A 144,179-nucleotide genomic window follows, 5' to 3' on the forward strand; every position below is an offset into this window, starting at 1 on the left:
CACAAGCCAACCTTAGTGTCATGTTTGGCCTCCTGGAGATCCACAGAGTGTAAGGAAAAATCATCTGTAGACAAATCTTTGATTCTTCCTTCTTTGGTAGGCTTTGCAATCTCCATTGTCAGATGCCCTATTTCAGGATCTTGTCCGAGCATGGACAAGGTCTTCTTCTTCTTGACCTTGCTCAATGCTGATCCAAAGTGGATAGCAAGAGATAAGGTATCTTTGTTGGGGGCTCCTTTATCTTTCCTCTTTCTCTTTCTTTCTAGAGTGTCCTCCAGCCATGAATCTATGCCTATCACCTTGGATGTAGTCCCAAGAGAGTCTATCTTGAACATCTTTCTCTTGACCAAGGTTATTTCTTTTGTGGTCAAAGAGAAAGGATTTTTTGGGGCCTGTGAGACAAGTTTTGAAGAATCTTGGCCTTTCTTGCCTCTAAGGTCTTCTTCTTGCTTTGTCAGATTCAGTTGACTCGCTCTCACTACTCCCACCATCTCCCAGATCTCCTACTTGCACTTGGGGACTACTCAGAAGGAGAAGTACAGGGCTTACAGATGGGATTAGACTACTATGAGGTGAGAATGCAAGAGTGACTACACCATCTTTTGGTTCATCTGCCTTCTTCTTCTCAGCTTCTAGTTGGGTTCTAATTACTAGAGGAGCCATCCTAGCAAGTCTTAGCCAAAGGAGCACTTTTGTCAAGAGGTTGATCACCTTCACCTGATGGATGTGCTAGTTCTTGAGCAATGGCCAAGGTTGCACCTAATGTGCCACCTTGAGAGGAGGAAGCCACTGCAACTAATAGAGAAGCTTGAGTGGATGTACTTTTACTTTGACTCCTTTTGGTTGTGGTCCATTTGACTCATTTTTTGATCCTTTTGATAATCTAAGCCATCATTACATCTAGCTCTTCTCTTGTATCCTCATAAGGTTTTGAGGTTATCGAAGTACCTCTTAACTTGGTTAAGTAAGTATTATTGTACATGTTTTGACTATCATCTTCTATTCCTTCTATATCAATATTGATTTTATACATTTTCACTTGATCAACTGTCAATCTGGAAAAAGCACGATCATGGCTCTCGAACTCTTCTTTGCAATCGGCTCAATAGTCTTCAATGGTAGTGATGTGCTTGATAACACTTCCAATCTGCAAAACCTCCCTTGCATACCCATTCAAAACGAACATGGGCCTCAAGATTTCATACATCTCCAATTTATACTTCATTTCAAACACCTTCAGCATAATCTTGGCATCAGAATGGGTTTCACAACTAAAGGTTCCTACCTTCATGGGAAACTTGTACACTTTCTTCTTCAGACTCCTGCTCAACACATTCACTTGAGTATCTTGTCACATGATCTCAATCAACACAATCACATCACTGGGATATCTCAACATCTTCAAGGGGAAACCATCAAAAGCTACAAGACACAAATAAGAAAAGGATGAGAATTGGATGAAATAACTTCCAAATTGACTAATGGTTTCCATGGCTTTAGGACTGAATCTCCTTTCTGGACATCCCTGTAGCTCCCTATAAATTCTCATAGTGAATGCATCATTAACTTTCACATACTCTGCATAACTATTTTCCAATTGTAAGCATGGGTAAAACTCATAAGATTTTACATCATTAGGAAACTTTTCCACACTTGGGAGGCCTGACCATAATTGTAAAGAAGCTAACATGTAAATGAGGAAAGAGGACATATAGAATGTGTTGTAAAACTTTGCAGCACGAAGAGCATTGGATAGAATCTCTCTTACCTCATGAGCCCAATCAATATATTAGGTGTCAGAGCAAATGACTTGTACCAAAAAGAAATATTACTCAATAAAATTCAAAGCTTCTACCTCACCTTTTAGTCTATTTACAAGGACCAAGATATCAATGATCTCTAGTTTGCGATTAGTGCTAAACAAGGTCTTAGGAACCTTACTCTTGGTGCTCTGCAATTTTTGGAACCATGTCTACATGATTTCCTTTCTCTAGATCATCTTCTTTAAAAAGAACTCAGAAATGGCTCCTCCAAATGTCAAATCTGAGAACTCCTCTTATTTTGGAACTTGAAGAAAATTTACCACAGTTTGCATGTCAATGGAGATTAACATTGTGTCATATGGTAGGACAATTTTCCTTGTGTTTGGGTTGTAATGATTAATACATTCATAGATCAATTTTGGGGCCAAGACTGCAACTGAAAAACTAGTTTCCTTGACTACTCCACAACCTTAGAGCTTCTTAGTAATGGGATGGATCGGCTTTGACTTCACTCTCCTTTGGAAATCTTTCATGTAATAAAAAAGAAGAGATGTATCTATGAAGCTCTGCAATTGAGATTTGATTCCATTCAAACTATCAAAACCTACAAACTTGGTGGCCATGGCTTTGAGAATGAATTTGAATTAAGAAACTAAGGAGAATAGCTAATGTAAAAAATACTAGCTTTTTGAAAAAGGTTATGCACATTAATAGAATAATAGTTCAAAGAAAGAGTGGTAGTTTGTTCAACTATTTATGTTTCCATATATCTGGGAGCTTCGATCCATCCTTTGATCTTTAGAATTTGCGCCACATGAATGAATTGAAGGAGAGATCCGTTGAAATAGTAAATGCATGGTTTTAAGAGATATCTTGGGGTCTTTTCATTATTCTATTGGCTCAACAGTAACTTCTTATCTCCCCATACTTACTTTTCCACTTTCCTTTAAGTTTTGGGAAGTTAACAATAGAGTACTTCATGGGAAAATATTCGCTAAGTTGGATTCTACTCATTAACTCTTTCTTGCAATGGTTAGATTCTTTCTAATCTCATCTTGAGACATTTTATGTACAAATTACAGGTCCAATCTGCTTACTAATTTGATTTTCTTTAAAATCTAGGAAATTGTCTTCGTGAGTTAAAAATCTGCCAAGGAGAAGACAATTTGTATTTTTCTGCCAATGCTTCCCTTTTAATTGACCTTTAAACCATTGTCCTTTTTGGGTTTTGAAATGTCTAAGTAAGGTGCAAAAACTCTGTAGGGGTCCACTTATTGTTTCTTTTCGTTTAGAACTACCTTTTGCGAAAAACCAACTTCATGGATTGAAAACCCGCCAAGGAGAAGTTCATTATGAGTTTTTCTCCAAAAATGATTATGAAAGTTGTGACGAATCTTTGATATTTTTTGAGGTAGTAATCATAAAGGGAACATGGATTCTTCGTAGGGTACTTTTCTATTTTCTTTTTTTTGATCTGTATGCATTGTTTGGTACCCTTTGTGGGAAATTGTCTTCATGGATTGAAAACTCGCCGAGGAGAAGACGAGTTCTAGATTTTTGCAAGCTTTTTCTCTATTGATAAAATGATAGGGCAAAAGTGGATATAACTTGTAAATGATCATTTTATGAGCAACATGAATCTCCATTGGACTAGGCACTAACCTACCCATAAGATCATTTGACAAAATGGAGGACCACCCAAGTATGAAATGTGTAGAAGGGGAAAATGAAAAATCTAATAGAGACTGGTTCCATCTAAGGGGACTTAGACCTAGACTCAAACACAACTAAGAACTCACTAAAACACAATTAATCACTTTGACTAATTGGTTAGAGGATGAAAAGTGGGGCAACAATGACTTAGCTCAAGATCCTGCACAAAAATAATGTTGATCGTTCCTTTTATTGTGCCTAATCTGATGACAGTTCTATAGGAATTTGTAACCAACCCAACTAATCAACAACTAGACCAAATTAACAATAGCAGTAGATACTTGGGATGCTCGCAAGGAGAATGTGCCAATACAATTCAAAACCTACAGAATTTAAATCAAGTTATTTATCTGCAATCCTTTTAAACCTTTAACAAGATAGGCATAAAATACCAAGTCTGCTAGATCCAGACATTCCAGTTAAATTTACTAGCAAACATACAACAAATAATAACATCATCCACTAAGTTTCCCAACATGTTCCTACATTGTTAGTACCATGTCTTAGCTAATTTTCCAGAATCTAATTGAAGTCAAATTGGAATTTCAAAAACTCGTACTTCTTGAGCACATAGAAAAATAAAATTATAATTAAGAGGTGCATAAAAATAAACATATTTTAAACCCCATTGCAAAAGAAAGAAATCATTAAATACAGATCCTCTTTAGAAAGCTGAACAAATTTACCCTTAACAAAATTAGATATATTCTAGGATTCTATACGATATTTCAGCTAGATTTTCTTGTTAGAAATCAAGACATTTGGAAAAAAACATAGATTTGAAATAAAATTTTGTATTAGCCAAAAACAAAACAAAAATTAACTCAATTAGATATATTCTAGGATTTCTATTAAATAATGAAACAGGTGTTATCACAAGACATAGCTCTTATCACCTACCTGATTAGTTTGGAATTTTGTTCTCCCCAAAAATCATAAAATGTAAGAACAACTACGCCAAAAAGAACATAAAAAGATGATTATTGTGCACAATCATTTTTTTAGCTTTTTTGGCACAATCGTTCTTACAATTTTTTGGCTCAATCTCCAACTGGTTAGTATGTGTTTTGAAAAATTATTCTTGGACTAAGTCAGGCAAAAGAGAAATATCAAACTTGAAAAAGATGTACATAAATGCAATTAATTTTTGAACTTCAATTTTATAAACTTACAAAGAGAACCATAGAATTATAACAACCTATTGTGGTTTGTACTATTTGAAAATTATAGTTACAAGTGATAAAGTTATATACCTTTGATTCAAAGAGCACAAATAATGGAAATGAAGTATTGCTGAAGGTACAAACTCAACTGCAACCCCCCCCCCCCACACACATGTGGATGGCACCATTAAGTAGAGAATAGTTACATGCATAAATACATGGTTAAGTGCTACCTAACTATGTCCAAGGCTACCTAACTATATCCAAGGCATTTGCACACTGGAGGCATACTCCGCCTACCAGGCTACCTACATACCTATATCCATGGGATCAAGACCCTTGAACTACTCACTCTAACAAATATGTAGTTCTAGTTTATAATTGTTTTGATGTATTTGTATTCCTATAACCACTGGTGAGCTTTACTCACCTAATACAGCTCTTTCCAATCATACACCCACTCGAACGAATTTGGCGGTTTTCTATAATTAAAATACTATAATACTATGGTGCAACCTTTGTGTTGTAGTTTACAATTAATGTAAGGTTAACCTACATATGTCCTAACTCACTCCTTATATAGTTATATTTAAAAGCTTGTGACAATACTCGTGGCCATGCTACCTATTGAGTGAGTTTTATTGTTTTTATGTTGTGTCAAGATCTCTTTGTTTATATACATAAATACATGCTTACATATATACATATATGTATATACATACATATACAGAGATCACAAGGGCATGGCAACAAGATGTAGAGATCACAAGGGCACAACAAAAAAATCCTAGATCTCCATAATCCACAAGATCTCTCTCTCTCTCTCTCTCTCTATCTATCTATCTATCTATCTATATACATACATACATACATCTGCATATGCAATTTTATCACCTTGGAAAACTGTATTTGATCCTGCTAGTTGGGAATAGCTGATTGTTCGTTTTATTGTACCTACTCCAATGACAATTCTACAAGAATTTGTAATCAACCCAACTAATAAGAAACTAGACCAATTTAACTAGGTTATGGCTTGTTTTCTTCTAAAAATATCTACTATGATATGTTTTTCTAAAATTTCTTGCCCATTTTTCATGGTCTACATTATTTTTGTGCAAGATCTTGAGCTAAGTCAGTTAGCATGGATTGAGTGAGTTTTATTGTTTTATTATTTGGATCCTAGAATATGGGCTTTGTTTTATGATTGGCTTTGTTCAAGTCTTGATTTTAATGAAGTAACAAAGTGGTTTTTAGGGTGGAAAGGACTATATAATGAAGAGGAAACTTGAAAACTTGAATGTTGAAATGTTGAAATGAAATCTATCGAGGATCAAACACCTATGACAGAGTTACAAGACAATGTGAAGTTGACTTTAGATATAAACAAACAAAAAAAAATGACATAAATCATTCCCCATTTCTTTTGATTGTGGAGAGTTTCATGTGAAAGAGGGTGGAGAGCTCCGAACATTGGTGGAGATTTCATTGTCATGCCCTTGTGATTGCTACATTTTGTTGTCGTGCCCTTTTGATCTCTACATTCTGTTGTCATGCCCTTGGTGGAGATCAGTGGAGATCTAGGATTTCATTAACATGCCTTTGTGATCTCTACATTTCGTTGTCATGCCCTTGTGATCTTTGTGCCCTTTCTCTACAATTTCATTTTCGTGTCATGTCCTTATGATCTTTGTGCCCTTTCCAGCACTACAACAATTGGGGTCAAATTGGGACAGCAGTGTAATTTGTGGTGTTCAGGCCCAAATGTAGTAGTGTTTTCTCTGTGATTTTCTTCAAGGGGAGAAGAGGTAACCTATGTAAATGTTCTTTACTTTTCCTTCTTAACATGTATCTCTTTATATTTCCCCTAGTAGGTGATTAGAGAAGCTTCTCTTTATGTATATGTATGTGTATACATATAGGCACAGAGATCACAAAGGCACGGTAATGAGATGCAGAGATACATACATACATACATACATACATGCATGCATGCATACATACATACATCTGCATATGCATATGCAATTTTATCACCTTGGAAAACTATATTTGATCTTTACTCAATCAGCAAGAGATAATGTAATTTGTAGGTATAGATTTATGCATACTTAGTTTGGTATGAATAGTTTCGATTGAATTCGTCCAAGGAGAGTGAGTCTACTCATGATGATAATGGTTTCATGTATTGGATCTTTAGAGGAGATAGACTTACAGAAGATTAGATGTTGTTTACGGGTATGGGATGATTTGTTTGTGTGAATGGCTAATCAGGAAAGTTGCAAAAAATTAAGGTGTTAGTTGCAAGTAGTTTCATAAATTAGATAATGGAATTAGCTTTGAAAGCAGGATGACCAAAATTGGCATGTCCACCCTTATGATAGATGTCTTTATCTCATAATAGAAAATTACCTCAAATGACAAGTGAAAAATTATTAAATATATGGAAAATCAGAAGAACATTCATCTATAATATTTTTGAAGGAAAAAAAATATAATTTGGTGGAAAAAGTCATGAGTTATGTGGCTCCACATTGTGGCTATTCCATTGTCCAATAGTGGAAACTCTTTACAATAAATATGAAGATCTTGAAATTAAAAAAGATAGCTATCAAAGATCTATATTTGTGTTTTAGTGATAAAAAATATACAATCTAATTTTAAGAAAAATAATATTCTTAAATGCATATGATTAAATAAAATAAATAAGAGTACTAGTTGTAGCTATATAATTCTAGTATTACTAATTATGTTAAACAAAATGTTCAATAAAACAAGTCTGAAGTAACATAAATGGATCATCTGCTCAATCCTAGTATGACTTAATGTGAATGCGTCTGATCATTACCTAGACAGTATTATGCATGAGATCTTTACTCAATCACCAAGAGATAATATATTCTATAAGTAAAAATTTCTGCATACTTAGTTTGGTATGAATAAATTGATTGAATGCAAGGATAATTGCTTGTGTGAATCGAAGACATGAATGTTAAATTTAATTTAGCACAAGTACTATGCAATTGTGTATGTATGCATGTAAAGCAATTCATGTAGTGAATTGATTTACATACATACATGCACATATCCATACAATCATCATAATCGGTTATCCTTGAATTTGACCAAAGCTATTATATATGAACAAGAGGTACATGTTTAGAAAGAAAAGAAAAGAACATTTACATAGGTACATCTTCTCCCCTTGAAGAAAATCACAGAGCAAGGGCACGAAGATCACAAGGGAACGGCAACAAAATCCTAGATCTCCACTGATCTCCACCAATGTTTAGAGCTCTCCACCCTCGTTCAGAGATCTCCACAATCAATCAAAACAAATGGAGAATGATTAATTTTATGTTTTCTTTTCATTTTTGTTTATAATCCATAATCCACAAGATCTCTCTCTCTCTCTCTCTCTCTCTCTCTCTCTCTCTCTCTATATATATATATATATATATATATACACACACACACACACACACATACATATATACATACATACATTTACATAAATATATATATATACATACATTTATGTGCATACATACATATATACATACATACATGAAAACAACAATGCACTTTCTAAGAGCTTACAATTGTTCCAAAAAAATAATGTTTTAGGAGAAAATGCATCTGAAGAACGATTAGCTCAAAAGCAAGAACATGGTGTTGAAATAGTACAAAAATTGCTTGCCATGAAAGGTCCGCAAGTGAGGGTGTTGACCAATCTTGAAAACTTGAATGCTGAAATGAAAGCTATCGATGATCAAACACCTATGTCAGAGTTACAACACACTGCGAAGTTGATTTTAGATAAGGTAGAGGCAGATATTTAGAAGTTTGATAATCAAAATTTAAGGCACAAGAGCAAAGGAGAAGGAGCAACTTTACAAAGAGAATGAGAAGAAGCGGCTTTACAAAGAGACTGCATAGCAGAAATAACAGCTAGACAACATAGAGGATATTATGGGAGCCACTGGATAGAATCTAAGAAACTGTTGTGGTAGGTAATATGACATTAGAATCACTTGCAAGTGTCTTTGAGAATTTACAGTCCAAATATCGAATACTTATAAGAGTGTTTCAAGTATTGGCACAATCTCCCTGTGATGATCCTAAGTATCAAATGCTTATAAGAGTGTTTCAAGGTTGGGAACCACTTCAACATCCTTTGCAACGTTTAGAGGTAATGTCATTGTGGTAGAGGCTTTTATAAGGGAATGAGCCTCGTGATTATGACTAGTTTAGTTCTAAAAAATATCTAGTATGATATGTTTTTGTAAAATTTCTTACGAACTTTGCCTGTTTTTCCTAGTCTGCATTATTTTTGTGGAGGATATTGAGGTAAATCACTTAGCACGGATTCAGTAAGTTTTTTTTTTTTTTTTTTTTGGATTCTGGAAAATGTATGTAGTTGGATCAATTTTTATGTTGTGTAGCTAATATGTAATAAGCACCTTGAAAAAAATCTCTAGATATACATGTTCAAAAGGAGATATAAAGAGATACCTATTTAGAAGGAAAAGAAACCAACATTTACATACCCTTGAAGAAAATCGCAGAGCTAAGGGTAGAGCAAGGGCATATTATGGCAATGAAATCACAGAGCAAGGGCACAACATGGCAACAAAATCGCAGAGCAAGGGCATGGTAACAAAACACAGAGATCACAATGGCATGGCAACCAAATCGTAGAGCAAGGGCACAACAATGAAATGCAAAGATATGTCACAGGAAAGAAATGCACTAAACACATGCATAATGACGAGGCTCATTCCCTTGCAGATGTCATAACCTAGTTAAATATATGTATATATCAACTCAACTAATCAACAACTAAACCCATTTGACCGGTTATGGCTTGTTTCTTTCTAAAAATATCTGCTATGATATGTTTTTGTAAAATTTCTTGTAGACTCGACCCATTTTTAGTGGTCTACATTATTTTTGTGCAGGATCTTAAGGTAAGTCACTTAGCATGGGTTGAGTGAGTTTTATTGTTTTATTATTTAGATTCTAGAATCTGTATGCAGTTAGATCATATATGTAATAAGCACCTTGAAAAAGATCTCTTTGAATATATAATGAGGTACATGTTTAGAAGGAAATATAAAGACATACATATTTACAAGGAAAAGAAAAAATATATTTACATACGTACCCCTTCTCGCCCTTGAAGAAAATTGCAAAGCTAGGGCACGTAGATCACAAGGGCATGGCACAGCAATGAAATCGCAGAGCAAGGGCATGGCACGACAATGAAATCGCAAAGCAAGGGCATGGCACAACAATGAAATTGCAGAGCAAGGGCACGGTAGCGAAATGCAGAGATCACAAGGGCACAGCAACCAAATTGATGTAATGTTCCCAATTTTAATTAATGTGGGCCCAAGTTATTAATGTTTGTATTTAGGGGTTCTGATTGATTTAGTATATCTCAAACCCATTTTTATTTAATTATTCCGTAGGTGTTGGCCGTCGGCTATTTTTGTAAACCCTCGAGATGTTTATCTAAAGGGTATTTAAGCATGGCTTGTAGGAAATTTGTAGGTATGCTTTGGATTATATTTTCTTTGTACTACAGATTCCTGTTGGAGTTCAGATTGTTCGCCATTTCGAAAGTGAAAGATCTTCCCTATTTGTCTCGTGTGGTTTCGGTGGGTTCAACCCTCACCCTATTCCGTTGTTGCATTGTACTTCTTCGCTCAAACCTGGCAAGTCGGAGCTCCATCTTTGGCAAATATCTATTGTGTGGGTTTGATCTATTCTAGTTCTGTGCACTAACGTGTCTATCAATTTGTGGATCTATTAACATTTTGTGTTTGCATATATGCGTCATTTTGTTTTCGATACCCTTCTATGTGTTGATCATACGGCTCATTCCTCATTGTTCTTCACCTCTGTACAGCTTGTTGCTTGTCACTATATAGCATATTGTTGTACGACCTTCAACCCACCTGTACAGTCAGCAAACACTACCATACGAATGCCTAATTCCCTGTACGGCCGGCATAGTCCACCCTTCTACCATCACCATACGACATTCACAATTTCACCACCATACACCCATACTACCATTCGTACGGACTCTCCAATCCACCGTACAGCTTGCACTAATCCATACATATGACCTTCTTAGCATAACGTACTGTAAATCCTAAATTGCATAGCGTACAGATTCTAACCATATGGCTTCCTGCGGTTATTTTCCAAGTCCGTACACCCCCTGCAAACACATTCCTTTCTCCGTACGGCCTTCCAAGCACCATATCCATACGACCAAATCTAGCACCTGCAGTTTTAGGGTTACCTTGGAACATTACAGTGGTATGGCGGCGAGGATTTGTAATGTTCCCAATTTTAACTAATGTGGGCCCCAAGTTATTAATGTTTGTATTTAGGGGTTCCGATTAATTTAGTATATCTCAAACCCATTTTTATTTAATTGTTCCGTAGGTGTTGGCTATCAGCTATTTTTGTAAACCCTTGGGATTTTACCCGAAGGGTATTTAAGCATGGCTTGTAGGAAGTTTGTAGGTATGCTTTGGATTATATTTTCTCTATACTGCGAATTCCTATTGGAGTTTGGATTTTTCGTCATTTCAGAAGTGATTTATCTTCCCTATTTGGCTCGTGTGATTTTGGTGGGATTCAACCCTCACCCTATTTTGTTGTTGCATTGTACTTCTTCGCTCGGACCTAGCAAGTCGGAGCTCCATCTTTGGTAAATATCTATTGTGTGGGTTCGATCTATTCTGGTTATGTGCACTGACATGTCTCTATCAATTTGTGGATCCATTAACATTCTATGTTTGCATATATACATCATTGTGTCTTTGATACCCTTCTATGTGTTGATCGTACGACTCATTCCTCATTGTTCTTCACCTCCATACGGCTTACTACTTGTCACTGTATGGCATATTTTTGTATGACCTTCAGCCCACGCGTACAATCAGCAAGCACTACCATACGTACACCTAATTCCCTGTATGACTGACGTAGTCCATTCTTCTACCATCACCGTACGGCATTCACAGTTCCACCACCGTATGCCCATATTATGATCCATACGGACTCTCCAATCCACCATACGGCTTGCACTAATCCAGTCCTACGACCTTCTTAGCATAACGTACTATAAATCCTAAATTGCATAGCGTACAGATTTTGACCATACGGCTTCTTGCAATTATCTTCCAAGTCCGTACACCCCCTACAAACACATTCCTTCCTCTATACGGCCTTCCAGGCACCATATCCATACGGCCAAATCTGGCACCTACAGTTTTGGGGTTACCTTGGAACATTAGAATTGACCAATCACAAGGGCGCCATGACAACATTCATACCTCTCCACCTCTTTTGCGTGTAACTCTCTCCAAAATCAAAACAAATGGAAAATGATTGTCCTGATTCTCTTTTTTTGTTTTATGCTCGCAAGGGTGTCGAAATTATGACACCAATGTCAGTATTGCAACGTCATCGAGGATAATTGCAAAGAAAATATGAAAATGAACACAAATTACACCATTTCGAAATTTGACCCCAAATGTTGTAGTGAGGAAGTGACCGCCAAATACACTCGCATCGGAACACACCAAATCTGTTTGATCACGTCATAGATTCATCAAGCAGCAACTTTCTACTTCTAGCACTACTCAAATTCGAGCTTGGGCTCTTGGTCTCCCTAGGTCTTATCCCTCAATGATGGATTTTTTTTTGTACCGAGAAAGGATATCTAGTCCTTCTCTTGTTTGTTCGTTCTCGTTTCCTCTCTTTGTTTTGTTGCTTGTTCTTTTTTGGACATTGTTTGGTGCTCCTAGTGGGTTGCTTTTCTAGCCTATTGTATCTTCCAGTCCCTTGAACCCTTCGTTGGTCTTTTGCCGGACATTAATATCATTATCTTATCTTATCTTATCTTATTATCTTATCAAATATAATTGATTTTTATTTATTTATTTTGATAGAAAGAGTGATTTTTATTTATTTCCAATTGATTTATTATTAATTATTTATTTATCATAGGTAAATTGTATTGATATAATTTATTATCCTTTACACCTTTAAACTTACTACATTTGTTGTACCAAATAGAAAAAGTTATGAAGAAATCTTTGTGGTAGTGAGATATGGGGAAATATGTGGAGTTCAATATACCATGACTTAAAAATAACTTTAAGAAATGAATATTTGTTCTAAATTAAGAAATTGTACAGGCAATATATCTACATTAAATTATTAATTGGTAATATGTAATTATCTTTCCATTGCCATGAAAGTTTTTTAATGCAATTATGACAACTCATAGGATATTTTTTAGTTGTCAAAATTTAAAAAGCATGAAAAGGGAAAGTCAAATGAAAGCTTGGATAAGATAAGAAAGACTTTTTAAAGCCAAAAAATTTGGAAGGCATGTTTTTGTGATTTATTCCCAAATCGTTTTAGAAACAGTTCATGGTTTGTGGTTTTAGATGTGTATATATTTAGTGCTTGAGATGAATGATAAATAAGTTAATTCTTAGGTTGTCAAAAAATGAAATGTTGTAGTGATTTAGAGAAAGAAGTTGTATCAATGCAAATCACTTGTAGGATTAATACAAGTCTTGGATCTCTTTAGGTGTAAATGGTTTTCCCTAAAAAGTGTTTCCCCACGTAAATCTTATGTTGTGAGATGTTCTAATGTTGCCAATTTGTACTTCTTTATTATTGACATCTTATGGTGAAACAATAATCATTTATGTTTATCTAGGATTTGGCGATAACAACGAAAATGAATATCAACTTAATATATCGTATCACAGATTTTCATTGAGTCTAAACATTGAAACTCATCAATAGCTTCATTAGATTACAGATTAGATAGACTTTCAACAATTTCTTAGTGGTTTCAAATTAATTAATCATGCAAATAAGGTATTTGTTGTTTGTTTCCAATGTAAAAACATAACTTTGCAACTTCCATTTTCGTTTCAAATTATAATTTGCTACAAATGGAAGATATTTTTTTATCAAATTTATGTCATTGATGGTAGTTGTCTATTACACAAAGTTTTCACACAAAATTCGTATGCACAAATTGGTTGTAGTCAGCATTAATGTAAACTCATTTATAGTCACCAAGCCAAATACCAAGCATTTCAAGCTATTTATTTCCTCATTGTCATGTTCTTGTGTTTCTACAAGAAACAAAGTTTTTGGTTGTAGAATGTCAAGTAGTCATTTGCTTGCACAAGTAATTAGTGATAAAATTTTGCCTACTTCATCTTGTTATGTTTAGATTAAAAGTTAAATTGAATATATCATTGATAACTTTGTGACAACTTCAATTTCTACAAATTTATGTTTGAATTTGTAATTAGTGCCACAATCAGTAGTATTAAGCTTCTTGTGTTTTAGAATTGATGCAATCACACAAAACATTGCATTCATGACCTAACTCATGGGATTGTTGATCAAACAATGATTTGGGAGAATTCGTTGTAAGATTTGATATTTACGGAAAAAAAACCTTCACATACATAAGGTTTGTAGTTAGGTAACAAGCAGCCAAAGTGAATATCACACTTGTAACTTCCAACTCCTTCAATATATAGTGATAGCATTAATTATCAATATATGTCATTCCATTTCTAATTAGATGCAAGAAAATACAACATAATTCTTAGGACAAATGGGAAAGCATTGCTATAGGTTATGCTATATTTATTTTGATAGGGATTTTAGCTTGCTATACACTCTATCTCCTTGTTATGTGTTTGATAAATTGATACAAAAAGTAAAAGTTACACTTCATGGTTCTTTTATTCTTTATATTGTAATAAATACAAATGTTTACCAATACAATATATAATTTAAATTTATCATTATAATTTAAATACTTGTTAATTGTGAGAGATGTTTTATGATGATAATAAGAGATGGAGTAACATTAGTGTGCTCGACAAAAGTATATTTTACTTTTTTAAATAAGCAACACATAAAAATAAACATTTATCATAACAACATCCACTTCTCTTAATCATATTTTGAACTTTCTACCTATAATTTTATATATGTTATGAGAGAAACATCAATATGAACAAAGCAATTTTATTTTTTCATAAACTTATTATATCCTTTAGTTTCATCCTTTTCAAATGGTAGCTAGAAAGTATACAACTAAGGTTCAAGAGGGCACGTGCGCTAAGATAGGGGACCAAAAAGACTTGTGGGTATCAACAAACTAAACCATGGAATACAAAAGGAAGGTTTGAAAAAATTAAATTTAAAATTTTTTAAAACAATATCCATGCAGAAAGACATGTTTAGTTTGTTGGTCAATAAGTTCAAAGATTCCACATATTTTCTTTAAAATGTCAAACTAAACTTTGATCAAAAATTTGAAGCTCTATAGATCTAATTTCTAAGCATTTTTTTCATTTTTTTTTTTAATAGTCGAGTTTAAAAGCTTAAAAAAGGGAGACTGTATATATAGTGTGCGCTTTCCCCCTAAAATAGTTTTTATTAACTTTTAAATTGATTAGTCTAAAATTAACTAACACCATGTAGCTTATCTTGATTTCCAGAAGAAAAAAATTGTGCATTTCCCCTTTACAAATTTTGGAAATTAATCAAAAACTAAAATTTATTTTTCTTAGACATGTAGAATAGGTTCTAGTTTGTAAAAATGTAATTTGATTAAAAAATCAATGAACAAGCAAAAATCTATGCCCAAATACTACAGACAGAGTTTGACCAAAAGAACACAGTAACAAAACAATTTAGAGATAAGATGAGACTAATGCCCAACAAGAGATCACAACATGAGACCACAACATGGGCCTATGTGACTGGGAGCTTACAACCAAGATAAGATAAGATAAGATAAGATAAGATAAATTTATTAATGTCCAACAAAAGACCACAACGTGGGTCTATGGGACTGGAAGCTTACAACAAGGAAAAAGAAGACAAACAAAGCACCAAACGGTGTCCAAAAAAAGAAACAAGCACAACAAAAGAAGAAGAAAGCAAGAAACATCACGGAAAAGATTAGGTATCCGTCTTCACAGGGAAAAAGTCCAACAGTGACGAATCTGTGCGGCTACCAGAAGCCCTGTGATGAAGCTGAGTGCTACGAGAGGAGTGTCGCTGGCAAAAAGGTCCCCTGCGGGGTCTCACCGATCTGGAACAGCCCGTGTTAGGGAAACTATACGATCGCTTCACACCCCGAGCTAGAGTTAAGGGTGAGAAGAAGGTCGTAATAAGTTGTGCCTGGGTCTGACTCCTGGGAAATGAAAGCTGTAAAGTATGGTCACGAAGCTGTAAGGACTCGCGGAGATAGAGTGCAATGCAACGCTAATTGATGTACCTGAAAAAAATTTGAGAGGGATCTGCAATCTCTAAACAAACAGTAAAATCTCCCTCTAATCTCGTAGTATATGGGGCATCTGAAAAGAAAATGAATCTCAAATTCTGCCTCTGCTAAGGTACAAAGTGTACACACCCGATCCTCGAGCAATATGGTGATCGACCTAAATCCGGAGTCTGTGCGAGCCCACCCTAAAGGAGCCAAGGGAGATACACAGGGTGTGAGTCTAGTGTCTATGTAAGTACTCAGGGCGTACAATAATCCCATCTCGGATAACTAAGAAGTGCTCAGCGTATAAAGCCATCCTTGGACGTAGTCCCCCTGAAGGATCCACCCAGGTCCGTGTGATATACTTCTTGTAAATGTCAAGTTTGACATGCTCGTTCAACTCCTGCCGAGAAGGTAGTAGATGAGCAGGGGCATCCAATGAGAACTAGTAGGGAGGAAGATGATCAATGTCGATCCCCACTGAACTTAGTAGGATAGTAGCCTGAGCATACCAACTGCGGGCTCTAGTGGCAGGATCAAAGTCAGCAATAGCAACTGAGGAGCAGTAGGCTAAATAAGGGTATTTGTGTTGGCCTTCCTCCGAGTCAGCAAAGCCACGAAGACGGTGGAGAAACCAGATCAAGTCAAAAATGGCTGCAAGTTTGAATGGGTGAGCACCGAACTCTGCCAAAATAATACTGTGGGGGGTAGAACCGTGACATGTGATAATCCGATGGAGGAGCATAATCTGGTTATGCTCGATCATGGCCCAATCCGAGTCTAAAAGAGGACACCAAACCACCGAACCATAGAGCATTGTGGGTCTTACTAAGGAATCCAGGAGGGATAGCTTAGACGATGTATCCTGAAAGTGGTGTCTGAAGCACTGTCTCTCGAGCATGGCAAGGGAACCCAACCCTTTACTGATCCGAGGCTGAATAGCTAATCTCAAGCTTAAATGAGATCCAAAAAACTTAACCCCAAGGTATGTGTAAGATGATGTAATCTCAACTTCCCGACCCTGGAAGTGAAAATGGAGATGTGAAGTCTTCAGACCGTTGAAGACCATAACCTTAGTCTTCTCAAGGTTCACAACCAACTGTCTCATATCACAAAAAGATGCAAGTCTATCTAAAAGCCTCTGAAGACCCTCAAGAGAGGAAGCAAGAAGAACCACATCATCAGCAAAGAGAAGGATGGAGATCAATACTTGGTGTAGATGACAACCATCACCTGGAAGCGAGGAGTCACTAAGAAAAGCCTCGAGTTCATCAATGTAGATCCCGAACAAGGTGGGCGAGAGAGGGCAGCCCTGCTTCACCCCAATGGTGCTCTGGATAGGATCAGAGAGGCCCTCTGTGGTACTGAGTCTACCAATCACAGTCTCATATAACCTCATAATAGTCATCATAAAATCTCAGAAATACCAATATCTCTCAATCTCTGAAAAAGGGCTCCTCTGGGGATGGAATCAAAAGCCTTACGAAAATCCACAAAACAACAGTAGACTTTCTTCGAGTGATGTCGAGCCTCCTCGATAATAGCTCGTAGTGTAAAGATATGATCTATGGTCTGGTAGTTTGTCCTGAATCGTGCTTGACCCTTAGCCCTGCAATTCCTCCTATCAAGCTCACTGGATAAAATAGTATTCAAAGTTGTAGCATAAAGTTTGGCAAATGTATGCCCAATCATGATGGCCCTATAGTTTTCGGGATCAAAGGTCAGCCCAGACTTATGGATCGAGTGAATAATGTGTCTCGACCAAGAGTCCAGAAAACCAAAACAAACCACTCTATTAAAGAGTGTAGAGAGATAAGGGCCCAAGATCGTGGTACTGAGTTTGAAGGGATCAGCCTGAAAACCCTCCTCATCAGCTGCCCTGCTGCATCTCATAAGTCTGACGGCCTCGTAAATGTTAGAGGTGGAGAATAAGTGACAATGAGGGAGCGGGCTGGGAAGGGGGGCGAGCTGACCCGGGATGTCATACAACGTGGAGATATGGGAAGCAAGGAGATGAAGGTCGAGGGTGGACTGGGGTTGGCTACGCCTGGGGAACGTGATGCGCCAAAACAACTTGGGATACTGAATAAGCGTGTCTCGGAGGGATCTACCCTGTGAAGCAATAAATAAACGCTTCTTATGGCGAAGAAAGCGTTTGTAAGAGAGTCGTAAATTGGTGAAAGCGGGGGAATGAGTATCAAAAGCCAAGCGCAAGGAGCGGTGGAAAGTTTTACAGTCATCATCAAACCACTAATTCATGGGACAAGTATTTCGTCGAGCCAATCTGTGAGTGTTGGAAATGGAGCGATGAGGGATAGAGAGGAGAGTCGACTCCCAAATCGCGGTAGCTAGTGAGTGAAACATGGTGGACACCTGACTGTGATCCGTGAAGCTAGCTAGGTAGAGGAATCTTCTCAAATGGAAAATGAAGAGGTCTTGATCACTATCCTCGAAACATAAACGAGTGTGGGGGCGAAACCGGGTAGGGTGAGTAGAGATGGGTGATAAAGGGTGGGAAGAAACACGGACCGAAAGGCTAAGAAGGGCATGATCAACCAAGGGAAGATGGGAGATAGTAAAATTTTGTATGGAGGAGAGGAAGGAAGCAACAACGAGGATGTAATCCACCACGCTCGCCCCCCCACTATGAGGCCAACACGTAAAAAGCTCAAAACCTGGGAAACAAGAGAGGCCATTCAGAATCACCAAGTTGGAGGACTCATAGAGCTAGAGAAGGTGGCGACCATAACAAGTTAGAGGTCCACTGTAATCCACGGATAAACGCTGAGACCCCATACTAGTAAGATCCCTCTCAGTAGTACAAATCAAATCGAACCCATGGTCATATTAGGAGGTCTAGACATCTTTAGTCCGTGCATTAAAATCTCCTAAGATGATGATGTCGCCCATAGCCCCAAACTTGGAGATGCTCTCGAATAGGTCTGAAAAAGGGTTCCCGTCCTCAACACTATGAATGGCGTAAGGTGAGGTAGTCGGTGGGAAGTAACAAACAGCAACAAAGATATCTTTTTTATGGTGACTGGTACCTTCAACTTGAATCCACATAAATCTGGCATAAGTGTCAGAAAGAACCAATATGGTAGTAGTAAACAGATCATCTCTAATCAAACAAGCAACTCGACCGGAACCACGCACACCACCCGAAGCTTGGACCTCCTCTCTGCAAACTTAAAGCCACTAATACCCTGTGTAACCTGGAAGGGGCCGAGCAAGACTCTCATGAGTCTCAATAACAGCTAACAAATCAGCATCCCCAACTGCATCATGAAGTAAGCCTGGCAAAGACCACAGGGAACCATTGCCATTCCAACAGTTGACAAGCAAAGAGCCAATGGAGGGCTTAGACTTGCCAAACTGTTGGTGCTCAGACTGTCATTTGGCTTGGGTATGTCTCTCATCCCAACCCTTGGGAGGTGAGTCACGAATAACTGCCTTTAGATTCCTTATTACTGCCCATTTCCCGTTACTCCTTGCTTCTACCACAAGACTCCTAGAGTGCTTTAGTTCACCTACCTATGATTTTGTGAGGTCCTCGTCAAGAAATATCTTTGTGGGAAGAAGGAAGAGCTTCTTCTTTGCCCTAAGAGCTTGTAGTCGATCAGCCAGTGAGAGAAACCTAAGAAAAAGGGTGCCATCGTATCCAAACCATGCTCTATCTAATGTAATATCTGAAATACCCAGTTGCTCGTTGAGAAATGAGTAGCCTATGGGGAGAGGATCAATGGAGGACAAAGGAAGACCTCTAACCCGAAGGTTGAGTTCCCTGAAGCGCCTAACTCGGTCTTCTGCCAACTTCTCTTGGACAATTTTTTCAACCACTGGGAGAGGCATAGTGCCGGAGTTTTTGCAAGTAGAGACCCAAGTTTTAATTTGCTACTATGTTTCAGTCAAAAGAGATGATTGTTTTTTAACAAGCTCGGTCTACTTATCCTTGAGGTTTCCAATGTCTCTGAAGTCTTCAATAATGGAGCTGATATCTTTTGTAATGCCTACTGTTTGTGTGGTAAAAGTTTCAGAAAGGTCCTGGATGCATGAAGAATTAGCTACAACCTGCTGGTTCAAGTCATTTAATGATTGAGATAGGGAGTGAATAGTATCCTGGAGAGTTTGATTCACTGATTCGAACTTCTAGAGCTGCACTAAGAGACCTTGGGAAACTGCTCAGAGAGAAAGAGTTGTGACTTTCAGAGTTGCATTATCCTTCTCTAATAATGCCAAGCGGTCAACTATCTACTGTAATGTTGTTGGATTGGGTGGGGGGTCCATGATTCAAAACAATACTAAACAATATATGAATAAACAAAACTAAGTCGTATTTGAATAAAACAAAGTAGAAACGGTACCAGACATTCTGTCAAACAAATCATGTACGATCTGTCTTGTGGGTCATAATCTGTCTTATGGTGTAGGTACGGACTGATTACGACTTCTCCATACTTCACTTGCACGTTCACTATAGGGGGATGATTTCTTCACGAATAACTTCACGGCGAGGCATCTACAGTCAAGGGCCTCAAACTTAGGGCATCAGCAGTCAAATGTTAGGGCTAGGCAAGGATCACGGCATCTGGTCACAGCAACGGGATAGAGGGCACGGGATGGAACCAATCTGATTACGACACAAGATGTTGCCACCACACGAGGTCATAGGATGTCGCCTCTGATGTCGCCTCTGAGGATGTGCATCAAACGAAACACCAAACGGTGCCAACAAAAAAGCAAGTACAAACACATTTTTTGGATAGTTGGATAGCTAATAAAGTGTTTAATAACACATGTTTTTTGTTTTAAAACAAATGTAAGCCTATTGGAGATCACAACCACAATTTTGAAAGGAAAAGAAATCATCTTTTAGTATTAACATCACAAGTAAGATCCAAGTGTAAGGTTTGGTACTTCCCAACATAGTAAATTCGGCATATGGCACATGCCAAATATTAAATCTCTCTCTCTCTCTCTAAGTCAAATAATGTGTGTCTCTCTCTCCCTCCCTCGCTCCCACTTCTCTTTCTTCCAGTCCTCTAAGAGTTATAAATCTCAACAAACATTATTTGGTGTGCACCATGTGTTGCACTAGAAACAATAAAAAAAGCCAACTAGGTTTCAAGCCCACATTCTCTAATTCTACTCTAATTTATACACATTATCCAACAACCAAATGCTTCTTCATAGTGTTGAAATTTTCTCATACATTATCTATATATTTAAAGTAGGCAAGTATATGCCAAAATGCCCCCATTTCACTTGTCAAGTCCCCTTATCAATCCAAGTCACTTTGTACCAACACTTTCCCCAAGTCTAGGACACTGTTTAGTAGTCTTGTTGCCTTTTGGCCCCTATTTGTACTGTTAGTCGCTTAGACCCGCTTGTGGTCTCCTATTGGACAATAATAAATTATCTTATCTTAAGTGACAAAAATTGGTAGACCATTTCTCAAAAACTATTGACATATAAATTATAATGCTACAAGGTTGTGTTACCACTAGATATATTCACCTCTCACGTTTTGAAGACTCCAATCCATTTATTTGTGGTAACAAGTTTTCAACTATTGCAAAAAGTTGCAAAACCACTCAATAGAAAGTTGCAATGTTGCATAACTTTCACTTTGCTCATCATGGCATGGACTATGGCCGCCAACAAGTTTAGTTAGGCAAGTATATGCTAGGAATGCAACTATTTTTCTTGCCCATTCGTCAAATCTTTCCATGCTACTTTGTAGTGAAACTCGTAAGTGACAAAAGTGCAAAATTTGACAAAGCATTTCTCATTACCTAAAGCACATTCAAATGTCTTTTATAAGGATATTAGGTCATGTTACCACCGTCTCTAATAGTGCCTCTTAATTTTTAAAGACTACCTTTTTCTTGCTAATGGTGGTAACCTTTCAATTGTTGACTCCGTATAAATGTTCATCAACCCACTACTCTCTGATCACTACAATACAGGAAGATGCAAGTCGTCAATGTACAATTAGTTATGTTCCTAAACCTATGCATAGTTGGCATATGTAACATTGAGCTCTAGGAAGCATGCAAAATTTCAATTATTTGATAAAGTTATGTTTGAGATTGCAAATTGACAACACAAGTTTTAGATTTTCTTGTTGGCGATTAACACTTCACTACAAGAAATGTCGTTCTAATCTAGATTGGTCCTAATATCAACTAGGTAGCATAGCAAATTATTCACATAAATTCATGCTCTTAATGGTTCAATATGCACTATCAACCAAGCAAACATACCCTAATTATGCACAATTTCACACCCAATCTCTCACATCAACTCAACATTGTACTAAACCTATACAATGAAGTCATTGTCGATTGCAAATGATATCATTTCACTACTTCGTACAATGAACATTTCAGTACTTCATACAATGAAGTTTGTATAGGATTATGGGTAGTGGATTGAAAAGTATATAAGATGAGTAACATAAGATGGAGAATATGGATGGGGTGTCAAGATCAAATATAGAAATTGACCTAGTTCCTAAATTTGTTATTTGAAATAGCTATTTAAAATATCAAGTTAGAAAAATAACAAAATCAACACAAAATCCAAGAATTTATTGATCGAGGAAGTACCTAGTCAAGAACTTGGTATTGCCCAACAAGATCTCCATGAGGAACATGTATCCTTTGCTACACATCAAAAATCCAAAATCAAGATTCATCAAGTACCAATCTAGTCAAAGGAAATTTGGAAAACTACTTTGGATTGTGAGGACTCCTTATGGATGTTTATGCCTTTTGACCTAGCTAATGTTCTTATGGCACTCACGAATTGAATAACGTCCTTTGTGGATTCATCAATCCATTTTTCATTGTCTACATGTATGACATCCTAATTTTCAAAAAGCACTCAAAAGAACATGTTGCACAAGTACTAAATGCACCACAATACGAGTTACAAGTTGATCTTCTTGATACATACATTTGGCTCCACACAAATCTAATATCTTGTTCACATAACTAATCACTCACGTTCACATTAACACAGAGAAAAACACTATTTCCCATGCAATCTTAGAAGAACATGTGCTATACATTGTACATATATCACATATGCTATGCCAACACAATTTGCAAGCCAACCTCAACAAATGCACTTTCAATACCTTGGAATTTAGTACCTAGTTACAATAATCAACCACTCTCCCATTCATGTTGATCTTGAAAAGATCAAAGTGTTTTGATATAAGCATACACATGTAATCCTTCACTTAAAGCAACTTTGTGTAGTTTCCTTCACTTGGATCTAACACCATGGATACCATTTCCTCTCGAGAATGATCAAATGATTTGAGCACAGCCATGTGCACAACTACAATCTCACACATCATTCAGTGTGCTAATCCACATCTATTGCAAGTCAATAAATCACAACTCCGTGCAAGCCAATTCCAAACACTACTCATCCAATCCTTGTGCATCTTTGCACAATTTTAATCACCTACATAACTTAGCAATGCACATGGACGCATATGCTTGCCAACAAAGGTTTGAGTGTTGGAACATTTTGTCCATACAAAAAAAGTACCACCAAAACCACATTACATTTGTCAACATAGTGTTGAAGACCTAGCTAACAACCCTTAGTGATAAAGAATAGTTATTATATACAAATTATAAATGGAAAAGCTCACAACCAAATAGTATTGCACACATAACATTGTAAAGTTCTTTCATGGAATCTAATTACATTGCAAATACTACCACTCTTGTTGAATACATTTTTGCATGCTAGTTTAAAGTTTTTCATGCAGACTCAAGTCTGGATTCTCTCACGAGTCTAAAGTTTCTCATGCACACTTCTGCCAGTGGTGACATGAAGAAAATATCTCCAGGAAAAGTCTCTTGTTGAATACATATTTGCATGCTAGTTTAAAGTTTTTCATGCAGACTCAAGTCTGGATTCTCTCACGAGTCTAAAGTTTCTCATGCACACTTCTGCCAGTGGTGACATGAAGAAAATATCTCCAGGAAAAGTCTCTTGTTGAATACATATTTGCATGCTAGTTTAAAGTTTTTCATGCAGACTGAATTCTCTCACAAGTCTAATGTTTCTGATGAGTACTTCTGCCAGTGGCCCAAGGAGAAAAAACAAAATATGGCCATAAGGGCAATGAACAACCTAGAGAGACTGCCTATTTGAAAGAACCTACCTCCTCTCTTAATGCTGAAGAACTTAGCAAAAGCACCTATTCACATCACCTGGAGGTAAATTGAATGCAGAGGGCCAGGCTCAGGCTAAGGATGTCTCAGAAGACCATCAAGAGACATCAAATATCAATAAACACTCCATTAGAAGAAGTTGGTAATCCTGCAAATCTGAGACATTTTAGTATTCTAATGAAGAGAAAAAATATCAGAAAACAAGAAAGGGCAAATAAATCCTAGGCCAATATTTATTTCACATCCCACACCATTTTACAGATTTTAACCTACACTTGACTTCTACAAGAAATTAGTTATAAGAGCTTGACAACGTGCTATTTATCTATCTGGCCTGGATTTGAGAAATAAATCGTCACCTTGAAACAGTAATGGCCCTTCGTATAAAAATTTTAATGTGAAAATATTTCAATCAACAAGAAGTTCAAAAATGTCTTGATTGGTCATAAGGCAAGATAAAAGTGAGAAGATTAGTTATAAGAGCTTGATGAAGTGCTCACTTGAATCGACACTTGTCTTTTAAAAAAAGAAAAAGAAAAGAAAATTGCTCCAAAAAAGGAAGGTAAATCATCTTTTGATTAAATCCACATTTTTTATGTGAATGCCCACAAACTGATGCATGCCAAAAAAGAAAGGAAAAAAATAAAGGCTATTAATGTTCATAAATGACAGAAATCTGCCAGTAGGACTGCAGAACGACTACTTATGCTACTAGAAAGAACCCCACAGGAATTTTTTTTAAGAACCCAAACAAGGAGAACAAGGAATTTACCAATAAAAACTTAAAAGTAAACTAGAAGTCCAAAATATTAAAACCAAGACAATGCATCAAGATTGATCTGAGACATTACCTACCTTGAAGATAAAATTGAGCCACACTAGTCATTAGAATTTGCGGCAGCAACACCAGCTCAAAATTAAATAAACAGCATTAGGCACTGTAGGAATACCACCAATTGAATGGACAAGGCTGGGAGGACCTGGTGCAGTTGCCCTACAATAATGCCTAAGGAGCCATTGATAAAGAGGACCAGGGATGAAATACAATCCATAGAGCCATCCCAATCTAAGACGGAAAATTCAATGAGGAAATACAATAGTTTGTTTGTTCTTATGACAAGTCTACATGGAAGCCAAAACTGTTAAAATACAACCAAGTGAATATGGCACACAAGACAGTTCAAAAAATTAAAGAGAGAATGACATTAAATAATTTCACATTGGAGACTAACCCTTAAAATAATATATTTGCACATTGAAATTGATTCTACATGGATTGTTCAATAACCACATAGCGAACGCCAGGTTAAAAGTCTAACTAAACTTGATATCCAGATTCACTTATGTAGGACATTCTTCTTTGACAATTTTCCTTTCTTGTGGTTCTGCATCTCCAAAGAACAAAAATGTTATGCCAAAAATACACCAAAGCTTCTGGATCCAACATTAGCTAAAAGGCAAAGTACAAAGGAATGAAGCTAAAACAGGCAATAATTCACCTTGTGTTTTTCCCATGCATCAAAATCTGTGCGTTCTTTCCAGTTACTCTTGCGCAACTTTATGGGCCTGTTTCCAACATACTTTCCTGCCATTAAGGAATGAGAATTTCAACAATGAACACATAAACTCAGTACAAAAATGTCATTTTACTTAAAAAACTAGCAAAACTCCTTTTATTAAAGTGAAAAAGATACCATTCATTTCTTTCAAGGCGAGGGCGAGCTCTGAAGGAGTGGAAAAGCTAACAAAACCATAGCCCTTTGTTTTCCCAGTACGCTTGTCTCTTACAACCTAAACAATCACACTCCACAATGGTAAGCCATAATATTTCATTTCAGAATTTTGTCATATACTCCTTAAGCTATATGCAAACCCACTCTTCATACTGTTGATAAAATGCTGGAGATTTCCCTCACAAAAACAAGGACTTAGAAAAAAATAAAGCATTGGCCAGATTAAACTTCTTTCCACCTCTCAATCCTTCAATGGTGCATTTGTCAAAATTGTGACTGGATTAATATTTAGCAAAAAAATACATGATATCTGAAAAAGATATATGTTGAGTTCTAGTAAATAAACCAATCTTGAACTTATGAACTCTAAAAAATACTATTGAAAAGCAGTTTATCAGGTGCATATCCAATTTCATGTGAGCTGAAGTAGCACTTATATCCAAATTTTGCTAGGATAGATTGTGCTCTTTTGTCTCCTCTATCCATAATCAGCTGACACGGATATTGGGATCTCTGACATTAGAGAGCTGACTCCGACATCCATAGTTAGCATACTACCATACCAAAAGTCTCTTTCAGCCAAGCTCCCAAGAGAGGGAGGATTCATTCAGTCAAAGTCATCCAGGTATCAAACCTGACCCTCACCACACATCCAATGATAAGAAATGTGTCATTTATACATATCACAGTAAATTTATATCAGATGCCAATAGCGGCATGTAGCGATGGTTAAGCTGTTGTGTTGTTCTCGCAATCAGGGTTCAAATCCCATTGAGGATGAGGTTCCCCATTCTAGTCTACTTAGAGGAAAATTCAATGCAATGTCAGCACAAACCTCATCACAATTCAAAACATAGCAGCATTTTTCATCTAGAACTCAACTACTATTTTGAAATTGAAGTGAAGTTCAAAGCTTTCCTAAAATAAAATAATTTAAATCAGAAAAATTGTTCATTGAGCTCTGAGTGATGTAATATGGTCAATAAGAAAGACTAAGAAAGTTTTCAATTAAATTGTAAATGAAAGGTCAAAGAAGCAGGGACATGGAAAAGATGATTCTATGCCAATCTACTGATCACAAGTAACAAAAATCATGTAAAATCAAAGGCTAACACCCAAAAAACAGCCTCACAAAATCCAACCTATTAAAACTGATCATTTAAAAATTCTTTGAATGACCAACGACATACAGAAATATTTTAAAAATGTTGCTATCATTTATGTCAATGGTGATAACAGATGACAAGAACAGGATATTTCATTTGACTAACCCTAGCCATGTTAAAATTTGTATATCTTGAAAATGCTTTGGTAAGAACTTCATCATTGACTTCGTTACCAAGATCTCCACAAAATAAGCGAAAATCATCTGCACCACAAAATCAAAGAGTAATTGTGAGTTCTAATGTTATCAAATGTATGCCCGTAGACAAGGACCCCCCCCCCACAATAGAAACTGAGAAAGAACATAGAAATTCTGCTTCATTATCATATTTCTTGTTCTATGCAGGCAACTATTCTTGACATACAAATTTATCAAACCAAACTCATCTGAGGGACTCTATCAATCTCTCTCTGTAACTGTTTGGAAAAGATAAGGTATTTGAATCCTCCTACTTGAATAACAGCAGAACCATTCGCCAGAATGGAGAAATGGTCTAACATAGTTTACACTGTATGCCATGAAGATGTCTTATGTCTTTTCTTAAATAGTCTAATACATGGATCCTTCAACAGTCAACCACATGTTCTAAATTATTTCTCTTTGCTACAACTTTATTTAATTACCTTTATTTAAATATATGCAACTTGTAAAGACTTTATTACACCTTTTAAAAATAATAATAGTTTGTCCTAAAGATTATTCAAATATGTTCAAATAGGGTTATAAGGCAGCTTAAAATGTAGTACAAATCCGTTCTGGGAATGGCCTAAGTTTCTAGGTACAGGTACAGATCATAGTACAATGGAATTTGATTACATGGCTATCTAACAGGAAAACTTAGCAAAAAATTCAATTAAAAAGAACTTTAAGTCGCAAAAATAAATAAAAATTTCATTTTTTATTTCATGTCAAATATAGTGCATAGAGATTACATGTAAGCATGATTTGTTCTCTGCCCGAACCATAAACTGGTTGTGCATTAGGTGAGGATGGTGTTGTGTGAGGAATTCCTGAAAACTAACCACAGCCCCCATGTCAATATGGACGTTTCTTCTATGTTTTGGCCTCCCTGCTCAATGCAAGTGAAACCAAGCAAATGGCAAACTCTCTTTGTCAGGGCATCATTAGAAAGCAGTTTCTTGGTGAGCTGCGTGAGATCTTGGAGAATGTGTTACCAGGCCAAAGCATACCTCTGCCTGGACTTCTACAGGTCTTGCAGGAGGAACAGGAGGTGGCAAAGCTACCACTCATCACTCCCACTGTGCCACATTGCCACATCTCTCTGCCTCGTCCCAAACTTGCAGTCAAAAGAAGCATAGGATTTCTGAAGCAGTTGCTAGCACCAGGAGATGAGGATGGTTGGTTCTGCAGATACATAGTGGATGAAGGGCTAATTGGTGGTGATGAGAAATTTGAGTTCCGAATGAGGAGATCAAATGAGAGTCAATAGACAATGAAGTCACCAGTGCTGCCGCTACAAAGCTGGAGGATTACACCGTGTGTGGACCCTCATGCCAAATGAGGGGTGAATTTGCATGAAAAATGTAGTCAAGAAAGGGTGGGCTTTTCTTTTTGGTTCTGTTATCTCAGCGAAGCTACATCTCACTGTCCAGTAATCTATTTTTATATACAAGGTTATATGGGTCTTTTGTTAGTACATACAGTCCACATTAAGGAGGGAAATTTTGATGTCTGTCCTAGGTTGTAGTCAGTTAATGCTATCCAGGTGATAAGAATGCGGAAGGGTAAACAATGCTGAGATTATCATGGCTATAAGTCATCTCACTGTATGTAATTTTCTGAAATATTTATATAAATAGGTGCAGCTCCTTAGCTGCTTTTGACTGATCAAAAAAGCATAATATATTAAAAAGACCAAATATTAAGATACAAAGGATATTTAAAATACAATAATTTTAATTATACCTAGGAGTTGGTCCTGAAATAGAAGGCAAGTATTATCATAATCAGATAGAAGCAACAGTACTAGGGGCATCCCAATGTTTTATCGCATTCCCACTTATCAAGTTTAACTTTGAAAAGCCTAATTGATAAGTTAGACTTTTGAACACTAATGAGGATTTCTCTTTTGATTTTTAATCCTAAATGTGAAATGAGGAAAAAAACAAGAAAGGTATACACAAAAAATGTCACAACCATTTTTGGAAAGCTCAGAAAATAATCTGAGCACATCAGGCAGATGGAGTAAGTCTTCTACTATGGTACAGATATGAGCATGAACATAGATACATATTCACAGATATGGCAATTTCTTACAAGCATCAGGAAACAATGGAATACAAATGAAATTGCAATGATAGGATAGCTAAACAAAAAGGTTGTGTGGTAAATAAGCCAAAAAATTTGAAAATGAGATGACATGATACTGATTCTTAAGAATCAAAATCATTAACAACACTTAAAATATTAGAAGGAAAATGTGAAAAAAGGCTAGAAAGATACAGTAGTTGCACATTTGAAAAGTCATAACCAAAGTTTCTACAGCAGGAATTGCAATATGCAGCCCGAAAAAATATTAGCAGAAATTTTTACAATTGCAAGTAAATGTCAAAGAAATATCTACAGTTGAAAAATAGATAAAAGTGAAGTGAATACTTTCTGGCCAATCTGCAAGTGTTGGATCTTCCCATGTTTGACCTGCAGCTTTCCGTGGAATTGCTTTCTTTTTAGTTTCTGCCTTGTGCTCGTTTTCACTACTTGCAAGAGCAGCCTTTACACTTTCTAGAGCCTCAGGTGTTATAGTTTGAGCATCCTTTTGGAAAAGCTGTTGAGCCTGCTGAAAAATCATGAACAGATAAAAACTTAACCAACAAATTACTTTATAGCAACATTTCAGTAGGTATCATCGAGATAGATGAGGAGCAAACATATGTGTTGAAAGCTACAAACATTTTGAATAACAAATGTATAACTATGGTCACTTGAAGACAAAAATTTCCAGTACACTTCGGATTTTATAATTCTACAGGGAATAGCCTTATATCATTCCCATTTTACAAATCAAGACAGGTAAATCATGCCTACTTTTCTGTCCCAAAGACAAAAACAGCAGTTTGTTTAGACAAACAAATTTGACCAATTATCTTTTCCCCTATTAGTTCAATATTTATTCTTTTCCCCCTATTAGTTCAATATTTATTCAGAAAAACTAAACTTATGTTTAAAAAATATTCTTCCTTTGCCACAAAGAAAAGGATCGAATAAGATTGTGTTAGTCCCCACTTTAAATCTGTCAAATTCTAAAAACTTTGCATCAAAATCATTGCATGGAATATATTCAATTCAAAGAGGTCCCTGAGAGCCCTCATATGACAGGTCTCTTTGTCATTTTAAAAATGTATTCATCTGTGATCTTAATCAAAAATCATTATGAGTGTTGGTTTTTCTAAAGTTGCAATAAACTCTTGTTGTGAGGTTCTCACACTATCACCCCAAGACTTTGGGGACCCCCATTTTTTAATCGTCTTGGCAAACTTTTGAGTTGTCCAAAAATTTTGATTTGATTAAGTGATAGGACACCTTCAGGGCCAGTGGGGAGAGGGCTAGGTTTATTTTCGCTCGGTTCCAACTTGATTTTCCAGAACCACCAATTTCATCCTTAGGTCGGACAAAATTCAAAGAGCAACACTTGGCAGGATAAAATTGTAAATCTTGTACTTAGACGATTTCTTTTGAAAATTTGGATATAATTGTGTAAATTTGGATAATTTTCAAAAATGAAGTTTTGTTAGATTTAAAGTTTTTTTTTTTTGGAGAATCTTGAATTTCTTTGGTGAGAAAAAATTTTCTTTTGTGAAGATGAAATTAAATTGCAAAATCAATTTTAGAGTCTAGAAATGATTTTATTTTCAAAAATTTAAATTATTTGGCAAAATCGATTTGAGTTGAATTGCAAAAAATTGGCTTTAAATGGATTAAAATAGCCTTGAAAATTTTTAAGCCTTTAATGAAATTGGTAATTTAATATTGAAAAAATGGCTTTTGGCTAGCCAAAATCCAATTTTAATGACATTAATTGCTAAATCATCATTAAATGAAACATTTAGCATCTCCAAGGCATTATTTACTTTATTATTTGCAATTTGACAATTTAAAAAAGTAAATTTCGTCTTGGCAAAGTTAATTTTGGGCTAAGCATTTAATTGGGGGCCAGTTTTGTGTTCTAATTAATTTATTTTTTGCTCCTAGGGTCCCAGTCGGCCAGCTAGGAAGGAGAGGCAAGTGGGGTATAAGAGGAAGCTCTTCCCCCTTATTTCTTTATTCCTCACTCCTCTTTGGTGCTTAGGCAATTTTTGGCTAAGAGCAGATTTTCTCTTCTTTGAGCGATTTTCCTAAGGTAGATTGGCATCTTCTTTGGGTGATTTTTCCAACTAGGGCAAATTGGCATTATTGTTGGCAAATTTCTTCATGGTAGAAATCTCTATGTTTGGCGATTTTCCATGATTGAGGGCAAATCTGCACCATTGGCGATTTTTCATGATTAAAGGCAAATTTTCCATAATTGGCAATTTTCTCTAATGCAAATCAGACTTCCTTTTCTTGGCAATTTGTTTTGGCAAGGGAAAATGTTTTCAGAATTGCAAAGTTGTAGGGCAGATTGATTGTTATCCAAGTCTAATTTTGTGTTTGCTAGAGAGCTGCGATTTTTTTCATGCCCTAGCTAATTTTTGAAGTCTGATTTTATATCTTCTAAGGGCTACAATTTCTGCCCTAATTTGGGCAATTTTATTTGGAGGAAACACATTATAAAGGTCTGATTTTAGGCAAATGGTGGACAATTCCGAGAGCACTAAATTCTGATTTTTTCAATTGAGGCCTCAAGATTTGCAAGGGATTTGAAATTCTCGAGTTTGATCCTGAGTTCCAAAAGAAGACCCGACCATTGGTAAAGGTAACTTCAAATCATTTAGAGTTGAAAGGGGTTCTTAAGCTGATTTCTCTCTTTCATTCTTGTCTAGATATTGTTTCCCTTGGTTCTTCTTGCATTCATCATCTACAACTTCATCAGCCCATCATAGGTTGAAATTTGGAGATTGATAAGTGTAGAATCCATAATAGGACATTTGAAGAGGCAAAAATACGCTAGACCACCCTAGGTATTGGAGAGGGAGATATAAGTGTAGTTCATCCTAAGGCAAAGGCAAGGCAAAAATAAGTAGTAGTCCCACCCCTAGGTTGAAGTTTGGAGATTGATAAGTGTAGTGATAGGACATTTGGCGAGGCAGAAATAAGTGGTAGTCCCACCCCTAGGTTGAAGATTGGAGATTGATAAATGTAGTGATAAGGCATTTGGCAAGGCAAAAAAATAAGTGTAGAATCCATCGATAGAAAAAAGGTTGGAGATCGATAAGGGTAGTCCATATCACTTAGAACGAAGGAGTAGAAATAAGTGTTTAAGATGGTAGATGTTAGTGCAAGCAAAAACCCTAAGGGAAAAACACTAAGAAAGACAAAGAGGATATGATGCCCAAAACAACTTTCTTCTCAAAAATGAAGCGAATAACCGATACCAATGTTGGAAAGGACAGACTAAAGGAAGGACAATCCCCCTTGGCAAAGAAGATATACAGAAGCGGAATTGTACATGCAACAGCTTTGCCTCCCACCTTGCCATGTCCAGAGTTGGTTATGGAGTGCGCCTCCAGGTTTGATCTGATCAGTAAATCCATCATTTTTGATAAAGGTAAAAGGGTGTTGGCCAACATTGGCAGACAAGTGATTGAAGAAACATTTAACATTCCCCAGTACAAGATGTTACATCCCAATTTTTGACCTAGCTTAAAATATAGCCGTTGAGGTTCGCATGAAGTCAGTTGACAATTTAATTTGATATAATCTGACGGAATGGTAAGATAATTGGTCGTTATGATTTCAAGTGAAGATGACATGTTAGTTGATCGTTAATCGCAAATTCATGAAATTAAGATGAAAGGTTAACTATCATGATTATTTATGATTAAATAATATATAAATTAATTGCAAAGAATTTCATTGCAGGAAGCATGTCGAAGGGGTGAAAGCATTGTAAGAAAAGAATTAGTCAGGGCATCACCATCACTGGGCAAACGGGTAAAGGACCTAGCTAGAATACATTTGCAAGATTCACATGAGTTATTTAATAATTTAATTTAATTAATTTAGTTAAATATAAAACGTATCTTAAAGGATTTTAATTTATTTTTCGTCATATTATGTTTAATAAATATTTAATTACGTGCATTTAAATATAAAATGATTTGGCACCATTATCATTTAATAATTTAATAGTTGTTCGAATTATAATAATTGTATTATTATAATTTTTGAATTTTAATCTTCTAATTCTTCTTTCCAACTTCTTATTTTTCTTTTATTCCTTTTCTCTCTTCATGGTCGATTTTATAATTGGAATTCATATAAACTTCTTGGGAATTCGAATAGATCTTGTAACTAAAGGAAGTCATAAGGTCTAGCTCAAGTCTATAATATGAAACCTTTAAACGTATATCGGCATTCATCCTTGCTCTCAGCATTCAAGCCTTTCAAACATTCAAACCCTCCCTGTTAGCAAACAATTTAACTTGCAGAAACACAAGGTCAGATTTTGAGACACAGTTCACAGCTGGTTTAGAAGAAAGAAAGAAAATGAGAGGTCCGCAATGTTGTGAGACACCTCCACCACGAGATCATCCTTCTGTTGGTGTTGGAAAGCTTGAAGCCTTCCATGATTTGACGGCTTATGTCACTGGTTCCCCTGACGCCTCTACCACAGTCATTCTGATTGCTGACCTTTTTGGTATTCTATGCCACACTTTTGGTCATTTTGTTTTGCATGTTTAATGAAGTTGCGGATGCAACCTTCTCACATGACTTCTTGTGAACTTTTGATTGAGGGTTTTTATTTTTATAAGTCTCATCTGCTCATGGTCTAATGCTGAAACAAGAAGTTGAAATCGATTGCTACCTAGAACTAAGTCTAATTCCTTATTTAGCCTAGATGTACTTGCTGTAGCAACTTATTCACTGATGCCCTAACTCTAATGGCTAGAAACTTTGTGAAAGGTTTTGGCTGCCGTAGACGGAAACGTTATATAAGCTCCCTTAGTTAAATCTAGACCTACTAATCAAGTTTTTGAAAATCATCCTTTTTTTTAGATGCTTAGATCGAGTAGTAAAAAGGAGTCTGTTAGGCTGGAGTTGTTCATTTCTGAGCAAGGTTGATTTATAGATTTGTATGACCCTCGTTGGATGTTTTAGACGTTATGATGTTTTCTTCTGAAATAAACAGAGTTTTGCAATATATTTCAAGTTTCTGTATTTTACATATTTTGTACAGCGGGAGCGACTCTACACAGTTTCCGATTCTAACATAAAAAGAGAAGGCAATTACTACTACAAGAATAAGATATATTTATTATTTAAATTAATTACTAATAAATACTTTTGGTTATTAATAATTATATATAAAGTTCTACCCCGTATCTATGTTCACTGTGACATGAAAACTTGATGATTGCCGAAGCCATCTTCATGCTTTAGAGAGCTAATGTTGAAGCTGAATCTAACTGATCTAAATGACAAGGCCTGTATAGTTAGAGATAGGAATTCACCAAGCAAAGATGCCAGTATGTGGTGAAGAAATTGTAAAATATCTTTGTGATCTTTAATCTGATTACACCTGGGAATCACCGGCTTGGAGGCCTGAATAGGGTGAGGTGAAGAGAACCGGCAAAATGAGGTTGACATTAGTATTCAAAAAAATGATACATAAAACTTTTCTATAGCTTATGCATGTTTCACTCAGGAAGAATGTAGTCAATTTTGAGATATTTAAAGAATATAATCACAGAATGTGAAATAATGATTGTAGGTAATCTTCTTGAATAATTGTTAGAGTTGTCTGCTCTGAGAATTCCAAATACCTGGGACTCACCTGGCTATGTAGCCAAGAAGAAGGGTGACAAGGTAAAAGAGAGGAATCTATAATAATATGAGTCAGTATCAATTATGACATTACAATATTTATCATTTAATATGAATTAACTAATAGCTCAATCATACTCCTGTTATTGCGATCTCCTGCTGCCAAGTCATATAGTGATTTAATTACCAAGAAGCCCAGTGAATGGCAAAATGACCCCTGTTTGTTCCGAGTAGGGAGGGCCTTTCTTGTTAGAGATCGTGTGGGGATAAGATTTGGTCCGAGGTTGGGTGAGTAAGCCCCTGACAATGTTTCACCTCTCTCAAGATGTTGGAAATGCATTAGATAGAGATAAGCTATGCATTCAATTGTTATTGGAAACAAGTAATATCATTTTTACTTATGAGAAGGTAAGATTAAATTGAGCTAATTTATTGTTACTGTTAGATGCAAGACTTAGAATCGTGGATTGTTTTTCATTTACATGGATATCAAATATAAGTATATTTCTAACCTTGAGTTACTGTCACAGTTAAGCAATCGAAAAGAAAGGAATTTGAAGCCCTAACTGATTTCATCGTCGCAGAAGCCCTAAATTAAATCTGTCGTCGCAGAAGCCCTAATTGAATCCGTCATCGCGGAAGCCCTAAATTGAATCTGTGATAGTGAAAACCCTAAGTGATAAAGCGATATCTAAAGCCCTGATTGATTCCATGGTATGTGATGCCCTAATTTTAGATTTAGTAGTATTTAATTGTAATTATCATTTGATTTAAAATAGCGGTTTTTATTAGATGTTAGTCATCATGTGAAATTGTTATAGAAGTATTTGTGGACTGACCCGAGTGGTTGCAGAAGCATCCCTAGTTGATTTCAATCTCAATTTTCCAAGGTATGTGGTTTTCAATTTCTGTAATAAATTCATTTGATGGTACTTCAAGTTTTTAAGTTTAGAAATTTTGTCTAACTAATTTTAACGGTAAATCTTATTCACATGAACATGAATGATATAACTGTCTTCCAATGAAACGAAGTAGTAACTATATTCCTTGAGTATGTTGAATGATAAATTAAACCCGGGAAAATGGGATGTTACAAAGAGCATGACAGTGGTGATGATGGATCAGGCAGCCAAATCATTTCAGGATAACTAGGAAACTTATTTCTCACATCTAAAACAGGATTGGCTACACGAGGAAAAGAAAGGTGTAACCAGGTCATCAAAGCTTACAGTGGCGGACTTCAAATCAGAATATGGAGATCTCATTGTGCTTCTCAGCCGGATCATGGGCCTAGCTCAAGGTATGCAATTCGAAAACTGGATGTACTTCTTTATTGATGAAATTGAAAAAGGAAAAAGAAGATTTGATTGGGCTAGGATCATAAGCGAGAACCTAGAGTTGCAACTTAAAACCATAACAAACCAGAAGCAATTCTACATGGGATCCTATCTGTTTTACCTAATTACTAGATTGTATAAGAGTTCGGGACTTAAGGCCTTAGGAGAAGTTGGCAGTGGGTTGGGGGCAAAATTTGGTGCATGAATGCTATCCTCAGCTTCATTTGCACAACAAAGATTACAAAATATTTTGTGATGCCTTAGCCATGAAGACAGTAAGGGTATTACAAGTGACACCTGCTAAGAGACTCTCATCGAAAGCAGAAGCAAAGATAAAAAAGTATGGGAGTTGGTTCATTCAATTTCCGCAATTTGCCTACATTAGAGTAGCAGGAAGTACAGGTTGTCCCAAGAGGCTTCCAAGATACCCACCTGAAAAGGTAGTTTTGATGGAATTGGCTAGGCAACTTGAGCACTATGATAGAATAATGAGAAATGAAGGTAAAACAGGGATTACCTTCTCATTCGGAATTGGCAATGATAGTTGCCCCAATCGGGTTGCCTTTGCAGCTGCAGAGAAGGAATTGGAATGGTATCATCTAGGATGGTACAGAGCAAGGCAAGGATTCAACCCTAATGTTCTTATCAAGGTATCTCATGGAAATGTGTTTAAGCATGTTCCCACTATAGAAGACTTTTGGAACAATACCAAGGATGACTTTCGTGTGAGAAAGCTAGCTTTCTCAAGGTTGTTGTTGAACACGATGAGAAATATCAAATGGAGAGACCTTGATATTTCCGATCAATTGGAAGATGATGGAAAGGTGTTGAGAGAAGATTATGTTACAGTAGAAGGAACAAAGTTGAATCCAGTAGATTGAGATGATCATCAGGATCTTTCCTTGGAGGCAGTTACAAGAAGAGTTGATTTGCATACCGAGTCATGGTATAATGAAAGATTAAGGAAGCTGCAAAATCAAAGGATTTCCCTTACTTATGAGAAGATGAAGCCAAAGGAAGGTCCAACAGAATCAGTCGGACAAAAGGGTAAAGGAAGTAGTCGGCAATAGGAAACAGTTAGAAGCAAGAAAAGGGCTTTGGAGGTTGAGAAGAGCAAAGAACATTCAGAACCTCTAGCCAAGAGACAGCATGTAGCACCATCAAAATAGAGCATAATTGAGGCTAGAAGCCAAGAGGTCAATTCAAGTGATAAAGGGGCCACGGTAAAGGTGAGCTCCAATTCAGAATCAAGTGGTTACAATGAAAGCACCGAGTACTCTCCTCTCTCAGAAAACCAACAAGGAGATGACATGGCAGTTACTAATGAAGAAGGAGATGAGCCGATTGATATCGAGGCAATAAGTCAGGCACCCGAGGTCACTGGTGATGGTTTGTTAGTCAAACCAAATCCAAATTTGGGGAGATGCACCGCACCACTATGGTTAAGACAAATGCTTATACCAAGAGGCAAGGTAGTAATTGCCCGAACAGTTGAAGACATCCAAGGACTAATAGAAAAAGGTGATAGTGAGAACCAGAAACAAATGGCGAAGACAGTGGCAAAGGTAATCAAGAGCGACAATGATGGTCACCGAAGGGTTCAGATTGCTATACCAACAGTCAATGAGGCAGTGGCTGAGATTGCGGCCCAAGAATGAGATAGTGGAACAAAAATTGGGAAGAAACACAGATAATATGGAATGTGAAGAGATCCAGGAGGGTATAGCTTCAATCAGAGAAAGGTTGAGGAAGGCAAATGAAAGTATCATAAAGTTGGAGGCCGAGAACAAATACTGGAAAGATTGCCAGCCTATCCAACAGTTGCACGAGGCAGCGCTTCCTCAAGATAGCGGGAGCAACCTAGAAGAAATATCAGCTCAACTACATGAAGTTAGGGATTGGATCCATGATACAATCCAAAATGGGCGAAATTTCTTGCCTTCCTTCATCTCGACATTCCAATCATTGGTGACTATTAAAAACAAGTTCAGAATATTTCAAGAGTGGAAGGATTTCCTTCCACTCAAGGATTTGGCTATTCCCAGGCTATAGGCGTTCATCAAGCTTCCAGAGGCATATTTGGAGAGGGCCAAGTTGGTTGATGAGAGAGGATTGAGTACGGTTGAATCTTGGTTTGTCACCTTGACTACCAGATTGAGAACACTTGAGGAGATATAGAAGGTAGTTGCACAACACAGCCCAAACGTCAACACTTCCATTTCAACCATGATGAGCGACATTGGGGTGGTGCTTGATTTTGAAGACATCAGAGAAGAGGACATTGATGAGACAAGACTTAGATCAAGATTGGATGAGTTAGGAAAGATTGCTATCAAGAACTAACATTTGGGCACCCTTTCCTCCCTCAATGCCTTTGTCGGATTTGCAAAAGAGTATGAGAAGGACCATGAGAAGACACTACAAGTAGCAAGTAGCGTGATGAAATCAACTGGGCTCAAGACAAAGCATACACCTTGTCCTCCCATGGAAGAAGTCAATGAAAGGCTAGCTAAGTTCATTGCCTTAGCTAAAAGAATGAAAGAAACGGGGAGAGTTATATTAGAAGATCATTTGATATAAGCCCAAGTGGCAATTTCTCTTTCTTCTAGGATAGGACAAGTGTCTAATTGTGATTGGCCACCATTTTGGTGCCTTCTCATTGATTCACACTTTTCCACTTTTTTCATTAGTCCATTGACAAGGTGGCATCTTCTCATTGGCCGATGGGGTGGCAACCCTAATTAGGGTTTCTAGGATTCAATTTGGATCGTTAGTTTTGCCTCTTTATCTCTACCGTCGGTTGTACATTTTGGCCTCTATATAAGGCCATTTGCTCTCATTTGTAATGGTCGAAGAAAATTGTTGCAATGATAATGCCAAAATTCGCTATTTCTTTCTCATTGTTGTGACTTGCATGGTGATTAAGAGCTTTTGGTATTATTGCATGGTTTCTACTTCCAAATAGTTAAGAGTAAAATTTTCTTTCAAGTTGTTAAAGTGGATTGCATTTCAAGTTGTTAAGTAAGAGTAAAGTAGATGGATAGTTGCATGGTAGCATTAGTAGATGTTTGAGAGGGATCAATACTAGACCACTAGCATCCTAGCAGCTTGTTGGGAAGCCTTGTGTGGTAAACTAGTTTATTTTCCTTTGAATCATTGCATCTATGGAGGTGGAGCCGCTGGTTAACTTTCATTAGATTCGATCTCAATCCATTTGCTAATCTTCCATCCATAGTTTAAAAATTCGATATCGGCAATATCTCGCCTGACCCAAAAATTGTGAAAATATCGGAATCGGCAAAAACTCGGCAAAGTATTCGGCAATAAATCGGCACTTTTATCGAACATTTGAAAATATAAAATTTCTTAAAATATTCTTAAAAATGCATACATACACACTACATTTGTAGAACTGTGAACATATAATGATTTGAGATATCTACCATATATGAAGCAAAGTTTTGAGTTAAACAATAATTCATAATTTCATAGTAATTAAAACTTAGCAGATTAACATGGTAATAGAATCATAAACCGAAAAACAAGTATAATTGTATAACATCAAAATATAAATAAGTTCAATACATATAGCAATCAAACTCCATGAAAGTTTGAAATAACAACTTCTGAATACATATTAAGTTCAAGTTTTAGTATCAATGAAAACTAAAAGTAGCAATCATAAATTGCGTCTACAAGTAAAACTCAAAAAAGATTGTTGCTACTGGGTGAGTGGTGTTGAAGTAGTTGCCGTAGCAACATCCTCAACAGGTGCCCTAGTAGGTGCCTCACACTCCACAGAAGCCTCTGATGGATGACCAAGCTCAGGTTCCACCTCATGTGCTGCCACATTTGCATCCCAGTCATCTGCCTCCATCTCAAACTCAGCTAACTGCTCATCTGTCAATAAAGGTTCACCCACATCCTCATCTGCACCCTCACCATCAGGAGGAGCAATCCAATCTGTTGAATATGGATCAATGTCATCCAAGTCTAGTGCTGCATATGAAGCTTGCGCTTTCACCTTCTTCTCGTGCAAGAGAAGGTTGTACTTCACATAGACCAAGTCATTTAGGTGTTTTTGAGTCAACCCATTACGTTTCTTTGTGTGAATGTTTTGAAAAGTACTCCAATTTCTCTCACAGCCAGAAGCACTACAAGGCTGCGATAAAATTCGGATGGCAACCTGTCGAAGATTAGGCGTTGTGGCACCATAATCTTCCCACCACAGATCTGCAAGGGTTAAAAAAATCATTTATGATGCGGTAAAACTTCCAATAAACTTCACGAGTGAAATAAATGGTATGAATGCAAGTTCTTTTTTACCTGGCTACAAAGTGTATCTCCTACGCTTGCAATCAGGAGAAGAAAATAATGGCCCCTCTTCCCTCTTGTAGCTCTGCAACTCATCAAGTATGATATCTCGGAGGTCCGTATCAGCAACCAATCTTCGAATACATGTGTCCAAGCCAATTTGAACCTCTGCATCTGCTTTAAAAGTGTTGGAGAAATAGTACTTGGGGTTCAAGTAGTAGGCAGCTGCATGTATGTGTTGGTGGAGTTGTCGGTTCCACCTACGATCAATGATGTTCCATATGGGTCTATACTTGGTCTCATTTGACCTATACAAGTGCTGAATGGCCTCTTTTGCGCTATCCATAGCCTCATATAGAAACCCCATGGGGTTTTTATCCCCATCCACAATTCGTAGAACCTTCACCAACAGCTCTGATACCTGGACATAATAAAACATACAAAATCAGCCAACGAAAATATTTCAAAATTAAATTCTAAATCATCAATTAAGATTTGAAAACTTACTTTGAGGGTCTCCTCCATTAGCTTTTGAAAGCTACTATCAAACACAATCCTCACAATCTTCTCTACTTCAGGCTTCTTGGCATAAGGACTCTCTAACCATTTCTTATCAAGAAACATGTGCCTAAGGTCTAACAATGTCTCTGATATGCTTTGCAAATTTAGAAAATTAGTAGCAAAGCGTGTGACCCCTGCTCGTACAAGATCCTTACCACTAGTGTGCTTTCTCATAAGACTCAAGACCCATGTATGATTGTAGATGTACTTCGCAATATTCCTTCCATCTTCAACCACCTTCTCCACCCAGCTCAATTTCCCTAGATCCTCAAGAAGCAAGTCGAGACAATGGGCAGCACAAGGGCTCCAAAACAATGTGGGATGTCTCTCCATCAGAAGTCTACCGGCTGCCACATACGCAGCTGCATTATCAATCACAATCTGGATGACATTAGCCACTCCCACTTCTATTACCACCTCATCCAACATGTTACACAAATTTTCTGCATTTTTCACTTGATCAAAGGCATCAACTGATTTTAGAAATACCAACTGCCCCCCTGAAGCAACTAGAAAGTTGATGAGTGTCCTATTCCTGCCATCAGTCTACCGATCAGAGATAATAGTGCAACCTTTCTGTTCCCAAACTCTTCGTTGCTCTTCCACAAGCTGATGAATGTTTCTTACTTCGTCATCTAACAACGGCCCACTCACCTCATAGGGAGTTGGGGACTTGAACCCCTTACCAGACAAAGAAATAGAAGTTACCACTTGATCCAAATATGGACTGCATAAAGCATTGAAGGAAAGATCATTCCGGACCCAAAATCTCATAATTGCCACCTTTGTCTTCTCATGCATCTCTTTGTTCCATGCAGTACCTAGTAAGCCAGGTTGAGCCTCATGAGTGTTACGTGGAACCCAAAAATCTATTAAAGACCCACTTACACTTCCCGATCCTCATATCCGAGGCCCAATAGTAGAAGAACTTTCTCCACCTGTTTGTGATCCTGTAGAACTAAAAGATCCCATTGGGGCTGCCATGGCCTCGAATATCCTCTTTTTTGCTGCCTTACTTTGTGCATATTTTTGAAGGCTTGTCATAGCCTCTCTTGTAGCCTCTTCTGGACATGTCTCACACAGTGTGATATCATTGCATGGAATCTTTGCAGGATGATATTTCAATCGGCTTATACTTGAAGTCATCCATTTAAAGCAATGGATACATTGGACATCTCCTTTCTTTTCTCCTGGGGCACCATGTTTCCATAAAGGGTCCTTTGATCTGCCACCACCAGTCATCCTGTTTCAGTGACACACACAAGTCCACTGAACAAGAATGAAAAATCAAATATTAGATAAGCTTGAGATAAAACATAATTTGTAACAATTTCTAAAATAGTATGAATCTAAAAAGCACAAATCAAATTTAAATAATGAAACCAGAAAACAGAAATCAGGTGCAATTCCCAAAATGCATAAGTTAATCAAATAAATTGGAACGAGGTCTATTTAATAGGGATAAATAATAGATCTATTAAAATATATTAAGGATTAATTTATATAATTGTATTATTTTATAAAACTCTTAATAACTGAAAAAAATTAAAACGGTAAAATGGCAAATGGTGTGATATATTTATTATTTATAATTTTATAGTTATTAAAAATGAAAAAGATGATATAAAATAGATATTAAATTATTACTGATAATTTGACTTATTACTAATAATTATTAATTTATTAGTATGTTACTGAATAATAAATAATAAATAATAAATATCTATATTTAAATTTAGATTTAATATTTTATCTTAAATTTGCTAATTTTTTTAAAATTTAACAGTTATTAACTTATTAATATTTAATATTTAGTATTTAATATTTATAATTTATTAATTAATAATAATAAAATAGTAATTATATTTTAACCAGTCTTATATTTATTAGTAATTATTGTCAATATTTTTTAAAAAAAAACAAAAAAACCCCTTACCTGGTCATCAATGTCGATTTTCTGGCCCCCGACTGAAACTTGTAGCAAATGCCAAATACGATCAGGTTCAAACACACATGTTTTCAGCAGATGAATGGCACCCTGTGTTTTCAATTTCAAACACACATGTTCTGCGATAATTGTTCTTTGAATAGCACCCCGTCTTTGAATGGCTACTTCACTTTGAGTTTGAATGGCACCCCGTCTTCACTGTTGGCATTCAGCAAACAAAGCACCCCAACAATGCTTGCGGAAGTGTTAGAAGAAAAACGTGTTACAGCAAACAAAGCGTTACTGAAAACAAGCCTACGGAAGTGTTAAAAAAACACGTTTTAATAAAGTTTAGAAAAACCCTAATCTACACGACTTTTCAACGTTTTTTTGGGCGCTTTTTTCATTTCCACGCGAGTTTTTAACCTTATTATCGCCGCGGGTTTTTGTAGTATTTCGGCGCCGAAATATACTGCGTTTTATTCGGCTGCATGAGGGTTTCGCGAGATACCGCGATTTTAACGTTTTTTTGGTTATTTTTTAAACTAGGCTTCCATCCATAGGAGTAGGAGTAGGAGTAGGATAGCAAGTAGTTTAGGACTTAGAATTTAGAAGAAGAGAGTTAGAAAGATACCAGTCATAAGAACCATTCAGCCTCCACCACCATCACTTTCCCACCAACATCATCTAGCATTCACACCGAATCACCATCTCCATCATCCCACCAAATTCCAAGTCATCCTCAACAATTAGCGCAAGGCCGCCTACGTGATTACCAGCAAATCACATCAATAAACTGAGTGAGTATCCACAGGTGTAAGGAACATTGGAGTTATTCTCATGTCCCATGAGCATTAACTTTTCAAGAGACGAATTGTGTGTTTGGTACTCCGTATCAGATATTCAATTGCTACTATGTTATGTGGTATAAAACTAACATCAACAACTCTCAAATTGCATGTAAGGCTTCATTATCAATAGCTCCATTCAAGTTTATAATTCTTCACTTAAAGTGGATAAGGCACTAAAGAATACTGATTAAAAGCTTAGTGACACATGCTCAATTTTCAAACTCATCACTAAAAGTAGAGACTGATCTAATTGAATGATGTGTGTTAACTTTTACGAGCACTCTCTTTCATATTGGTATCCTTGGGTAAACCGTGAAGAAGATTATGCGAAAGAAGCCAAAGTGAAGAGTTTAAAAATCTCTTTGAAAGTACCAATATAAGTTAGTGACTTTGAGTTACATAATTGAACGCCAATTAAAAAAAGGGTTTTTCACCAAGCCTATAATACTTCTAAGTGTCTCTTAATCAAAGGCAAAGTAAATATCTTTAGGACAATCGGGTATTTTACCCAAAAATGGCATATCACCGATGAGAAAGTTCGCTAAGTTGATCAAATCATCAAAGTACCAACTTGTTCCACAACTTATTCATCGGCAACTTGGAGAACTTGTTTAAGTTTATTAGAAATCTGATGGAACTTGGAGAGGCTATTAAAGAATCTTTTCTGGAAGTTGGCAAAGTTTATCAGAACTCCAACACATTCTTGCAAAGACTTTGGTAAAATAACTAATTTCAAAACTGTTTAGAAAGCTTCATTTGCTCGATTCATTGGATACATTAAGTGAAGTGATTTCAAAAACTTTCAAGAAAATTCAATTGCCAGGTTGAAAGATTCTCGCCAAAGTGGGAGCTTCAGAACAGGTTATAAACATTCATCAAAGCATGCCACAGTGGGATCTATGTCAGATTATAATAGGAATCGCTCTCGTCGACATGCATGTAAAATGTGTTAGCACAATCAAGGCACACGAACAATTTGACAGTCACCTCCAAAAGATGTTCTCCCACGGAAAACTATGATTGCAAGGTAGCTGCAAGATGTATCTGTTGAGGTCTTGAAAATTTTTGAGCAAGTGCAATTGTCAGTTTAATTATGTGGAGGCTGTGGGCAGGGTTTTCTTTGTACCTGTGGATCATATATGAGTATCTCCATCAGCATTGCTTTTTGAAGTTGAATTGAAAACCACAACATGGTACATGCTTCTTATGTGATAGAGAAATTGTCTATAGACATTGGAAATCCACGTAAGTTAGAGAAATTATCTCGGCAAATGAAGACAACAGGAATCAAGACATCTACCAATCATTAAGTAGGAGAAATAACATGAATTCAGTGACAAGGCTTTAGGAGATTTCAACCAATGCAATCAGATATGGTAAAATAGGTTCTGAACAAGCTTTGCCAGTTTTCAAGCCTGGGTGCAAAAATGGGAATTTCAGAAAAGGTTATGAGCATCCCCCCAACCATAGTGAATTATGTTTTTTTGTTAGAAATTACAGTTGAAACAGCTCTTGCATACATGCATTGAAATATGAAGTCAGAGGCAATGCAACACATTATTCAATAATCCACCTCGCTCAAATGGCATCTCATGAAATTCAATGATCGTGAGTCTTGCATAAAAGAGTTCTTTTTTGGTGACTTCAGTTTGAAAAGGACATGTACATCCATTATAGCAGAGTGCCTGTGGTGACATGCATACAGAACGTAGAATGCAAACAGGGTGCTGAAGTTTGTCAGAATGACTCAAAAAGACATGTCACCGCAAGGATGCAATGACTTCTAAAGATGCATGAAATGGGTTTATTGATAAGGCTTTAACAACTTCAAGGAAATTTCAATGACTTCTAAAGATGTGTGAAATAGGTTCATTGATAAGGCTTTAACAATTTAAGGTTTTACATCTACAGGTTTAAAGCCCCACCTTTCATAACCACGGTCAGTGTCTTTCCAGACTACGCAACAGAGAATGAACAAACATCCAAGCATTTTCAGGGGCATTTTTTGTCAGATATTATAGTTATAATGCTCTTGTAGAGGTTCAAGCAAGGCACATAAATTGTTGGGCAAAATGTCTCAATGAAATGTCATCTTGTAGATATACATGCCAAATGTAAAAGTATAGACAGAGTCTTCCTGCAGATTTCAGAAGAATGGCCCAAGTCAGAAATTCCATAGTTGTTGGGGGTCCAGCAGGAATCTAAGTTGGGGGAATGATGAGGCCAATTTATGCCCTATATGTTCCTTAAGATCAGATGATAGTTTAAGCGTTCTTGTTGTTTTGTTCCTAAAGACTCTTTTAAACAATATCCTATATAAACTTTCATACTGCCTGTACCTATCATGTTTTGATGTTTTGTTGATATAATGCTCTGTTCAAATCTTATGGTTATGAATGAAAAGACAATCAATAGTATACATATTAATTAACTGATAATCTTTTAATCTAAATTCTTATTGGGTAAATGTTCCTACAGCCAAGTGTCTCATGTGTTCAAGAATAAGTTAGTATAATAAATGCTTTTATGAAATAATGGTATGATAATATGTTGTGAAATATAGCATGTGCTACTAATCTATTGCAGAAATAAGTCAGCAGATTATTGGAGCGCCAGCAAATGAGCAGATTGACTGGTTCAAGCAATAATCGCAGGAAGAAAGGCGGCCAACAATCATCCACTATCCAGTGAGCAGGTCAATGCAATAACCGTCCGCCTGTGTGCAAATCCAGTGCCATGAGGTTTCTAAATTTCTGGTTAACTGGTAGTAGAAGGACTTGTTCTATGGGAATGAGAAAATATCTCAAATTGCTGTAACTTATTAAGTCTCTATTATATCCTCGTGGCTGGAAGGATCTAAAATCTGGGAAGTTTGTTTAAGATGTTCTGTTATATATAAGCTGCCTCATGAACTTCTTTTAGTTAGTCATAAAAATTCATATTGTAACCTGAAGCAGCATTAGTCAATAAAGCATTTTACATTTCAGTTTGTACTCGATGTCTCAAGGATGAATAAAATGAAGGTTTTAATCTCCATCAGTTCATCTTGAGCACTTTCTCTATTCACTCATCCAAGGAGCCCACTTGGTCAATGAATCTTGTTATTAGATTTACTTTCCTGCTATCTGAGGAGTAACTTGGTACTTTGTTGTTCCTGTAGCCACACAGTAAAAAAACTCATGGTTGTTCCTGCAACAAAGGCAGGCAAAGTCAAATCCTGTCTGTAGTTGAATTGCTTTCAACAGAGTAGATATTTCCATTTTCCAAATTCTAAGGTAGGATTCAAATTTCAGCATTTAACTTCAAGTATTTTGTTTCCATAGCATAATGATGACAATTGCCTCGGCTTAGAGCACCATTTCAAGTTAACATCCCTGGTCTGATACTGTAATGAGCTTAAGCAGTCATTTGGTAACTACTTTGAGGATCTCCAATGCACACGTAATAGATAATTAACTCTACTTTCCAACCCAATTAATTTAGCAAGCATTTTTGGCACCGTAGTCGGGGATGGTGTCAATCTAAGTCATTAACAAGGGTCATTTTTCAGAGTTTTCCCAGAGTGGGAAGTTTCCAGTTATTCTAGTATGACCTACATTTTCCATTTAGTTACTTCTTATTCCTGCACATCTCTGTATGAGTCGAAGAAGAAGAGCCAGAGATGCACTAGGTAGGTTTATTCGAGAAGAGGACAATCCATTTGACCAAGAAGAGCCTGTGCACGCCCCACAAGTTGAAGAAGAAAACCCCTATGTTGATGCCCCACAAGAATTGCCTGCAACCTCTTCATCATCCTCAGAAGAAGACCAGTTTGGATTCCATATATTTGAAGAGCCCTTGAACATTGATCACTACGTTGAGACTCTAGCCAATTTGCATTTGGGTCAGCTGAATAACCATAACCAGCAGCCTGATAATCAACAGCCTAATAACCAGGATCAAGCTGACCTCAATAGAGCTTTAGTGGTGTATCAAGGACCTCCTAATAATAGAGAACCTCCACGGAGAAGAATGGCAGACCCACCACCTACCTTTCCCTTTCCAATTTGGAACCAACATGATAATAACAACCTCAAAAACATACCAGCTTCAGCCCTTCCAAAATTCTATGGCCTAGTTACAGAGCACCCTGACACATTCTTGTTTGAACTTGACATACTCTGTCGAAGCTGTTTCCTGCAACCCTTAAAGACTCTACCCTTCTGTGGTTCATGGGTCTAGGAGGAAACGTTATTCGTGATTGGGATCAGATGATAACCCAATTTTTGGGAAAATTAAATATAAGGAGTATTGTAGGGAGGGTGATTTAAGGGGTGATGATATTTTCAAGATGTCAAAAAGGAAGATGAGAGTTTGGAGGATTATGTCTCTAGATTCTTGTTTATATGAGACTATCTTTACTAGATTTGGTGTTCCTAGAAAATTAGTGACTAATCAGGGCGCTCAGTTTACATCCAACTTGATAATTGCCTTAATGAATGAATATACAATTAGACATGGTAAATCTTCACCTTACCATCCCCAAGCAAATGTCACAAACAGGGAAATAGAAGCCATATTGACCAAAACAGTTGATGTTCACAACAAGGACTCGGCGTTCAGACTTTCAGAAGCCATATGGGCCCTACTGCACAACTTGGAAAACAACTAGCTTCACACCATTTGAGCTAGTTTATGGCAACGCAGTTATCATGCATGTTTAGTTTGAGCACAAAACTCTTCTACAGCTCTTGAATTTAACGTTGATTTAACACAAGCTCAAAGGGACAGGATCCTGCAACTTAATGGACTGAATGAATACAGCAAGTGAGCTCTTCACGACATTGAAGTAATACAACACCAGAGAAAGAAATGGCATGATAAGTTTATCAAGGACAAGAAATTTGCAGTAGGTGAGTGGACCCTTGTCTATGATTCTCGTTACCAACACACAATGGGAAGGTTCCAAACCACGTGGTTTTGACAATATGAGATTGTATCAATTTTTGACAATGGGGCAGTGCAACTCTCTACTATTGATCTTGTCTGATTCAAACTTCTAGTCAACGGTCACAAGCTCAAGCTTTATCATAAACCTCAAGAGTTGGAAAGAGTTCTTGCAGCAGTTCCAGTTTGAAGAGCATACTACCAAACCTGCAGCAAAGGACTCTGGGCTATGTGCCCGGATTCTCGCATCTCTTTGAATCTATTCAAGGGTTTCATAATAAATATTTCACTTTCTGTGAAAGCATACTTCTTCATAATAAATGTCACTCACCTTCTCTCTACATCACCTTCCACCTCACATCATCATTTCAGAGCAAGGAAAACGTGCAGCAAATGCCATTCAGCAATCAGTAATCAGCAACAGTTATGTAGTACTATGGCTTTGTACCATATATTTCATATCATGTTATTTCTTAATTAGGCAATTTGTTTGTACAAACTTATTTCTTAAACTTCTTGGCATTAGTGGGACCTATTGCCCAATATAAGGTGGGGGAAAGGTACATCTTGTTAATTTTTTTCATGTATATATTTGATTTCAAAACTTTTCGTAAGTCCCTATCATATCATTATGTGATAAATCTTTTTGATTGCCGCATGGTGTGACCTCAGCCTCGTAACATTTCAGTTTTACCATTAAAGGTTATTAATGAGAAGTCAAGTAATGACTTCATTGCTAATCATGACATTAAGTTGTTTTGAATTTAGCCTATGTATTTTTCCTAAGTGCTTTGTTTTCAAATCCGACTCTGCAACAATCCTTGAGAGCATTAAGATATTGTTGCTCAGTCCTTGATGGGAGGTGATTTGATTCGCCACAAACCCACTTTACATGACATTATTCTAGTTGACTAGGAGTGTAGACCTAAATTTGAAGTGAGAGGTTGGCTAGGTTACTTTCAAAGGCTCATGGCATATGATGAAGATGTTGCATTTCAGTTGTTGAACACATTACACAATGGGGAAGCAAGGGTAAAAGGTTTGAAAGTCAACTGTAGTGAGAAGATCATAGCAAAGGTTTCAGAATTGCTTCAGGAAGGAGAAACATTCCCAGAGGATATGGACCCTCATACAGCTAGAACACAGTTTTCTCTCCACACAGACCCACAATTGGAAGTGGACAGTAATCAAGGGCCAAAAGAATTTCTCTGTCGTGCATTGTACATCATGCTATACCTTACTTGTGAAGGTCAGCATACATACATATCTGCATGGGATGCATTCTAAATTGCTCAATTGTTTGTGTCATGATAACAGGCTTGTAAATCTTATGAATTTCCTGTTTCAAATGTTGGAGAAGCGTGCATCTGTTGGAGAAACATGCAGACCCAATTCAACAAGGTAAGCTGAACTCTGTTTCCCACAATTGTTTGATAAAATTGCTGGTGGAAAGAGCTTTGCGTAAACATTCAACAGTTTCTTGGGATGAATTTCTTTTATATGATCAGTTTGAACAAAGACTAGTGGGCCCAAGAGTGCAAGGGGTAGAGATGAAACCGCACTGGACAGGGTACTAAGAAAGTGGTAGAAAGATTTGAGCCCTCTTCTTCTGGTTCTCCTTCTGCAGCCCTACGTCTACCCAGATCAAAGAACCTGTTGGGTCTCGTAATGCTTCAACTTCTGGACAAAAGTAAAAAGAAAACGGATTCTACTGAAACTTTTCAAACCTGTATGTCTTCTATGAAAACTAGGGCTTCTCCTCAAAAGGAAGAAACGAAGTTAGTTGATAGGGAGAAGGTTACGCAGGAGCAAGAAGTACAAAAGAACAGGGAAGAAATTCCAAGTATAGATCTTACTGCTGACACCCCACTTCCCTCTAAACAGAAACGATCCCAGGAAGAAACTCCTGCAACAACTGTTGTAGGAGAATCCTTTCGCAAAAAGAAGAAAGCTCTTAAGCGTGTAAAAGAAACCCCTATTAGGAGAAGTAGGCAATTTAGAATAAACCCTAATCTAGATGTTTCTCTTGTAATCTCAACAATTATTGTCGAATCCTCCGAGTCTATGGAACATAGGATGACAGAATCAGAAGTAAACATTGAAGTTGAGAGCAAGGATGCACCAGGAAGCCCAGAACAAGGAGATGATACTATAATGCAGGAGCAGCCAGCATAGCAAAATGATGAGAATGTTTAAGGGGGAGATTAGGAAGGAAATATGGAATATGGAGAGACTGTTGAACTTATGATTGAAGATGATCAAAACAATACAGATACAGATAAGCAAAATTTTGTGTTGAAAAGAAGAGGAGAAGACCCACTGAAAATATAAGTTGATCAAGATTCTTCTGATTCCCATGATAATCAGGATGTGATGGTACAAGAGGATTCTATGTTTAGAGAAGAAAATATTCAGGAAGAAATTCCTTCAGCTGCAAGTAAGCATCTTTTTGATGAAAATCCTTAGATTGAAATGGATTGTGTGAACAAAGTGGTAGAGCAAATTTATAATGAAAAATTGGATACTTTGGCTCAAGTTGCACAACAGCTTGAAGTTGATAACCCACAAAGGGCAATTATACCTTAGACAGGAAAGCCAACTGGGAGGACACAAAATGATGCAGAAGCTACCAATCTTGGACCTGAATGAATTAATATTGAGAAACAGGGACCTTTGCCACCATTAGACATATCTACACCATTAATAGCTGCTCTCGGTTTATACCAACAAATCATCATAGAAAGGGCAATGTGGAGAGAGAAGAGAAAATTGCAGCAAATAATTGATGACCAATATCAGGAGATAGCTGAGAAGGAAGAAGAAATAACTGTGTTGAAGGAGCAGATTACACAAATCACATCTATGATACCACAGTAAATGCAATGTAGGCCACCACAACAGGTACATGTATTGCACCTCAAAGAGCAATTTTTGAACCTTAAGTTGACTCATCTTGTTCAGAGACTTAATCCATCCCTTGACACTCCGCATGAATTTTATTTTGCCTTTCAATCTTCTCTTGTTGCAATTAAAAATCTATTGTGCAAGCTGCATTTACACAACCATGCAATTCCAAATGACAAGGAATGGAATCCTCTTCTCTATGTTGGGGATATTCAGTTAGCATATATGTCTTGGGTACAAAATAAATTGAACAGGGAAAATCAAGCTCGCCCATACAGACATGAGGAAGTAGATATCCCTTTGCCTATAAGGCCAGAAGCTAGAGATGCTTGTCTATTATGACTGGCTGAAGATTACTAAAACTGATGTTAGGAGTGAGAAAATATATCCCCTCAGAGAGGCTGCATATAGGGATTATGAACAAATGGCTTGAAGGGAGGTACAGGAAGCTTTGGGATCTATTGCCTGAAGATGGATCAGAATGCCTGAGGACCTCAAAGTTAAGGAGCCACACTCTCCACAGAATTACATCATGGCCAGTACGAGAGCACATTGGTATATCATGTTAGGAATGACTAGAGTGAGATTTTGGATTCCCTTAAGTCCCAACCTCCACTCCTTATCTCTCTACTTCTTGGAATGAATGAAGATGTTAATAATCATGATACGGCAGCAGCAGTGAGACAATGGGAGAAGTTAAGAGAAACAAAATGCTATTATTGGAGCTATGCCAACGGAGGTGCTGGACAGCATCTTCCTGCAGATTTCAGAACAATGGCCCGAGTCAGAAATTCCATGGTTGTTGGGGATCCAGCAAGAATCTAAGCTGGGGGGAATGATGAGGCCAATTTACGGCTCGTATCTTCCTTAGTTCAGATGATAGTTTAAGGGCTTTTATTGTTTTGTTTCCTAAAGACTCTTTTATAAATCATCCTGTATAAACTTTCATACTACCTGTACCTATCATTGTTTGATGTTTTGTTGATATAATGCTCTGGTCAAAACTTATGGTTATGAATAAAAAGACAATCAGTAGTATACATATTAATGAGCTGATTGTCTTTAAAACCTAAGTTCTTATTGGGTAAATGTTCCTGCAGCCAAGTGTCCCATGTGTGCAAGAATAAGTTAGTATAGTAAATACTTTTAAGAAATAATGGTATAATTATATGTTGCAAAATATAGGATGTGCTAGTAATCTGTTGCAGGATTGAGTCAATAGGTTATGGGAGCGTCTGCAGGAAGAAAGGTGGCTAACTGTCATCCACTATCCAGTGAGCGGGTCAATGCAATAACCGTCCATCTGTGCGCAAATCCAGTGCCATGAGGTTCTATATTTCTGGTTAACTACTAATAGAAGGACTTGATCTATGGGTAAGAGAAAATATATCAGATTGATGCAACTTATTAAGTCTTTGCTATATCCTTGTGGCTGGGAGGATTTTAAATCTAGGAAGCCTGTTTAAGATGTTCTGTTATAAATAAGTTGCCTCATGAACTTCTTTTAGATAGTCATAAGAAGTCATATTGTAACCTGAAGCAGCATTAGTCAATAAAGGATTTTATATTTCAGTTTGTAATTGATGTCTCAAGAATGAATAAAATGAAGGTTCTAATCTCCATCAGTTTATCTTGAGCAATTCGCTTATCCAAGGGGACCCACTTGGTGAGTATATCATGTTATTAGATTTACGTTCCTCTTTCTTTAGAGTAACTCGGTACTATTCTATTCCTGTAGCCACACAGTGACAGAACCCATGGTTGTTCCTGCAGCAAAGGCAATCAAAGTAGAATCATGTCTGTAGTTGAATTGATTTCAATAGAATAGATATTTTCATTTTCCAAATTCTAAGTTAGGGTTGAAATTCTAGCATTTAACTTCAAGTGTTCTGTTCCCATAGCATAATGATGACAATTGTCATGGCTTAGTGCATATACTTTGCTTTACCATTTCAAGTTAAAGTCCCTGGTTTGATATTGTAACTGAGCTTTAGGAGTCATTTGGTAACTACTTTGAGGATATCCAATCTAACTCTAGTTTCCAACCTAATTAATTTAGCAAGCAGGTGGCATTCTTCAATCTCTTGGAAGAAAAAAAGAGACAGGCAAACGCATCGAGCACATGAGGTATTACTTATGATGAGTTAGAAAGTGACATATACGGTCATAAGATTATGAAATATTTCACTAAGAAAATCTAAGAGTTCGCAGAAAGAAAAAGTTCTTATAAAATGAAGTTGGACAATGTATCACTGAAGGTTAAATTATTGTGTAATAGGTAATTTGTGGCTCAAGAGAAGACACGTAGATCTCTCTAGCAAAACCAATGACTTGCTTTTCTTTTCCTACAAATTCTAAATTCTCATTTTGTAACAGTGACTTATGTCACTTATTGTAATTGAAGTTGTTTTGGGGGCTTATCATTGTAAAAGTTATGTAAATTCTAACTTGTGATGTGAATATCAGGATTTAACTGTGTGATTTTTGAGTCAAACTCGATGACCCATGTTTCATGAGTAGTGATTCAACATGAATCCATCTCTCATGAGAATAAATGGAACACTTAGCACTCATTGGATCTAGGTGATGCTCACAGGGGTGAAGCACCGGGACTTCCCGGGAGGTCACCCATCCCAGTACTACTCCAGCCTGAGCGCGCTTAACTACAGAGTTTCCTCCACAGATAAACCCAAAGCTTGCAACCCCATTTGCAAAACCTTCACCAAGTGTTGTGCCTTATGAACCATTCATTAGGAAGCCCCTTAAGCTCATCAATTGATAAGTAGGAGATGATTTCCACAGCTAGTCAAATTGTGATGTGAATATCAGGATTTAACTGTGTGATTTTTGAGTCAAACTCGATGACCCATGTTTCATGAGTAGTGATTCAACATGAATCCATCTCTCATGAGAATAAATGGAACACTTAGCACTCATTGGATCTAGGTGATGCTCACAGGGGTGAAGCACCGAGACTTCCCGGGAGGTCACCCATCCCAGTACTACTCCAGCCTGAGCGCGCTTAACTACAGAGTTTCCTCCACAGATAAACCCAAAGCTTGCAACCCCATTTGCAAAACCTTCACCAAGTGTTGTGCCTTATGAACCATTCATTAGGAAGCCCCTTAAGCTCATCAATTGATAAGTAGGAGATGATTTCCACAGCTAGTCAAATTGTGATGTGAATATCAGGATTTAACTGTGTGATTTTTGAGTCAAACTCGATGACCCATGTTTCATGAGTAGTGATTCAACATGAATCCATCTCTCATGAGAATAAATGGAACACTTAGCACTCATTGGATCTAGGTGATGCTCACAGGGGTGAAGCACCGGGACTTCCCGGAAGGTCACCCATCCCAGTACTACTCCAGCCTGAGCGCGCTTAACTACAGAGTTTCCTCCACAGATAAACCCAAAGCTTGCAACCCCATTTGCAAAACCTTCACCAAGTGTTGTGCCTTATGAACCATTCATTAGGAAGCCCCTTAAGCTCATCAATTGATAAGTAGGAGATGATTTCCACAGCTAGTCAAATTGTGATGTGAATATCAGGATTTAACTGTGTGATTTTTGAGTCAAACTCGATGACCCATGTTTCATGAGGAGTGATTCAACATGAATCCATCTCTCATGAGAATAAATGGAACACTTAGCACTCATTGGATCTAGGTGATGCTCATAGGGGTGAAGCACCGGGACTTCCCGGGAGGTCACCCATCCCAGTACTACTCCAGCCTGAGCGCGCTTAACTACAGAGTTTCCTCCACAGATAAACCCAAAGCTTGCAACCCCATTTGCAAAACCTTCACCAAGTGTTGTGCCTTATGAACCATTCATTAGGAAGCCCCTTAAGCTCATCAATTGATAAGTAGGAGATGATTTCCACAGCTAGTCAAATTGTGATGTGAATATCAGGATTTAACTGTGTGATTTTTGAGTCAAACTCGATGACCCATGTTTCATGAGTAGTGATTCAACATGAATCCATCTCTCATGAGAATAAATGGAACACTTAGCACTCATTGGATCTAGGTGATGCTCACAGGGGTGAAGCACCGAGACTTCCCGGGAGGTCACCCATCCCAGTACTACTCCAGCCTGAGCGCGCTTAACTACAGAGTTTCCTCCACAGATAAACCCAAAGCTTGCAACCCCATTTGCAAAACCTTCACCAAGTGTTGTGCCTTATGAACCATTCATTAGGAAGCCCCTTAAGCTCATCAATTGATAAGTAGGAGATGATTTCCACAGCTAGTCAAATTGTGATGTGAATATCAGGATTTAACTGTGTGATTTTTGAGTCAAACTCGATGACCCATGTTTCATGAGTAGTGATTCAACATGAATCCATCTCTCATGAGAATAAATGGAACACTTAGCACTCATTGGATCTAGGTGATGCTCATAGGGGTGAAGCACCGGGACTTTCCGGGAGGTCACCCATCCCAGTACTACTCCAGCCTGAGCGCGCTTAACTACAGAGTTTCCTCCACAGATAAACCCAAAGCTTGCAACCCCATTTGCAAAACCTTCACCAAGTGTTGTGCCTTATGAACCATTCATTAGGAAGCCCCTTAAGCTCATCAATTGATAAGTAGGAGATGATTTCCACAGCTAGTCAAATTGTGATGTGAATATCAGGATTTAACTGTGTGATTTTTGAGTCAAACTCGATGACCCATGTTTCATGAGTAGTGATTCAACATGAATCCATCTCTCATGAGAATAAATGGAACACTTAGCACTCATTGGATCTAGGTGATGCTCACAGGGGTGAAGCACCGGGACTTCCCGGGAGGTCACCCATCCCAGTACTACTCCAGCCTGAGCGCGCTTAACTACAGAGTTTCCTCCACAGATAAACCCAAAGCTTGCAACCCCATTTGCAAAACCTTCACCAAGTGTTGTGCCTTATGAACCATTCATTAGGAAGCCCCTTAAGCTCATCAATTGATAAGTAGGAGATGATTTCCACAGCTAGTCAAATTGTGATGTGAATATCAGGATTTAACTGTGTGATTTTTGAGTCAAACTCGATGACCCATGTTTCATGAGTAGTGATTCAACATGAATCCATCTCTCATGAGAATAAATGGAACACTTAGCACTCATTGGATCTAGGTGATGCTCATAGGGGTGAAGCACCGGGACTTCCCGGGAGGTCACCCATCCCAGTACTACTCCAGCCTGAGCGCACTTAACTACAGAGTTTCCTCCACAGATAAACCCAAAGCTTGCAACCCCATTTGCAAAACCTTCACCAAGTGTTGTGCCTTATGAACCATTCATTAGGAAGCCCCTTAAGCTCATCAATTGATAAGTAGGAGATGATTTCCACAGCTAGTCAAATTGTGATGTGAATATCAGGATTTAACTGTGTGATTTTTGAGTCAAACTCGATGACCCATGTTTCATGAGTAGTGATTCAACATGAATCCATCTCTCATGAGAATAAATGAAACACTTAGCACTCATTGGATCTAGGTGATGCTCACAGGGGTGAAGCACCGGGACTTCCCGGGAGGTCACCCATCCCAGTACTACTCCAGCCTGAGCGCGCTTAACTACAGAGTTTCCTCCACAGATAAACCCAAAGCTTGCAACCCCATTTGCAAAACCTTCACCAAGTGTTGTGCCTTATGAACCATTCACAATTTGACTAGCTGTGGAAATCATCTCCTACTTATCAATTGATGAGCTTAAGGGGCTTCCTAATGAATGGTTCATAAGGCACAACACTTGGTGAAGGTTTTGCAAATGGGGTTGCAAGCTTTGGGTTTATCTGTGGAGGAAACTCTGTAGTTAAGCGCGCTCAGGCTGGAGTAGTACTGGGATGGGTGACCTCCCGAGAAGTCCCGATGCTTCACCCCTGTGAGCATCACCTAGATCCAATGAGTGCTAAGTGTTCCATTTATTCTCATGAGAGATGGATTCATGTTGAATCACTACTCATGAAACATGGGTCATCGAGTTTGACTCAAAAATCACACAGTTAAATCCTGATATTCACATCACAATTTGACTAGCTGTGGAAATCATCTCCTACTTATCAAATTCTAACTTGTTCAAAAAGGTAGTTATTCTAAGAAGTCACTTAGGTAGTTATACTAAGTGGTTACTTGAGTAGTTATCCTAAGTAGCTGCACCAAGAAGTTATCATAATTGGTTATGCTAAATGGTTAAAGGTTAGTTATTCCGATAGCCTATAAATAAATGGATTTTACATTGTAAAAAGAAACTTTTTATATAGGGGATGCTATGGAGAAATTCCCAAAGAAACTTTTGGCTTGACATTTTGTACTCATAGCTTTTTAAACTTGTATATTTTCAAAAGGACTATGCATTTAATTTGTATGTCTAGATGTGTTTTGGAGTTATCATGGCTGTGTTATCGTATGTCAAGTTAGTAATATCTTTGTGTCTTTATAGAATCCATTGGTTTCTGGTTCAAATGACATATTTAATTGATAAAGCACAATCATATCTTGATATCTTGGTTTGAATGAGATAACGTGTTTCCTTGTAGAGTTTTGTTATCCTTATTTCATTATTGCATATTTTTAATTATTATGTGCTAAAACCCCCTTGTAATTTGTTATTGTTGTGAATCTCAAATGGTATCTGTATATTTATAGTTGGAGTTTCTATTATCTGTTTTTTATAGTTTTGTCTTGTCTCCTTTTGGGACTTTTAGGTGAAAAGTACACAAATTACCAAACACCCCCATCATACAAGAGAGCTAATCTGATTGTGACCTGTCCAACTGTTGGCTCAGTTGTCACTGCTGACAGGGCAACAGGATCAAATTTGAAGAGGCATTCACGGTGACAATTATGTTTAACAACAGATTGCAAATGATATGTAATTATACCTTGTCATTATTAAATCTCTAGATATAGTAGACACACCTGTTGTTGCTGAGGAAGTGAGTAAATTCCACCTACAGCAGCTGGTGCCTGATATAAAGATGGGTATTGATATTGAGGCGCTTGAATTGAGGGTGGCTGTTGCATCTGTGGAGTTAACAGATACTTCTGAACTTGAGGCTGATATTGTGCCATCATATACTGCTGCTGCTGCTGCTGAGGGTATTGCTGTTCTGATTGCTGTTGTTGCAGATGTTCTGGTTGCTGCTGAAGATGAAAGGGGAGTGGAAAAAATGGAGAACCCGATGTAGCTGTTGTGGACACAGAAGGAACATTAGAAGGTCCAGGTGGGTATGCTCCACTTGAATATGTGAATTGTGATGAAGCTGAAGGTGAAGCTGAAGCTGGAGGTACAGGTGCTGATGGCGCCAATGCTGATCCTGCTCCATTGCCCGGCCATTGGATATGAGGTGCTGTTGAAGCGGAAGAAGTAGATATATGAGGCTGCAACTGAGCACCAGAAGATATAATAGGTGAAGGCCTCCCAGGGAGATAACTGCTTGTCACAACTGATGCAGCAGTAGCCGCCGGAGATCTTGATGACTGTTGTGTTGGAGTTATGCTTTGTACTGTAGTATCATTTGATGTCGGTGCAGCAGTATGTATATTTGCCTGTAAAAGAAAATGACACATCAGTTCTTATTGTTCTAGACGATTTTCTAAAACAGGGTCCTTTGCACATTCCATACAGATTCAAAAGCCAAAACTTGACAGAACATGTAAATAAAGATATGATACACTGAATAATACAGTGCTTATGAATCCACTTACTGACCCAAAAATACGAGTAAAGTAACGTAGTTGCATCAGAAAATCAAAAGATAATAAACGGAAATTAAACTTGTCGGGAAAGAAAGGACATAATGTGCTTCACCTAAATGCGGATTATACAGGAAAATTGCCACAGTATCAAATTGGTCTAGGCAACAAGATAAGGTATAACAAGTTACTAAATCATAACCAACATGCAGACAATATTTTAAGAATTCAAACAATAGAAAAAAGCTGTAATAGAAAATGTCAATGGCAATGCAAAAGGGAACAGCCTATTATAGCCCCAGAAGAATAACTCAAAAACTCATGGAAGTTAGGAAAGATAGATCTTATATGACAACAATCTGAAATTACAATTAAATTTTGAAAAGTGATGCTGATCCTCTCATGATAAACTTGAAACAGAGATTGGTGCAAGAGCACCTAGGTAAGGCCACAGTGTAACCTAGGGTTCCTAATCAAATTTTGGCTTGTAGTGATCTTAGCCAAGCCACTAGTGCAATAAGGGGGCTAGTTAGTCCTAGTGTGTGACTTATTCATTAGGAGGTCTAATTAGGTCTTTGGAAATAGGCAATGTTACTTGTTTGTTCAAAGTTGCTAGGTATTGTGCAAAACTTGTCATTAATGTCAAATGTGACATTTGTGCATTTAGAGGGCTAGATTGGACAAAGAAAGGGTGGAATAGTGGTTCATGTCCTAACGTTCATATTTAAGCATTTGGTGGAGTTTCATGAGGTTTCAACCAAGTTTGGTCTAACTATACAAAATGTTGTCAAGTTGCATGACAACTTTGCAAAACTTGCAAAAGTTGTCATGACAACATTTGTTGTTTTGAGTGCATCTTCGAGCAAGGGATTGAATAACTACCTCAAAAGGTAGGGACATGGGTGTTGGACCTATATAAGGCCTCTCTAGACCTGTGACAAGGGTTGGTGAACATTAGAAGTAATTTTGATTAATGACCAAACTGAATTACTGAGCAATTTTATCACAGTTAAATATTTTAGCTTGCATTTGTAAATTAATGGATTGAACTCTACACTGTAGCTTGTGCATGAGTTAGTAGTTGTAATTTCCTCATTTTGTGTGTGGTTAGATATGTTGTTTAGTTTCATTTCATTGCATTTTGTAAATTCTTTTGTTTTGGCACTGTCACTAGTCTGAACCAGGCAGTTTTTGGTTATGGGGTCATAGCTCACATTACCACCATGGCATCTGTACGGTTCCTTGGGATATGTGAGATGACTCCCTATACATTAAGTGTGCAAAATCTTGGGCCCTGGAAAGCAAGCTTGTTAGTTTTACAGTGATGCCCTACGCAAGCCAGAGCAGCGTGGTTAGGGATCACAGAGGTTGCAAGAGCAATTTGGTGGATTGAGTGCATTCATTGCTTCAATTTGAGCCTATGGAGAGGTGGTTGCATGTGTGAGGAAACCCCATGCCCAAGGAGAAGTCTTGGTGACAATTTTTAATAGGTGTTTGAAAAAACCCTTGAGGATGTTATCAGCATGTTGGTGAAACCCTTGTTTTTAGCCTTAATTCTAGCAACCCACTGTACGAATAGGTTGGGGAAGTGAGACTAGGTAAATTTGAAAGGTCTTCCAAAAGGGTGTTAGAATATGGAGTTTGTTTGCAACCTTGTTAAGCCAAAAGGTGTGTTTGGAAGCCTAATTCCTTGTAGCCCTATTAGGCCTAGTTTGGAGCAAATTCTTGAAATCAATACGGATTTCTTTGCATTTTCAGTTGATGAGCATTGGAATGGATCCAATGCCCTAGAAACAAACCTTCCTCTCCATTGTTGGGTAGTTTTGATCATTGTGATGTGAATATCAGGATTTAACTGTGTAATTTTTGAGTCAAACTCGATGACCCATGTTTCATGAGTAGTGATTCAACATGAATCCATCTCTCATGAGAATAAATGGAACACTTAGCACTCATTGGATCTAGGTGATGCTCACAGGGGTGAAGCACCGGGACTTCCCGGGAGGTCACCCATCCCAGTACTACTCCAGCCTGAGCGCGCTTAACTACAGAGTTTCCTCCATAGTTAAACCCAAAGCTTGCAACCCCATTTGCAAATGGGGTTGCAAGCTTTGGGTTTAACTATGGAGGAAACTCTGTAGTTAAGCGCGCTCAGGCTGGAGTAGTACTGGGATGGGTGACCTCCCGGGAAGTCCCGGTGCTTCACCCCTGTGAGCATCACCTAGATCCAATGAGTGCTAAGTGTTCCATTTATTCTCATGAGAGATGGATTCATGTTGAATCACTACTCATGAAACATGGGTCATCGAGTTTGACTCAAAAATCACACAGTTAAATCCTGATATTCACATCACAATTTGACTAGCTGTGGAAATCATCTCCTACTTATCAAGTTTTGATCATGTTTGAGTACTTGGTGTGGATGATCCAAGAAGACATCAATGGAGCATTGGTTGGGTTGAGTGAACTTCATTGTTGGTGTGGACAAGTTGAAGAAGGGGAGGATTGGGAATAGGATCCTCCTGAGCTAGGGTTAGTAGAACCCTAATAGGCTAGAGAAGTGGCCTAGAGAAGACCCTAAGAGAAGGTAGGGTTTGAGAGCAAGATTTATCCTTGCATCAGAGTGGTATCAGAGTACCAAAAGATTGGGCTTGTGGTTAGATGTATCAGATTGAAGAATCTGTAGCTAAGCCAATAATGGTGACTAATGCAAAGTTAGCCAAAGAAATGGGTGAGCAAAAAGGAAAGGAATAGGATCCTTGAAGAAGCCCTAAAGGAAATGAAAACAAAACTAGAAGAAGTTGTTGAGGCAGCTAAGAATAAAGACAAAGAAGGTGAAAGTAGCGACAAAGGCAAGGGAAAGATTGAGGAGGAAGACATAATTCCTGAACCAGACCCTCCACTGAATGAGGAACCATTCTTGAAAGCTACAAGGCACTAGGAGGAAAAGCCCTAGAAGGAATCCCATTGTTTAGTGGAAAGATGGACACTGATACAGTGATGGAATGGATTGAGGGGATCGAAAATCATTTTGAGTGTGAAGGTGTCACAGAGGCACAAAAAACAAAGGTTGCAAAATCAAGACTACGAGGTTCAACATTGACATGGTAGAAATACATGCAAGATGAAAGGGTCAGAATGGGTAAAAGCCTATGTCTAACTGGAATGCCATGGTGACCAAAGTGAAGGAGAATTATCTGTCAAAAGATTATGAAGTGCAATTAAATAAAAAGAGGCAAGGTCTAAAGCAAAAAGACTTGGATGTGACCTCTTATACAGAGGAATTTCAGAAACTATGCCTAAGGTCCAAGATCCAAGAAGAGGAACCTGTTAAGGTAGCAAGATATTTGGGTGGACTAAAGTGAAACATCCAAAAAGAGATAAGCCTATGGACCCTTACCACAGTTCAAAAGTCATCAATTGGCTCTTAAGGTGGAAGAAAAGAATAGGAAGAAGGGAGACTCTAATTTCAGAGGCAGAAGCAGAGGCAGAGACCAAAGAGGGCATAGAGGTGGATACCAAGGCAGAGGTAATGATCAAAGAAACTAGGGTGAATCCAAACTTGTTGAGCAAGGTAGTGAAACTACTCCATCAGGAGGTTATACAAGAGGAAGACGTACTCAAGGAGGCTACAATAGAGGGAGAAGTTCAAGGAAAAGCCATTCATACTTTGCAAATACGAAGTGTTGTAGACAGTTGGGTCACCCTGCCTATAGATGCCCTGACAAACCTACTTCTTCAAACAATGACAAGAGGGTTGCATATGCTCATGAAGACACAATAAGTGCTAAGACATTTGAGGTAGATCATCTTGAATCAGAGAGGGGAGAGAACTTAATGTTCAAAAAAGTGGTAATTAGGCAACCAGCCAAGGATGAACCCAAGCATAGGAGAGCCTTGTTCAAAATTAGGTGCAAGATTTTGGGCAAAGTGTATAAAGTTATTGTGGATTCGGACTCCATAGATAACATCATATCAGAAGAGTCAATGGACAAACTCAAGCTAGCAAAGATACCTCATATTAACCCATACAAGGTGACATGGTTGAACAAAGGGCAGAGGGTATTGGTGAATGAACAAACATGGATTAAGTTTTCAATTGCAGGCTATAAGGACAAATTACTTTGTGATGTGTTGCCTATGGATGCATGCCATCTCCTATTGGGCAGGCCTTGGCAATATGATAGGGGTGTTGTCTATGATGGAAAAGAGAATTCCATTTCTTTCAAGAAAGATGGAAGAACTTTCAAGATCCAGTCCTTATTGGAGGAAGATGAGTCACAATCCAAGACCCCTAGTGTATTGTTAAGTAGTGGGAAGAAGTTCATCAATGCCCTTAAGCATGAAGGAAGTGAAGGGAATGTCATTCTTCTTAAGCCTGAGGAAGAAGAGAAATCCAATCAAGAACCTTTGCCAACTGAAATCCTAGAGATGCTTGTGAAGTATAAGGATATAGTCAATGATGGAACTCCTACAGCCTTACCTCCTAGATGCGTGATAAGTCATCAGATTGACTTTGTACCTAGTGCATCATTGCCAAATAAAGCAGCTTATAAGCTTACTCCAAATCAGAACACAGAGATAGCTAGACAAGTGCAAGAACTCCTAGATCACAAGTTGATAAAGAAAAGCATTAGCCCTTGTGTAGTGCCAATAGTTTTGGCATCCAAGAAGGGTGGAAAATGGATGCTTTGTACAGATTCAAGGGCCATAAAACAAGATCACCATTAGGTATAGGTTTCCCATACCTAGAATTGAAGACTTGATGGATTGTCTTGGAAGGGCTCAATACTTCACAAAGTTGGATCTCAAAAGTAGTTCTCATTAGATAACGATAAAGGAAGGTGATGAGTGGAAGACAGCTTTTAAGATCACAAATGGGTTGTATGAATGGCTTGTGATATGTCATTTGAGCTCTCAAATGCTCCTAGCACATTCATGAGACTCGTGAATAAAGTATAGAAAGACTTCATAGGAAGATTTGTGGTAGTGTATCTCGATGACATACTCATCTTCAGTAAGACAAGAGAGGAACATCTCAAACATGTGGAGATGGTGCTAAAGAAGTTGCATGAAGGGAAGTTGGCAATCAATTTGGAACAATGTGAGTTTTTGAAGCAAGAACTTGTATATTGGGGATTTGTGGTATCCAAGGGATCTTTGAAGATGGATCAAGACAAAGTTGCAGCTATCCTAAACTAGCCACCACCTACCAGAGCAACAAAGGTAAGAAGTTTCCATGGGTTAGATCAATTTTATAGAGAATTCATTAGGTAACTTCAGTGGTATTTGTGCACCATTGCTAGACACCATCAAAGGTGGGATGAAAACCAAATTTAGGTGGACTTCTGAAGCAGGGAAGGCATTTGAAAAGTTGAAGGAACAAGTGGCAACACAACCTATCCTTAGACTACCTAGTTTTGACAAATTGTTTACCCTAGAGTGTGATGCAAGTGGGATAGCAGGAGGAGGTGTGTTAAGCCAAGAAGGTAGGCCAATAGCCTTCTTCAATGAGAAGTTTAATGAAGCCAAGAAGAAATACTCTTCTTATGACTTAGAGTTGTATGCTTTGGTTCAATCTCTTAGGAAGTGGAGACATTGCCTTCTACCCAAAGAATTTGTAGTGTTTACTAACAACCAAGCCCTTAGTTATATCAATACACAAGAAAAGATGAGTAATAGACATTTGAAGCGGATGGAATACCTTCAAGCATTCACATTCACCATCAAGCACAAGAAGGGGCAATTGAACAAGGTTGCAGATGCACTAAGCAAGAGGATGTTGACCATTCAAGAGGTTCAACTACATAGCATTGGCATAGAGAGTTTCAAGGACCTCCACAAGGATGATGAAGACTTTGTTGAAGCTTTTAAGGTATGCTCTGAATTTCAGAATCATTTTCATAGTACTGTTGCTGATTATATCTTGCAAAGTGGGCTATTGTTCAAAGGAAACTAGTTACGTGTTCCTAAGGGTTCCATAAGAGAGAACCTTATCCAAGAAAAACACAATGGAAGTTTAAGTGGTCATTTTGGCGTTAACAAGACCATGGAACTAGTCCAAAGGTTTTACTATTGCCTAGAATTGTCAAGGGATGTGACAAGATATGTGGAACAGTGTGTAGTGTGCATGAAGGCAAAAGAAGGAGCTAGCAATGCAGGGTTGTACCAACCTTCGCTAGTCCCTAAGGGCCAGTTTGGTTCATGGATATCAACAGGAATTAGAATTGTGAATTCTAAAAAAATCATAATCCACTGTTTGGGTCAACGAAATGAGAATTGGAATACGAGAAAATTAGAATTTCGTATCCTCATTTATCCCCCAATTCGAGGATTCGGTCTTCCTTCCAAATAGTTGGTATTGCTCAAATACATGTTTTAATTCCAATTTTAGGAAAAACGAGCATTGCAAATTAATACAAAAGAAACTTTTTTTAAGTCCGGCAAACCTTTTTTTTTTTGGCGTTCAAACTTTTTGTCTACCAAATTATATTCGTTTGCACTCCATTTTATCTTTGCAAACGTTTTGCTCTCCATTTTCTCTAGTTTCTCATGTTGTTGTTTGTAGATCCATTTTATCTCTGCCAAACGTTTTACTCTCCATTTTCTCTGGTTTCTCAAAGTCTCTACAAATAGGTATGGTTGCATTTTGCTCTTCATTTTGCTAGGGTTTATATTTTGTATAGATTTTGCTCTGAATACGAGGCCCTTCTTTTTCTGTTCATTACGGTGCCGCTGTTTTTAGTTGTGAGGAGCTGCGAAGGCATATGTGCTGCTTACAGAGGAGCCTTCTAATGCAGATTCGCCGATTTTTACGGCTTCTTTCTTGCGCTGACCCTGCCTTTGCGCGTTTCACCGAGGTTATTTTCGCTGCTTGTCAACCGTCCATTTGTTCTAGTCGCGAGTTTGAACCCTAGTGTCCTCCTCTCATCTAGTTTCAAAGGCTTAAATATAGTTTTATAAATACTGTTGGCTGCAGTTTGAAAGGTTTGCAGTTTTATAAATCGTGCTATGTTTCTCAACTTGACAAGAAACTATTTTCCCCTCGTAAGATTTCTCTACTGTTTCCCTTCAGTGGCTATCAACCAGCTGTCGCAGTGGCCATTTGCTTCACTAACAGGGCAGTTTGTAGATTGTTTTCCTCTTATTTTTTTCGTTTTCTTTTGGTTTTGGCGTGGCCATGCCTCGTATCTGAGTTTTGGTTTGAATTGCGGTTTTGCTGGTATTTTGTGTATTCTTTTTTTGACATCATCTCTCCCATGCAATAAAGTCATCTGGTACGCTTTGAAAGAAATCAATTTGTCCACAAAAGTTAGGAGCATGTCATATCTTTGGCTAGGGCGGCTGCATTCTCTTCAACAGTCAAAAGAAGAAAAGCAATGAAAATCAGTGGTCAAGTTGAAGTGATGCCCTAATTCCTAAGTCTAAGTCAAGTCATGCACTAATTTGTCCTGACTGATTTCTTAATAAGGAGGTTTTCATTTTCCTCCCACCCATTCAATTGTGAGGAAATAAAGGGAGAGAATTCTTAATTGAAAACAATACTTTGTTTAACTGAATAAACAATGGCTTACTCATCTGAACCTCACCCAGATACAATGGCAACTAAAGCTGAAAAGGTTACAGTGAGCATCCCACACCTCCATCAGCCAATTACGTAATCTTCTCCCACAAATTTACTTCAAATTGGGTTCTATCTAGTGTTAGTATGCCTTTCACTGTTAACTAACACTATTTGCTAGTAAGTGTCTGGTGTGCTTGTCAGGAGGGTTGGTTCTTTATGCAGACCTCTAATCGTAGGGATTTTTAAAGTTACTAAATTATACTTTGTAATTCTAGTTAGATATGGTGGCATTCTCCACATCACTTTTAGTTTGAAGCATGAAATGAGATGATCTACATAGTATAAAATCCAAGGCTATTCTTGGCTCGCTTACAGAATATTTTGAAAGAAATGGATATTGTTGGACAAGAGAGTAATAGAATGTCAATAGTTATGTCACCAAAAACTTAATTTTTTCCATCCTCCATGACTTTTTCATTTTTGTAGAGAGAAACTGTAATTTTATTTTGTATTCTGCATTAACGAGGGGGTGTAAGTGGAACATGCTTTATGACAATAGATACATAGGAGTTTATTGTAGTATGTAGTATTATATTCGTTAATTACTATTAGAATTATTAGAATTTTTTTTGCTTGGACTATCATTTTGTCTATAGAATTACAAAGATTTACAATCTGATTTGTTGATCGCTATTGGTGAATATTTGTCTAGACTCTACATGAAAATCTTGTTATCTTGTTGTCTATGTCTACATTATCTTGTTGTCTGTGTCTAGGCGTGATGGCTTGAAGAAGGCGTATGTGTTAGATTGATATCAGATTATGATGCCTTGGATGTAGCAGACAAAACTGGCGTATCATTTAAGCCGTATAATTGAAGTTTCAATTTCACTTGCTTTGAAACATTGTTTTCTTTTTTATGTTGAAAGGTTTAAAGGATTTTACTTTCTGTTTGAAGGATACATTTTAGATTTTGAACTAGTGTAGTGCTACACTTGACACTGTTAATAATGAGGATTTGGTGTTTCATTCTTTTACTGCAAATTATTCAAAATGATAAGTTCATAATTGGATGTTATCTATTTGTTATTTTTTCTTGAAGTTGTGTAATAAATATTTCAACAGAAATTGTGATATACTTCCTAGTTCTTTGTTCTAGTCCCATTTCTTTGTTCTAGATTTCCATATTTAGCTGCACGAGCTCGGTTGTATTTTTATTTTGGTATTATTGCTTATTATTTGTTGGTAAGACATTGGCACATTTATTGATTAACTAGTAACTAGTAGTCCACAGATGGGCATTGGAACTCTGTTTTGTTTCTATCAAGTTCTTGGGACTTACAGTAATCATGCAAGAATTTGTTCAAAGTAATTTTCTGTGGTTAAAACATCTATGAGCTTTAATGAGGTTTTAACCTCTGTCCGAATTCTTACAGGAAGAAAAATTATTAGAAAAGGAATTACACACTATTGATTATCTGCTACATTATATTGGCTCATAATTTTTTTTTTGTATTGAAATTATGGATTTGGAGAATTTTCTGACCTAGTTAGCAAAGCATGGTTTTAAGTTTTAACGATGTAAAAAGTGGTGCATTGGAAGCCTATAAAATATAGTTTTATGGTTCCAATATGACTAAATATGGGTAGAAATAAATTATTTCGACTCAAGTTAGATGATATTCTAACAAATGGTTTCCTAGTTTATTGATATGTTGACTAAGAATTATATTCCTTATGGTCTATAGCTTGGGGTAGATGTTCCTGCTGAAGAATTTTAACTTTTTCCTGTTGATCATAAATTTGCTCATATGGGAGAAAGAGATTACATCATGGCTTCTCAAAATACCTTCCTTCTTGAACTCTCACTGTTATTGGCAATCCTGAAAGCCATTCAGGAGCCAAATATCCTCGCGTTCCTCTTGTTGTCGTCAGAACTCTGCTGAAATCCCTGCCAATAAGCTTTGCCAGTCCAAAATCAACCACTTTTGAAAATCTACAATCACCATATCAGTAATCACCACTCATCCTAGTTTCAGAATGTGCCTTTTATTGCGCAGTGTAACAGTTATATGCCTCTTTCTCATTGAAGATTTTTTGATGTCCCAGTCTGTTACTTTCTTTTAGCATATGCTAGCACTCTTTACTTCATGGTGTGTTGAAATTTACAATTTGTTCTCTCTGTATTTTCTCGAATCAGTTTTTGATCATATCAGTAATCACCATTCATCCTACTTTCACAATGTGTCTTTTATTGCCCAGTAAATTGTCACTGTTTCTGATTTTTGTTTATCTCTATATAGGTCTTTATCATCTTTTTAGATCTGCTTATGTTTCTTCTAATGAATAGACATATATTCAGAAAGTTGCTCATCATCATATTTTACCAAATCCATAGATCGAATGAAACGTGTCTCTACATTGGTTTTAGGTTACTGATGGATCTAATGAAAGATAAAAACATTCTAGGGCACATTGCTAGGAAAAGAAGAGTCATTTGTGCTCTTGTAGTTGGCTTTGCAGCCTTTGTTGCATCTATAGCAGCAACTGCACAAGAAGGTAGAAGAGCAATATATAAGCGCAAAAGAGGCGAGACTCCATTTTATAAACGTATTATCTATTCAAATGAGACTGATTGTTATGATCAAATTTGAATGAATAAACAAGCCTTCTTTCATCTAGCTGATATTCTTAGGCAAGAAGGAAGCATCAAATATACGATGCACTTAACGCTAGAAGAACGATTGGTGATGTTTCTCCATACTCTTGGCCACAATCTGAGGAATCGTACAATTGCACATAACTTCGGTCACTCAGGGGAGACAATCAGCCGATATTTCCACAAAGTTTTGACAGCAATCTTGGCACTTCATGGAAAATATTTTTTGCCACCTGGTCCAAACACTCCTCAGAAATTAGTGGGAAGGACCGTTTTGATCCATACTTCAAGGTACATACCCCTTTGGTACAATTTATTTTCCTTGACTTTAGTTAGTTTATTCTATCCCTTTGATTATAAATTTGCCCAATGTAGGATTGTGTGGGAGCAATTGATGGAACTCATATTCCAGTCACAGTCGATGTTGACATGCAAGCTCCATATCGTGATAGAAAAGGCAATTTATCTCAAAATGTTATAGGTGTGGCTTCATTTGATTATAAGATTCATTATGTCCTTGCTAGATGGGAAGGGTCAGCTACAGATAGTTGTGTTCTATCTTCGGCCCTGTCAAGATCTGATCAATTGGTAGTTCCCCCTGGTATGTCTAGCATGTTTATATACTGATACATGTGACTTTCTTAAAAAGTTATATTAATAAACTTTTATTCTTATGTAGGAAATATTATTTAGTGGATGTTGGATATCCCAATGTACCTGGATTTCTTGCGCCTTATCGTTGCACACGTTCCCACCTAAAAGAGTTATCGAGGGCAAACCCAATAAACAGTCCACAAGAGTTGTTTAACCACCACCACTCATCCCTAAGGAATGCAATTGAACGTACCTTTGGCATTTTGAAGCAACACTTTCCTATCCTAAAACATGCGACGTCATATCAAATCATGACCCAAATAAAGATTGTTTTGGCATGTTGCATACTACACAACTTCATTACCATAGAAGACGGCATTCCTCCTGAAGTTGATGTTGAAGAAGAGGATGATCGTGAGGGGATAGATGTACCAATACTTGAGACATATGGGATGACTCAGCGTGATAAAGATGATTGGGGGAAATTTAGAGACGATATAGCCAAAAGGATGTGGGATGATTATAGAACTCGACCTTAGTTGTGATTTGGCAAGATGATGTTACAAATTATGGCCAATGATATGGAAAGATGATTCAAATGTATCGTAGTTAATGCCATATGGAAAACTTTGCTTTTGTCGAATGCTATTTCATGCCATATTTGTCTACATTTATTTAAGAGAAAAACAAATCTGTTTTACATAAATATGAAATCTTCCTTGCCAACAGTAGTGTTTGTTTCAAATTCTCATTTGCTGGTAAATTGATGGGGACACAACCCAACAACAGAATGGACACAATAGAAAAGGGAAATTATATTAACTGAGAAAATAAGCTAGTACAAACAGTGCAGAGAAAATAAACTTCAAAACATGCCCTACGGGCTTACAATAGCATAAATCTAAAGAATATTTCTCCTTTTAGCACCTCCTCTCAAGCTCCAATCCGAACTGCCTTTTACAATGCCAGAAATCTCCTTAAATAGACCCCGGAGGGTTAAGGACTAGGAGTACATTCTAGAAAGTGCTAGTAGGCATCCACCGACAAAATAGAAGGTTCCAGAAGCTGCGTTAGAAGTTGGTGCAAATCTAGAAGAATCCAGAAACGGTAGCTGAACTTCCGGGAGGCATAACTTTTGAACCGTAGCTCCTATTGACGAACCGTTTACATTTTCGGAAAGCTCTCGAAGCGTTCTATAGCCCTATGGACAAACTTCGCTAGTCCCCCATTTTTCAACCCTTTTCGAAGTCATTTAATGCCCCAAACCTGACTTTGAAGCATTCTTAGGAGGTCTCCAAAACCCGAAAAACTGCAATAACTTTCAAACCGTGGGGCCTATTGACCTGATTCTTTTTCTGGAATGCTCTAAATCATGATTACATTCATCTGGCCAATTCACACCTTCTAGTTTACCAAAATGATGGCCCAAATACATGCTCCTATTTTTTCGGGATTTTCAAACGCACTGATAGTTGAACTATGAGAGTTGGAAACTTTTATTTGAGCCAAATGGGTATCCAAAAATGTAAAGACATAAAACAGAAACTAAGTCTAAGTACATTTTTTTTGGTGACACAGGATTGCCCTTATACCTCTGGATGCTCCTGCATCATAAATGTTTATCTATTCAAAAATGTTCATACTTTTCCAGCTCATTTTGTTCTTCTCCTAGCTGATCATTACTAGTTCTAGCTGAACAATAATGAAGATCAGCAACATTAAAGATTCATTTGATTCACTCCGTTTTCTTTTTCTTGTTTTGATTGAATGTTTATTGATTTAGCTATGGATGTTCATATATGGCTGCCTTGAATATCCTTTACAATATTTAAGATTATTTTAAGCTATAGTTTCTTGTGTTTGAGTCACACGTGACTTATTGCCCCAAATAGAAGTTCATAGTTCAACTCTGAGTTTTGTTAATCTTTTAGGTAAGTTGTTGAAATTTTCAGCTACATAGGTATAATAAATTGATTTGAATTCAAAAGTTTATTGTACTATATATTTTACTGCACAGTGTCATTTTACATCTTTCTAGCTAGTGAATGCATTGACTATATATCTGTTTTCTGTTCTTTAAAGCACTCTAATAGGAAATTATTAGTCTATTTTAAGTTTGAGATTGTCCTTATTCTCCTAATAAGATAATCAGGTCAACCAAAACCTATATTATGTTTCTAAATCGTGGTAGTTTATAGGTCATTATAACTGCTGGTAGTCCTAGCCTCAGTTGCTTGATTTTTCAGCTCTAGGTTTTAAATGCATATGTGGGGTTTAGAATTACATATGCTTTTCTGCTTAAAAAGTTGTACTTTATCTTCAGTAATCTGAGATATCGGCAATTACTGATCAGGATGACAGATTTAGTGGCTGAGCTTCATGAACATGTCTATGTCTGATGCATTGTCCAACTGTCTTTAGAAAAGCCCCTTCAAGTCCCTTTGTTTGTGATGGTGGAAAATAAGTTCTGAAAACTTATAAACTAGATGTACTATGAAGAAAATATCAGTCAACTACCATATATATTTGTTTTGGTGACTCTTATTGGGCTGACAGACACTCAAGCAGCTTACTTCAGATTTTTGTAATATGTTTTCAAACAAAAGACTTTTCAGAGCACTATCATTTTGCAAAGGTGGCATGATAATGAGAATACATATGTTTAAAGGATTGTTTTCTATCCGGATGACCAAAGTCTTCAGCATATATTCCTTGCTTACGTATTCACATGTATTCTGTAGGTACCTTTCATGATGTTGTAATTATGATAACCTACACTCGTCTCTGTATACATTTCTACATTTCTTGTACTCTCCTATTCAATGATTTGATGTCAAATGATAAATGCTTTGATTGCTAGTTTTGTATCCTAGATGTCATTATTTCCTCGCTCTGTATGTTATTGGATTATGGGCAATGCTAGATGTCATTATTTACAAGCTGATATCATATTCACAGACCCTCTCTATTGTCTTCTTTACTCCTTTTGTGTTTGTGAGATTCTGGTAGGAAGATCCATTGAATGCACTACAGTTGTTGAGCTCTGAGATAATGTAATTTATGTCGATCCCAATCTTTGTTGAGAATATCAATCTTTGTTGAGTTCATGTAAACTGTAATATCAAGTGGCCAGTAAGTGCTCAGCTCAGATTAGATCGACAAATGTTTCATACCATGACTTTGACTGGTAAGCAGATAACATCTCATCAACAAACTTTCACTCCACGGATTTGACCCCATGACGTCTGATTGCAAATTAAGATCTTCAATCAAGGCCTCATATATACACTGACTTATTTGTAAGTTGGTTAGGTGCCTAGCCATTTCTGTTATGCTTAGGTGATAATAATTTTTGTTTTGCAGATGAGATTTTACGGCAGTTTTACAAACAAATTGTGAATTCTGTGTTGGGGTTTTAGATTGAAATCGTTTGGTTTTAGGGAAGTAACCTGAAAGGCAATATCATAAAGTCGCAGTGTTAACCTAAATTATTTTGATTTAGTTTCTAGCAAGGTGAACATTGTAAAAACTGAGCGAATTTATTTATACCAGTGTTTGCCAATGCATAGGAAGTCTAAATTTGGGCTTCTCTGGTCATGGGCTCCGATGAGCACTACTCATCAAGTCCATTTTGGTATAATTAACTTTGCCAAAACCAGAGAAATTTGGTGGGTAATTCCAGTCTTGGCCAACACATAGGAACCCAAATTAAGGGCTTCTTTGGTCATGCACTCTCGTGAGCATTATTTGTCAAGCCTGTCAATGTGGACACTATTTCCAACCAAGCATTCAGCACTTCTGCTGCTAATAATGTCATCACAAATGTCCTCTCAACTAGTCTTCCCAGTTGACAGTGTAAGATCCTCCCTTGAAAGAGTAGTGTCCTTCTCAAGTCCTACAATATAGTAAAATTCAGTGCACAATGTAGGGCCTCCGCACTCATATCTGACATACAATCCACTTCATCCCACACCATGAAGCGTCCATTTTGTGCCCAAGCGAAGAGATCAAGCACTAATCTGAGGCTACCCTATAATGTTTTTGTGCCCAAGCATAGGTTGCCTTTCTGTCCATGTTCTTTGCCAATGGGCATTCCTTCATTTGGTGTTACTTTTTCACTGCCGGGACTTATAACTTCTGTAACAGGAATGGATAAATTCCTACAATCCAAAGTTACCAGATTCAACGTGCAACCTGTGAGTGCTTCTACAAGGGAAATTTTTTTAGTAACTACTAGATCATTCCCTTCCCTCTTGTAAACACTGTCTGTGTGGGTTCTCATCAATCACAAATACAAGATCTGCAGCAAGGACACCTGGCTGCTCATTGCCCTTTTCAGGAAATGTAAACTTTGTTCCTTTTTTCCATCCAGATTTAACCTCAATGGTTAATATCTCTTCAACTGGCATTGATTTCCTGTGTAAAAATAATTTACGTCGGATGCAGTCAAGATAATTTTCTAGAATAGAATTTTAAATTTTGATAACCAACTTAATTGGTCATTTTCGGTTTGGATTTTTTTTTTTTATCTTTAAAATATCTGAAACTGCACTTCACTGAATTTTGCTCAATCTATGTTATTTTTTAAAAGTCATTTTGATGTTTTTGGTGTTCATGTAAACTGTAATATCTATGCTCGTGTCTCGTTTAGTTATCTACCCTCTTATCTGATACTGATTCCACTGAATTTGTCTTCGAATAGAACTTTTATGTACGTGTGTTTTAGAGTAGTATGTTTTGCATAAATTCCTGAGTCTGCATACAGCAGAAACAGAATCTTTCATGATTAAAAGATCTGATTTAAAAACTGTTTTTGACCATCTGGCATAGTTTAAAAATTTAAATACTTTCAATTTTAGATTTAAATACTGATAGTTGATTTTGTTTCCTTGGATGTCAGCTTGTAGTGATTTAGAAGGGAATATAGTGATCATTTCTGGGTGTTCCTTCAAGATATTTTTTGATCAAACAGATCCTTGTCATACACAACGCTCTTGAGCATGGACACTGCTGATGTTCAAGTTGTTGATACACCTTCTTCCAAGAAGGTATTTTCGAAGCCATGCATGGAGAGAAAGTTTTTAGACTTGTTGCATGAACAAGTCACTCTTGGCAGAAAAGGTGAGGGAGGGTTTAAAAAAGAGGCTTGGACAGCCATTGAACGAAAGTTCAATTTAGAGATGAACATGACCTTGACTAAGGATAATTTCAAGAACAAATTGAAAACCTAGAAACAAGGATATAGAATAATGAAAGAGCTGAAGAATACTAGTGGCTTTGCGTGGAATGAGTCAACGCAATCAATGGATGCCGATGATACTGTTTGGGAAGAGCTATTGAAAGTAACATGGTGATTAAAATGTTTAGTATTTATTTAACAAGTTATTAAGTTAGCAACGATAGTAAAATGAGTAATCCAATTTTTATGACAACATGTAGAGGAGAGAATTCAAAAATGCGAAAGTGTTTAAAAGGCAGTCATTTCAATATTATTATGACTTAGCCATAGTTGTGGGAAATGACATGGCGGATGGTGTCACATCTACAACAGCACAAGACACGGAAGAAGGGCACAATATGGATGTGACTATGGATATTGATGATGATTATGAAGACATTCATACACCAATTCGGGCTGCTATTGATTTAGATGATGAAGATATGAATATTCCCACGTCCAATCAGTGCAGTGCAGCAAGTGGAAAACATGGTCGTTTGGCATCATCAATAAAGAGGCAAAAGAGGAGTTCCATGGACGAGATGTCTCATTCAATTGATAAGTTAAATGATACCTTTCTTAAGCCTCAAATTATCAAAATGGGTGAAGAACGTAAGCTAAAAGATTTACAAGAGGTCTATACTGCACTAAAAGCCACTGGTGAACTTAATATCAGTACTTTGATTGGGGCATTTGACACCTTTGTGTCTGATCCTGACAGAGCCAAAGGGTTCTTGATTATGAACAAAGAGGAGAGAGCAGAATACGTTCGGATAAAGTTTCTAGGGCTTTAGTAACTTTATTGTTGTTCACATACTTTTTAAGATCGATTTTATAACTATTACATGTTTAATTTTGGTTTACCACATCCCATTTGATGGATATGGGAAAGGATTTTCAAATGAATATTGTAGTTATATTAGTAAATTATAGTTACTAATATCAATCTGAAATTTATATATTGACTGTTTTGAAAATTTATATATGGTAGATTTTATAGCTTTCTCTGAGTTGCTGGTATTAATCAGCATTCAGGTATAGAGTATGCTGAGTTAACTGTTTTGAAAATTTATATATGTTACATTTTATAGCTTTTTGAATTGCTGGTATTAATCAGCATTCAGGTATAGAGTATGCAGAGTTGACTGTTTTGAAATTTTATATATGTTAGATTTTATAGCTTTCTGAGTTGCTGGTATTAATCAGCATTCAGGTATAGAGTATGCTGAGTTCAATCACAAGCCCTTCTGTTTCAAACACTTTCAGCTCTGTATTGATTGGACGAGAATGTATCTGTGTATCTATATAAATTTGTTTTGAGCGACTGGCTTTATAAAAGCATACAATTATTAGGATAGGAATTATGGAGCCATATATGATGGGTGTAGAGAGAAATATGTTCTTTCTTTTGTATAGTGATAGGATGCCCAAGGAACATGTGATATTTTACTGCTGCTGTCTAGCTATGTTTCAGTGACATTCAAAATTCAAATAAGATAACTTATTGCAGTTGTAAGGATTGTGTCTATACTTTATACTGAACTTGGTGGACCATTGAATCAAACATGTTCTACTTGCTCTCCTTGTTAATTTCTTGGTATGAGAAAGCTGGTTACTATGGAAATATGGTCACTGCATTTATTCTTATGAATTTAGGTATACATTGTTCTATTGTTATATTTTACAACTGGTTCTGCTATAATACGCTGAATATTCTGCTTTTGAGCATGTTGTTACCTAATTTTGGTATATTGGTGTGATATTTGGTTTATTTAGAAATAATTTACTTGCCATTGGAATGTTATGATTTGTCTTGAAAGATATCGAACAGCTTTGGTTGGTTGTTTCTTACTCTGATCATTTGTATGTGATTTTTTCTCTTTTCACATCATTTGTGAGAGATGGTAGTATAAAAGGAACAAAGATTTGGTTCTCTCGTTGTCTCCGTTCTTGGTTTGAGGTATATTTCATTCTGTGACAATATTAAAAGTATGCTTTCTGACACTTATCTTGCATGGATCGGGTCTGATTCTAAAAAAAAATCAGCTTAATATTATGCTTATCAGTTGCCCTCTGCTAGTCAATCTAAAAATGGAGTTTGAAAGGTTATGTTGAAACAGATGGTTTAAAATGAAATTGATTTGGTTTTTTAGTTGCATGACAGTTATATCCAACTGTTTCAGTTTCTAAGAGGAAGCAGCTCGAACTTGGAAAGAATTGTTTGCACAGTTCTTTCTATGCATGTATTTATTATTGTGTTGTAGATAATTGATAAGATGACACAAATATTCTTGCATGTCATTCTGATAAGTTTTCACTTTACATTATTTATTGATATAGGATTCATGGCTTTGACAGATGCGGCAATTCATGATTGCCCATGTGGTGCTGGGCCGTGCCATTTAAAAGTGTCAAGCACAAAGAAAAATCCTGGGGGCCAGTTTTGGTGTTGTCCCAAGGGGAAAAAGGTTATTAATGACATGTTATATATTGAATGTTTTGTATTAATGACATGTAATCTCTTTAGTAATGTGTATTTTGTATTGTAGGGGAATGATGCTTGCGGATATTTCATGTGGGTTGATGTTCGCTCTACAACTGTACATAATGAAGGAGATGAGTGGAAAATGTGTAAAACACGAGAGGTGGTCAGGGCTGACATTGGTTCAATGACGAAAGCTGAAAAATATGATGAAGGACGTGAGTGTCAAATGTGTAAGGTACAACATGAGTGTAAAATGTATAAGGCGCAAGAAGCTGAAATAGTCTTTTTGCGTTGCCTTGTATGCTGCCTTCTATGTGTAATTATTGGCCTCCTATTCTGCATTGTATATTACAACCTTATGCAACAATGAGTTTAATAAAGACAAAAGTTTACTACATGTTTTATGAGTTACCTCGATCTCATAATTTTGTATACAGATATTTGACAAGTTTTATGTAAATGTCACAACAATTTATAAATTAATGAAGTTTTTGGAGTACATATTTTCCATGTGTAGCATTGTTTTAGTGACAATAAATAAAATGACTCTAAAATCATGTCAAGTGCAAGATACATTTTTATCACATTTTAAATCATGCTAAAATGATGGATTTAAAACATATTTCATTCATATTGAAATTTAAAAATTAAAAAAAAATTGCTTATTCTAGTCGGTATTCCAATTCCAGAAATGTGCAACCAAACGGTGAAAATGTGTATTCTCATAATGAATTCTTGGTGAACCAAACGGTCCCAAATCAAATCCTCAAAACAGTAAACTGGATTTCAAATTCCAGAATCCCAAATCAAGGTTTCTGAATGCCAATTCTCGAATCATATTCCAACAACCAAACGGGCCCTAATAGACCATGGGAGTGTGTCAGCATGGACTCCATTGTAGGGTTACCAAAAGCAAAGCAGGGTTGTGATAGCATGTATGTTGTGGTAGACAAGTTTAGCAAAATGGGCCATTTTATACTTTGTAAAACTACTCATGATGCTAGCCATATTGCACATCGATTCTTTAAAGAGATTGTGAGAATCCATGGACTACCCCTAAGCATTGTGTCAGATAGGGATATCAAATTTATGAGTCATTTTTGGAAAACATTGTGGAGTAGGTTGGGAACTAACCTATCTTTTGGTTCAGCTTACCACCTTCAAACTGATGGCCAAACTGAGGTGGTTAATAGGGTGTTAGGTAACTTGTTAGGGTGCCTAACTAAAGAATATGGTCAAACATGGGATGTGGTTATTCCTCAAGCAGAGTATGCATATAATAATAGTGTGAACAGGACAACAAGTAGGAGCCTGTTTGAGGTTGTTTATGGGATGCATCCAAGGGGTGTGTGTAAACTTAGAGATCTTGGAGCTATGGGTATAGTAGTGGTCATGCTCAAGACTTCACTCAAACCATGAAAGAGATTCAAGAGCAGGTGAAGAGAACTATACAAGAGACTACACAAAAATTAAAGGCTAAGGTGGATGAGAAGAGGAAGGATGTCTAGTTTGCAGTAGGTGATTATGTCATGGTTTATTTGGATAAGTCTAGGTTGTAGAAAGGAGTGCCTTCTAAGCTACAGATGAAGAGAGTGGGACCATGTAAGATCTTAGCCAAGTATGGGGCTAATGCATAAAAAGTGGATCTACCTAATGATTTGATCATCTCGTCTGTCTTCAATGTGGCAGACTTGGTCAAGTTCAAGGGACCTTTAACTGAGATGGACAGGAACAGCAAGGAGGTTGGCAAGGATGTAGAACCTGATGTCTTACCTCCCAAGATGCAGCTCGAGGCAGACAAGGTGTTGGATTCAAGGGTCAAGAAGACTACTAGACACAAGGTGTACATGGAACACCTCATAGAGTGGAAACATAAGAAAAAGTCAGGGACAACTTCGAGCAAGGGGTTGAATGACTACCTCAAACGGTTGGGACATGGGTGTTGGACCTATATAAGGCCTCCATCAACCTGTGACAAGAGTTGGTGAACATTGGAAGTAAGTTTGATTAACAAGCAAACTGAATTACTGAGTAATTTTACCACAGTCGGAGCATTTTAGCTTGCATTTGTAAATTAATGGATTGAACTCTGCATTGTAGCTTGTGCATGAGTTAGTAGTTGTAATTTCCTCATTTTGTGCATGGTTATATATGTTGTTTAGAACTTCAGTTTCATTTCATTGCATTTTGTAAATTCTTTTGTTTTGGCACTGTCGCTGGTTTGAACCAGGCAGTTTTTGGTTATGGGGTCATAGCTCACATTCCCACCATGACATCTGTATGGTTCATTAGGATTTGTGAGATGACTCCTTGTACATTAAGTGTGCAAAAGCTTGGGCCCTGGAAAGCAAGCTTGTTAGTTTTACAGTGATGCCCTAAGCAAGCCAAAGCAGCATGGTTAGGGATCACAGAGGTTGCAAGAGTAATTTGGTGGATTGAGTGCATTCATTGCTTCAGTCTGAGCCTGTGGAGAGGTGGTTGCATGTGTGAGGAAACCCCATGCCCAAGGAGAAGTCTTGGTGACAAGTTTTAATAGGTGTTTGAACAAACCCTTGAGAATGCTGTCAGCATATTGGTGAAACCCTTGTTTTTAGGCTTAATTCTGCAACCCACTATACAGACAGGCTGGGGAAGTGAGACCAAGTAAATTTGAAAGGTCTTCCAAAAGGGTGTCAGAATATGGAGTTTGTTTTCCACCTTGTTAAGCAAGTTTTCGAGTTATAAGCCAAAAGGTGTGTTTAGAGGCCTAATTCCTTGTAGCCCTATTAGGCCTTGTTTGGAGCAAATTCTTGAAATCGACAGGGATTTCTTTGCATTTTCAGTTGATGAGCATTGGAATGGATCCAATGCCCTAGAAACAAACCTTCACTCTCCATTGTTGGGTAGTTTTGATCATGTTTGAGTACTTGATGTGGATGATCCAAGAAGACATCCATGGAGCATTGGTTGGGTTGGGTGTATTTCATTGTTGGTGTGGACAAGTTGAAGAAGGGGAGGATTTGGAATAGGATCCTTCTGAGCTAGGGTTAGTAGAAGCACCATAATAGGCTAGAGAGTGGCCTAGAGAAGACCCTACATCAGAGATATTTTGTTAGACCAGCCCATAAGGGATGTTTATTCAACCTTGGGTCAGCCAATGGCTTTCATGTTCAATGTCAAATTTACTATTGGCACATTAGATAATCATCTATAGTCCACGAGGTTTCCTTAACTTGCCATTTATAAATGTTATCATACCATATCCCAGTTCTGCTTCTATCAATATATAATAGTATAAACAACCCATTGCGTAAATACTTTTCGTAACATTTCCCTGGTTCAACAATCAATGGTAACTATTTTCTATTTTGCTGTTCAACAATTTTGGTCGTGAACATGGTGATAAATGGATTGTACGCAGTCTTTGTTAACTGTGGGAAGTAATGGGTTCAAATAAAGGACTTTTTGCCACTTTAAAAAATTGTAAACCAGCGGAAGGTTAAACGGCAGTTTGCATCAGATTGATTAACTGTCTACCCGCAAATTTCTTGCAAATGTGAAATACAGTAGAAAATCAATTTCAAAAGAAAGGAATGATAGAGGAGTATAAGTTTTAATTCACTGAATCAAATATAGATAAAAGCATCAAACTACACCTTGACACTAAACCCTAATCAATAAAACAGCCATAGGTTTTTGAGGACTTGAAGATTCTACAATTTGCAAAAGTTATAAAATCAACTAAGGCAAAAATGAATCATCTACAGCACTCAATTAAATGCATATCAAAAGTTTAAATACATGTTCCCAGCCACTCCTACGCATAAAGGATTATAAATAAGTTGCACAATCACTCATATAATAAGAAGCAATTCAACTCTCCAATTGAAAGAACGAGATATTATCCTGAATTAAAAAAAATCAAGATCAATATGGGTTAACATGTTCTCGAAGAATTGTATTACAAACATTCAAAGCTACTAAAGTCTCCAACACAAGCGAGAGCATATTAACTTCTAAAGCAGACGTAAATGCCAAGGTAGATGAGGTATTGTTGTTTACTTGATTTGGCGAGGGCGGAGAATCATAAACCAATTCTTTCATTTCCTCTTCAAATCTCTCGAGCTCGCTAAGCAAATTCGTCATTGTTATCAGCCCTAGCTAAACCTTGAAATCCTTAGGAAACCCCAAATGGGAAATCCAATCAAAATCAATATTTACAGGAACGACCCAATTGATATGTCAACCTGCCAATCAAAACCCACATGCAGATTTGCTCTAAATCACCGGCATAAAAATCAATTCCAAGTCGACGTCTAAGAAAAAATCCTTCAAAATAAATACTGGCTGATTGGAAAACATTGAATGAGCCATTTAGTGAAATTAAATAACCAATTACAGATCTAGTGAAACTGAAATTAGTGTAGATCAATGTTCATGTATGTATATAAGTCATTAATTCCGCATAAATTCTGTAGCTTTTAAAAATTTCTCTTCAAAAATTATGGGAATAAGCTTTATGGGATGTAGCTTTATGAATAGTTGTTTCAATCTGAAAAGAAGCATCTAGCAATGCATGAAATAGAGAACAATATTCAGCAGACATAATAATAAAAGTGCATGTAACATATGACATAATAATAAAACTGCATGTAACATATATTAACTTGCTCTAGAAAACATTGAACAAGCGAAGGGAGTGTTAATGCTTAGGTGACGGCAGGTGGATATGACGTTCAGTTTTCATCTTCTTTGTGCTTATTGTAAGTGTTTCTGGTCAGAAGTTGTGAACTGTTTTTTTCACTAGTTGGTTGCTGCTTACACATTATGTGGCTATTTGTGAACAAAGAACAATATTTAATTTACTATCTGTTACGATAATGTACAGTAGGTTAGCTATAGTTTTGATTAATGTCACTTGAAACTGGTGGATAAGAGGTTATTTCACAAGGGTAGGGATCTTTGTAAAGAAAGATTTGCCTCAAAATAAATTTGAGGTCTCCCCTGTCAAGTTTAACTAGGCCCTCGAAATTACATCGAGATGTGTTAAATATATAGTATTACAACCTAACTTTTCAGCTGCAACTCATTTTTAATTTTTGATTGTTAAATGAAACTGGATAGAAGATCCATGTCAAGTTAGAATCTACTGGGACTAGAGGATTATTTGATTATTATAGCTCTAGCAACTTTTGGGATGGTACGCTGTGAGATGCACTAAGTGTAGCAAAGGTAACACGTTATTGGGGGATAAGAGGCTTCATTGCTGGATTTGTGTTGATTTACATTTAATTTAAAAATTGAGCTTGTTAGATTTTAGTTCTTAAATGTCTACTCCCTTGATATTTGAGCTCTTTAGTTCAAAGCATATCTGAAGAGTCTGATTACCGTAGGGACTGCACATAAACCCCCCCCCCCCCCCCAGCCACGAGAGATATTGTTGACACATGTTATGGAAGAATGCAGGATCGATCACCCAATATGAAAAGTCGTAATAGCCAATAGTTTCATCTCTCGCACATTCCAGAAAGAGATTTTTTTTATTGATAAATTAAGCATATCCACAATGAATGCAAAAATTTTTTGTAAGAGCTGAGGCGTTACAATTTGCTTGGATACTTTGGAATTTGTTTATAAAAATAAAATTAACAGGCTTAGGACATCTCCTGCAGTCTACAAGCAGAGGTGGCCTTACGCTAAGAGTTAACAGGGGAAAAAATGCAAGTAGAGAAAATTAAGAGAAGAAAAGTGGCGAACATTTCTTCTGAAAACGGCTAGCGTTCAAAAGGGTACCAAGAACAAATGATGAAAAACTGCTCGCTCAGAGGACCTCAAAGCCGAGGAAATAACTCAGTGATTTAAGAGGCAAAAGGCAAGGTTTTCAAAAACCCACATATGTGCAAATGCTTGGACATCAAAAATTTTACATTTCAAAGAAACCCAGAACAGACTGGTAGAACCTGCAATTGCCCGTAAAATATATATATATACAGAGATATAATTATAGAACCAGATTAAAAACAGCAGCTATAACGGAGAGAAGTAGGGTTTTAAAAAAAACCAGAAGACATTTGCTTTGCTACCTGTCAGTTCTGCAAACTCTTCTTCTGTTAACAATGCCAAGAGCGTTCTCCCAGCCTTCTCCGCGCAGTCCGACTGATAAATGATCGAATACAAATGGAGAGATCTCTGAATAACAAATAGTGAAAATGGTTTTTATATATTAAAATAGTAATTAAGCATTTATGTTAAATAATAAAGCCTTAAATTAATTGATATATCATTGTTAAAATAATTAAAAAGTAAATCTATAAAAATTATAATGATCATTAATACATATTGTTTATACATGAAGGCAAGCACTTATTAAATGTTATTTGTTGACAATGTATTGAAATGTTTGGATAGAGTATTTTTTTTTAATCTTTCTATGTTTGAGTAAGTCAAATGGAGAACTAGAAGTCTAATGTTCTTAGTTAAATCAATATTAAATAAGATTCATGATCCTAATACTATGAAAAAATGAGATGTATTAATTTGAAGTAACAAAAAGGAAAAAGTAGAAGTGTTAACTATTTTTCATGTATTCCACTCATAGTAAATCTTACAAAGAAATATAGATAAAAATTAAAAAATTAAAAAAATTAAAAAATCAATATATTACACAATATTAAAAAAAAAAGAATTAAGTTATATGAAATGTATAAATAATAATATCTTTGTTTGAATATTTTATAGAAATTATATTTATTACATTAAATTTGTAAGTATTGTATTAAAATTATTTATTAATAATTTTACACATTATACCTAAAATAATTAAATAAACTCATATTTCATCATTTCAGAATAAAATTAGTATAAAAATTATGAAAAAACATTAGTTACAAGATTTGCTTAATCAAATGTAAAAAAAAAGAGATAAAAAATGGAGAAATCCAATTGAAAATAATTGAAAATTGTTAATTTTGATTGCGTGTTACCAATTTTGGAAAAAAAGTGGAAATTACATATTCTTGTATCATATATATAGTTTTGTAGTTCCAAAAAACACATTATTTCAATAATGAATATGTACGAGTCCAACCAAAAATCATATTTTACCGATAAGCATGGAATAAATGTTTGTCAAAGTGTCTTAAATGCATGTCAGAACTTTGGTGTTGTAGATAAATTAATTAACCGTTGTCGGACCTGGTTTAATTTTCTGAACTTTTGTTAAGAAAAATACAATTAAAGTCAGGAAATTACCCTTCAACTAATCAAAAAAATAGAATTAGTATGTTATAATAGATTTTAAAATTCAACTTTAGAAAAGTATGAAATTGACATTGGTTTTAATTGGGGGGGGGGGGGGCGCAAACAGGAACATTAGTTCCTTGCCTTATTTAGGCAGGGGGGTAAACAGGAACATTAGAGGGACTAATAAGTATTAAAGTCCAATCTAATTAATGAGTATTTAATTTGCACCAACCAATATGCATTCAATATGTTAGTGCAAATTTATATCTCACAACTAGATCTTTCAATTTCCCCAAAATTTATGTTTTGAAAAAATAAATTTTTTGCTTGCTTAAATTATCCAGCACCAATGAAATGCCAAATAAATAATATTTTGTCTAATTTAAAAATATGTTTATAAAAGTAAACATTTTAATAAACCTAGAAAGTGGAAAAATATTTTAATTTTATTGGTCAAGTTAATATCATATTAGTATCTGCATGAATGCGTAAGTATTCCTGCCCATGGCAGGAACTAATAAATAGCGTGACTACCAGAATGAAATACTTAGATCTACAACATCGTGAAAAAAAAATGGTTGGCTTAAGAAACTAACTGCACATCAATGTGCTGAAGAGATGTGGTCGGTGAGTAGGCTTAGAATGATCAAAACATGGTTGAAGAAGTACTATTAAATCAAGTATATAATTGAGAACCTTGTAAAAAGAATTCAAAGAGATGAGCATATGGGAAAGAGAGAATAAGGGTAAACAAATAGAGAGGGAGGTGAAGGGTAGAATGAAATACAGATATAAAAGTAAAGATTGAGAATAAAGGAGGCATGAAAGTGGAAATATGGAGAGGTAATCTAGAAGGAGACAAAAATATATAATTATTGAGGGGTAGGAATAGGGAAAGGAGAAGAAGAGAGATGGCCATATAGAGAGAGGGAAACATGTTTACAAAGTAGGGGGGAGAGGAAGAAAAAGGTAGAGGAGAGGAGAGGAGAGCAGAGCAGAGTAGAGGGGAGGGGAGGGGAGGGGAGAAATAGATAGAAAGAAAGAGTTAGAAGGGGATAAAAAGGGATAAATGGAGAGGAACAAAGAAATAGGAAGAAGGGGAGGTAAAGAGATATATAGATGATGAGAATGATTGTTGATAGAGAGATGGAAACTATTGTGTTACTTTTTTCCTCCAAGAGAATATAAAGTTATAAAATAAGCATTTATATGTTAAAAGAGAGATACAAATAAACAATATTACAATTCTTTGATTTGAAGAGTGATTAATAAATAAGGATAATGAAAAAATTATTAAAAGAAGAGTTATGATTTTATTTATGAAAGGGTAAATAAATGTGACCATTTTGAATAGGTGTGTTGGTTTAGAAAATAATCCTTTAAAATGGTTATGTATGTCATTTATGGGAGAGTTGAAAAAGAAAGAAGGATATTACTCATGAAAAAACCAAAAGGAATAAAGGAGAAGATAATAAGAAAGAATTAATTTATGCAATAAGTACACAGAGTGCATAGTGAGGGTCGTGGTTGGGTGATTGAGCATTAGAGAATGGGCACATAATGTGTGTCCAACCCAAGGTGCAATGAACACCTAGGATTGTCTTGGTGAGGGTTGTGTTATTTTCATGTTGTTAAGCATGTGTTTCATACTATGAAGGTATGTGAGGTTTTGAGTAAGAATCATATCCTCCTGTGAATGCTTACTCATTTTTGAGAAGCTACGACCAACATTGATCCTCTATTTGTCCACATGGAAGAACATTTGACTTATCTCATTACACAAATCTATACCAATTATCTATTATAATTGTAAATAATAATGTTCAATGATTTAATTGATGTGGTGTACATTAAATTTAATAATGTTTATTCATCAACGTTGAATTATGTTTTCTTTAATCAATAAAAGGCAATTGTGTTAGAATTTATAGTCCAATAATATAACTAGGGGGAGTGGGGGCGCGGGGGGGGAGGTGAATTAGTTATCCAACTAATATCACAAATAACAACCTTAACTATATTAGTAATATAAACTAAAACCACAGCAAGATACTCATACAAAATAACACCAGATATGTTAACTAGGGAAACCCTTGATCAGAGGGAAAACCTCAGTGGGGATGATACCAACAAGATGATGTACTAATATAAATATTCCCTGTTAGAGGATAGACCCTGTTAGGAGTCTTTTAGAACATTCAATACATATGAGTCCTTGTTAGGAGACTTTGAATCGCTATTAGGAGATTCCAACCTTGTTAGGAGTTGTGCCAACCCTGTTAGGAGTTGTGGAAGACAATTAGACCCACTACCCAAGCAGCTTCAAGGGAAAGATCAATGAACCCACTATCCAAATGATCTCTGTATTATTCCTTGCAGAATAATAGAATTGAATTGTACTTCCTTTCTCTTTCTCTGTCCTGTCAACCAAACTTCTACTCCTTCAGATCTTGTAACCAGATCATGAATTGCACATCCAATAATCCCTTGGATCACTTACATGCATTTAGTAAGCACTCTGCTTCTTTTCGCACTTCGCACTACTTGCATCAATAGATACACGAATACCACACTTTACAATCAAGGAAAACATCTCTATAATAATTCTTTGAGTCAGCCTTGAGGCTTTCCCAATTAATTAAAATAAGATAATTAATTAATTACAATTACAATAGCATTGTCGGCTCACAGTCTATACAAAACTTCACATGTGCAATACTAAGGCTTGTGCATTCATTGACGTCATCATCTGACTGTCCTCTATCACTACCAGACTGCACATCTCTTCATTACATCTCAAATGAAAGATAGCCAAAAAGCATCAGGAACTACTTTGCTAATACTCTATCTCTGAACTGCTCTTTGTAAATCAGTTACAACTATCTTACGTCTTCAACTTAGACTCTACGTACTTAACCACATCATCAAGACATTGTGTTGTACATGTCCATAAATGTGCAAGACCAAACAATCAAACCATTGTCTGTACCATCAAGATCTCTGTATGCTACTCTACTAGTCTTTACAGAAATAATGCTATGTTGACATCAATGACAAAAATAGTCATGAATGCAACATATCAATACTCTCCAATGCTTAACATGCTACCATAATGTAGTATAATCAACATTCATGCTAACAATCTCCCCCTTTGGCATTGATGCCAACATAGATGAAAAACATCCAAGTTCCAAGAATACCAATTAGTGTTCTGTTATTGTTGTTGACCAGCATTAGTTGTCGACATGCTAAAAAGAATCTCAAAATAATAGGTGCACAATAGATGCATACTCCTTCTTCTTAGACATCAATTGTTTACTTCACACTAAATAATACACAATACATCAAATGCACATTCCTGCTTCCTTGCATGAATCTTTCTAAATCTCTCTAAGGAAATGTCACCCCCTCCATTAATCAGGAGTTCTTCCATACATACTCTTCCCCCATGTCTTGGGAGATGTTTTTCATGCGTATTCTCTCCCCGATTGACATCAATGCCAAAGGTGTCTATCTCAATACATGTAGTGCCTCTCCCATTTGACTTCTGTAAGTCATCCTAATGGATGCAACCTTGATGATCTTGCTTGATGAGGGATTATGATTGGGACCATGAGTGGTCTACACCCTTGAGGTAATTGGATTTATGTTACTGTATCAGTTGTTTTGATTATGCTTATGGTTGATTTATAAGATTATGATGTGATTTATGGTTCGTTGAGGTTTGTGCCAATGGTTACTAGGATCAATGTGGTATCATGATGTTATTATGTGATTACCTTGAGATGTGTGTAGAGATTGTACTGTGTACTATTATCATGCTACACTAGACTAGGTTCTTGTAGCAGTGGTTAGTCATGTTTATGATTGTGTTCATTTATGTGTTTCAAGTGCCTTTTTCATGTTGTTTAAGAAACCATTATTAAATGCTTAAATAATTAGAAATGGATTGTCCATGTTGGATTCATTGGTTATGTGCGGTGGATATTTGCCTTTCTATATCTGATTAGAGAGATACTTGTTACTCATGTTATGTTTTACATTTGAGATGACCCAAGGGTCAGATGTTACACTTTGATTTCAGTATCATAGATGTTAGACTACTATGTTGTTTAGTTGATCATATTGCATGATGGTGCCATTTTGAGATGACAGTGTGTTTTATGATGATATCTGGTTATCTGGTATTTGGACATATCCCTGATTATGTTATGTGATGGATTTAATGCTATGGTTATTTACTTCATTCTTGCTTCATTATGCTATATGTGAATGTGAGTGATGTAAATGGACTATTTCGGTATAATTGAATAAATGGTTAAATTAGTCATTTAATACATTTATTGTTTCAGCTATGTTATTATATGCAATTGCACTTGATTGTGTTGTTTAGTGTGCAGGATTTATATCCCTAGTAGTGGCACATGGAGTTAGTGATTCAATCATTCATATTTTACCAATGTCATCCCTGTATGGTTGACGTATCCTTATTTTATTTATTTTATTCAAACTTTTTGGTGATCACTAAATCTAAACTCATTTGCATTATGTGATTAGACCAGTGAGTGTGTTTGTGTATTTAGAATTTTGTATTGTCACAAAAGTTGTTAAAGAAATTTATGTGTTTTTGGGCTTTTAATTCTTTTGAATTTAATTTTTGGCAGCTTTACCATAGATGAATTCCTATTTCTAGGAATAGCATATTTTTGTTTGGGTCAATTTGCGGTTTAACTAGGTTGGCTAGTTATTTGCCCTAATCAATTATTCACTCGAAAAGTGAATAAGTATCCAAAAAAGAATTTAATTCCTCACTTTTCACTTTTCAATTAGAAAGTTGGAGAGTAAAACCCAAAATCCTCTTCATGAGGATTTATTGCTTTGTTTGTTGTGGGAGCTACAAGCATGGGATCATCGTGAGATCAGGCTTGTTAGATCCAACTCAGGGAGACCTTGGATTGCCGTGATTTTCAGCTCCTTCTGTGGGCTTTTTATTTTATGGTTCAGATTCTCATTTTGCCCTTTTGGCTGTGAGGTAGGGCTCTCTCATTTTATTGTTTTGACTTCATTTCTACTCTTGTTTTTTGTAGTTGTTTTTTAGGAGGCTGAGAACTAGTGTTCCCCTCTATTTTTGTATGCTAGCTCTACCCAGTTGCGTGGGTATGAGCACTTCCCTGTTTTTCAAGTTGAGGGTTTTGCACTGTTATGCTGGCTATTTTTGCATACGGACTCCAAACCCATATTTTGTTTGATATTTGTGGCTTTTGTTCCTTGAGACCAAATGGGTTTTAATTTCAAATTTTTTAAGTTTTGAGGTTTGTTTGCCTCGATTTGTGTGCCACCTAGTTTTCTCAGGTTTTCTTGGCATGAGTTTGGTCATGGACTTGGATTATCCATAGGATGTCAGTCAGACCATTATTACACTTTTATATTTGCATTGGGATGTGTGTCACATCCGTACTCTTGACTTTGTGTTCGATTGAGTGATTTTATACCTAGTGATATTGTTTCTTTTGGACCCTTATTATTGTTTTGTGGACACTAGGATTTGTGTAGAATCCATACTCTTAGATTGAGGCCAGTTGGGTGAGTTCATGATGTGTGGTCTTGTTGCATCATTGGGATTCGTGTAGAATCCATACTCCTAGATTGAGGTCGGTTGAGTGATTTCATGATGTATGGTTTTATTATTCTTTAGGATTTGTGTAGAATTCATCCTCCTAATTCTGTTTCAATTGAGTGACTTTATGCTTGGTGTTCCCATCCAGCCTTTGTGTTATGATCTTAATGATGGTGGTGCATCACACACGAGTACGTGTACATACATTTTTTGGGTGACTTGTGAGGCCCGATCTTCTATAGTACTTCCAAAAGTTATGATCATTTGTGTTGGGTTGGGAATTTGCATGCCTACAGACACTCATCATTGGATGAGCATGGGTAGGGTAGGGTAGAATATGGAGGGGGCTTCTATTTCACAACCTGGTGACCTTGTCCCATAGGTTTGGTAGAGGAAGTTTTAATCGAGTGATAACTAAAGAAAATGTGTGAGTGGTAATAAAACTTAAGATAATAAAATGTCTGTGTGGGGCCCTCCATTGAGGAGTTGAAACACATGATCTGAGCTTGCGCTTGTCGATGCTAAGAAACTTTCCATGATGTTAGCCCCTACTTAGTATCCCATTGAGTGTCTGAACAGTACCTGTAGTTTATGCATTGTCTTTGTCTTGGTTTTAGTCATCATATTGTCTAGCGTGTGTGTTAGCCATGGACGTTTATGTTTTGTGTGTTAGCCATGGACGTTTACGTTTTGTGTGTTTGTGGTTAGATCATTATCTCCATCAATATGGCAGGAGTGGACCTACGGGTGCCATGTAGTTGGGAGGCATAGCTACCTAGACTAGTGCTAGGGACCGATGTACAGAGACGGTTTATTGTCCTAGTGTGACCATTGCTAGATGTTTTCACTTGGTACTTTGGGTTTTGGCATATGCTTTCTTGTGATTTATGCTTTCATTAGAATGCTTGTATATCATGTTTAGATGGTGTTATTTATAGACACATTTCCTTATTACGATGATTAGCATATGATAGATGATGTTATTCGTATTTGTAGGATTATCTTATGTTTTACTTCTAGCAAGTTAGATTTCCTTATGCTTATGTTGTAACATGTTTTAGTAGTGACGCCCTTTATGATAGTACTGAGGATTTGTACGGTAGCTTGGGATGTTACGTGCGGGGGATGGCCAAGGCCCACGATAGTCTTATGATGCTATTATGGTTGGGAGGAACCACATACTTAATTTAGTTGTTCAATTATTGCAATGTTATTTTTGTACATTATGATGTTGCTTCTGTACACCACGATGTTGCTTTTAGTATGTCCTTTTTACTGTTGTGGTTTAAATGGATAGATGTTCCTCTTTCTTGTTTCATGGCATCATGTTTTTGATAAGGTAAACAGGTTTTAAGGGGTCTTGAAACCCATAAGTTTAACAACAAGAAAGGCTGAAAAAAAGCGAAAAAACGCCCAGCCAAAACATAAGCCTTACGGCTGAAAATAAGCCCAAAGGCCCAGCCCGAAACAACTGCCCACTAAAAAGGCCAGAGAACCAACCAGAAAAACAGAGACCAGACAAAAAGCCAAAGCCAGGAGAAACAAAAACCAAAGGACAGAGACCCAACCTAGCAGACTACTTCTCCATCTCGATCATGGTCTGGGCAGCTTCGGCGCTCTCTTGTTGCTCTTCTGCCTTATGATCCTGGGCGTTCGTCAAATCCTGCTCCATAGTGTTGTCCTTGGCTTTATCCACATCCAGCCTATCTTTGTCTCTGTTCTGTTTATCATCTTCCTCCATCTGGTTCCTGTCTTTGAGATTTTCCAAGAGAGAGAGGATGTTGTCGTTGATCGAAGCGAGGAGGGAGATCATTTGACTTGCCAGGTTGTGATTGTAGTTCTCAATATTTTTTACTCTCCTCTCCATCAGAGTCTCCCAGCTATTCCGGTCGCCTTGGCTTTCTGCACCTATCTTGCTCTTGATTTTTTCCATTTGGGAAACCCTATCTCTGACATCCTCAAGCTCATGGAAAAGCCATTTAATTGATCTGAAGTTGTCGATCATGCTATTGCGGGCATTGTTCAACAGATTCATGCCCGTTTCTCTTGCATTATCAGAAATAGCCACCATAGCCAGGTCAATTAGCTCATTGAGTCTAGGCTTCTCGAGGTTGTCCACCAGGAGTTGGGGGTTCATCGCCTCTCTGTAGATTCCCATAGTGGCCGTTCTCACATTGAAGTTCTTCCAAGCCTCCCTTCTGTTATTAACTTGCACTTCCCCCTCAATTTGTCCAGAGTTGTCATTTTCCTCCAAAGGAGGCTGAGGATGTATAGGGGAGAGGGGAATGGGCAAAGAATCCTTTCCCTGACTACTGGAGCGCTCCATGCTCTCTCCCTCCCTCTTCTTTCTTTTTCTCAGTTTCTCCTCATCCAGCTCCTCCTTCGAAACCTTGTCAGAATCATCAGTATCCATTTCCTCCTCCACCTCAGCAGAGCCAGTTTTAGCTGGGGTATGACCTCTAGGGCTCTTTCTGCTGGGTAATTTGATAGAGGGGTAATCCTTCTTATGGCTTTTAGTCTTCTTACCTAAATGCTCAAAAACCTCATCAGAGCTGATGCTCTCGACATCGTCGAAATCTGAGGAAAAACTGGAGCTGCTCTTGTCAACATCTGCCCCCTGGATAGGATTTTTTCTAATGGTTTGAGCGTGGAAATGCTCATGAATCAGAAGCAGAAGACCCTCATGCAGTGTCGGGTTGACGGTAGCTTTCTTTTTAAAACTAGAAATGGCCTTGTTCATCGAGTTAAAAAGATAATACGGGAAGGAGATCTTACTACCATGGCGAAAATGATTCAGAATCACAAAATGGTGAGTCCTAACCCTATCAAACCTAGGGTCTAGGGTTATATATTCAATGACAGCGTAGAGAACATACCTCCAGAGCTTCTTTATAGTATCCGTTACAAAAAAACGTCTCTTTCTTGCCCAACTTGTTCAGCTCTTCAGTGTTTTTCACAAAATCCTTGATTGCATTAGAAGACATCTTCTTGTCTCTGAAGAATTTATGCCCCTCCATCGGAATCCCCGTGACTTCAGCAACCACATCCTCAGTAATTTGAAAGTAGACCCCATTCACCTTAACCTTACCATTATTCCATGAATTCACCATGCTGTTAGTGATCTCAGGATCCGAGCCTTGAAGTTTCTCGAAGAAATTAGTAACCCCACCCTTTTCCAACTCTCTCCAAACTTTGGCCTTGTTCTTCCACTTCTGAACTTCCCCCATCGGCTCCTTTCTGCTCCTCTCACCCGTCATGTTTACCTAATCAACTTCCACAATTCTCATGAACTCTGAACTGTGCAAGTTATTTGCATTCGAAAAAATGGTGATGTTTCTTTTATGATACCTATGAATATACCCCTTTCTGAAAATAATGGTATCGTCCTTTCGAACGTGTCGAAATGTTAGAGGAAACCCCTTTTGCTGGGGAAAATCACGATGCCAATAATGGCACTTACCATTCATTAAGCAATCTTTATTATCCATAATTGCATTGGATTTGAGCCGTCCTTCCCAAGATTTTATCTTGGTCGATGAGCAACTTTGCCTCCGCCGAAAAATCTTTTTCGGCATGCCAGGTCAGATTATTGGTGGCGTTAACCCCTTTATTAGCAAACCAATCAGCGACTGGGTTTGCCTCTCTGTAAACATGAGTGACGTGGACCTTATCGAACTTTGTGAGAGTGGCGCAAGTCTCAGCAATTATGTTCGCAATCGTCCATGAGGGAGGGGAAATACCATTAATGGTATTAATAATGTTTTTGGAGTCCCCCTTAAGCCAGAGTTTAGTAATCCCGGCTTCAAAAGCCAACTTGACCACCTTACTCGCAGCTCTTGCTTCAGCCAGATGAATAGTCTGGATTCCCAGCGGGGAAGCAAAGGCAGGTATTCCCTCCCCATAGCTATTTCTTATGATTCCACCGCAACCTGAAGGGCCTGGGTTACCCTTAGAAGCCCCATCAAAGTTGGCTTTTGACCAACCATCTGGGGGGAGAAGCCAGCTAGCATCCTGCCTTTTGAGGTTCCTGTCTTTTTCTTTAGCTATCTTTCTATCCCCTTCTTCTTCTTCTTCCTCCTTCAACACTTGGAGATTTTCCTTTATATTCTTCGAGACCTTCCTGCCAAGGATTATAGCCGGCTCCTCTCTGTCTCTAAATATTCTATTATTCCTTTCCTTCCAAATTCCCTAGCAAAAATGGGGTAAAATCCAGTCCGAGTGATCCTGCCGACCAGCAATCTTACAAAGACCTTTCCACTGATGGAAAAAATCCATGAGATTATCCGGTTTGCACCAGAGGGTTTCATTATCATGTGTGATGACATTCCACACCTCCCTGGCATAGTCACATAAGATGAAGATGTGATTTTCGGTCTCAGCCTGATTCTTACACAAGGGACATCTACTGGGCATAACATGTCCTCGCTTCATGAGATTGTCATGAGTAAGGATTTTGTTCTGAAGAGCTAGCCAGTAAAAAATGTTGATCTTTGGAGTGAGACCCGGAATCCAAGCCTCCACCCAAGGGGCCTTCTCTTTTAAGCTCCAAAGGGAATTATAGCCTGAGGCAACAGAGTATCTTCCATTGGGATTATCCCTCCAGACCAGCTCATCCCCCAAATTGATAAGAATCATGGAATTGAGCATAAGCATTATAGGAGTCAAGTCCTCAGAGATGAGGGATAGGTCACTCCATTCCTGGCCATTCCAATAATCACAAACTTTGGACCCAATTTGATCAGTACAAGCTTGCATCCATCTCTCAAAAACAGGGTTATTGATAAGTGGATCTTGGGAAAGCCATCTATCCGACCAGAACTGGATGTCCTTCCCATTTCCCAATTTCCATGATATCCTGGCCTTAGCCAGGTCCCTGGCTTTCATGATCCCATTCCAAATGTTCGATCCTTTTGGGATATCTTCATTAAAAAGGGTGAAAAGAAGAGTGGGTCTTCTAAGGTACTTGTTTACCAGGGTGTCCCTCCATTCACCGGTGCTACTGAAGATCCGCCATATTTGTTTAGCTAGGAGAGTCTTATTGAGGTGAGTGATCTTTCTAATGCCCAGACCTCCGTACCTCTTAGGGAGGCAAACCTTCTCCCAAGCAACAAGAGGGTATCTTTTCTTCCCTTCATTACCATTCCAAAGGAAGTCTCTCTGGATTTTCTCCATTCTTTCAGCTATTTTTCTCGAAATTCCAAAGAGGCTCAGGGCGTAGATTGGTAGATTTTGAAGAGAAGATTTGACTAAGAGGCATTTCCCCGCTTGACTAAGAGAGACCCCTTTCCAACCAGCCATCTTCCTGTTGAATCTGTCCAAAATACCATTCCAAAAAGACTCCGGGGGTGAGGATCCCAAAGGAAGACCAAGATAGGTAGAGGGGAAAGAGCCTACCCCACAACCCAGAATCCTGGCGATTTTTCTTTGTCTAAACTCAGAGGTGTTGATGAAAAAGAGCGAGCTTTTGTTCCAATTAATCAGCTGACCCATCCCACTGGAGTAAGTATCAAGAATCTTCTTCAGGGCTCTGGCCTCTTTGACAGAAGCTTCCCCCCCCAAGATAGTATCGTCAACAAATTGCTGATGAGTGAAGGGAACACAATTAGAGGAGGGAAGGATCCCTTTGATACAAGCCTCATGCTTTCTACAGTCTATAATCCTTCCTAAGCATTCAGCTAAAATGATGAACAAAATGGGCAAAAGGGGGTCTCCTTGTCTGAGGCCTCTGGAAGGTTTGAAAAAATTAGAAGGGACTCCATTAACCAGAACAGCCAAGGAGGAGGTGGACACCAATTGAGAGATAATTTTGCAAACTTTACTGTCAAAGCCAAAAGTCGAGAGGACCTTCCCAAGGAGAGACCAGTCCACCCTGTCATAAGCTTTAGAAAGATCCAGTTTGAGAAACATACCTTCCCGTTTGGATGCCTTAAGAGAGTGGATGACTTCGTGCACCATCTGGACAGAATCCAAAATTTGTCTCCCTGGAACAAAACCCGATTGATGTTGCGAGATTATCATGGGCAAGATCTTGAGCATTCTTAAAGTGAGAACTTTAGAGATGATCTTGTAGAGTGAGTTGCACAGACTAATAGGTCTAAAGTTGTCCAACGTGTCCGCCCCAAGGGATTTAGGAATGAGAACCACAAAAGTCGAGTTTAGCTCCTTGAGAATAGATTTGGCTCCAAAGAATTCCTGGACAGCCTGAACAACCTCTCCCATGATCACCGGCCAGAACCTTTGGAAGAAAAAAGTGAAAAAATCGTCCGGGCCTGGAGCCTTGTCAGCAGGCAGAGAAAAGAGAGCCTCTCTAACTTTCGAAGCATTAGGAATAGCACAGAGCTGTTTATTATGGATAGGTTGAATGAGCTGAGGGATACAGTGTAACAAATCCTCCTGGTCCAAAATGGAAAGCATTGGGTCCTCAGAGAGAAGGCTAGAGAAAAAGGAAACAGCTTCTTCCGAGATGGCAGATTCTTCAGTTAACAGCTCCTGCCCCTTTCTGATACCATAGATCCTGTTACTAGCACGGTGCTTGAGGGTGGTTAGGTGAAAAAACTTAGTGTTCCGATCTCCTTCCTTTAGCCAGGTGATCCTCGATCTTTGCCTCCAAAATTTTTCTTCCTTATTAATAATGTTATGAATTTCAGACAGGGTCTTGAGCTCCGAAACCCTGTTGGTCTCAGTGTAACCTTCCTTCTGAATGCAATCTTGGATAATAGTTAGATTATCAAATAACTCTTTCTTTTCATGGAAGATGTGACCAAAATCAGACTTGTTCCAAATTTTAATCATCCTCTTCACATTGCTAAGTTTTCTGGTGACTCTGAACATGGCTGAGCCCTCCACCTCTATCCCCCACCATTTCTTGATATTATCCAGGAGGTCAGGGTGAGAGGTCCACATTTTCTCAAACCTGAAAGGATGGTATCTCCTGTGTACCAGAGGGGAAACTAAAAGAGAAATGGAAGAGTGATCCGAACCAATTCTGGGAAGCAGAGATAGTCTGCAGCTGAAGGATTGAAGCCAGTCCGAAGATATAAGAGCTCTATCCAGCCTAACCTGAATGCAATCATGGCCTTTTCTCTTGTTTGACCAGGTAAAGGATCCGCCCTTAAGCTCTACGTCCATAAGGGCCAGATTATTTATGAAGTTAGAAAGATCCTGTTTACTTTCCCAATCCGGGGGCATACCTCCCTTTTTCTCTTTATCTTCTAGCGGTGTGTTAAAGTCTCCCATGATTATACCTTTCTTAATGTCACAATCTTGCACCATATTACCAACTTTGGTCCAGAAGTTTTTTCTATCTCTCTTATTATTGGGGGCGTAAATATTCACTAAAAACTAGGAATCATTGGTGTGCAAATGTTGAACTCTGCAGAAAAGAATGTTATCTTCATCATACTCAGCTACTATATTGAAATACTTATCATTGAAAAGTAACAGCAGTCCTCCAGACGCTCCTTCAGAGTTAGAGGCTATGCCCTTCATGCTATTGTTGAACTTAATATTTTCCATCCTTTCCTTCTTCATTTTAGTTTCCTGGATTAGAAACACATTAGGCCTTTGGTCCCTTATCATATTTCTAATAACTTCTTGCTTGTGGATTCCATTGAGTCCACGAATATTCCAAGATAAGATCTTCATGATTTAACTACTGAACATGCTTCCTGGATGGTGCGCTGCGTACCATCCTTAATGTTTCTTCTGGCTTCCTCTTTCCTGATTTCATTCTTGGTTTTCCTTCCCACTAGGTTAGATTTGTGGCCGAGATCAGCCTTGGCCATGCTTCTAGTAGAAGGGGGAGATACCGGAGAAGGGTCCCTGCTATTCTTCTTCTTTCTACTCCTGACTTCTATCCAGGGATTCTCTTCTCCCTCTAGTCCTTTGTCCAGCCAAGCATCAATTCTCGCCAAATCTTCCATTGTCGATGCAGACAGCCTCTCTATGATTCTGTTTACTGTTGAAGGGGGGGGACAACACACCGGGTTAGGGTCCTGGGACATGGGTTCCCCCTCCTTTAGTTCTTCCATGGAGTTCGGGACAAAGGATAGTTTCAAGTCATCCTCCTGAGAATCCAGAGGGGGAAGAGTCATATTTTCACCTGTCTCCTCAGGTTTCTTCTCAGATTCCTTCGCATTGGGGAGAGGTGTTGAATCGTCTTTCACTCCTTTCTCTTCTCCCTCTCCTACGTTTCCAGTCACCCGAGGAGGCCCTGATTCCTCTTGGGGCACATTAGGAGCAGTATTTGTTTTTCCTTCTGCCTCTCCATTTGCCTTGACTTGCGATGCTTTTTTCCTCCATTCTTTTTTGGGATCTAGAGAATCTTTTATCCCCCCTTGTGGACGAGCCTTTCCCACCGTACTCTTCCCTTTGAAAAGTGGGCATGATCCAGCCTTGTGGCCAGCCTTCTTACAATGGAAACAAGCAAAAGGCACACTTTCATAGTCAATCTTTTGAGATTTGTTTCCCAGACGAGATTGTAGTTCTAAAACTTGAGGCATGTCCTGGCCTTCGATGACTCCTACACAGATTCTTGCATAGTTCAATCTTTTCTTAGCTGCTGTGACAGGGTCAATGGAGAGGAGCTCTCCAAAGGTCATGGCTATGCCATCAAAGACATCCTCATGCCAATATTCCAAAGGAAGTTCCGAAAGTCTTAACCAAACTGGAACCTGAGATTGGAAATCATTGTTCAAATCCAAGTTGGATGTCCATTTTTGCAATATTAGGTTGGATCTGCCCAAAGACCAGTTCCCAGCACATAGTATACGAGAAAAATCTTCCGAGCAAGAGAACTCGAAAGACATGAAGCCTTTGGCCATAGCAGTCACTTCTACATGCCCTTTAAGGTCCCATTTTCTCCTGGTAAATGTCCTCACTACATCAATATTAGGTCTTGGCCCTACAAATTTTCCTACCAGAGTGTTCGCCATGCTTAGGATATTGTGGTCAATAATTTCCCTAGGGATTTCCAGAGCAAAAATACCTTTCTCCTTATCAGATTTGTCAATGACTTTTGGGAAAGACAATTTACCTGATGGTTTTATCCCGAATAGATTCGACCAGCGTCCCCATGCCCCAGATGGCCCACTGCCCACATGGGGGGGAGGGGGAATCTTCTCACCTGGATGGGGCAACATAACCCGTGGGTCCCCATCCTTTGAGGCATCCTCATCTTTCCCCTCTGTTTCCTGCCCTGCGCTTGCTGCATGCCTTGCTGCATGCCCTCCTGCAGACGTGCTCTCCTGTCTCCCGCCTTTCTCCAGATTCGAAACACCGTGATTCGAATTGCAATTCTCGCCCGCTCCATCCCTCTCTCTCACCGTGCCCATCGAATATGTTAAGGAAGAATCAAGAGTTACTCAGAAGGGAGCACGATTTCTCCCATTAGTTAGTCTCTAGGAAAATTTTTGAAATTTCCTATAAAAGGGTTTGTGGTAAACCTAGTGTGACTGGAACCAGAGTTGATGCGTAGCACCGGGATCATTAGCCTAACACTACGCCTCACGACTCGCCTTCACACCAACTCGGCTACTCACTCACCCTTAATTTCATGGCATCATGTTATTTATGCACTTGAGTTTTCATTCCTCGAGCTATGTGGATCCGGTACTCCTCAATGTGGAGGTTCTAAACTCTGTTTTACTCTTTAGTTTTTCCTTGGAGCATTTTATGTGTTGCCTAGGTGACCATGTGTCAACATGGGGCAATATTATAAAGTGTCTCATGCCGAAAGGAGTTATGTTGTGCAATATTGGAAAGTATCACACCTCTTAGGAAAAAATGTCATGTGATATTCGAAAATATTGCACCCCCTATGAAAAAGTGTCATACGATACTTGTAAAGTATTGCATGCCCTCTTTAGATGTGTCACCCAAACCCTAAAAGTGTTGCACCCCTTCTTGAGAAAGGTTGTATGATACTAAAAAGTATCGTACTGTACTAATTTTAAGTATCGCCTAGGTTTTGGAAAAACCTGTTTGGGCAGACAACAGGCACTTTTCAGCTTAACCCAAACTTTTCAAGAAGTGTTCTAACTACCCTCTTAGGTGTTCTTCAATCCTTTAGCATTGTATTTTGAATTTGGAATGTTTTGATTCAAATTCAGTTGTGCATCTTTCGTAGTTTGTGTGTGTCAGTTCAGTAGTGGCATTTGGAGATTCATTGGTTGCTGAGATTGTTGGTGAAGTCTTCTCTTGCAATCTTTGTGGTCCTTGTATGATGTTACTTCATACTTGTAAAAAAAAATTGGCTTAGATTGAATCCTTGTTCCAAGGATCTCTGAGCGGGGTATTATAATACCAATTGTTAATCAGTTGCTCCAAGTCATCAACCAGCTTGAGTGTCCAAAGACACTATTCAATATCAAATACCAAATACCAAGAGTCCTTAATGACTTAGTATGTACTAGATACTCCCCCATAAGGGAAGCATCATCATCCAATCCATTCAAATAATAGTGATATGTACTATTGGACTGATGCACTATCTGCATCATCTAGTCAGAAATAGGCAGGGGCATAACCCCAAGCATACGTCTCAAGCACTCAAAAGAATATTTAGGCAAAGGCTTCATAAAGATATCTACAATTTGATCCTTAGTACTTACAACTCCAATCTGATCTCCTTTTTGTTTCTTTCTCTCGCGACACATGATACTTAATAGATATATGCTTTGCCTTAGAATGCAATATAGGATTCTTAGGCATACTCACTGTACTTGTGTCATCACAATAAATTATAATAGGTTCTTCCATCTCAATTCTAATATCCTTCAACATCTACTTCATCCACATAACTTGATTATAGTTGTTTGCTGCTGCAACATACTCTACCTAAGCAGTGCTCTATGAAATGCAACCTTGCTTCTTGCTTAACCAAGAGATCAATCTACCTCCAAGAAATAATGCTCCACCATTGGTGCTCTTCATATCATCTACACTACCTGCCCAATTAGCATCAGTATATGCACAAAGTGTGAAATCATTTGATCTGTTATACCAAATTCCATAATCAGATGTCCCTTTCAGATATCTGAATTTTTTTTATTGTTGCAAAATGATATTATTTAGGGTCAACTTGAAATCTAGCTACAATCCCAACTGCATTTTCATATCTGGTCTAGTGTAAGTTAGATGTTGCAAACCTCTAATCATTGATCTATACTTCTTCTATTATATTGTAGGTGTCTCGTCTTTGTTGGATAACTTATGACTAGCTATCATGGGTGTACCAGCAGGTTTACAACTTTCCAAAACAAACCTTTTCAACAAATCTTTTAGGTACTTATCTTGTGAAATGAATATACCATCATTATTCTACACAATCTGCAATCCTAGGAAAAACTTCATTTCTCCTATCATGGTCATTTCAAATTCATTCTTCATCTCTTCAACAAATTTATCACTAGCTTCATTATTACTTCGAAAAATGATGTCATCAACAAATATTACAATAATCAACAATTCATCTTCAATTTCTCTTAGATACAAGTTATTGTCTGTTGTACCTTTAATAAATCTAAGCTTTGTCAAGTAACTGTCTAACCTCGCATACCAGGTTCTTGGTGCTTGCTTCAAACCATAAAGATATTTCTTCAATCTACATACCATTTATTTATCTTCTAAGAAAGGAAATTCTTCAAGTTGCTCAATATAGACCTCTTCTTCTAATTTTCCATTTGTAAAGGTTGATTTAACATTCATTTAATAAATCTTGAATTTCTTGTTTGTTGCATAAGCTAGGAACATCCTTATTACTTCCACTCTTGCTACCAATGCATATGTTTCCTCATCATCAATGCCTTCTTGTTGTGAATAACCCTTATAAACAAGTTTGGTTTTATTTCTCACAACTTCTACTTGCTCATTCATCTTATTCCTAAAACCCCATTTTGTTCCTATCATGTTCTTGTCCTTTGGTCTAGTAACCAACTCCCAGGTATCATTCTTTACTATCTAATCCAATTCTTCCTTCATTGCTTGGATCTAATGATTATCTTTGGCTGCTTCTTTTGTGCACTTGGGTTCAACTTGAGATATCAAACATATCTCCTCATTTACTCTGTTCCTTGTCATTACACCTCTATCTTTACTTCCAATTATCTACTCAGGAGGGTGATTATTTGTCAAATTCTTGTTAGAGGTAGGAGTTGACACTCAACTCTTATCTCTCCTCTAGGTTCATAACTCTATTCTCCTCTATGCTCAAAAGTTAGCACATCATTCTGCAAGTCATTGTTAGTCTTAAATAAAACTTCAGCGTTATGTCTAACAATTCCAGAGTTATCCTCTTCTTTATCTGAATTATAATCTTTTCTTTGGTTCCAAACTTCTCATCAATCATTGTATTTGTGCATTCAACTATTGTCTTAGTCCTATAGTTGAAATATTCTATAGTTGAAACATCTATAGGCCTTTCTTTTCAATGAATAGCCAAGAAACATACCTTCATCGCTTCTTGGATCAAACTTACCAATGCCATCATCTCTCTTATATAACATTTTCATCCAAATATCCTAAAATATTTGAGTGATGGTGAATGTCCAAACCATAGTTCATAAGGTGTCTTGTCCATACCTTTTCTGATTTGTACTATGTTCATAGTATATATTATTGAATTCACTACTTCTCTACAAAATGTATTGGAAACATCATTCTTAAATAACGTCGCTTCAGTTGCTTCTATTATAGATTTATTTCTTCTCCCAGCATTCCCATTTTTCTTAGGTGTTCTAGGTGTAGATAGCTATCTTTTGATTCCATTTTCTTCACAAAATATGTTAAATTCTCTAGAGGTGAATTCTCATCCTCCATCAAATCTCAAACACTTAATCTTAACACCAGATTCATTCTCAACTCTATTCTTAAATATCTTAAACTTCTAAAAAGCTTCATATTTCTCTTTAAGAAATTTTACCCACATCATTCTAGTGAAATCATCAACAAAAATCATAAAATACTTTTCACCATAGAATCCTCTTGTTCTAGAGGGATCACTCACATCTTGCAAATGATCTCCAACTTCTCTGTCATAGTGAACATCTTGCTAGGGAATGATACTTTCTTCTTTTTAGCCAAAATACATTCCTTACACACAAAATTAGTAGGCTTAACAACCTTAGGCAAGTCTCTAACTGCAAAAGTACTACTAACCTTCATAATATTATCAAAGTTTATGTGACAGAATCTTCTATGCCACAACCAACTATTATCCACTTTAGCTACCAAACATGTCATCTTAGTAGGATTCAATTGAAATATATTACCTCTAGATCTAGTGCCAGTTTCAATCATCTTACCATCTATGTCTTTAATAGTGCAGATCTTCTTAGTAAACTACAACTAATAACCTTTGTTTACCAACTGTCCAACACTCAACAAGTTATGCTTCAATCCGTCAACAAAATAGACATCATCAATGTTAGTTTTTCCATCAAGAGTAATAGATCCAATTCATATTATATGATAGGTTACATTGTTACCAACTCTAAAAATTGCTCCATTATGATTCTTGAACTTGACAAACTTATTCATATCACCAATCATGTGATGTGAGCAACCATAGTCAATTATCCAGTCAAACTTCTTTTCTATTTGGATAACTAGAGCTCTTTCTTCTCTAATTTCTCTATCAAGATCATCTTCCTTAATAGCTACAAATCATAATTCATCATCACTTTCACTCTGACCTTTATCATCAAATTCTTCATCTTCATTTGCATACAAACAATTTCTATATCCATCTCTTTTAGGGTTAAACCTTCCCTTATACTTCTTTTCTCTTTTAGGACATTTAGATGCATAATAACCCAATTCATTACAAGTCCAACATTTAAATATTTTCTTACCATTTTTTTCTCTTCTCACTAGAAGGGCTACTCCTTCCTCAATCTTCTTGTCTTCATTAGCTCTGTTGCTACTAGTAAAATCTCTATGGGTGCTTGCACTTCTTGTCAAATTAGGTCGAATGTTCAGGGCACTAAAAGTTGTTTAGACTCTTGCAAGTTCTCCAAACTATCTTAGATCTGCTTTTGTTGATTCTAATCTTCCAAGTAGTAGTGAAATCCTTAGTGCAGGGCATCACTAGCTAAATCATCTGAGTTATAGGCTTGAATGGTGGTGTCAAACTTTTCAAGATATTCCATATGACTTCATCATCTTCTTTGGTTCCACCATGAGACCAATTTATTGCAACCATTTATGATATTCTACCAATATAACTTCTTAGAGATTCATCTTCCATCATTCTAGCATCTTGAAATGCACATATTCAATTCTATAATCTCATTCTCTTTACATGGTCATCGCCTTCAAAAGTAGATTCTAATGTTTTCCAAATTTCATGAGATGTTACAAGTGACTTTACCTAACTGTATTCATTCTCTGGAAGAGCTGTCAGTAGAGTTTCTCTTGCTCTCATGTTACACATGAATAGATATTCTCTTCTTCACGAAAACCTTCAAGGTTTTCTTCTTCAACAATTGTCTTCTGACTTTTTTTCAAGATCCAATATCCTAGACCCATTTAGAACAGATGAGTCTTCATCTTCTCCTTCCAATTGTCATAGTTGGTCCCATCAAATCTAGGACTATCCTTTCTGAAATATTCACCATCGATCTCCCAAAGTTGTTAAGCTTATCCTTATAGGACCTGATGCTCTGATACCAATTGTTAGAATATATAGTCTACTCATATAACTTGGGTGGGTGGGTGGGGGGGGGGGGGGGGGGGTTGAATCAGTTATCCAACTAATATCACAACTAACAACTTCAAACAATCTTAACCATATGAGTAATATAAAGTGAAACCACAACAAGATACTTATACACAATAACACCATATATGTTAACTAGGGAAACCCTTGATCAGAGGGAAAATCCTAATGGAGATGATGTACTAATATAAATATTCCGTGTTAGAGGATAGACCCTACTAGGAGTTTGTTACAACATTTAGTACATATGAGTCCCTATTAGGAGACTTTGGATCCATATTAAGAGATTCCAACCCTGTTAGGAGTTGTGAAAGACAGTTGGACCCACTACCCAAACAACTTCAAAGGCAAGATCAATGAACCCACTGCCCAAATGATCTCTGTATTATTCCTTACAAAATAATAGAACTAAATTGTACTTCCTTCCTCTTTCTCTATTCTATCAACCAAACTTCTGCTCCTTCAAATCTTGTAACTAGATCATGAACTATGCATCGAATAATCTCTTGGATTGCTTACACGCGTTTAGTAAGCACAATGCTCCTTTTCACACTTCACACTAATTACATCAATAAATACACAAATACCACAAGTTACAATCAATGAAAACATCTTTCCTTTATACCATATCTTCATAATAATTCCTTTAGCTAGTCTTGAGGCTTTCCCAATTAATTGAAATAAGATAATTAATTATTTGCAAATACAATAGCATTATCGGCTCATAGTCTATACAAAACTTCACACATGCAATACTAAGGCTTATGCACTCACTGACATCATCACCTGTTTGTCCTTTGTCACTACTTGACTATGCATCTCTTCATTACATCTCATATGAAAGATAGCCAATAAACATCAGGAATTGCTTTCCCAATACTTTGTCTTTGAAATACTCTCTATAAATTAGGTACAACTTTTGTACCTCTTCGAATTAGGATCTGCACACTTAACCATGTCATTAGGAAACTGTGTTGTAGATGTCCATAACTACATATGACCAAACAATCAAACCATTATCTGTACCATCAAGATCTCTATCTTCTACTCTACCAGTCTTTATAGAAACAATGCTATATTGATATCAATGACAAAAACAATCATGAATGCAACATATCAACTCTCCAATGCTCAAGATACTCCCATAGTGTAGTATCATCAACATTCATGCTAACAAAGTTCCCATTTTATTAATAATAGAAATATTATAATACCTCGTTCAAGTACAAGAACTAGGGGAAAAAGAACGGGGTAAAGAAAACCCCTAGTATTGCTCAGGATCACAGTCTCGTATATGTACAGATGCTTGAAATAGGACTTTGAAGAAGGCATTCCTTATTTTACAATTAATTTTGGGGGGGGGGTATACCCCTTATTAAAAAATCATAAAATGTTTTACAAAATTTGTTGAATACATTGATTTAGTAAAGAATGAACCATTGAATGTAGAAGAGATCAAAATTCCTTCCCCAAGAGCAGTCTGCTTTTGAACTTTCAACCTACCAATAGAAAACAAAATAGAGAAAACCCAATACTACCCAAAATAGAATAATCGAGCAAGGGATTAGACAAGTATTCTAAAAAATAGATTATTGAAAACTAAATACTCACTCAGGCTTATTATGCCTCTTACTCTTCTAAGGGCCAATATAAAAGACCCAAAATAAGAGTAATTAAATTTCCAAAGCTAGAATTCCAAATGTTCTATAAGACCTAGGAAAAATTACTTTGCTACCCACTTGTAAGTTTAAGGGCTAATACAATTTGTGGTGTCTTTTAGTACCTTTAGAATGCATCCCCTTAATTCGAGGATATCATATTTGAGGAGGAGAAAACCAATCTAAATTTTAAATGAAATATTAACAAATCTTACTATTTAATACTCCAACTTCATTCATACATACCATTATTCCTTATAATATGTAATAACACAGAAAGAAAAATGCCCAACATTATATATCATGGGAACATTACACAAGCTAGGTTAGAAGAAGCCCTACCGATAGAAGGAAAAAAAAAACAACTTCTAGTTCCACCAAACTGTAAATTCAGTTGAACTGTATCTATCTAACAAATAAATGAACAACCCATCTAGTCTGTCCTATAATAATATAGGAAGAAAAAATATTTATTAAGATCTTACAACCCAGAACAAGAAATCACCATGCAACCAAAAAAATCCTAAAGTTGACTGGTGTTAGGCAAACAAAATAAGCAATCCATTGCTATAAATTAGCCAGACTTCTACTTGTAAATTAATCATTTTTAAAAATAATTAAAACATCTAACCTTATTATAAAAATATAAAGATGAAGTAATTAAACAAACCTACAAAACAAAAAGTGTCTCAATTAATAATGTCAACAGATGAAGAATTATGCTCGATTATCTGCCACAAGCAGTATTTCTAGAAAACACAATCTACTAAACAAGAAAAAGCCTCCTTAAACATATAACTATGAATAAGGGCATCATTCAAAGTAAACATTGCTTACCAACCCACCAAAAAATAACAAAGAGTTAGATAGTAACATGGTGGAGACATGTCGAAAGGTTCATGGTTTAAAGTTTTAACAAAACCAGAAAAGATTAATAATCAACACTTCCATTCCTTGAAATTTGTTCTAAGGTCTTCAATTGTAGCACTCAAGGTTTGGTCCTGAAGAATCCCTTCTTCCTCAAGGTAGTGCTCCAACTAGTCCAGATCAATAGGGTCCAAGATAACAAAAGGGTGAAGAAGAAACCTAATATTTCCCTGATAGACTTCCATATCTTCCTAGAAACTTGTCAGGTACTTAGTAAAAATTATTGGGTAGGTAGGAACATGTTTTGTTCTAATATAAAGAATATTGTAGTTAGTTTCAAGAGGAATGGTTAGGTCACCTCTAATGTTCATTAGGATAGTATCTAGATTTCCCAACAAATGGTTCTCAAATAGTTCATGGAAAAGACTAGCTATAAGACCATTGTTTGCATAAAAATGGTGAACTACTACAATGAACATGGCCACAATGTTTGCATTAGAGCCCAATATATTTTGACAATTAATATACTAGAGGCCTAAGCATTGTAACATAACTCTCCAAATTACCCTATTTCTGACTGGAACAAACTACATAATCCTCTCAATCTTGATGGGTTGGTCAAACACCATGAGCCTTGTAGGGGAGGTAAGCTTAATTAGAGTATCCATGAATCTCGAGTGGCAAAATAGTGACCAAAATTCGTCAATAAATAATAATCGAGAAAGGCATCTTAACTTATCACTTATCTCAAAAGAATAAGTGCATTAAAGATCTGCATAATGAGTTAATTATACATGCACAAAAGGTGTTGGCCACTTAGTGTGAGCAATAAATGACCCTTCATTAAAAGCACTACAAAAATAAAAATTGATAAAAAGTGGTGATGTGGGAGCATTTGAGGTCTTTTCTATTTACCCTAGTAGAATGATGTAGGGGCATCCTTGGTTTCTTAACTTTCCTACTCTTTTCAGTCAATGGTTGCCGAGTAATAATGCTTACCGATTTATAGTAGCTACCAAGTGGTTGTGGTGGTTGAGTTCTAGTCTCAACGATGTTACAATTCCTATGTGATCGAGTTTCTTTTGGTGCCGAGTTCTAATCTCAACCGAGTTGCAGTCTCGACCGAGTTGTGATTTCAAGTGAGTTTAGTATGAACCAAGTCTCTTTGGTGATTGAGTTCTTTGTATGACAAGTAAGCTGGTGATTCTTCTAATGGTTACTCGTGTCTTGGTCCTTCATTGATCAGTTTGTCCATGTTCAGTTCTAGTTGGAGTCAACCTTTGCATTTAACTCTATGATAGGTAGTTAATATTTGTTGTGGTTGACTTGTGGCTTGGTTATGCATTTAATGTAAGGGTTTATTAGTTGGTAATTTGTAATAGGCTAACTTATGGTCATGCAAGTATTTAAAGGGGTCTTGGGTAGAGTCTTAAGCATTATTATTCGGCCATTTTGGTAGTCATGAAGAATTCATTTAGTTGAGGAGTCTTAGCGTGGAGTAGTTTGGAGATAGAAGTTCGCATTTGAGTCTGGAGATCTGTTCTTCTTTGAAAGATGTATTCTTCTTTGTAATGGCTATAACTTGGAAGGTGGTATAGCCAGGCATGTTAGATGTAAAATTCTTGATTCAAATATATTGAATTTTGTCTCTTTGGATCTAAGTCTTGTTCCCCTTGTTTATTTTCCACTATGTGTTTGTTTGTTGGGATCCAGATTACCTCTAGTAGGGGTACCTTTAGATTCTCATTGCATCAAATGGTATCAGAACTGAATGTTCCTGAGTGTACAGATAGATCGTCAAGTGTAAGGCAATTTATACTAGGACCTTGGATTGGGCAAAAAAAAATCTTAGAAGATTTTTTCTTTGAAAGTCCCAGCTAGTCGGTGAATTTGGTGTAGAGTGGAAAGTTTGCGGATTTGACTCGCACTTGAAGAGGACTTGTTGTTTGATTATATTTTGTGTTGTATGAAAGATGGTTCATGGAGGGAGAGATGCAGATCTAGAGCTCTTTGAGATGTTGAGGAAAATTGTAGCTGGAGTAGAAGTTATTGACTTAGCACAAGACCACAGAAGACATCTTGATGATGTTGACAGCAACAAGTATGATTCTTTTTGGGATAAATTACATGAAAGGATTGATGATCTGGAAAAGTATGATTTGAGTTGGCATCTGAGGATTAGAAGGAAGGTTTTTTGGCTAGTTAAAGAGATTATGAAGAGAAGAAGATAGATCATGGAAATGCATGATGATTTTGTTGAAGTTGGTGAAGTATCTTTTGGTTTTCATGAGCAGATGGATAGATCTGACATGGAAATTGCAGGGCATCATGTTGTGTGCAATGAGATTGTTGAAGAGGAGACTTTCACTTTTGTTGGTACAGAATTGGAAGTTTCTATTATTCAAGATGATGTTAATGTTGATATAGATGTGATTGAGGATTTATATGTTGATTATGGGTTACATGTTCTTTCTATTATGGATGTTATTGATTTGAATGTTGCTTGTGATAAGAAGATGGATTTACCTGTTGGTGATGTAGTTAAGGGTTTCAGAGATGTTATTGAGGTGGATTTACATGTGTAAGAATTTTCCTTAGGGAAAAATTCACACAAGAACTAAGAACTCAAACACAAGCACAATTGTAGACCAAAAAGGAGTATGATCAGAATAACAATGTATTCAATTCAATATGCATTAAAGAACACTAGGAGTGCCTGTATATAAACACCTTTGAGATGCATCTAGAATGCCTCAGAATCAGCTACATGATAATTCATACAACCAGGCACATGTCCACCAGATATGGGTTATCCTCCATTAAGCATGGAAGTAAGTGTGATGAGGAGAGGATAAGCCTAGAAGGGTGTAACATGCAAATCAATGTTGTAGACAACATGTTCTAAAAAGGGAGTACAAATAACTATGTTGTCTATATGACAACTCAATGAATGATGCAAACTCCAATGTTGTAGACACCATGTGTTGAAATAGAGTTGTGTACTTTTGTGTTGTCAACATGAAAGTCAAAAAGGTACACAAACTCCTAGTGTCTCACAAAATAAAATAATAAAATAATGCATTCACCTAAGTAAACTTAAGTAAGTGTAAATAGTAAATATGTATTTACACCAACACCCCCCTTAAGTGCAACTTAGGGGAATGCCCTTAAGCTTACAAAAACTAGAATGAAATCCATAATGGGTCCCAGCTACTAGGCCATGTTAGGTACCCATGTACATAATGAAATGCAATCTCTTATAAAGTAGAGAAAGAGGGAAAACCTCATGGGAAAAACCCTCACCCAAAAAGAGAGATGAAAAGACTAGATGCATGGATGGATGGAGTAATCAAGACCCCCCCCCACCCCCCATTACGACATACATCGAGTATATACATAAGTGAAGAATGACATGAACAACACCTCATAAGAGGAAAAAGTCCCTCCCATAAGAAAGAAGAGGAAGAGAGACAAGGTAGTCCCCTGCCCCCAATGAAGAATGCCTACCAGTGATTGCTACTCCAAGAATGTTGAATGATGTTCCTCCCCTTTGGAAGAAACAATGGCAAAGGTACACTCCTGAAGATGTATGGTGTCCCTAAAACCTACTCAAGTATCCTTGTGTCGATACTAATTTTTGCCCCTATTAACTGTGCTGAAAATAATGAATGTAGATTTGGCAAGGATGTCTGTTGAACCTGTCCCACTGAACCATCTATCTCCTCAACTGATAAAGAGACCTCTGAAAACTATTGTTCATAAGGATCCACAATCACGCCAACCTATGAAGATTGATCATATAGAGAATGGACATGAGGGTCAGAGTGAGCCCTCTTAACGACTGTAGAAGGATCATCTTCATCAAAAAGAAGATGTAAACCATAAAGGCTATCTCCCAAATCTGTGGTGTGTGACTCGATGAACAAACTTGCAATGTCTATTATGTAGTAATCTTCTATTGTTGGAGCTAGAAGACAGCATGTACCCTGTTGTGTTCGACCTATCATTATGGCAATGTATGCATGTGGACTACACTGATGCCATGACCTTTCGCTGCAACTATTGATAGAACCCCATGTGTCTGAATCTATTGAAGCACTCTCGTTGGTGTCACTATCAGTTCCCATAGTGTATGATGTGCAGAGAGGAGTAGAGGATAAGCTGGGTGAACTTTCCTCAAAGTGAACATCCTTCTCCACGAAGATCTAATTAGTCTCAGGATCCATAAGTCGGTATGCCTTTACATTGTCTTCATATCCTATGAAAGTACAAGGCCTAAGTGCTAGTGCCTTGCATCTCGTGGAAGATAGGTTTGCCCATGCTTGACAATCAAAGACTCTAAAGTGACTCACAATTGGTTTTATGCCACACCATGCCTCAAAAGGAGTTTCGCCATCTAAGACATTATGAGGAGACCTGTTAAATATGTGAGTGGCACTACTGATGGCTTCAACTTCAAGTGTAGGATCAAGAGTCTTGGCATTTTTCATGCAACTTGCCATGGTCTTAAAAGTTCTAATCTTCACAGCTGCAACATCTGTCTTGTGTGCACTAAATGCTGGTGGATTCTGAAGATCAATTCCCTCAAGTTTGCAAAAGTCCTTAAGTCTTTGGTCCACAAATCTGTTCTCATTGTCCATCCATAGAACCTTGATGGCTTTCCTTTATTTTCATTCAACATGACTCTTGAAGGCTTGAAGCTTATCCAACACTTCATTCTTATGATGAAGGAAGTAGACCCATGTGAATCGTGAAAAGTCATCAACAAAGGTAAGGATGTAGCAGCCTTGGGTAACTAATGTCATTGCAAAAGGTCATTCTAAAACCATGTGAACCAACTGAAGAACAACTAGTGCTCTAGAAGACTTCCCTTTATCATACTTCTTGAGATGCATATCCACTAAAAAGGATGAACACTCACCCTTAGAAATTTTTTTGTTAGGTAGACCTTTGACCATGTGTTTGGAGCAAATTTGTTGAAGATGGTAGAAGGCAAGATGACCAAATAACTCATGCCATAGTTTAATTTGTGAATTAGAGTGAGTTAACAAGGCTTGTGAAGGAGACTTAGGCACAAAGTGGGAGAAGGAATATAGCCTCTTGTCGTGATTGACTTTCCCCACTACAACCAATGAATCATCTCTAAAATTGCTCACCATCAATGAATTTGGAAGGAACTCAACTTTGTGACCATCTCCAAGGTGAGTGATTTGGTAAAGTGAGAGGAGATTGGAGCTAAGGTTTGGAACATAGAGAACATCTTTGAATTCCCCACAAAGATGTGTGGTACTTGTGACTACTTCAATGAAGAAAAGTCTCCATTTGAAGAACCCATATGATAGGGGGCACCTGAGTCAAGTATCCATTTTGAAGAAATTGTATTTGCCATAAGTGCTTGCCCTTTTCCCTTTGAAGAGGTTGGAGTTGAATCCTTGGAAGTACCTGACACTTGAATTTTGTTCTTCTTGAGTAGGTTTTCCAACTCATCGATTCTTTTCATCTTGCAATGATGCTCATCATGATTTTTCTTTTTGCAATATGCACAAAAAAGTTTCTCCTTCTTTTCATTACTTCCCTTCTTGTTGGAAGAAGAATTGCCTTGCTGTGAGGAGGATTGTTGTCTTAGATTGTAATTTCTACTTCCACTGCTTCTTCTTCTTGTTGCTAGAACTTTTCCCTCCTTGACTTGATTGGTGCTCATCACTAGCCACCAAGGCTTTGGTCTTTGATGTCATGAGAAGTCCCAAATCTATCAAGTGAGATTGTTCAACAATCAACATCTCTACAAATGCATCAAATGTAGGCTTTTGGTAAGCACTTCCCATGGTCAACCTATGAGTATTATAACTCGAAACAAAGGAGGCATACTCTGAAGGTAGCCTCTTTAGGATGTGATGAATCAACTTGTCATCCTTCATGGGATTTCCACAATCTTCAAGTAGTGCCCTATACTCATTGGCTTTGGTGATGTAATCCTAAATTGTGTCAAAGTTTTTTGGATCCAGTAGAAGGAGATCGTCCTCAATTTGAAATCCCTTTTCTTCATCCACATTACCATACAATGCTGCAAGTTTGTCCCAAGTTGGTTTGGATTCCTTGAAACTAGCAATGTGGAAGAAGAGATCTCTATTTACATAACTCCTTATAATTCCTAAAGCTTGTTGGTCTTGTTTTTGCCAATCAATGAGCTCTTTAGCATCAATAGGTTTGGTAATTGTACCATCAACATTAACACTGTAACCTTTTTCTATTAATCTACTCCATGCAATATCTTTCCAAGCAGAATAATTATGTGAAGTTAGAAGCGGACATTTAGGTGAGCCCATGATGTAGAAAATGAAAAGAGCACACAAGAGAGACACAAGAACATAGTACACACACCCCCTTTTCACTCAATCAAAATATCCCCACAAAAAAGATGCTTTTGGCACTTTATAAGTAGTGCGTGTACAATGGGCCACTTGTCAAAAATGAACAAAGTGGACTTCTAATTTTTCTTTTTACAACTGCCTTTTGAGGCCCAAATCTATCATTAAGCACTGTAGCTGAGATGTACAACAATTCTAAAAAGTAATCAAAGCATTACAATGCAGAAAAAAACCCTAATTTTGAAAGTGAGATTTTTGTCCATACAACCCTAGAATCTGATTACAAATCTAGAAAGTAGATGAAAAATGATACACTTTCAAAAAAAAAGAAAACTATTTTTGTGTCCAAAGGAGCTTGTATGAAGCATTTCAAGTTACAAAATGTAGGATTAAGCAGGTACAGTTGCCAAAAAATGCAATTTCTAAAAAATCCTTGCACCAAAACTAGAAAAGAACACCACCACTGAAAAGTTTAGGAAATTCTACCAAAAACAAGAAAATGCACCTGATTTGGAGTCCGAATGACCAAGTTATAGCCTCAAAAAGTCAGGCTGTCAAATCAAAAAGCAATCTAGAGAGGGGTTTGGAAGAAAAATTGCGTGCTTAAATTTGATGGTCAAATGACCATCACAACAATTATAAAATGCCTAGTTTTGATGGTCAGACAACCATCAAATTTAACCTCAAGAAATGATGACATCAGCAAAAACTCATGGCCCTGCTGACGTGGTGTGACGTTAGGATGACATCAACTGTATGAAAAAGTATGACGTACTGTACAAACTATACAAATAAGTACAAAAAAAAATTGTACATGTCAAGTTGACGTGTGGTCCACGTGTTGCTGACATGTATGCGACATGTCAAGCTGAGTCATTGTCAGACATGGCGTGTACACTGTCCAGGCACTGATGAGGCATGACAACTGTCTTGTGATGACACTGTGGCAGAGTGATTGGGCTGGTAGGTTGGACCACTTAAATATCATCGTGTGGTGAGGGGAGTAGGTCTCAACGGGTGGCAAAAATCATGTTGCGGGTGCTAGATTTTGTTTAACGATGCTAGAGTTGAGTCGCAAGAACCAGACTGGAGTTTAAAGGCACGTCACCAGGTTTTAATTTCGAGTGGGAGGTGTCCTTGCTAGTTTTCCTGTTGTTAGTCCTACATTCATGGGGATTACTAACATCAGAGGGTATAAATCGAACAATCTGCAGTACATATGACAAAAAGGAGTTGACTATGCCAGTGGGAAATTTGTTTCCATGCTTGGATTTCTTGATGGGTTATAATGAATGAACCCAAAAATTTGTCAAGTGTCTACCAAATGGGATATAATGTGCACCAATAAATAGACTACAGGCTGGGGTATGACTACCCGGTTTCGATTTTGCAACAATTTTTTTTACTCTGCTAGCTTGAGTGGGCAAAAAAAATTTCTAAATATTTGCAATAAAATTGTGACAAAAGTACAGAGAAATTAAAATTAGATCTAAAAAATTAAATTGCAGATCTAAAAATGATGATACTCGAACTTGAAAATCGGGGCCTTTGGGTGCTAATTTGTAAAAAAAAATTGCCTCATGATCGACTTTGGCCTACGGTAGCTAAATTTATAGTTGAGTTTCATTAAATCAACATTCCAGACGTAATGGCAAGGTTAGATATGACTCTAGATGCTCCCAATTTCTGCGGTACTTTGGATTCAGGCTGAGGTGCTGAAGCAACAATGGTCTTGAACGACTATGTGAAGAGAAAATCTCCAAGCTTTGATACCATGTAAGAATTTTCCTTAGGGTAAAATTCACGCAAGTACTAAGAACTCAAACACAACCACAACTATAGACCAAAAAGGAGTATGATCAAAATAACAATGTATTCAATTCAATATGCATTAAAGTACACTAGGAGTGCCTATATATAAAGGCCTCTGAGATGCATCTAGAATGCCTTAGAATCAACTACATGATAAGTCATACAATTAGGCACATGTCCACCAGATATGGGTTATCCTCCATTAAGCATAGAAGTAAGTGCGATGATGAGAGGATAAGCCTACAAGGGTGTAACACACAAATCAATGTTGTAGACAACATGTGCTAAAAAGGGAGTGCAAATAACTATGTTGTCTACATGACAACTCAGTGAATGATGCAAACTCCAATGTTGTAGACACCATGTGTTGAAATAGAGTTGCGTACTTCTGTGTTGTCAACATGACAACTCAAAAAGGTACACAAACTCCTAAGTGTCTCACAAAATAAAATAATAAAATAATGCATTAACCTAAGTAAACTTAGGTAAGTGTAAATAGTAAATACGTATTTACACCAACAACATGATGTTGTTGTTGATATGGATATGAACTTATGTGTTGCTGTTGAGATACTGAAAGATATGGATGTTGCTAATAATGTGGATTTTGATTTACAAGTTGCCAGAGAAATGAATATACATATTGTTGCATCTACTATTATGGATTTGAGTTCAAATGTTGTTGTTGCTTGGGTTTGTGATTTGGATATTGTTATTGATCTATTGTTCATATACGAGGATGTTATTATGGTTGTTTGTGATGATAAGCTACATAGGTTACTTGTGGATCATTGTGATTTTCAATTAAGTGAGTATGTTGATTGGTTGGATGAGATTCTGATTTTTGGATGGATGAAGCATAGATGGTTGATTTGTAGATTTTATCTCTTTTCTTTGATGGATTGGAAGCCTTTTGTGAAGATGAAGCTGAGTGTAGAATTTTCTTTTGATATCAAAACATAGGACACATTTTTTGTATTTTCCTAGGGAGTCTTATTTAGGAACATTTAAGGTCTTTTCTATTTACCTTGGTAGAATGATGTAGGGTCATCCTTAGTTTCTTAACTTTCCTACTCTTTTCAATTAGTGGTTTCCATGTAATAGTGCTTACCAAGTTATAGTAGTTACTGAGTGATTGTGGTGGTCAAATTCTAGTCTAGATTGAGATATAATTCCTATGTTGACCAAGTTGTTGTTGGTGTTGAGTTCTAGTCTTGACCGAGTTGTGGTTTTGACTGAGTTTAGCATGAACCGAGTCTCTTTGATGATCGAGTTCTTTGTATGTTGAGTAACTTGGCACTTCTGATGGTCAGTCATGTCTTGGTCCTTCATTGACTAAGTTCTTTGTGTTCAATTCTAGTTGGATCCGACCTTTGCATTTAAGTTTGTGCTAGGTAGTTAATATTTGTTGTGAGCCAACTTGTGGCTTGGTTATGCATTTAATGTAAGGGTTTATTTAGTTGGTAATTTGTAACAGCCAACTTGTGGATGTGCAAGTATTTAAAGGGGTCTTGGGTAGAGTCTTAGGCATTATTATTTCATCATTTTGGGAGTCATGAAAAAGTCATTTAGTTGAGGAGTCTTAGTGTGGAGTAGCTTGGAGATAGAAGTTCGCATTTGAGTCTGGAGATCTATTCTTCTTTGAAAGATGTATTCTTATTTGTAATGGTTGTAACCTGGAAGGTCGTACAACTAGGCATGTTGGATGTAAACTTCTTGATTCAAATATATAGAATTTTATCTTTGTGGATCTAAATCTTAGTCCTCTTGTTTATTTTCCATTGTGTGTTTGTTTGTTGGGATCTATATTACCTCCAGTAGGGGTACCTTCAGATTCTTTCTACATCAAGGGGTCCCTAAAAAAGAGGGAGTAATCATGCTTGATTGAAATAGCCATACTCGAGGCTATGAGAGGAGCTTAACTTGCCAAAAGTAAAGAATATATAACAGCATATTTTAGTGTAAAGAATAATTAATATTAAGTTTTACTAAATATAGAAAGAATATAAACTAATCATAAGGTTAGAGTATTAATTTCACCCATGAAGTCATACTTACTAAGAAGGTCATCAAACCAGAGACTTTGAGCAATGCTAATCAAGTTTGAGCCATCCGCTCCTTCATTTATTAGCTAATTGACTAGATAATTACCTTCTCTATATATATGATTCATGGTGACTTGTTTAAAAGATGAAAGGTGTTCCAATGCTTTAGCTAATCGAAATTCAATTTACAGTTAGGCATTGAACCCTTACGTAGGGCATTAATTATTATGGCTAAATCACCCTCAATTTCAATGTTTCAGAATCTGAATATTGAACAAAGGAAAAAGCCTCTGACCAAATATTTAACTTTTGTCTCATTATTGGATGCAAATTTGATGAATTTATAACTTTTGATAAGAATATCCCCTCTATGATCTCTAATATAATAACCTATGCCAGCTACACCTGGGTTCCCTCGAGCGTTCAAAGGAGATTATTGGAATGGAGAAGATTGATGAAACCTATAAAAAAAAAAATCATTATTTTGTCACTGATGTCAAACATACTACTTGTTGGTGAGACAATTGCTTACTTTGTTCAGAATGCTATCATTTGATTGATTGATGAAGAGGATTTAAAAAGAAAGGATAACAAGAGAACCTAGAGAAAGGTTGAGTTATATGGTGCATAAAAGGAGAACTAAGACCAAGCAAGACATTGATGATATAGTGTATTTTTTATCTACTTATGGTTATAATGAAAGGATTCTTGAGGAAAGACTAGAAGACGACTAAGTAAAGAAATGTGTTTGCTAAGCCTGACTGAGCAAACAGTGGAAGCCAAGAAAGTTAGTGTAGACCGAGTAGAAGTTACTTGAAGCTGAGTAGTAAGTTCAGTATGTGCCAAACAAAGAGAAATCTAGTAAGTGTTGAGTGAAGAAATATGAGTATGTGTCAAGCGTCATAAGATGACAGTAGTGATTGAGCAAAACTTATTATATGTTGAGCAACCTAGTGTTGACTGAGCATCAGAAGATAGGGTTTGTTGAGCAAACTTCATTTTATTGCCAAGTGATTGTAAATTGAGTTTGATCAAAGATTTGATGAATCTGAGCCAACAAAGTTGATTTCTTGAATTGTGTGAAGAATGTGGAAGATAAGTATGATGAGCTAGTGGCACAAAATTCAAGATAAACCATTTTGAGATGAATTCAAAGAACATTGTAAAGGAAGTTTCTAAGAGGAACAAAATGGAAAGATGGGAAGATTCAATGAATCTAACCCAACCCTAAAATGGATGATTGTAGTTAAGTAGAAAAATATCTAAATTCTCTATTTAAGTATATAGTAGACTAGAAGGAAAAAGTGAAGTGCATGAACCTAAGAAAGACAAGAAGCCTAGGGTGTTGCTTTATATGGTGGCTAAATGAAAGAGTATGATGTGGCATACTAAGAAAGAAGGCTTAAGGAGATGAAGGCTTAAAGGGTGAACAAGCTATTAGAGATGAAGAGGATGAACACCAAGCATAATGGAGGATTGAATGTAAGATCTGTAATCTACAAGTGTTGTTTTTTTATCATTTCAAGTCTTGTTATTACTTTCTAATAGCTATATCAGTTTGGATAAATCCTTTGGATTAATGTTGAACTAATAGTCATGAGTAAATCCTTAGACAAAGTGACATTCTAATGGAATGTTCTAAAGTCTTCGAACAAGGCTCACTCCTAATAGGATGATTGGAATCCTTTAATCAAGGCCACATTTAATAGTGTGCTTTGTAACCTTTAACAGGGTTGGCTCTTCATAGGGCTCACTTCAGAAGAGTGAAAATTGGTAGCATGTTACTGGTAGTTTTTCCAAAATTGGGTTTCTACGTTAAATCCTTGTGTCAAAATGTGTGATTGATTTGTGGTATTTCATGTTTACATTTCTACAAAGTTATTTTGACCTAGGACAACAATATGAAAAAGTTTAAGATATTGAATGATCAATGCATGCATAAGTTGAAGTACTAATTTTTTTATTTATACATTTGGACCTTGGATAACTGATTCACCCCCCCTCCCCCAGTTATTCTAAACATTCCAACAATTGGTATTAGAGCATCAAGTGCTTGTGAAGAAAAAGTTTGAAGATACTTAAAGCTAAAGATCAAGATGTACAAAAAGGAGGTGTCCAAGTTAAACAAGGAAAACTTTCCTGCATGGAAAAGTTTGATGAAGCTACATCTAGGAGGACTTGGAGATTATGCATAGTCAACTATCACCACTGAACATGTTGATGCAGTTGGAGCCTCAACTGCTAAACAATTGAAACAAAAGAAGGAACACAATTAGGCAATGTTGGAGATTTGCATCTGCCCTAAGCTATTCAAAGTTTGTTGACATCAAAGGATGTGATTTTGCTAAGAAGATGTGGGATGCCCTATATAAGATCTATGGAGGAGACAAGAATGTGCTGAAAGCCAAAGCTGAAAGTCTTAGAGGAAAATTTGATGAAATGAGAATGCAAGAAGGTGAGACTATAGTCCAATATTGTGCAAAAATAAAAGATGTTGTTAATGTAATTCAACCATCTGGTGGACAGATTGAAGATAAGACTGTGATCAACAAAGCATTGAGAACTCTGTTGCATCTCTATGTTATTAGAGTCTCTGTTATACAAGAACTGAGGTGTACCCTTGGTAGTAATTTGACCCTTGAAGGACTGGTTGGTAGACTCACTACTTTTTAACTTTCAAATTTTGATAACTTCAAATATGAGAATGTCGAATCTTCTTTCAAAGCTAAGCTGACACTAAAAGAGCCGAAAGATAAGAAAAAGAAAAAGATCTGTTGGTGTAAATAAGTATTCACTATTTACACTTACTTAAGTATACATAGGTTAATGCATTATTTAATTATTTTGCATTATTTAATTATTTTTATTTGTGAGACACTTAGGAGTTTGCACACCTTTTGAGTTTTCATGTAGACAACACAGGAGTATGCAACTCTATTCAAGCACATGGTGTCTACAACACTGTTTTGCGTGTCACACCCTTGTAGGCTTATCCTCACATCATTGTACTTACTTCCGTGCTTAATGGAGGATAACCCATATTTGGTGGACATGTGCTTGGTTATATGACACATCATGATGCTAACTTCTATGCATTCTAGAAGCTCTCCTAAGGCCTTTATATTCAGGCACTCCTAGTGTACTCTTATGAGGATGAACCAATTATTGAATACATTATTATTCTGATCATACTCTCTCTCTCTCTCTTTGGTCTACTATGTGCTTGTGTTTGAGTTCTTAGTTCTTGAGAGAATTTTGCCCTTAGGCAAATTCTTACATGGTATCAGAGCAACTTGGAGATTTTCTCATCACAAGCCATTCGAGACCTCTTGCTTGTTTCATCACCTCAGCCTAAATCTGGAGTGCTACAAAAATTGGGAGTGTCCAACGCCAGATCTGACCTCGCCGTTGCATCCGAAATGCTGAACCAATGAAAATTGACTATAAACTAGGCTACCTTGGCCCAAAGTCGATTGTAAGGCAATTTTTTTTTGCAAATCAAAACTCGAAGGCCCCGACTTGCAGTATGGGTATGATTTTATTTTCAGATCTGCATTTTCTTTGTTAATTTTTGTCAATATATTTTGTAGAATTTTTTTGGCCCTTCGAGCACACGACAGAGAAATTTTTTTTGACAAACCTGGGCAGTGACACCCTGGATCTACCATTTGGAAGGTTTTATTTTAATCGCAGGGCATTAAAGTCAAAATTTGGCACACTGGCCGTACCAAATTATCGCAGTGGACACAAATCACAGTGGTCGTACTGCACATTTTACGGCGTGCAAGAGAAGCCGACGACCAACCAAGCATCACCAACCACCGGCGACAAAGCAACCTTCCCAGGCTAGCCATCTTACATTCCAATAGGCCGCAATCTCTTTTCATTGTATTGCGCAACTTTTTGGTTTTAAATAACGCAAAGCGCTAACCCACTACCAATGTGGGATTAAACTCGGCCCACTCTATGCATTTTTTCATGATAGCAGCATTGAAACACCGATGGTTTAAAACCCTTCTCTAGCAGTGAAGTTCGGCATCGCAGAACTGGGATCCGATGGCGATTTCCTCCTTTTCGGTAGCTGCATTAAGTATTTCCACCGACGTCGAAATACCTTTACTGACATCCACCCGCATGCAGAGATTCTAACAATTTTTGACAGCCTGTTCTAAGTTTTCAACAAATGGAAACAATAATCTCCTGCTTTCCAGCTATCACCCTGTGCGGATCTGTACTCCTCGCCACACGGAAGCACGAGGAACTACTATGCGTCCACACATGTACAAACCCTGACACGTCTGCAGTTTGGCCCACATCACCTTGAAACGTAAGCCAAAATTGCCACATTTTCCATGTGGACAGCTTGATCATATTTACTGCCACATCACCATACGGATTGACACGTGTACATTCCCTACAGTACGGACGGTCCAACTCAGTGTGCCACGTCAGCCAGGTCACTAATTTTTTTGCTGACATCATCTTTTTATTATGTTAAATTTGACGCTCGTCTGAATGTCATCCTAGGGTGTTTTATAACTGTAATGATGGTCATTTGACTGTCAAATTTAGACTCACAATTTTCCTTTCAGACCCCTCTCTAGATTGCTTTTCAATTTGGCAGCCTGACTTTGCGAGCTCATATCTTGGACATCCAGACTCTGATTCAGGTGCAATATTTTTTTAAATCAGGTAGAATTTCCTAAATTTTCTAGTGGTGGTGTTGTTTTCTAGTTTTGGTGCACAAATTTTGTAGAAATTGCATTTTTTGGTGACTGTACCTACATAATCTTGTATTTTGCAACTTCAAAAGCTTCGTACGGGCACATTTGGTCACTTTTTCAGGTTCTATTTTTTTTGAAAGTGTGTATTTTTTTGTTTACTTTCCAAATCTGAAGTCAGATTCTAGGGTTGTGTGGACCAATTTCTCACTTTCAGAATTAGGCCTTCTTTGGCATTGTAAAGCTTTGTTCTTTTTCAGAATTGTTGTAAAACTAAGCTACAGTGCTTAAGTGATAGATTTCAGCCTTATAAGGCAGTTGTAAAAGCAAAATCAGAAAGTCCACTTTGTTCATTTCGAAAAGTGGCCCATTGTGTACACACTACTTATAAAGTGCGAACAACATCTTTTTTTTGGGGGGTCTTCTGATTGAGTGAAAGGGGGGGGGGGGGGTGTGTACTGTGTTTCTTGTGTCTCTCTATTTTGTGCTCTTTTCATTTCTACATCATGGGTTTTAAATGTCCTCCTTTAACTTCACGCAACTATTCTACATGGAAAGATATTGCATGGAGTAGATTAATGGAAAAAGGATATAGTCTTTATGTAGATGGTACAATTACCAAACCTATTGATGCTAAAAAACTCATTGATTGGACAAGACACGACCAACAAGCTTTAGGTGTAATTAGGAGTTGTGTACATGGGGATCTTCTATTTCACATTAAAAATTGTTCAGAATCTAAGGAAGCTTGGGATAAACTTGAACAACTGTATGGTAAAGTGGATGAAGAAAAGGGATTTCAGATTGAGGATGATCTACTTCTCTTGGATCCTAAGAATTATGACACAATTCAGGATTATATCATTAAAGTCAATGAGTATAGTGCACTTCTAAAAGATTGTGGAAATCCCATGAAGGATGACAGGTTGATTCATCACATCCTGAAGAAGCTACCTTCTGAGTACAAACTTTGTTTCGAGTTTTAATACTCACAGGTTAACCATGGAATCTGCTTACTAGAAGTCTTCCTTTGATGGATTTGCAGACATGTTGATTGTTGAACAATCTCACTTGGTGGATTTTGGACTTCTCAAGTCATCTAAGACCAAAGCCTTAGTGGCTAGTGATGATCCCAAATCTAGTCAAGGGGGAAAAAGAAAGAAGAAGAAGAAGCAGTGGAAGTAGAAAACACAATCTGAGACACAACATGACTCCTCTCAACAAGGTGGTTCTTCTTCAAACAAGAAGGGAAGTAATGAAAAGAAGGACAAACTCTTTTGTGCATACTGCAAAAAGTCAAATCATGATGAGCAACATTGCAAGACAAAAAGAATCGATGAGTTAGAAAATCTACTCAAGAAGAACAAGATTTAGGTGCCAGGTACTTCCAAGGATTCAGCTCCAACCTCTTCAAAGGGTAAAGGTCAAGCACTTATGGCAAACACAAGTTCTTCAGAATGGATACTTGACTCAGGTGCCTCTTACAACATGGGCTCTTCAAAGGAAGACTTTTCTTCATTGAAGCAGTCAAAGGTACCACACATCTTCGTGGGAGATGATACTAAGATGGAAGTTGAAGGGAAAGGACATGTTGAAATGGAAGATGGGAAATTCAAAGATGTTCTCTATGTTCCAAATCTAAGCTCCAATCTCCTATTAGTTTACCAAATCACTCACCTAGGAGATGGTCATAAGGTTGAGTTCCTTCCTGATTCAATGATGGTGCGAAGTCTCAGAGATGATTCATTGGTAGCAGTTGGGAAAGTCAATGATGACAAGAGGCTATACTCCTTCTCCCACTTTGTGCCTAAAAGTCCTTCCCAAGCCTTGTTAACTCACTCTACTTCAAACACAAACTTATGGCATGAGCGGTTTGGTCACCTTGACTTCCGCTCTCTTCAATAACTTTTCTCAAAATGCATGGTAAAAGGTCTACCTAATATCAACTTTTCTAAGGGAGAGTGTTCATCTTGTTCAGTGGATATGCATCTCAAGGAGAAGTATGATAAAGGGAAGTCTTCTCGAGCTCCAATTGTTCTTCAATTAGTTCACATGGTATTAGCAAGACCCTTTGCAGTGACTTCAGTTAGCCAAGGCTGCTACATACTCACATTTGTTGATGACTTTTCCAAATTCACTTGGGTCTTCTTCCTTCATCATAAGAATGAAGTGGTTCATAAACTTCAAGACTTCAAGACTCATGTTGAACACAAGTCAAGGAAAGCCATCAACATATTAAGAGTGGACAATGAGAACATATATGTTGACAAGAGAGTAGCTGTGAGGATTAGGACTCTCAAGACCATGGCAAGTTGCATGATTAAGGCCAAGTCTCTCGATCCTACATTAGAAGTTGAAGCCATTAGCAATGCTACTCACATACTTAATAGGTCTCCTCATCCAGCCTTAGATGGCAAGACTCCTTTTGAGGCATGCTGCGGTAGAAAACCAGTTGTGAGTCACTTTAGAGTCTTCGGTTGTCTAGCATGGGCAAACCTTTCTTCCAAGAATTGCAAGGCACCAACACCTAGGCCTTGTACCTTTATCGGTTATGAAGACAATGTGAAGGCTTATAGACTGATGGATCCAAAGACACATGAAATTTTTGTGGAGAAGGATGTTCACTTTGAGGAAAGTTCTCCCAGCTTGTCCTCTACTTCTCTTCGCACATCATACATAGTGGAAACTGATGGTGACACCAGCGATAGTGCTTCAATAGGTTCAAACATGTGGGGTTCTATTGACAGTTGAAATGAGAGGTCACATCAGTCCATTCCATGTGCTTATATTGCCATAGTGAAAGGTCCATCTTAGCACGGTACATCTCGTCTTCCAGCTACATCTTCACTTGACTTGGGAGACAGACTTGAGGACTTACATCTTCTCATTGATGATGATTCTTCTACAGTTGTTGTGAGGGCTCACTCTGACCCTCATGTCCATTCTCTACATGATCAATCTTCCCAGGTTGGTGTGATTGTGGATCCTTATGAACAACAATTAGTGGAGATCTCTTTGTCAGTTGAGGAGACAGATGGTTCAGTGGAATAGGTTCAAAAAACATCCTTGCCAGATCTACATTCATTCTTTTCAGCACAGTTGGAAGGGGTGAACTTCAGCATCAACATAGGGATACTTGAGTAGGTTTCAAGGCCACCATACATCTTTAGGATTGTACCTTTGGCATTGTTTCTTCTTAAGGGGAGGAACACCATTCTGCATTCTTGGACCAGCTTCTTCATCGGAGCAGCTTTCACCTGTTGGCATTCTTCTTTTGGGTGGGGGGGGGGGAAGCCTATTCTGTCTCTCTTCCTTCTGTCATTCTCTTTTTTATATACTGGATATATGTCGTAATGGGGGGGTCTTGATTACTCCATCCATCGATGCATCCTTACTTATCTCTCTTTTTGGGGGAGGGTTTTTCCCATGAGGTTTTCCCTCTTTCCCCGCTTTATGGGAGATTGCATTTTCATTATGTACATGGGTACCTAACATGGCCTAGTAGCCGAAACCCATTATGCATCTTTATCCTAGTTCATAAGCTTAAGGGCATTCCCCTAAGTTGCACTTAAGGGGGGGTGTTGGTGTAAATAAGTATTCACTATTTACACTTACTTAAGTTTACATAGGTTAATGCATTATTTAATTATTTTGAATTATTTTATTATTTTTATTTGTGAGACACTTAGGAGTTTGTACACCTTTTGAGTTTTCATGTAGACAACACAGGAGTACTCAACTCTATTCAAGCACATGATGTCTACAACACTGTTTTGTGTGTCACACCCTTGTAGGCTTATCCTCACATCACCGCACTTACTTCCGTGCTTAATGGAGGATAACCCATATCTGGTGGACATGTGCTCAGTTGTATGACACATCATGATGCTAACTTCTATGCATTCTAGAAGCTCTCCTAAGGCCTTTATATTCAGGCACTCCTAGTGTACTCTTATGAGGATGAACCAATTATTGAATACATTGTTATTCTGATCATACTCTCTCTCTCTTTGGTCTACTGTGTGCTTGTGTTTGAGTTCTTAGTTCCTAGGTGAATTTTTTCCTTAGGCAAATTCTTACAATATCAAACATGCTGCTAGTGACAGTGATACAAATGATGAAGAGCTAGAAGAATTGGAAGCACTGTTGACTAGAAAATTTCACAGAGGCAAAGGAAAATACAAAGGTAAGTTACCCACCATATGTTTTAATTGTAATGAGGTTGGTCATATTGCAACAAGATGTCTTGAAAATTCAAACAACAAGAATGAAGACGAATACAGAGGTAGAAAAAATTGTAGTAACATTGGCTATAAGGACAAGGGAAAGAAGGGTTGTTCATTACTGAAGAAGAATCCAATGATGAATATGATAATCATGATGATGAAGTTGTTTATGTTGCTATGAAAGAGATTCCAGTGAAGATGAGTCAACTTCATTGATATCTTATGTGAACAAAAGTAAACAAAAGTGATAGATGGATCATTGATAGTGGATGTTCACATCACATGACTGGAGACAAAAGTAAGTTCATTACCCTTGAGTATTACAATGGAAATAGTGTTATATTTAGTAATGATGCACCCTATATGATAAAAGGGAAAGGATAAATAAGATTGACAAACAATACCATGTGTGACAATGCTTACTATGTAGAAGGACTCAACTATAATCTATTGAGTGTGTCACAATTCAATAGTTCAGGATGCAAAGTTAAATTTGATAATAGGAAGGCTAAGATCTATGAAACTGATGGAAAAATAATTGGAAGTGCAGATTAGACTAGAGGTAATCTATTCTATCTTGACATGAATGCTGCTACTTGTCTTGTTGTAAAATTTGATGATGTGTGGCTATGGCACAAAAGGTTATGTCATGTAAATTTTGACAATTTGGTTAGTATCAGTAAGATGAAAAGAGTCAGAGGTTTTCCAGAATTGAAGAAACTTAATAATGTGATTTACAAACAATCTTAATTAGGCAAGATGACAAAGTCTAGTTTTGAAAGTAAGACTCATACTTCAAAAGAAATTCTAGAATTAGTTCATACTAATTTATGTGGACCAATTGATGTGCAAAGCTACAAAGGTGACAAGAATATTATCCTATTTGTTGATGATTACTCTAGAATAATTACAATAATGCTTTTAAGAGAATAATCTTATGCTTTTCAAATGTTTAAGTGGTATCTGGCAAGAGTTGAAAAGGAAATTGGTAAAATCTTGAAATGTCTGAGATCTGATAGAGGTGGAGAGTTTACATCAAATGAGTTCAAAAATTTCTACAATAATAGAGGAATCAAAAGACAAACATATGCACGTAGGACCCTTCCACAAAATGGGATTGCTGAAAGGAGGAATAGATCTATAATGGATTGTACTAGGACACTGATGATGGAGAGAATATTGCATACTGGAGAGAATTTGTCAATACAACTATCTATACCTTGAACTAAGTACAAATCAAGAAAGGTGCAAATTCCACACCTTTTGAATTATGGTATGGATACTCACCTAGTGTCAAATATTTTAAGGTATTTGGAGGCAAGTGTTACATTCTTAAGGACAACAAAAATGGTAAATTTGATGCAAAAAGTGAAGAAGGTATATTCCTAAGATATTCCACAAGAAGTAAATCTTATAAGCGTTTAAATTCTAACACCAATGAAGTTGTGGAAATTTCAAATATAAAGTTTGATGAATATACAAAAGTACATGAAGATGAACCAAAGAAGGAACCTAAAAATTACAAAACCTTTATGTACTACTATAAAGACATGTCTGATAATGTTAATAACTTTGAAACCAAGTTGTTAATCAACAAGAATTAGTGACTGATGATTCACATACAATAGATGTCAAGTTACATTCAGGAGCCAAGTTGTAATTAGAAGTTGAGGTACATTCTGGTACTAAGACCAGTTTACATGAAAGGAATGTCGAGTTACTTGATAGAGAAGTGCATAGTGAATCTGAAATTGAACTTTGTGAAAGACCCATTATAGAAAGGAGAAAAGAGCCAAGGTTGTCAAAGTATGTTAGAAGACATCACACTGGTGAAAAAATCATTGGAGATAAAGAATATAGACCAACAACAAGGAATGGGTTGTGAAATGACACATGTTTGTTAAACATGCATGATCCTAAATCACTGAAGGATGCATTAGAAAATGAAGAATGGAGTCAAGCCATGAAAGAATAAATTGATTAGATTGAGAAGAATAAAACCTAGATACTAGTACCCAAACCTAAGAACAAAATTTTTATTGGAACCAAGTGGGTGTACAGAAACAAATTGGATGAGAATGGTGAAGTTACTAGGAATAAGGTAAGATTAGTTCGCAAAGGATATGCACAAGAAGAGGGAATTGACTATGGAGAAACATTTTCCCCAGTTGCAAGATTGGAAGGAGTAAGAACTCTTCTTGCTTGTTCTGCCTATAAAGGATTCAAAGTTTATCAAATGGATATTAAGTCAGCATTTCTAAATGGTATACTAGAAGAGGAGGTTTACATTAAACAACCTGAAGGATTTTTTGATCCAAACAATATAAACATGGTGTGTAGACTGCACAAAGATTTATATGGTTTGAAGTAAGCTCCCAGAGCATGGTATGAAAGATTGCACAACTATCTCGTGAAGATTGGTTTTGAGAAGATTGATGACAACAACAATCTCTACTTGAAGATAGAAGGAGGTAAATGAATCTTACTAGTTGAAATATTTGTTGATGATATCATATTTGGAGGATAAAATGCATTGTATATGAAATTTACAAATGAAATTATGAAAGAGTTTGAGATGTCTATGTTTGGAGAAATGAAGTTATTTGTTGGATTGCAAGTATATCAAATAAAATATGGTATTTACATCACTTAGTCCAACTATTTGAAGGAAATATTGAAAACTTTTGTTATGGAGGATTTAAAACCACTTAGTACTCCTATGGTGATAGGACACAAACTATCCAAAACTAATGATTCTACTAAAGTAAATCAAACATTGTGCAGGTCTATGATTGGCAAATGGAAATATGTAGTTCATAGTAGACCTGACATTGCACTAGCTATTGGGATTGTTTCAAGTTTTTCTACAAATCCTAAGGAGAATCACTTAATGACTATTAAAAGGATTGTGAGATAGTTGAAAGGAACAAAAGACTATGGTCTATACTACAAGAAAAATAACAAGTTAAAACTAAGAGCCTATACAGATGTTGATTGGGCTGGAAACAGTGATGACAAAAAAAGTACAAGTGGAGGAACATTTTTCTTAGGAAAAAGATTAGTCTCCTGGACTAGCAAGAAACAAACTTGTATTTCACAATCTACTGCTGAAGCTGAATGTGGCTGCTGTTGTGAATTGCACAAATGTGGTCTGGATGCAACAGTTACTTAAAGGAATGAAGGAAGAAATTACTAAATCTATGGTAATTTATTGTAATACAAATGCTATAAACATATCTGAGAATCTTGTGATGCACACAAAGACAAAGCACATTGCAATCAAGTATCATTACTTGAGAGAATTAGTTCAAGACAAACAAGTAAGAATGGAATATGTGAATACAAAAAAATAGATAGATGATATATCCACAAAGGATTTACCTAAGGATGCACATGAATATCTTAGAGGTAAACTAGGATTGATACCCCTATCCAAAGATACTTACGAAGTAAGAGTAGTGCCCTCCATCAACTGAGTTGAATGACATATTTTACAACTTGATGTAGTGGATCTTACTTTAGGACTTGCCTAAAGTAAGAAATGAGCTAAAAATAGAAGATTTATAGTCACATGCAAGGTGATAGAGGGAGAAATTGAATTAATTATATTTGCATGTATTGCTGACAAGTCTTTGGTATTGTTGTCAAAGAGGGAGATATCAAAAAAATTAGGGAGATATCAGAGAGATCAGAGAAGGAAGGAGAAAGATTGTCAAAGAGGGACAAGACCATATGAGGGAGAAATCTGAGGAAGAGATTAAAGTATATAAAGGCACACATATTGATAAAGGGAGAGATTTCAATAAAAGGTATTAAGTTTGTTTTTGGTATTGTTGTTGGTAATCGTTTTCCATCAATGCCAAAGAGGGAGATTGTTGAAATGGAGAAGATTGATGAAACATATCATGGAACAATCATTATTTTATCACTGAGGTCAAACCTGCTACTTGTTGGTGAGACAATTGCTTACTTTGGTCTAAATGCTATCATTTGATTGATTGATGAAGGTGGTTTAAAAATAAAAGATAACAAGAGAACCTAGAGAAAGGTTGAGTTATATGGTGTATAAAAGGAGTACTAAGACCAAGAAAGACATTGATGATATAGTGTATTATTTATCTACTTAAGGCTATAATAAAAGGATACTTGAGCAAAGACTAGAAGATGACTAAGTAATGAAATGTGTCTACCAAGTTTGACCGAGCAAACAGTGGAAGCTGAGAAAGTCAATGTAGGCCAAGCAGAAAGTTAGTTGAAGCTGAGCAGTAAGTTTAATATGTGCCAAGGAAAGAGAAATATAGTAGGTGTTGAGTGAAGAACTATGACTATGTGCCAAGCATCAAAAGATGGCAGGAGCAACCGAGTGAAACTTAGTACATGTCGAACAACCCAATGTTGACTGAGCATCAAAAGACAATATTTTCCAAGTAAACATCATATTATTGCCGAGTGAGAGTAAAATGAGTTTGATCAAATATTTGATGAATCTGAGATGGCAAAGTTGATATCTTGAATTGTGTGAAGTGTGTGGAAGATAAGTATGATGAGCTAGTGGCACATAATTCAAGATAAACTATTTTTAGATGAATTCAAAGAGCATTACAAAGGAAGTTTCTAGGAGGAACAAAATGGAAAGATGGGAAGATTCAATGAATCTGACCTAACCCTAAATGGAAAATTGTGGTTAAGTGACAAAAGATCTAAATTCTCTATTTAAGGAGATAGCAAACTATAAGCAAAAAGTGAAGTGCACAAACCTCATAAAGATAAGAAGTCTAGGGTGTTGCTTCATATGGTGGCCAAATGAAAGAGTATGCAATTGACATACTAACAAAGAAGGCTTAAGGAGAGGAAATATCAAAGGATGAACAAGCTATTAGAGATGAAGAGGATGAATGCAAAGAAGAATGGAGGACTAAATGTGAGATTTGTAATCTGCAAGTGAGTTGTTTTGTTATCAAATCAAGTCTTGATGTTACTTTCTAACAACGGTATCAGTCTAGATAAATCCTTTGGATTAAGGTTGACCTAATAGTCATGAGTAAATCCTTTAATAGGGTAACATTCTAATGGAGTATTCTAAAGTCCTCTAATAAGGCTCACTCCTAATAAGATGATTGAAATCCTTTAATCAAGGTCACATTTAACAATGTGCTTTTTAACCTTTAACAAGGTTGGATCCTCATAGGGATCACTTTAGAAGAGTGAAAATTGGTAGTATGTTACTACTGGTTTTTCCTAAATTGGGTTTCAACATTAAATCCTTCTATCAAAATGTGTGGTTGACTTATGGTATTTCATGTTTACATTTTTGCAAAGTTATTTTGACCTAGGACATCAATATGCAAAAGTTTAAGATATTGAATGATCAATGCATGCATAAGTATAAGTTGAAGTACTGAAAAGTTTTATTTGTACACTTGGACCTTAGATAATTGATTCACCCCTACCTCTCTTAGTTATTTAAAACATTCTGACACCTGGATGCTCTATCAAAGTTGATTTTTACCCAGCCTTCTTGGGAGGGGACTATGCACATTTGTTCCTTTCACTATGTTGCTTCCCTTTTCTTACGAAGGGTGGAAGTTTTAGACCCACCCACCTATGTCTCATAGAATCATCTCACTAGGGCATGGCTCTATGGGATCCACCATTAATACATAATTTACTATTAATGACTTCAATAATCAAGGTTTCCATTTAAGTCCAGAGATGTTGAAAGTTCATCTTTGTGTCTATGAAAATTCTTGTATTCCTCTCCTACCATGATTCCCACATAATTATGGAAGGGGAAATATCCATAAACCCCTAAAAAGGATCTCTTTATACAAGACAAGCCATGATAAGAAAATACATCAGATAGTATTAGGGAGAGCTAATTGCTAGGACATTTTTTTGAAGAACCAATTCTAGTGATGGTTAGCATATAGTTACAGTTGACTAAGAAATGCTTTGATGTCTCTTCTTCCTTTTCACAAACTGTACAATGTAAGGGGGCTTCATAGCCCATTCTTTTGAATTTATTAGTAGTTGTGATTTTATTTGGTAGAGTGAGCCAAGAGAAGGCTCCTTCCTTAGGAAGGAAAATGTTATCCCAACACAATATCTAGGTTAGGTCTATTTCAGCAAGATTTCTAAATTTTATCAAGCAATTATATTCTTTTGATACTATATATTCCCTTATTTTGGACCCATCCCAAATCAGTCTATCTTCTCTCTTTTATTGGAATAAGGTTCTATTTGTAAGAATGGCCAATAGAAGGTTCTTCTCTAACTAAGGAGCCTCAATATTGTGGAGAGGTTTCCAAAGCTAACCTTCTAAGGTAGAATTGTCTAATACCACCTAGTTGCTTAGGAATGGTCCCCAAGATTTTTCCAAGCTATCTTCAAGAGAGTTAAAGTTGCCAATCTTAACAATAATAGGGAATCCTTCCCAAGAACTGTCCAAAATCTTACTTTCTCCCCATTACTTATTATCCAAGTAATTATGTCTTAGATGATAGATCTTCACTTAAGCATGAAATTCCAAATACTCGAGCCCATTTTTAATCCTAAGAGACTTAGGAGATCAGATGGATCAAGATATTTATTGAAAAGGATTATGGCCCATTTTAAATGAGGATTACTAAACATTATCCATACCAATTTAGCCCCAAGGACTAAAGCTTGTTCTTTGATGTTTCTAATCCCAAAGTCTCCATTGTCCTTGGGCCTACAAACCTTATCCCAAGCTAGTAATGGCAATTTTTTTTTGTTATTCATCCCTTGCCATAGGAACTCCCTAAAATTTTTATTTAAGGAATCTTTATTGTGAGCAGGCATAAATGATAAATATGTATGCTTGTTAAAATTGATTTAAATAGAGTTACTCTTCTAGCTAGAGAGAGCCATTTACCTTTCCATGATTGGATTCTTGTTTTAATCTTATTAGTTAAGTTAACCCAACCAACTGATTATTTCTTCCCTAATTCTAGCTATAATCTAAGATATTTATAAAGAAAAGATTCAACTTTGATATTTAGGATATCACAAATGCTAACTTCCAAAGAAGGGGAGGTGTTGAAGAATAATACTTTTGATTTTGTTGGGATAATTTCTTAACTAGAAATTACCATATACTCTTTATGAATACTCTTGATGGTTTTGGCTTTTGATATGCTTGCTTCACCATAAAACATTGTGTCATCTACAAATTTTTTATGGGTAGTGGGATCCTCTCCCTTTGCTAGTTGTATGCCCTTAAGTAGATTATTGTCAGAATTACAAGAGGAAAGGTAAACTTCTTGCGGGGGTGGTTTGAATCAGTAGTTTAACCTTGGACCCATAAAATTTTCACTATTCATTGATCTCATGCATTAATAAGTAAGCTAAAATAACATGTAAAGCATATGCATCTAAGTCATATAACCATGTAAGAATTCACACACATAACACTAGATATGATTACCCAAAAACCTCCAAGTGAGAAGGTAAAACTAGGGTGGGGACGACACCCACAAATCTTCACTATTGCAGTAATAAAGTGTATCTAATGAAGGTTACAATGTTTTGACCATGAAACATGATCTACCCTGTGAAAGGTCTATCCTGTTAAAGGTTTACAAAGAATGTTAGGTCTCACCTTGTTAGAGGATTTCAACACCCTGTTAGAAGTGTGCCTTGTTAGAGGACTTCAACTTACAACTAAGTAAGCACCATGTTAAAGGATTTCATACAGCCTGTTAGGACTACTCTGTTAAGAGATTTGACTGAAATCACTTGTTAAAATGTCTCAACATAGATCTTGCTTTTGGCACTTGCTTTCTTGATAACAAATCACCTCTAAACAATGTTTTCTTGATCCTTCATGATCAGATGTCTCAATGTTGTATCCTTTTCTCTATCCTCTATTCTTCTATAACTGATTGTACAATTCACTCTTTCTTCATAACTTCTAAGTCACCTTGAATGCTCTTTTTTTTCATGAAAACTATCCTTTTCACACCTTCAATTCCTTACACACTTGATAGATAGTTTAGGGTTTTCATCCTCCTTAAGAAGACTTAGGTGGCTTAGGGTAGCTAAGATTCATCCATTTTGCTGCTTAATCCTTCTAATTTTTTGATTCCCTGCATGTAATTGCATAGGGAATCCAAATAGAGATCAGTCCTTATCTTCAAAATATCAAAATATAATCTTAAGTCAGCTCAAAAATAATTTACATAGTTGTTTGTGCCATTACAAATAAATATGTCAAAATTGTGTCACTCGACATATGAAGTCTCTGATGCTCAGCATGTACTATTTTTTATACTGTGACTTGGTACTTGCATTACTTGGCATCCACTATTTACTCAGCTCTTGAATCACTTAGCATGATCTATCTGCTTGACACATGAGTGACTCAACACTCATTGCAACTCAGCATGGTCTAATATTTGCATGTTGTGCTTGACATGTAATACTAGTTTGGCATGAACTAAGTAAATGGCTTAAGTGTGTTGACACTCACTTGTCAAAACCAATCTAAGATCAACAATCTCCCCCTTTGACATGAGTGTAAAAACACTTGAATATACAATATTATCCTTAATCTCTCTAGCATAACATGCCCATGACTCAACTTATTTACAATTTAAAAAAAAATAAAAATTGCAATCACTTGTATACCTCAAAATTTGATAATTCCCCCTAAGTTAATATGTTTGTTTTGTATCCAAAATCTATGCTCCTTTCTGAGTAAATGTGTCTCTACTAATACACTATGACTTCAATGCGTTGTGTTACTGATACTCTTTCATCTGATATGCTCTCCCTTAGTTGATATTTGTCCCTTTTGCTCTTTAATTTCTCCCCCAAAAATATATTTCTCTCCCTTTGTTCTTATTCTCCTCTATTTTATTCTCCCTATTGCTTATTTCTCTCCCTCTTGTTCATTCTCCCCCATATTATATTTCTCCTCCTTTTTGACACTTATGTCAAATGGGCTATACACCTATGGTGTGTTTGTCCAGAAAAGATTTATGGACATCCATTACTATCTTTAGAGTTGCATCCCAATTATCACATGCAACATCCAATGACTTAATTTGGATTGCAAGCTTGGCAACAAGGTGTACTAGACCATCTAAAGTAGAAAGATTGGGGTCTTTCTTCAATAGAGTTTCAACATAGCCTAACTCCTTGTGCATTATCTCCATATGTGGGGTGAGGGAAGCTTGTATGCTTGTCAGTTTGGCTCTAATGTTAGCCTCATCTGCTATTAAGATAGCTAATTGGCTTTGTGTCTCAAGCAATGTCCTAAAATGCTTCTCACTCTGAGCTGGATTTGTAGGTACTCCTATACCTGATGTAGATATTTGGCTTTTGAGGCTCAAAATGTTACTTTTGGTCTCTTGAGTGAAGAGTGTAGGATTGCATAGTTTTGTGTACAATGGGCATATATTCTCAAGTACCTTCTTCACATCCTCAACCTTGGTTGTCAATGCAACTTGTTGTAGTGCTATCTCACTAGATATTTTCTCATTTACCTTGCTTTGAAACTTCTTTTTTGACCATTCCAATAGTTTTGCATTTGTATCAAGGTCTTCATTACTAACCTTCTCCACTATTTTTGTCAGTTGTTCTATTAGTGGCTTGGTCTCTTAAGGATTTTGTAGACTAAATGCATCTAGAAAGATTTCCTTGATGTCTTGAAGTGCTTGCTTCTGCCTGTGTTCTCTCCTAAGCATTTCTTGATGCTTTTTCCTTTCTAAGGCTTGCTGTAAAAAGCCTATTTGTTCCAATGTCATAGTATCATAATCATACTTTGGAATAACAATTTCTTCATCAAGGCTTATATCTCCATAGTGTATTACCTTTTCAACCTTTGATGAGCTTGGGCTTGGCACTAAGATCTGCAATTGAGTAGCATCTATGCTCAGCTTCTAAAGAGTTTGTGTAGGAGTACTAGTTGTTAATAAAGCTACTAGTGCTTGGATGACCATTTATTCCTTCAATTTTGGTTTTGTCTCTTTAGGCTTGCCTTGGTTTATTACTATGATTTGGCTTGCACCTTGTTTTTTTGCTTTAGGACAGATGAATCTATCTGTCCTGTTTCCTTTTGTTGTCTTGCAGTGACATCTTTCTCTTCTTCTATTTTCTTCTCAATTGTATCAACCTTAGTAGATGTATCTACTATCATTTGGATCAAGGGTTGTACATTAGTAACTCAAGGGATGATGGAAGGTGGTTCTTATGGATTCACTTTTTCCCTTGTGACATCAATCACTGCCTTTTGTAGTTCTTCTACACTAGCCAAAACTGGATTGCCACATAGTTTGGCTTGCAATGTAGATTGATCTAAGATCTTCTTTAAATATTTTGTTGTAAGAGGATTAATGTTATGAGCTGATGGATTAGAGACACCTTGATAGTTATAGTTTTATTAGTTTTGGTTGTGTCATGAGAGGACTGACGCTCGACAATTGTGTGTCATGCACACTCTGTTCTTCTTACTACTGCTCAGTTGTTGCCTTGTCATCATCTTGCTTTTTTGTCTCTCCTCCAACTGTGTTACCTTTGTCATCATCTTTTTCATGATCTTTTCCCTCTGAAGGGTCAAATCCTCCTTTCTTAACAGTGGTTAACCCATAAATGAGTTTCCATATTTGTGTTTAATTCTTAACAACATCTTCAATATTATTTTGGAGGATGCTAAAGGCTTTATATTTAAGTGTGAACCTAACTGCATATTTCTTTACTACCTTAGCAATTTTTCCCTTAGTCAACTTAGGCATTACTTGCGTAGTGTTGTCTCCCTGATTTATCTTTCCAAATTTAGACAATAATGCCATTTTTGCTCAACAAAGTCATATAAGCTTTTAGGTACTCTGTTGGCAAATTCTAGTGGTGTTGTCTTGAACTTTGACATCATGGCATATAATGCCTCTTCCACTTGGTTTTTCTCCTCTTTACCTAATTTATCAAAATCAACATGACTAAATCCTAATAAATCTGCATTGTTTTGAATATTTTCACATAGATTTTCAAGATCTAAGAGAGGATTGTGACTTACCACCTTGAATTGGCTATTATCATCTGATTCTATCTTCTCTTCATCAGAATCTAGTTGAGCCACATACTTCCTTCTCTATCTTTTCTATTCCTATCCTCCTTGCTCTATTTGCTTTGACTTTTCCTTGGCCTTTTAGGTAGTTGCGTGTGTGGTGGCTCTTGTAGTAGGTGCAGTGGGCTTTGGCTGACTTGGTTTTACAATTTTCTTTGCCCTTTCCACTAGGTATGCCTTTGCCTTCCTCTTCTTCAACTCAGTAGGAGCAGGTGCTTCCTCAACTTCTTTTCCCTCGACATCTTCAGTCTCCTCCTCTTCCTTGTCTTCTCCCATGCCTTGAGTTAATGCTAAAGATTCTTGAGCTTATGTTTGTTCATCATCTTCATCCTCTTCTTCATCTTCCTCTTCCTCCTTGGCACCCTCTCCAATTTTTTCTTTTAACTTCTTTTACCAGCTTATCCTTCTTCTTGATTATAGAGGCAGTCTTCAATTCCATGGAAATCTTTGATTTCACCATTTCATAATTTCCAAAAACTTTTGCAGTCTTATCTACTTCTTCTACAAGTAGAGTTGTTATGGCTGTTGAGGCTTCATCTACATTGACTTCATAACCTAAAGGTCTTAACCATCTTACCCTTGGTGTGGTAGCTTGCACAAATGTGTAGTCAACATCAATAAGAAAACATACATCATTATAATGTTTCTCAACTAAGGAAATTGGTATTCCGAGTCTCTGCTTCATGACTTTTTGAAGTCTTCAAAGTAGCTAGTCATTATAGATTCAAAGTTTTCTCCTAGTTTCTCAATGTACTCTCGAATTTGTGTTGCAACTGATCTATTACTCTTCCATCCTACTATTCCAAATGAGGGAAATGTGTTCTATACATAAAAGAATATGCAAACTAGTACAAAACTAAACTTGCATTGTGCACTCTTGGTTTTCCTTATTGCTCCAAGGTTCTCCATAAGTTGTTGTAATTGAAGTTCTGCTATATCATATGTATGATCTTTCTTAACAATCTTATAACCAACATCCATAGCTATGAAGGGTACACTATTCAATCTACTAAATTAATAGAATTTATGTGAGATTACCTTTATAGCAAAATTGATAAGAGGATATGTGATTGTATCTATATTCATACCTCTCTTATTCTAGACTGCTCCAGTATTCTTCTCAATCATTTCCTTGGAATCACTTTTGAGTGTCTTGGGCTGATCTAGGGTTGGGTAGCTAGTAACCCTATGAATTATTCTCTTAGTTATTTTGATTGGTCCTCCCTCCAACCACAAGGAACCATCATGAATTTGGCCCAACACAATTCACATCGACTCAATTTTAAATACATTTGGAAAATCTAGGGCTCGTGTTAAACCCTTTTTCTCAACAATTTTGTATTCTTCCTTCAAAACGCCATTATCACACAACCTATTGTATGGACCTCTTATTTCCATGTCACCAATGCTTCCTATCTTACAATTGTAGCATTTCCTCACATCTTGTACCATTATCACATTTGGCATGATCATTGACAATGCGCTAGAAGGGTCTTGTTTATAACTGATGTTAGGAATGGCTTTAAACACGGGTTGCTTAACTTAATTACTATCTAGTTGAACATTTAAAACTTCTTTCCTTCAACATTTTTTTAAACTTGATGCCATTGTGACAAGCTAGGGTTTATGAAAATTTAAATTACATAGCTCAACTCTTCATAAATACCTTGTGAGATTAGTTGAAATTGTGATGAATCGTTGCATAAATCTTCTACAATCGCTTCTAATAAATTTTAGGTCACTTCTAGCTCTTCTTGCTCTTTCTCAATTTTAAAATGATGAAAAAAGAGCTCAAATTGATCATATACCCTTTTCAAACCTTGCATTTAATGCTAAGTTCTTACACAGCTATAAGCTTGACAATAACCAATTTTGGGTTCACTCGACATCTATTGATAGTTCCATCATTTGGTAGCTACTACAAGCTTGGCATCAACTAACTAGTCTAGCAGCTCAACATCAACAAACATTCCATCTGACACATATAGGAAACTTTTCATACTCAGCAACAATATGAAAAACTTTAAGATTTATCTTGAATTTCTAATAACATCTTGCATCTTTATTCATGCTAATGTAGTCTTTTCAGTACTATCTCCCTTTGGAATTGATGCATGATATAACCTTTAAATATCAGTCCCACATACCTCTTGTTTGCCTAGTTTGATGAGCTATGATCACTTGACCCATTGGGTGAATTGATCCCTTCTCCGTTTGATGTGCTGCAAATATCTTTCTTCTTCCATATCTTGTTCATCTCATCTTTGATGTATTCAACTTCTATCTTGCCTTTACCTTTATCAAATTCACAACTTGGTGCCTTTGACCTAGTGGGACAATATTTACTAATGTGACCAATCTTCAAACAGCTAAAACATGTAGTTTGACTTAACCATCTTTTGTAATTGCCACTGAAGTGTGTCCTAATACAATTCTCAAGAACATGTCCATATTCTTGATACTAGTGACAGCTATATCTTGTATTATAATCCCAATTATAAGAGTTGCCACTATTTCTTAACTTTGTTGGCTTGTTTGACGAACACATGGATTTGGATATGCATTTAAAAGCTCTATGTCCATACTTCTGACAATTGTAGCAATATCCTTAAAATCTTTGTGTATGCATGGTCCTAGTTCTACATTCATGTGCCTAATGACCTTGCTTGTTGCACTTATGACAATGAGTCATGTTCTTAGGTTTGACATTCTGATTTGTAATCTTGCTCCTACACACATTAGTAGTATGTCCTTTCTTACCACAATTATGACAAGTAGGTTTGAAGTTCTTACCTTTGGTGTTCCTTTCTTCTGCACTTTTGGATGATTCTCCTTCTTTAGTGCTTGTGTATCCTAGTCCTAATGTATCATTCTTAGATTTAGGAGATCTCAATAATTGCTCAAAGTATTTGATAGCTTCATTTGGCTTGTTGAAACTTTCAACAATTTTTTTTTCTCTCATTAGGTCACTCTACAATTGTTCATTCTACAACTTGAATGTAGTTATCTCAATGTCCTTGACATTCAATTCATAGTTGGCATTCATCATTTGACTTAGAGTATCCAATTACATGTTGGAAATCTTGGTTAGCTTTGTTGACTTCTCTTCCAATATGTTGGCTAGAATTCTTTTATCTTCTTCAATCATGGCTTTATCTTCCATAGCTTTCTTCTTTTGTTCAATCACCTCACATAGTAGTGTAGCTTGTGATTCTTATTCTATCTTGAGATTTCTGATTTCCTCAGCTTGGACTCTATTATTTTCCATTAGATCTACAACTGTTGCATCAAATTCATTGGAGTCTCCATCTGCAAATAGCTTAGTAGTGTCTATCTCTCTGTATAGTGTGTTCTTCTTCGCAATAGCAATCCCTTTGCTTCTCTTCAAAGATTTTTTTAGTTCCTCTCTTGCTTCATTCAATTGATGTAGTATGAGATGTATTTCAATCTCTAGGTTTTCAATAGTCTTTCCCAACTCGTAGACTTCCATTTCAAGATCTTTCCTCAAAGTTGCAAAGCTTCCCTTTTAGAGAACAAGGCTCTGATACCAATTGTTGGAATTACTCACCATTCATTCATTTCATGCATTAATAAGTAAGCTGAAATAAAATGTAAATGCATCTAAATCATATATCCATGTAAGCATTCACACCCATAACACTAGATATGATTACCCAAAAACCCTCCAAGTGAGAAGGTAAAACTAGGGTGGGGATGACACCCACAAATCTTCACTACTGTAGTAATGAAGAGTATCCAATGAAGGTTATAATGTTTTGATCATGAAACATGATCTACCCTATTAAAGGCTTACAAAAACTGTTAGGTCTCACCTTGTTAAAGGATTTTAACACCTTGTTAGAAGTCTGCCTTGTTAGAGGATTTCAATTTACAACTAAGTAAGCACCTTGTTAAAGGATTTCATACAACCTTTTAGGACTACTCTATTAAGAGATTTGACTGAAATCACCTATTAAAATGTCTTAGCATAGATCCTGTGGTTGACACTTATTTGCCTGATAATAGCTCACCTCTAAACAATGTCTTCTTAATCCTTCATGATCAGATGTCTCAATGTTGTATCCTTTTCTCTATCCTCCGTTCTTCTCTAATTGATTCTGTAATTCACTCTTTCTTCATAACTTCTAAGTCACCTTGAATGCTCAATTTTTTTCATGCAAACTATCCTTTTTGCACCTTCAATTCCTTACACACTCAATAGATAGTTTAGGGTTTTCACCCTCCTTAAGAAGACTTAGGTGGCTTAGGGTTAGGTATGAATCTATGGCTATGATTCATCCATTTTTTCGCTTAATCTTTCCCATTTTCTAATTGGCTACATGTAATTGCATAGGGAATCCAAATAGAGATTCATCCTTATCTTCAAAATATCAAAATATAATCTTAAGTTGGCTAAAAAATGGTTTACATGGTTGTTTGTGCTATTACAAAAAAATATGTCAAAATTGTGTCACTTGGCATATGATGTCTTTGATGCTTGACATGTACTATTCTGTATACTGTGACTTGACGCCTGCATTACTCAACACCCACTATTTACTCAAATCCTTAATCACTCAGCATGGTCTATCTGCTCAACACTTGAGTGACTCGGCCCATGAGTGACTCAACACTCATTGCAACTCAACATGGTCTAATATTTACATGTTGTGCTTGACATGTATTACTAGTTTGACATGAACTAAGTAAATGGCTTGAGTGTGTTGACACCCACTTGTCAAAACCAATATGAGGTCAACAATTATTAGAATAACTTGTTTAGAATGCCCTTCCTAGGGCTTCAATCATAAGGGTAAACAAGAAAGGGGATAGGGGATCCCCTTGCCTTAGTCCTCTCGATGGTTCAAACAAACCTTTTGGGGATCCATTAACAAGAATCAAGAATCTAGGCATGGAAAAACATTCAAACATTAAGTTGATCTAAGGTTTAACAAAGTTGGAGGCTTGAAGACATCTAAAAATAAAATACTAGTTTACTTTATCATATGCTTTTATTTATGTCCAATTTTATTAGCATTATAGGTTTCCTAGATAATTGTAGAGAATGTACAATCTCTTGGGTTATCACCACCCCATAATATATATGGTTAAAAGAACATATATGTGTCACCTTTTAGGATATGAAAACCTATTTTGGTCAAATCTCATTTCTCTATCAAAACTCAATTATTTTCAAAAACAAAAAGTACCCTTTTATATATCTCAAATTCAATATCATCATTATATAAATTTTAGAGTGTTTTGATTAGTTATAATATGTTATAATTTTGAAATATTATAAGTTGATATTATAACATTTTAAAAGACGCTCCCTCAAAAAAGGGAAAAAAATAGTAAATCATATCAAAAAAAAAAAAAAAAAAAATCTCTAGAGGAGAGATTCCTCTTCAGGAATATGTAATTTTTTTTCAAAAAGGTGTAGATTTGACAGGGAAGTTTTGACAGGAGGAAAAAAATGTTGGATTTTGATAAGGTCAAACTTGAGTACTTATAACAAAGAACATATACATCAAAAATAATTATTTCTTTTTTTGTTCCCTAGCTATACATGTCATCTATAAGATATTTTCAAATTAGAACAAAAAAAGATGATTTGCATATACTTGTTTGATGAGAACTACACCCTATATTTTTTACAATTAAAAAAGGGATTTCAATTTTTTTAAAAAATGAATAAATTCTTACTCAAAAATTTTATAAAACTTATAGGTATAAAATCCATCCAATTGTACACATTTCATTATTTCACATCATCTTCAAATTCTAAACACAAATACTATTTTTAATG

At 36.8% G+C, this 144,179-nt stretch overlaps 2 protein-coding genes and 1 pseudogene across 4 annotated transcripts; all 3 read right to left on the reverse strand.

Annotated features, from left to right (window-relative positions):
- Window positions 1–25,384: 25,384 nt before the first annotated feature.
- On the reverse strand, window positions 25,385–84,203 carry LOC149565213 (RNA-binding (RRM/RBD/RNP motifs) family protein). 2 transcript variants are annotated; one of them, XM_089818764.1, is made up of 8 exons: window positions 84,096–84,203; window positions 82,075–82,259; window positions 58,737–59,366; window positions 29,699–29,876; window positions 27,189–27,286; window positions 25,879–25,975; window positions 25,684–25,769; window positions 25,385–25,569 (listed from the first exon to the last, which is right to left on the reverse strand). In XM_089818764.1, exons 2-8 carry the CDS (start codon window positions 82,156–82,158, stop codon window positions 25,522–25,524), a joined length of 1,221 nt encoding a protein of 406 aa, XP_089674890.1. In that variant the 5' UTR covers window positions 82,159–82,259; window positions 84,096–84,203; the 3' UTR covers window positions 25,385–25,521. The 2 variants fall into 2 exon arrangements, with proteins under 2 accessions (XP_089674890.1, XP_089674889.1); XM_089818763.1 differs by having other exon boundaries at window positions 29,699–29,879.
- Window positions 39,875–42,290, reverse strand: LOC149565214 (uncharacterized). The gene is made up of 3 exons (XM_089818765.1): window positions 41,164–42,290; window positions 40,669–41,077; window positions 39,875–40,575 (listed from the first exon to the last, which is right to left on the reverse strand). Exons 1-2 carry the CDS (start codon window positions 41,644–41,646, stop codon window positions 40,673–40,675), a joined length of 888 nt encoding a protein of 295 aa, XP_089674891.1. The 5' UTR covers window positions 41,647–42,290; the 3' UTR covers window positions 39,875–40,575; window positions 40,669–40,672.
- On the reverse strand, window positions 72,077–75,114 carry LOC149565215 (uncharacterized; annotated as a pseudogene). The gene is made up of 2 exons (XR_016363029.1): window positions 74,990–75,114; window positions 72,077–74,746 (listed from the first exon to the last, which is right to left on the reverse strand). The product of XR_016363029.1 is annotated as an uncharacterized LOC149565215 (transcript).
- Window positions 84,204–144,179: the final 59,976 nt, after the last annotated feature.

This window comes from Cupressus sempervirens, chromosome 3 (genome assembly GCF_028749045.1).
Source record: "Cupressus sempervirens isolate cs-2001-9-10 chromosome 3, ASM2874904v1, whole genome shotgun sequence".
NCBI classification, from domain to species: domain Eukaryota; kingdom Viridiplantae; phylum Streptophyta; class Pinopsida; order Cupressales; family Cupressaceae; genus Cupressus; species Cupressus sempervirens.

Excerpts from the sequence above, each read along its gene's own strand:
- LOC149565213 (XM_089818763.1), bottom strand. The coding sequence starts at position 82,158 with ATGACGAATTTGCTTAGCGAGCTCGAGAGATTTGAAGAGGAAATGAAA. Across the intron at positions 29,880-58,736 it reads CACTTCCTCAGCAACAACAG|CAGGCTCAACAGCTTTTCCA; the intron begins GTGTGTCTACTA and ends ATGATTTTTCAG. Across the intron at positions 25,976-27,188 it reads CAAATTTTAACATGGCTAGG|GTTGTAAGAGACAAGCGTAC; the intron begins GTTAGTCAAATG and ends GTGATTGTTTAG.
- LOC149565214 (XM_089818765.1), bottom strand. The coding sequence starts at position 41,646 with ATGTTGGATGAGGTGGTAATAGAAGTGGGAGTGGCTAATGTCATCCAG. Across the intron at positions 41,078-41,163 it reads TAATGGAGGAGACCCTCAAA|GTATCAGAGCTGTTGGTGAA; the intron begins GTAAGTTTTCAA and ends TATTATGTCCAG.